The 130,354-nt window shown below is 36.4% G+C and overlaps 1 protein-coding gene and 2 pseudogenes across 1 annotated transcript; all 3 read right to left on the bottom strand.

Moving 5' to 3' along the window:
- Positions 1-15,493: 15,493 nt before the first annotated feature.
- Positions 15,494-38,868, bottom strand: LOC123393638 (UDP-glucuronosyltransferase 2B31-like). Its single transcript, XM_045086257.1, has 6 exons — positions 38,116-38,868; positions 32,536-32,684; positions 30,740-30,871; positions 27,761-27,848; positions 20,055-20,274; positions 15,494-16,078 (listed from the first exon to the last, which is right to left on the bottom strand). Exons 1-6 carry the CDS (start codon positions 38,837-38,839, stop codon positions 15,799-15,801), a joined length of 1,593 nt encoding a protein of 530 aa, XP_044942192.1. The 5' UTR covers positions 38,840-38,868; the 3' UTR covers positions 15,494-15,798.
- Positions 38,869-56,507: 17,639 nt separating this feature from the next.
- On the bottom strand, positions 56,508-105,001 carry LOC123393635 (annotated as a pseudogene).
- Positions 105,002-105,725: 724 nt separating this feature from the next.
- LOC123393637 lies at positions 105,726-128,828 on the bottom strand (annotated as a pseudogene).
- Between the last annotated feature and the right edge of the window lie 1,526 nt (positions 128,829-130,354).

The raw sequence follows: 130,354 nt of genomic DNA, 5'->3' as shown, positions 1-130,354 counted from the left end.
AAATGTGCTTTAACCAAATCAGAAGAGAACCCAAATTTTCTCTTTTCTCTAGCTGGGTTTAGGCTTTCTTTGCTGTACTTTCTCCAGCTCCTTGAGTTGTAGTGTTAAGTTGTGTAATTGAAACCTTCCTTGTTTCTTGAGAAAGGCTTGTATCGCTATATACTTTCTTCTAAGGGACACCTTTGCTGTGTCCCAAAGATTTGGAACAGTTTTGTTTTCATTTTCATTTGTTTCCATGAATTCTTCCAATTCTTCTTTTATTTCCTGGTTGAACTATTCATTCTTTACTAGGATTATCTTTAGCCTCCAAATATTTGAGTTTTTTCAACTTTCCCCTTGCGATCGAGATCTAGTTTCTGAGCATCATGATCTGAAAATATGCAGGGAATGATTCCAGTCTTTTAGTACTGGTTGAGACCTGATATGTGATCCAGGATGTGATCTGTTCTGGAGAATGTTCCATGTGCACTAAGGAAGAATGTGTGTTCTCTTGCTTTGGGATTGAATGTCCTGAATATATCTGTGATGTCCGTCTGGCCCAGTGTGTCATTTAAGACCTTTATTTCCTTGTTGATCTTTTGCTTGGATGATCTATCCATTTCAGTGAGGGGAGTGTTAAAGTCCATTACTATTATTGCATTATTGTCAATGTGTTTCTTTGATTTTGTTATTACTGGTTTATATAGTTGGCTGCTTCCATGTTAGGGGCATAGATATTTAAAATTGTTAGATCATGTTGGACAGACCCTTTGAGTATGATATAGTATCCTTCCTCTTCTTTTATTATATTCTTTGGTTTAAAAAATAATTTATTTGGGGGTGCCTGGGTGGCTCAGTGGGTTAAAGCCTCTGCCTTCAGCTCAAGTCATGATCTCAGGGTACTGGGATGGAGCCCTTCATCGGACTTTCTGCTTGGCAGGGAGCCTGCTTCCTCCTCTCTCTCTCTCTCTGCCTCTTTGTGATCTCTGTCTGTCGAATAAATAAATAAAATCTTTTAAAAAAAATTTAATTTATTTGATATAAGGATTGCCACCCCAGCTTTGTTTTGATGTCCATTAGTATGGTAAATTGTTTTCCACCCCCCACTTTAAATCTGGAGTTGTCTTTGGGTAAGATGGGTTTTTTGTAGACAGCTTATTGATGGGTTTTGTTTTTTAATCCATTCTGATACCCTGTGTCTTTTGATTGGGCATCGAGCCCATTTACATTCAGGGTAACTATTGAGAGATATGAATGTAGTGCCATTGTATTGCCTGTAACATGACTGTTACTGTCTAGTGTCTCTGTTCCTTTCTGGTCTGTTACTTTTTAGACTCTCTCTTTGCTTAAGGACCCCTTTCAATATTTCTTGCAGGGCTTGTTTGGTGTTTGCAAATTCTTTTAGTTCTTGATTGTCCTGGAAGCTTTTTATCTCTCCTTCTGTTTTCAATGACAGCCTAGCTGGATATAGTGTTCTTGGCTGCATATTTTTCTCATTTAGTGCTCTGAATATATCATGCCAGTCCTTTCCTGCCTGCAAGGTCTCTGTAGATAGATCTGCTGCCAATCTAATATTTCAACCATTGTATGTCACAGACCTCTTTTCCCGAGCTGCTTTCAGGATTTTCTGTCACTCAGAATTGTAAGTTTTACTATTAGATGACGAGCTGTTGACCTATTTTTATTGATTTTGGGAGAATCTTTGTGTCTGCTGGATTTTGATTCTTGTTCTCTTCACCATATACAAATCAAAACCCCAGTGAGATACCACCTCACACAAATCAAAATGGCTAAAATTAACAAGTCAGAAAATGACAGATGTTGGTGAAGATGAGGAGAAAGTGGTACCCTCCTACCCTGGAATGTAAGCTGGTATAACCACTGTGGAAAACAGTATGGAGGTTCCTCAAAAAGCTGTAAATAGAGCTACCCTATGACCCAGCAATAGCACTAATGGGTGTTTCCCCTTAAGAAACAAACATAGTGATCCAAAGGGGCATGTGCACCAGAATGTTTATAGAAGCACTGTTCATAATAGCCAAAACCTAGATATCCATCAACAGATGAATGGATAAAGAAGAAGTGGTATATATATATACAATGGAATACTCTGCAGCCATCAAAAGAAATGAAGTCTTGCCATTTGAAATGGCATGGATGGAACTAGAGTGTAGTATGCTATACAAAGTCAATCAAAGAAAGATGATAATAATATGGTATCTCTGATATGAGGAATTTGAGAGGCAGGGCCTGGGGTTGTGTGGTAGTGAGGGAAAAAGTGAAACAAGATGAGACCGGGGATGGAGAAAAAGCACAAGAGACTCTTAACACTAGAAAACAAATTGAGAGTTTTGGGGACGGTGAAGGTGAGGGATGAGGTCGCTGGATTATGGACATTGGGAACGGTATATGCTATGGTGAGTGCTATGAATTGTGTAAGTCCGATGATTCACAGATCTGTACCCCTGAATCAAATAATACATTATATTTTAATAAAAAAATAAAAATAATTGCTGAGTAACTCTCTGTCTTTATAGTGAGTATTCCAAATACTTTCTGGTCTTACCTGAAAATTGGGTTTTCCCTATAATCCTTTAAGCATATTCTACTCATTCTACCATACTATATTAATGAAGATCCAGGTATAGGCTTGATCTACTTTCTCCTCCCTTCTGACCACATTTCCAAACATTTCCTTTTGTACGCTTTAAAAAAATATCCTCAACATTATGTTTTTAATCTGTGCTATCAATGACCCATGCTCCCTAATGCCAACTGTCAAACTTTTAGGAAAAACTCCCATTCACAGAGGCGTCTGGCTCCTAGTCTTGTGCTCCACCTATGTTCTGGTTTTCCTCTGGGTAGCTTAATTTTCATGATAAGGACCCAGAAAAAAATCATGTCAATTTATTCAATGGCATTCTTAATTTAAAACCACTGCTTATGGAAAAGATAGAACTATGGAGACAATAAAAAACAATCCTGAGATTTTGAGGTAGAGAGGGATGAATAAGTGACACACAGAAGATTTTTGGGGCAGTGAAACTATTTTGTATGATACAAGAGTGGATACATGACATTATATATTTATCAAAACCTACAAAATGTATTACACAAAGCGTTAACTTTAAGCTAAGGAAAGGGGTTGATACTCATGTGTAAACCTTGATTAATTGATTGTAACAAGTATGCCACACTGGTGTGAGGTATTATGGTGGGGAAGCTGTGTGTGGGAAAGGGGTAGGTGAAGAGTGGGAACTCTGTACCTTCTGCCCAATTTTTCTGTGAATGTAATTTGTCTCTAAAAATAATGTATCAATTAAAAAAAACAAACCACAAACTCTGTGTAGGCTGATTCCCTGAGATTAAGACACTGACTTAATATTTGCTTATCTACATTGCATTTGTGCCTCAAATTCAGCATGTCAAAATATAAACATATTATTCTCCCTCACAACTGTTCCCCTTTATTTCTTCACCTTAGTAAATATCAGTATTTACTTCTAAATTGCCAGTAAGAAACAAAGAAAGGCTTATAGAAATAAACAAAAAGCTAAAGATTCATTCTTGAACCCTCCAAGAAACCACCCAATCTTATTTACTTTCTTTGTATGTACTTTTTAAACCTCTCTAATTCTAATAAAAAATTATTGTCATATTCTAGTTTGTATCTCTATAATCTCTTGCAAGAGCTATTGCATCTGTATATCAGCTCATTTCCCTGTGTTAAATTTTGCTCCATGCCAAACATTCAATAAACAATATTTATGAAAAGGTAAGCTGTATCATTTTACTGTTTAAAAATTATACAGTGATCCTTCATTGATCTTAAATTTGAAATGAAGAATACTTAGTATTGGCCCTTTTTAAAAATTTAAATTATCTCCCAATTATCTATTCAGTCTAACTTCTCTTCTTTGTTCAAACCAAGCAGTTCATCATTACTGAACTTCTGCTATGTTTTTTGGATGGGCCGTCATATCTCTATATGATATATTCTCAAAGTAATATAATTTACCTACTACTATCCATTTCTACAACTAGATTAGACTAAATGACATACAACTCCAAAACTTCAGTGGCTTAAAACAGTTTATTTCTTTCTCATGCTGTGTGTTCATCTATTGAGCTGCAGCTGGTATGTATATTCTTTAATCTAGAACTCAGGTTGATATATCAGCTATCATCTGGAATAAAGCCATTGGCATGACAAAGGAAAAGAGACTTCTGGAGTAACTGAATCTGGCAACTAAATGTTGGGCCTGGAAGACATACATTTCATTTTAGCTCAGACCATTGTGCAGAGAGTACTCCACTAAACTCAGGTCTAGGAATCTCATTCCTATCATATGTGTGGCAATGTCAGTAATGGTTGCCATGATAATGTTTAAGATATCTATGGTAGTGTCATTAACAGCTTAAGAAAATAATGTCCATTAATTGCTGTGATGTGTTTTCACTTAAGGGATCTAATACTAGAAATAAGAAGCTAGAAATAATTCCAGGAGATAAAAACATAAACAAGAAGAAATAAGCATATTTAATTACCTTAGGCAGGGGCTTTGCAGATTTGCAATGCAGTCCTGCAAGAAATTCAAAATAGGGATATAAGAGTAAGGAAATTCAAAATCCCAGTAAATTCAAATCAACCACATTTCAGCTTTCCTAAAAATCTCACATAATGTGGTAGGTTTTCCTGAATAAAAATGAAGGATGGTAGAGGGAAAATAAACTGATATGAGAAATATTTGACTATCTCATTTTCTAAGAAAAATCTTTAAGGAACAAATATTGGGCCTATGTAAATCATATAAAATTGATCCACCTTTCCCAGGCAAGAGTACATAGTAGTGAGATTATGAATAACCAATCAAACAAGGATTTAGGTCTACAACAAAGCCAAAAGCCTGCTGCTTTCCTCTTTGCCATGAGAGTCATCTGCTTGAGAGAAGCCTGACTTATACTTAATGCTCAGAATCACTAAATACAGCAAAGAACAAGAAATCAGTTGTAACTCTAAGCTCTTTGCGGTAGTGTCTCTTGCTTTTCTGAAATATAATTTATCTCATTCTTGTCACTCCAAAAGACTTTTGATGTTCGTAAAAGATATGACTTTTGTAATTTATTCATCTTTTTCTAGTGTTTTTGAGTGTGCTGCCACAACAAATCACATCCAACCAGGAATGGAAATCTTTTAATAAGTTTTTGAAAGTGATTACCTCCCTTGCTATACAAAATCAAAGTTCCTGTTCATAAGACTTTGTTCTATTTAGCAGGAAAATATTAGCTGTTCTGACATATTTAGTTAATACACAGTACAAAAAGAGTACCCTTCGACTGATGTGGTAACCCATTGAACATTAACAAAATAAAAACTCAGATTAGTGACTCTGAATTAAATAATTTTCCTTATTTGAGAACTAGAGCTTTGTTTCTGAATTCCAATTATTGTGCAACAAGAAGACTTAACTGGAGGTTTGGTACCCTTTTGAAATATATATTCAGTATTGCTGGTATGAGGAAATTGTAACTATATAATTTTGCACCATCTGGCTTTTTGAATGTTCTTGATATTTTAAGCATGTTAAAGTTTTGATCAGAAAATATGAGGGATTTTTAACTGGCCAGGTCAATCTCTCTGTATAAGGGATCACAAACAAATCTCAGTAATTTACAGGTTTTATTCTGAGAATGCTAATGGTGTTGAAAATCCAGTTTCAACTCAGTACATATACTATTTTAGTGCCTTATAGGTGTGAGCCATTGCTGTAATCTTATTTTCTCTGTGTGATGTTTCACTCCCCCACTTTTTATATAATAGTTTTATTAAGATGTAATTTATGTCATACAATTTTTCCTTTTAAAATACACAATTCCGGGGTGCCTGGGTGGCTCAGAGGGTTGAGCCTTTGCCTTTGGCTCTAGTCATGATCTAAGGGTCCTGGGATTGAGCCCCGTATTGGGCTATCTGCTCAGCAGGGAGCCTGCTTCCTGCCCTCTCTCTGCCTGCCTCTCTGCCTACGTGTGATCTCTCGCTGTCTGTCAAATAAATAATTAAAATATTTTTTAAAAATAGAGAACATCTGGGGGAGACAAGATGGAGGGGAGGTAGGAGGAGGCGCCCTTTCAACCTGTACCCTAAAGTGAGCTGATTACCTTCCAAAGAACTCCAATCACCCACGAAATCAGCCTGAGATCAGAATTATACACATCTGGATCTCTACCAGACCAGAAGATGCCAGTGGGCAGGTAAAGCAGAGTGGGAAAGTCAGACTGATATCGGAAGATAAACAAAAAGGGGAGGGAGCCACCAGAGGAGACTGGTTGGAAAGTAATATCCCAATGGGAGAGTGCCCTGCGCCTGGGGACCAGCATTAACTCGGGAGTCTGGTAGAAAGCATTCCGGCCGTGCCACCCCCAGGGCTCTTGTGCCTCAGGGCCCTGCGCGCAGGGATGTCCTAACTGATTTTTTTTTTTTTTATAAATCTTTAATTTTTATTTTTTATAAACATATATTTTTATCCCCAGGGGTACAGGTCTGTGAATCACCAGGTTTACACACTTCACAGCACTCACCAAAGCACATACCCTCCCCAATGTCCATAATCCCACCCCCTTCTCCCAAACCCCCTCCCCCCGGCAACCCTCAGTTTGTTTTGTGAGATTAAGAGTCACTTATGGTTTGTCTCCCTCCCAATCCCATCTTCTTTCATTTATTCTTCTCGTACCCACTTAAGCCTCCATGTTGCATCACCACTTCCTCATATCAGGGAGATCATATGATAGTTGTCTTTCTCTGCTTGACTTATTTCGCTAAGCATGATACGCTCTAGTTCCATCCATGTTGTTGCAAATGGCAAGATTTCATTTCTTTTGATGGCTGCATAGTATGACCCAGCAATTGCACTATTGGGTATTTACCCTAAAGATACAAATGTAGTGATCCAAAGGGGCACGTGCACCCGAATGTTTATAGCAGCAATGTCCACAATAGCCAAACTATGGAAAGAACCTAGATGTCCATCAACAGATGAATGGATCAAGAAGATGTGGTATATATACACAATGGAATACTATGCAGTCCTAACTGATTTTAATTAAGAAGGATGTTACCGCTGTAACTTACTCTATACATTTTATAAAATAAAGTTTGGGAAAAGGAAAAAAAAAAAAAAAGAAAGCACTCAAAAAGAGCAAAGGATCACCGGGGGGAAATTGCAAGAATCAGGGTGTTAGGGTTAGGGGCTTAAGACCCCAGACGCAGGACAGCCACCCCTGGCACAGAGCCAGAGAGAGTGCAACAGAGAAACCAGGTCTTGGTCCCTTAACCACCAGCGCGCCTAAGAGCACGGCTCCTGTGAAGGGCTGGGAGCCTTGCCAGCCAACCGAAGCAGAGCCTTTTTGCAGTCCCCACACAAGTGCCCTGCCATCAGAGTCCCAGTCGTGCCTCGCGCCCTCCCCTGAGAGAGGTGAACACAGGTGCCAGCCCAGTGCTCTCGGACCGGAAAGGCCAGGCACTCCCAGCCTGGGCCAGCGGGAATATCTCAGTGTGCGATCGCTGCTTGGAACCTCTCTGGTAGTCTGGAGCTGCCAGGACAGCTGCCACTGCCGTGGTTTTGGGTACAAGCAGAAGATCCTGAGTCCCCGGGGACCGCGACTGGGAACCTGCTCGGCCAGTGGCCAAGGGGAGATTTATTTGGCCTCTGCAGCCAGACTGCGCTTCTCTCTGAGAGGGAGGTCAGGGTGCGGTTAGCTTTCCTCTAAACCTACAAAAACCATCAAAAGTGGTCAAGGCTAGAGAGAAAAACAAAAGTGAACAAATATAAAAACCTCCAGAGAACAAAAGCCTGAAAAAACCAGTTTCCTAAGAGCCCACCCCCTTGAGGACTTAACTCAGAGAACATCTTTGACTGAAAACCCATGTGGCAGGCCCCTCCCCCAGAAAACCAACCCAGGAAAGGGAAAAAAAAAAAAAAAGATGACAAGAGAACAACCACCACTACTTCATAGGACAATTTTTATTATTAATTCGTTCCCACTATTCTGGCTCATTTTTTAAATATAGATAATTTTTTATTATTATATAGATAATTTTTAACCTATTTACCATCACAGTGAGATGTCCAGTACATCAAATTCCATAATAACTTGCTAACCTAAACTTTTTGATACATACACCTGTGTTTTCCTTTTGCATTTCTATTTTTTAAATTTCTTTTTTTTTAAATTTTAGTTTAGTTTAGTCTAGTTTATTCCTTTTTTTAATTTTTGTTTTCTAATATTCATATAGAGTTAAACTTCAAGGTAATCCCCTTTCCCCAATCAATGCCTCCCCTATAGGTAAACCAATTCCTAATCTCCCTTTATCTTAGGAAAGTTGAGTCCTTTAACAAAGATATCAAGATATATCCAGGAAGAATCAAACAACCTTCCTCACCCACACTGAGAATTTACAACCACTCTCCCATCTTTTTCTTCCACCAGTATTTCTGTGTTTTTGTGTTTGTCCTGATAGTATATAAATCTTACATTCGGGGTTCTTTTTGACAGGGTTCTTCCTTTATTTGCATATATATATGCAAATATATATATATATATATATATATATATATTTTCTTGTCATATACTTTTATCAGTCTTTTTGTTTGTCTGTTTTTGTTTGTATACTTAACTTGAAGCCCATTTGGGCTGAACCTTCTCTTTTTATCTCACCTTTTGTTCCTGTCTCTCTCCTTCTCTCTTTTTTCTTTTCCTTTTCTTTTTCCTCTCATTTGGGTGGGGAACCCTGATTGCTCAGAAGCATTCCAGGGTGCACCTTGACTGCACCACAGTTGATACATCCAGCTACACCCGTTCAGCCATCTCTCACCAAAATGACTAGGAGGAGGAATGCCCAACAGAAGAAAAATAGAGGATGAACCTTCTGCAACAGAGCTAACAGCTATCAACATAGACAATATGTAGAAAAGAAAATTCAGGCTAACAATTATCCAAGCAATAGCTAGGTTGGAGAAAGCCATGGGTGACCAAATGGAACTGATTAGGGCCAAACTGAAAACGACCAGAGATCATGTTTTTAATATTAGGGAAGAACTGAAAGCTACCAGGTATGAGCTTCACAATGCTCTCAATGAGTTCTAATCTAATCTAAATTCTCTCAACGCTAGAGTAGCTGAGACAGAAGATAGAATTAGTGATCTGGAGGACAAACAGATAGAGAGAAAGGATCAGGAGGAAGCCTGGAACAAACAGCTTAGGAGCCATGAAAACAGAATCCAGGAAATAAATGATGCCATGAAACATTCCAACATCAGAATTATTGGAATCCCTGAAGGGGAGGAGAAAGAAAGAAGTCTAGAAGATATATAGTGGAACAAATTCTTCATGAAAATTTTCTGAATCTCGTCAATAGAACCAGCATTCATGTACTAGAGGCCGAAAGGTTTCCCCCCAAGATTACAGGTTCTCGAAAGTCCTAGAGACACCTAATAGTAAGAATGAAGAATTATAATCGTAGGCAGAACCTCTTGAAAGCAGCTAGGACAAAGAAGATCCTTACATACAGAGGAAAGCCCATCAGAATAATGTCAGACCTGTCCGCAGAAACCTGACAAGCCAGAAAGGGCTGGCAAGACATATTCAGGGCACTAAATGAGAAGAACATGCAGCCAAGAATATCCAGCAAGACTGACATTCAAAATGGATGGAGAGATAAAGAGTTTCCAAGACTGGCAAGGCTTAAAAGACTATGCAACCACCAAGCCGATACTGCAGGAAATATTAAGGGGGGTTCTATAAAAGAGGAAAAAGCCCAAGAATAGCATTGAACAGAAATATAGAGACAATCTACAGAAAGAAAGACTTCAAAGGTAACACGATGTCAATAAAAACGTATCTATCAATAATCACTCTCAATGTGAATGGCCTAAATGCACCCATAAAATGGCACAGGGTTGAGGTTGTATGAAATGACAGGGACCCATCCATATATTGTCTGTAAGAGACCCATTTTTAACCTAAAGATACACCCAGACTGAAAGTGAAGGGATGGAGAAGCATCTTTCATGCCATGGGCCTCAAAAGAAGGCTGGGGTAGCGATTCTCATATCAGACAAATTAGATTTTAAACTAGACTGTAGTCAGAGATACAGAAGGACACTATATCATTCCTAAAGGGACTATTCACTAAGATAATCTAATAATTGTAAATATCTATGCCCCCAATATGGGAGCAGCCAATTACATAAGAAAATTGTTAATCAAGATAAAGAGTCATATTGATATGAATACATTAATAGTAGGAGATCTTAACACGCCTTTCTCAGAAATAGACAGATCATCGAAGCATAAAATCAATAAAGAAACAAGAGCATTGAATGACACATTGGAACAAATGGACCTCATAGATATATACAGTACATTCCCCCCTAAAATAACAGAATACTCATTCTTCTCAAGTGCACATGGAACCCTTCTCCAGAATAGGCCACATGCTGGGTCACAAATCAGGATTCAACTGATACCAAAAGACTGAGATTATTCCCTGCACATTCTCAGATCACAATGCTTTGAAACTGGAGCTCAATCACAAGGAAAAGTTCAGAAGCAACTCAAACACCTGGAAGCTAAAGAACACCATTTGCATGTTTAAAATTCCTCTATTCCCTTACTTTCAATCTGTAGGTGGATTTAGGTCTAAAATGAGTTTCTTGTAGGCAGATTACAGATGGGTCTTTTCTTATAATTTTAGTCCATATACCTTCAAAGTAATTATTGATAGATCTGTATTCAGTGCTATTACTTGTTTTTTCATTGTTTCCTGCGATTTTCTCTGTTCCCATTCTAATCTTGTCACTTTTGGTCTTTCTCTCCCACTCAGAGATTCCCCTTTATTATTTCTTGCAGGGCTAGTTTAGTGGTCACAAACAAACTTCTTTAGTTTTTGTTTGTGCTGGAAACTCTTTATTTTTCTCTACTCTGAATGACAGTCTTGTTGGATAAAGTATTCTTGACTGCATATTTTTCCTTTTCAGTTTGTTGAATATATCATGCCACTCTCTTTTGGTCTTAGAAATTTCTTTGAGATCTGCTGCTAATTGGATTTGTCTTGCCTTGTAGTTTAGGGATTTCTTTCCTTCACGGCTTTCAGAATTCTTTCCCTATCTTTATATATTGCAAATTGGACTACAATAAGTCGTGATGGTGGCCTGATTCTGTTGATTTTGTTGGGTGCTCTCTGTGCCTCCTGGATTTGGATATCTGCTTCCTTCCTCAGATTAAGGATGTTTTCAGCTATATTTTACTAAAATAACCCTTCTACCCCTTTTCCCCTTTCTTCTTCTTTGGGATTCATATGATAAGAATGTTACTACACTTTCTGCAGTCACTGAGTTCCCAAAGTCTACATTCATATCCAATATTTTTCTTTCACTATTCTTTGCAGCTTCATTATTTTCCATAATTTTATCTTCTATATCACTTAGTCATTCTTCTGACACTTCCATCCTTGTGGTCATTACATCCAGGTGGTTTTGCATCATATTTAGAGCATTTTTTTTCCTTCCTCCTTCTTTGGTCTGACTAGCTCTTAACTGTGTTGTAAGGGACTCACTGGTATCTTGTATGCTTTTCCTGATCCCAGCTAGTATCTTTTTGATAGTTGATTTAAATTTCAGTTCAGGCACAATACTTATACTTGTGTTGATTAGGTCCCTGACTGTGATCTTATTGTTTTTACTTTCAGGGTGAATTTCTCTATCTTGACATTCTCTATAGGTCTCTGTTTTCTCTGTGTTAGTAAAGTCTGTTTTGCTTCCTGCTCCTGAGAGTAATGGCTATATTAAGAAGAGGTCTATACTTTTCAGGGCCTGGTGCTTCAGGGAGTGTTTCTGGTATATGCTGTGTGCATTCTAAAGTACCGTTATTTTCAAAATGTAACATTTGTAGCTCTCATGTTTTTTTTAGATATTTCTTAGTTGTAATATTTTCATATATGTATAATTTTTTAAAAATGTAGGAATGTCATTACTGAGTTCGTTCTCTTCAGAACAACCTGCCACCATATGTAGGGGCCTACAACATCAATAATCTTTTTATTATTAACCCTCATAATTCTGGGTGTCAACTGGGCTCAGGCAGTAGTTTCGCTGCATTGATTCTTGGGTTTCTCAGTGGGTTACAGTTATATAATGGCTGGGATATAATCATCCAAAGGATCTTCATTCACACATCTAGTTATAATTAGGGAATACTCAAGTTGCTGCTATCTGCAGTCAGGTTTTAAAATTACCATAAAATAATCTTTTATTAACACATAATGTGTTATTGTTTCAGGGGTACAAATCTGTGATTCATAAGTCTAACAGAAGTCACAGCACCCATCATAGCACATACCCTCCCCAATGTCCATCACTCTATAATCTTTTGGAAGCCAGCCAGCAGAGGTCACTAAGCTATTGTAAAATTCATGAAATATTGACATTAAAAATATAGTAAAATCGTTAAGAATTGTGCATTTAGGTCTTCACATGTATTGAAATTTTTAATAAACATTCTAACATATTTATTACTAGATATTTTAGATGAAAGATTTCCTAAACATGGAAAAGGGGCCCAAGTTTGTAACAATAGATGGTATATCAGATTTTGGTCAATTCCAGTATTCTGACTGACATTACTGACCTGATAGCACAATAGCAAAATCTTGGAACTTGTAATATTGAAATCATATGTTTATTTCATTAGCAGATTTTTTTATCCAGTATAATTAATACATGAAAACCATGTTGTGAAATGTCAAAAGATGAAGACATGTATAAATGTCTATATTACCATCATTTGTTGTTCTGAGTGTTCTTTCAGAATGTTTCTTTTGTGTTTGTACAAATTTATGTGTGTTTTATTTTATTTCCAAAAGAGAGTATAATGCTTGTATTTTTTTCTGGAACTTGTTCATTTAGCAATGTGATGTGGGAAACATACAACAATATTGCCTGTAACAAAATCTTCTGTGTAATTATTGTATACATTATGTCTTTCATTAGAGGTATGTTTGATAGATATTTAGGTACTTCTGGGAATATGCTGTGCATAAACACGTGCATGTGTATTTCTACATGTCTGATTCCTAGAGGTAGAAATCCATGATTAAACAGTATGTTTAAATTTTATTTGAGGGTGCCTGGGTGGCTCAGTGCATTTAGCCTCTGCCTTCGGCTGTGGATGTGATCTTGGGTTCCTGGGATCGAGCCCCACATTGGGCTCTCTGCTCAGTGGGGATACTGCTTCCTTTTCTCTCTCTGCCTGCTGCTCTGCCCACTTGTGATCTCTCTCTCTATCAAATAAATAAATAAAATCTTAAAAAAATTTATTTGAAAGACTCATTCTGCATTATACTTAATAAAAACCATTTTCTCATATTCTTTTTTTTTTTAGCAGAACGGAATTGCCTTAATTTGATTAAATATTTATCTACAGTAAGTCAATAACAGGGAATATTGGTGAAACATGTAAAGGTTTTCACTGAGATTGTGAAGGAGATTAGAATGGTCACTATTCCTCCTCAATTCAGTATTGTATTTGGGGTTATGGACATAAAATAAATTGTTATATGTGTTCAACATAATATGGACCCTGAAGCTAATTTAAAAAAAAAATCTACCATTTATAAGAGAAATTGCCAGAATATAAAGGTGGTTTCCTTAGCTTGCTAAGTAGTAATTATCTCACTCTGGCATTAAATAAGAATATTTACTGTAATGACCACTTCACAGATAAGTAAAACAATTTACATTTTAAACACTTACTTCTGTAGGATATATTCTACCATTTGAAGTAGAAATGAAAGCCAAAGAATGTCTTAGTAGACAACATGCTGACCTTAAGTATTTGTTAGCTAAGGCTCAGGAGCCATAGAGAGCTTCACAGTGTGCCACTCCCTGCAAGCCACATGTGGGGTTGTGGCTTTGCATCTCAATACAGCAGCAGTGGCCTCTGAAGGCAGCAGAGAAGAACAGGCTGCCATGTCAAGAGAGGCCCAGGCCTGCGGTTATCCATGCCCCCTTTCAGAGCTTGCAGACAGCAAGGATCTCAGTAATGGCACCAGGTACTCAGACATTTATCTGCACGGCTGGTCACCAGTCTCTGCTGGGGTGCTCAGCGGAATACGAAGCTGTGGCAAGGCCCACTGAAGGAGTGTTGGGCTGTGATTGGACCCTCTAAGCTCAGGGCAGTGGCCTACAGCAGCGTCCATGTGGCTAGCACACAGGAAATGTACACCAGGTAGTGAATGTGCCATTGTTTGTGCAATGAGCCACATGTCCCAGTTGCACTAGAAATAGTGGCTAGTGCCATGTAGGGCATGTACGCCTTTGGGTGAACTGAGGCACACAGCCAGGCTGGGGTTGTAAAGACTGGGTTGGCCGAGGGCTGCCAGCCATGCAGCACTTGGTGGGCCAGGCTGTTCATTCTCGCTATGTCGTAGTCCACAGGGTCCAGGGGGCCTGGGCTGGGTTGCCGAGAACCGGAACAGGTCTGGGGGCAGCCAACTCCATGACAGCCCACTACTAGCACGGAGGCTACCTCCAGGTGCCACTGCTGGACATGCCCAGCTGAGGCAGCACCTTGTTGTGGGCTTTGGAGCCCCATCCTTCTGGGCCACAAGAACCAGTCATCAGACTCTGGCCACCAGCCTCTGCTTCAGGGGATCAGGTGCTCCTCCTAATGGGCCTCTTTGGCCTACAAGGTGATGACTCCCTCCCTGATAGGCATGGCAGCCCCTTCCCTCTCAATGGGAGAGAGTGAAAGTTCAGTAAGTTCCTTTAGGGAGCGTGTCCTCTATATCCAACCTGTAAGTGAGACTTTACTGCCATTATCAAAGGGTAGAATGAGCGTGGAATCCACCAGGTGAATCTTTTTAAAGGACTGTGAGGTAAAGAGAATAAGCTAATGAAACAAAGTCTGTCATATATAGCTCAGTTTTAGTTTTGTTTTTTTAAGATTTTACTTATTTTGGAGAGAGAGTACCCCGGAGCAGGAGGAGTGAGAAGCTGAGTTCGATAATCTTCAGCAGACTAGTTGCTGAGCCCAGAGCCCAACTCTGGGACTTGATCTCTTGATCTTACTGCCATGAGATCCTAACCTTTGCTGAAACCGAGAGTCAGAAGCTTAACCAGTTGAACAGCACAGTTTTATAATAGCCAAGGGGTAGCTGATAGACTTCTAAATTCACCTACGTTCTGCTGGAAAGTGACAAGCTGGATGAAACCCAAGAACTTGCCCTGTTCTTAGGTAAGGAGTGACGCTGAGGCTGGATCTTACTCTGGAGAATCAGTGGTCTCCCAAAATGAAATAAACAAATAAATCATTTTGCACAATTTTAACTACCTGTCGTATCTGTAGCAAAGGACAAAACTACAAAATTCTGGTTCCAATTTAAGTTAACATATACTGAGTATTTGCACAATAATAAAGATATTGTGTATAGTTTTCATAAGCTTGTGTCCATACCCAATACTTGAAACACAGTTAAGATCAATAACTTTTGGAGGGAGATGACTTTTGATTTAGAATAATAAGTTTCAATAAATACCCATACAGTTTTATTTTTCTTTTATTTATTTTTTTCCAGTTTTCCTTTTGGCATGACGTTTCTAACTCTTAAATAGGCTGTAAATCCCTTCGAAACAGATTTCATTCTGAGAAGCTAAGTGGTGAAAGATTTTGTCACAGGAGGAAGAAACCTTCTCTCACGGCTTCTTGCTGGAATAAACTGGATGCGTCCCATTTGTGAGGCATACCAGCTTGAGGCCCCTGATGTAACTACTCCTTTTTTTCCTTCTTCCCTGTTTTTGCAAACTTCCGGTAACAGAACAGACAACACTGTGTGGTGACAAATATAGCAGCTGCCACACAGGCCAGCAGGAACCCAATCACATCCAGAGAGTGGTACTGGAACCAGGTGAGGTCATGGGAGGCCGGCCTCAGGTGTTTGGCTCCTTTGTGGCGCATGACAAACTCTATCCAGAAGACAGCTCGATCTAAGGGCTTTATAGGCTGGTCGTGGTGAATCCTTGATAATCTCATAGCGTTCTCTTTGTATCTAAACAGAAACATAAAGATACCGACATTGAAAGGAAGCTCATTTGCCTAATCGTATAATTCCCATGAAAGGTTTTTGAAAAGGGCCATACAAATGCTTCAAAATATATGTCATAGAGTTACAGAAGCAGTATGTTTTTTTATTTGGATCCGCACTGGAGATTTGGCATTTAAATTGGAATTTTCCCATCCCCAACTATTCTGAGAAGTGAAAATGGAAGTGCAGTGAGGATAGTTTGATCTTTTCTAACAGAGGAAATGCTATAGGCCCTGGTAACAGCTGTAGGTGAGATGGTGGGAATGCACTTGTAGAATGACCTCATGAAGCAGCAAAGGGAATGTGCCATGGTAAATAAAATGCCACCTCACTGGTCCCTGTGTCTCCACTCTTCTACCCTCTACTCTTTATTTTCCATCATGTAGCCAGTCTGATTTTTGAAACTGATATCAGATCACGGCACTTCCCTGCTCAAAATTTCCATCTGGCTTCTCATTACCTTTAGAATAAAATCCAGCCATGGAATTTGGACTATAGGATCTTACAGATACAGCCCCCTGGCAACCTCTCCTCCTGTCACTTTGTCCCATGTACACTCTGTTGTAGGCATAAAGGCCTGCTAGGAGTTCACTAAAGTTGCCAAACATGTCCAAACATAAGCACCTTTGCACTTTCTGTCCCCTCTGTCTCTCTGCTGGACACTTTTCCCTGCAAAACTCCAAAGCTGCTTCTACATCTTGATAGATGACCAGCTCTGTGTTCCATCTCGGGCTTTTTCTGGATCACACTATCAAAGCACCCTTAGACATTTGCGATGTGTGTGTGCTACTCTTTGAAACCTAGGATTTTAAATATATTTTCCATAATAATATTTAAATATAGAGCATAAGAAAAATGCACCTTGTCTTAACTGAACAGTTCATAAATTCAAAATTTGCTAGAATATTATTGTGAAGTGGATGTAATTATACACCTACTGCTTAGATATTGATATAGGGTATCGCATGCTACCCAGAAGGATCCCATCTTCCCTGACCCTTTTAGTCATCATAGATTATTTTTCTTATTTATGTATCAGTATAATAAGATAGCACTCATTTCCTTTGTCTTTTGTCTAACAGTTGTCGGTTAATTTAGAATAATTCTATTATTCCATTGTCTGTATTGTACATTGTGTACATTGTAGTATACCATTGTTTGGCAATACCACAGAGTATTTCTTCATTTAACGATCTGTGGACATTTGTGTTAATTTTTTAGCCATTACTACTAAAGCTGTTATAAAAATCTTGTGTATTTCTTTAGATTTGCATGTTTATACAGTTTTGTTTGTATATAATGTGAACATGGAATTGCTGAGAAGAAGGCTATTTAGGGTTGTGATTTCTTTACTGACTGAATTATGTAGAAGTATATTACTTAATTTCCAAAATTTAGACATGTTTCTGTTATCTTTCTTTTTAACATTTTCTAAGTGAATTCCAATAAGGCTGGACAATATACTGTTGATGATTTATATTTTTCAAATTTACTCTTGGTGTATAGCCCAGCATACGGTTAATTCCAATATCTATTCCATTCTTGATATATATGTATTATCTGTTGTTTTATATATTATGATGTATATGTATGTGGGATAGGTTATATTTCAAATTGAATCCTTTAAACATTTAGGAATTTAGTAATTTCATTATCTTCTCCGTCCATCCATCCTTTCTTTTTTTTTTCTTCTTTTTCTATGTTATTTAGAAAGATGTTTGAAAACTCAATATTATGACTGTAGAGTTGAGTATTTGTTTGTTCTTTTGTCTACATCAGCTGCATTTTGATATTTTCGTAGTAGGTGTCACCAGTTACTAATTTGTGTTGTTTTGACAGATCAGTCTATGTATCGTTATGAAATATGTATCTTTATTTTTGTTAGCGATTCTGGAGTACTGTGTCTGATAGTCGCATAGGCACATATTTCTAAGTGGTTACTGCTAAAATAGATCATTTTCTACATTTGTACTTAAAATCCTCTTCTACATTTCCATTTGAACACATCTTATAAACAGTATATAGTTTTTAAAATGCATCCTGACAATATTTATCTTTAAATTATATAATCTGTTTAAGTTTAATGTAAGTGCTGGCATATTGATATTTTTTACCTGCTGTCTTATTTTCTATTTTCTGTTCTATTTTTCCAACATGCCATCTATTTCTTTTTCTTTCTTATCTATTTAAAGTATTTTATTAATTATTGTTCTACCATTTTCTTCTTGATAATACATTTTTCGGTATTTCATTAGATGATACCCTCCTAATATAATACTAATACCAGTAGTAGTAACAAATACTGAATTCATGGTTATTGTGCTAGGCACTACAAATTCCCACACATTATTTTCCTGTGTAATATAGATAATTTCTTTGTCTTTTCAACTTTAAAAAATTTTTGCTTCAAAGGACACAATCAAGAAAGTTAAAAATCAAGTCATCCAGAGGGGAAGAAAACATTAACAAATCATATATATGTTAATGTGTTATATTCATAAAACACAACAAATTTTTTAAAAAGGTGAGACAAATAATGAAATTTAAAAATTACCAAAGAATTGGAATAGACATTTCTCTAAAGAGGACACATGGATGGCAATAGGTATATGAAAAGATGCTTAATAACTTAGGCTATAAGGGAAATGCTAATTAAAAGCACAAGGAGAGACCACTTCACACTCACTGGGATGTCTGTAATAAAACAGATGGTAGGGGCACCTGGGTGGCTCAGTGGGTTAAGCCTCTGCCTTCAGTTCAGGTCATGATCTTGTGGTTCTGGGATCGAGCCCCACATCAGGCTCCCTGCTCAGTGGGGAGCCTGCTTCCCCCTCTCTCTCTGCCTGCCTCTCTGCCTACTTGTGATCTCTGTCAAATAAATGAATAAAAAATATAAAAAAAAAAAAACCAAAACAGATGATAGCAAGTGTTGGTAATGATGTGGAGAAATTGGATCTCCCCTACTCAGCTGGTGGAAATGTAAAATGGTGCATCTCATTTGGATGTCAATTTGGCAGTTCTTCACAGAGTTAACATATAACCAGCAATTCTACTCCTAGAATTTCCAAAAGTTCCCTTCATTTCAAAAAGAAGTGACAAATTTTGTTTACACAATACCATATGTAGGAATATTTATAATTCTTAAATGTGGAAATAATCAAAATGTTCATGAACTGATGAATAAATAGATTGTAGTATATTCATACCATCGAATATTATTCAGTAATGCAAAACTACCACATCAGTGAAACTCAAAAACCGCCAAGTGAAAAAAGCTACATTCAAAAGGCCATAAGTTGTATGATTCCATTTGTATGAAATATCCAGAATTCAGCAATTAGTAGAGCCACAAAGTAGATTGTTTACTTAAGGCAAGAGGAATGGGAAATGACTTCTAAGTCATTTTTTGGGTTAATGAAAATGTCCCAAACTTAGATTATAGTCATGGCTTCATAATTCTGTAACATACTCCATATGTATATACTCTAAATATTATGGTACATACATCACATATTATAAATATATATTAAAATAAAAATCATAATTAATTCTTGGGCAAAAAGTTTTATAGTTTTGGAATTTTCAGTGCTGAATTGAAAGTTATTTTACATAACTGAAAAGTCTTCATTCTTTCATTCCAGAAATTCTATCATATTTTTTAAAATGTGTCCTTACAATTCCATATATACAATTCCATATATACAATTCCATATAACTTTTGCATTTGCTCATATAGAAAATTGTGGCAGCCCATTAATTCAATGGGGTTAAAAAGCAACTTTGCAATAAATGTCTGGTTGAAAATAAAGGTAAGTTTAAGATAAGTTATACATATTAATATTTCAAAATTAGTTTCTTAAATATAGAATGAAATGCATAATCATCATTGATAGAAGAACCTATGTATAAATACTATTAATGAAAAAAATATAATACTCACGAAGGGTTATTAATGACCATCCTCAATGCATTGAGCAAATCTGTACTAGACAGTGTGTGGAAATCCAGAATGACAGCTGCTCCCTTGGCCTTCATGTGAGCAAGGTTATCAGGTTGATCCGCAAACAAGGGAATGCCCACCATTGGAATCCCATGGTGGATCGCCTCATAGATGCCATTGGTTCCACCATGAGTTACAAAGGCTTTGGTTTTTGGATGACCTAGGGTTGGACGAATCTCAGCACATTAGTAATTATAATTCTTAGGAAAAAAAGGAGAGGTTAGCAACATAAGGCACATAGTACAATACATATGAAATAGCATTAAAACGTCTTTTAGATCTCAGAGCAAGAAGAGCAAAAATCTGCTGGAGAAGTCAGTGAAAATTGGTGTGGCAGTTGTAACTTGAAAAATGGTTACAAGATGGCTGAACAGACAGATTGAAAGGGAAAATTCTGGATAAAGAAGAGCATGTGCAAAAAGAAAAAAAAAGAAAAGAAAAGAAAAGGAGGTGGCATATTAGAACATATTCTCTTAAACAGTAAAGCCACTGAATTTAACATGTAGAGTGTCAAGGCAACAGGAAGTCTGATAGTGGTGGTTCAAATCAGGGGAAAGAAAGACGGCACTTTATCATGAAATATGTTATGACTTCATGAAAAAGATTATGGTGTTTTCCTGGAGAAAGTGTAGAGTTACTGGGAATAATTTTTCATTAGCACTGAATAGTCATGCAGAATGAGAAAAGATAGGAATTAAGTGGGAGAATCAGGAGACGAAGTGATGATCCATTTCATTATTAAAAATTTATTGGGAGAGGCAAGATGGTGGAAGAGTAAGGGACCTTATTTCATCTTGTCCCTGAATTTAGTCAGATAACTATCAAACCATTCTGACCACCTATGAATTCAACTTGAGATGTAAGAAAAGAACTGCTGAAATTCTACAAGTAGAAAAGTGGGCACTTTTTGCAAGGTGGGAGGTGCAGCAAAATGAATCTGAGGGTATATTCGGAAGATAGATGGTAGGGGGAGGGAGCATCCACAAGCTGGCTACCAGAAAGTGATTTAGCCCTGGAGGGCAAATTCAGACTCTTCAGAAGTCTGTTCCAGGGAGAGATGTCCCTTCCTGAAAGGTGCCCAGGTGGCAAAGTGGGGCAGAATCCTAGGTGGGACAGTATGGTCTCAGGATCCCTGGGGTCACAGAAAGAATAGGGGTGCGTGGGCTGCAGAATTCCCAATCCATTAGAGGAGAGAAACCAGTTATGTTCAGTGAGACAGAGAGGGGGCTCTCAGCTCAGTTTGCCATAAACTGCAAACTGCACCATGATCAGGTGACCATTCTCTGTGTGGGGGGCCTCCAAAGGGCAGAAATGTGGTGACCCTTCACCTTCTCCTGGGTGGATCAGCATGTGTGCACACCACACGGGTCTGCAGTTTGGCACACACAGAACTGAAAAAACTGCTTATCCCTGAAGTTTTGCTGAAGAGAAGGGGCTGTGATCTTTCAGCTCCAGGGCTGGAGACTGGCATGCAGCCATTTTTATTTTCATCCTCCAAATAGGGAGAGAGGGTCTTCAGTGAACAAAAGCCACATAGAGCAATCAGAAAGCTTATACTGAGCCCAGCCCCTGGCAAGGTGTTGTGCAAATCTGCCCAGGCAAAGACACTTGAGAATCAGTGCAGCTGGCCCTTCTCCTGGAAGACCAGCAAAACCAACAGGGAACACCCAGTTTTTGGAGCACAGAGGACTATAAAACTCCAGCACTGGGAGAAAATAGTATGTAGAATTCAGTTTTTCTCAAGAGTCATTTAACTTTCAGTTTAAAATCTCTTGTTCTTTTTGACTTTTTTTTTTTTCAATTGGTTTCTTATTTTATTTTATTTTTTAAACATATTGTTTATATGTGTGAGAGCGAGAGAACCATCAGGGGGGAATCACAGAGGGATAGAAAGAGAGAATCAATTTCCATGCTGAGGAGGGAACCAGATGCAGGACTCGATCTCAAAACCTGGAGATCATGTTCTGAGCCAAAGGCAATAGCTTAAGTGGCTGAGCCACCCAGGCACACCAACTGGTTTCTATTTTACCAATTGTTTTTAACTATTTTTTAACATTCATTTTTAAATTTACATTTTATAGATTTATTCTTCATTTTTGGCTTCCTCTCACTGTTTCAATTATATTTTTGTGTTTATGTGAGTTTTGCTTTCTTTACAATTTTGGGATTTAGTGTCTTCTAACGGACCAAAATACACCTAGGATCAAGTGGATCACCATGTTTTGTCCACCTGCGAGATTATAATCTCTCTCTCCACTATCTTTTTTTTTCTTTGTCTTTTTTAGTTTCTGACCTCTTTGGATTTGTATAGTGTGTGTTGCATTTGATTTGTGGTTGATATATATTTTTTTATTTTGTTGTCTCATTCTTCCATTCTTCTTTGGTTAAAATGCCTAGAAGGTGGAAATCACAACAACAACAAAAAAGAACCATAGGTGATACTCTCTGCCACAGATATAATCAAAATGGATATAAGTAAAATGCCAGAGCTGGAATTCAGGGTAATGATTATAAGCTTACTAAGTGGGCTTAAAAAAAAGCACAAAACATACTAGAAAATCTCTTAGTGTAGAAATAAAATCCAATCAGACAAATTAAAAAATACTTTAACTGGGATGCTATCTAAAACGGATGCTCTTCCAGATAAGGTAAATGAGGCAGAAGAAAGAGTCAGTGACATAGAAGGCAAGATAATGGAAAGGAAGGAAGGAAGCCATAGAAAGCAAGAAAAACAACTAATGGACCCAAAAGGTAAGGGGGGGGGATTTGATAAATGAGTGATTCCATGAACAAAATAATATTAGAGTTTTTGGGGTCCCAGAGGAAGAGGAAGAGAGGTCCATGAGGCATATTTGAGCAAATCATAGCTGAGAATTTTCCCTACTCTAGGGAAGGAAATAGGCATTCAAGTCCAGGAGACACAGAGAACCGCCCTGGAAATCAATAAAAATAGGTCAACACCTTGACACATAATAATGAAACTTGCAAATCTCAGCCAGACAAAAAGAAAATCCTGAAAGCAGCCTGGGACAAGAGGTCCATAACCTACAAAGGTAGAGACATTAGATTTGCAGCAGACGTAACCAAGAGACCTGGCAAACCAGAAAAGACTGACAGGATATATTTAGAGTGATAAGAAAAATAGGAACCAAAAATAGTTTATCCAGCAAGGCTGTCATTCAGAATAGGAGAGAGAAAAGGCTTTCAGGACAAACAGAAACTCAAAGAATTTTTGATCACTAAACCAGCTCTGAAAGTAATATTAAAGGAGATTCTTTAAGTGAAGAGAGAGTCCAAAAGTAACATAGACCAGAAAGGAACAGAGACAACCTATAGAATCAGTGACTTTACAGGAATACAATAGCATGAAATTCATATCTTTCAATAGTTACTCTGAATGAAATAGGCTAAATGGACTAACTGAAAGACACAGGGTATCAGATTACATTAAAAAAGCAAGACACATCAATATGCTGTCTGTAAGAGACATATTTTAGACTCAAGGCATCTCAGGATTGAAAGTGAGGGGGTGGAAAACAATTTTCATTCTAATGGGCATCAAAAGAAAGCTGGGGTGGCAATACTAATGTCAGAAAAATCAGATTTTAAACCAAAGACTGTAGAAAGGATGAAGAGAGACATTGTATCATAATTAAAGGGTCTATCCAACAAGAAGATCTAACAATTATAAATATGTATGCTTCTAACTTGGAAGCAAAGATTTATATAAATATATTAATAACCAAATTAAAGTAACACACTGATAATTATACAATAATAGGGAATTTCAATATCCCACTCATTCTAATGGACATCTAAGTGAAGATCAACAAGGAAACAGGGCTACGGATGACACAGTGGATGAGATAGACTTCAAAGATATATACAAAACATTCCATCTAAAGCAACAGCATACACATTCTTCTCAAGTGCACGTGGAACATTCTCCAGAATAAATCACATACTGGGCACAAATTGTTTTTCAACCCATAACAAAGGATTGGAATTGTCCCCAGCATATTTTCAGAGCATAATGCTTTGAACTTGAACTCAATTACAAGAGGATATTTGGAAGGAACTCAAACATTTGAAGGTAAAAGAGCATCCTCCTAAAGAATGAATGGGTCAACCAGGAAATTAAAAAAGAATTTAAAAGCTTCATGGAAACCAATGAAAATGAAAATACAGCTGTTCAAAACCTCTAGGATGCAGCAGAGGCGGTCCTAAGAGGGAAGTACATAGCAATGCAAGCCTTTTTCAAAAAAAATTAGAAAGGTCCCCAATACACAAGCTAACTTTAAAACTAAAGGAGCTGGAGTAAGAACAGCAAATAAAACTTACACCAAGCTGAAGAAAAAATAATTAGGGCACATATCAATGTAATAGAAACTAAAAGTGTAGAGCAGATCAATAAAGCTAGAAGCTTGTTCTTTCAAAGAGCTAATTACATCAAAAAATCCCTAGCCAGATTATCAAAAAGAAAAGAGAAAGGACCCAAATTAATAAAATCATGAATGAAAGAGGAGAGATCATGCTCAACACTGAGGAATTCAAATAATTTTACGTACATGTTATGGGCAACTATATGACAATAAAATAGGCAATCTGGAGGAAATGGATGCATTTCTGGAAATGTATAAATTACTAAAACTGAAACAAGAATAAATAGAAAATGTGAACACACTGATAACCAGGAAGGAATTTGAAGTAGTAAGAAAAAATCTCCCAGCCAAATAGAGACAAGAGCTGGTGGCTTCCCACAGGAATTCTACCAAACACTTAAAGGAGAAATAATACCTCTTCTTCTGAAGCTGTTTCAAAAAATATAAATGGAAGGAAAACTTCTGAACTCATTTTATGAGGCCAGCATTACCTTGCTCTCCAAACCAAAGGCCCCACCAAAAGGGAAAATTACAGGGCAATACCCGTGATGAACATGGAAGCAAAATTTCTCACCAAGAGATTAGCCAATAAGATCCAACAGTGCATTAAGAAGATTACTCACCACAATGATGTGAGACTTATTTCTGGGCTGCAAGGGTGGTTCTGCACTCACAAATCAATCAATGTAATACATCACATTAATAAAAGAAACATCAAGAAACATATATGTCCTTCTCTATTGATGCAGAAAAACATTTGACAAAACACAGTATGTTATGTTTCTTGATTAAAACTCTCCACAGTGAAGGCATAGAGGGAAACTATCTCAATATCATAAAAGCCATCTATGAAAAGCCCACTGTGAATATCATTCTCAATGGGGGCAAAACAGAACTTTTCCTCTAAGGTCAGGAATATGATAGGGATGCCCAATCACCATTTTTGTTCAACATAGAACTGGAAGTCCTAGCCTCAGCAGTCAGACAACAAAAAGAAATAAAATGCATTCAATATGGCAAAGAAGAAGTCAGACTCTCACTCTTTGCTGATGACATGATACCTTATGTGGAAAACCCCAAACACTTTACCCCCAAATTGATAGAACTTATACAGGAATTCAGCCACATGGCAGGAAATAAAATCAATGTACGGAGATCAGTTGCATTTCTATACACTAACAATGAGACAGAAGAAAGAGAAATTGCAACGTCAACATCCAAAAAACAAATAATCCACTCAAGAAATGGGCAGAAGACATGAATAGACATTTCTGCAAAGAAGACATGAAAATGGCCAATAGGCACATGAAAAAATGCTCAACATCCCTTGGCATTAGGGAAATATAAACCAAAACCACAGTGAGATACCATCTTATACCAGTCAGAATGGCTGAAATTAACAAGACAGGAGACAACAAATGTGGAGAGGATGTGGAGAAAGAGAAACCCTCTTACAATGTTGGTGGGAATGCAAGCTGGTGCAGTCACTCTGGAAAATATTATGGGGGTTCCTCAAGATGTTAAAAACCGATCTACCTTATAACCCAGCAATTGCACTTCTAGGTATTTACCTCAAAGATACAAATGTATTGACCTGAAGAAGAAGCACTGCTATAACCCCCAGTGTTTATAGCAGCAATGTTCACAATAGCCAACTTGTAGAAAGAGCTGAGATATCCAAGGACAGATGAGTGGATAAAGATAATGTGGTATATTTATGCAATAGAATATTACTTAGCCATCATAAAGGTTGAATACTAACCATTTACACTGACATGGATGGAACTGAAGAGTATTATGCTGAATGAAATAAGTCAGTCAGAGAAAGACAATAATCTTATGCTTTCACCCATATGTGGAATGTAAGAAACAGCACAGAGGATCATAGGGGAAGGAGGGAAAACCAAATGGAGAGAAATCATACAGGGAGACAAACCTATGGTTTGCTATAGTTTGCCCCTATAGAGAGCAAACCAAGGGTTGCTGGAGGGGAGGTGGATCGGAGATAGGTTAATTGGGTGATGGACGTTAGGGAGGGCACTTGATGTGATGAGCATGGGGTGTTATATGCAATTGATAAAATACTGAACAGTACAACTGATACAAATGATGCACTCTATGTTGGCTATTTGCATTTAAATTAAAAATTAGAAAATTACTTTGATAGGAATTGCATTAAATGTGTAGATTGCTTTAGGTAGCATAGACATTTTCACAATATTTATTCTTCCAATCCAGGAGCATGGAACATTTTTCCATTTCTTTGTGTCTTCCTCAATTTCTTTCATGAGTACTTTATAGTTTTCTGAGTATAGATTCTGTGTCTCTTTGGTTAGGTTTATTCCTAGGTATCTTATGGTTTTGGATGCAATTGTAAATGGGATTGACTCCTTAATATCTCTTTCTTCTGTCTTGCTGTTGGTGTAGAGAAATGCAACTGATTTCTGTGCATTGATTTTATATCCTGACACTTTACTGAATTCCTGTATAAGTTCTAGCAGTTTTGGAGTGGAGTCTTTTGGGTTTTCCACATATAGTATCATATCATCTGCGAAGAGTGATAATTTGACTTCTTCTTTGCCAATTTGGATGCCTTTAATTTCCTTTTGTTGTCTGATTGCTGAGGCTAGGACCTCTAGTACTATGTTGAATAGCAGTGGTGATAATGGACATCCCTGCCGTGTTCCTGACCTTAGCGGAAAAGCTTTCAGTTTTTCTCCATTGAGAATAATATTTGCGGTAGGTTTTTCATAGATGGCTTTGATGATATTGAGGTATATGCCCTCTATCCCTACACTTTGAAGAGTTTTGATGAGGAAGGGATGCTGTACTTTTGAGGGTTGGTGGGGGGAGGGGATTTGGGAGAAGGGGGTGGGATTATGGACATTGGGGAGGGTATGTGCTTACTGTGAAGTGTGTAAACCTGGTGATTCACACACCTGTACCCCTGGGGATAAAAATGTATGTTTATAAAAAATAAAAAATTAATAAAAAAAATGTAAATTAAAAAAAATTAGAAAATTACGCTTGAGAAGTAATTACACCTGAAATAAACATACTTTGATTCTGGTCATAAAGAACATGACTGTGTATAATAACATCCCATATGTGATTGTTTTCCCCCCTAGCACGGTAAAACAAATGTAATGAAGTTAAGTTTTGTTTAGAATTTTTCAATAATGAATGTTCAATCAATTTGCTTCTTCAGAACTCTTATCATTTTGTTTAGCATTGCATTTAACTCAAGGTTTTCCAGATTCTTACCAAGAATGTCATTCTGGGGGATCCAGTCATACAGCCGAGTATTTGGCCCTAACTTGTCTGGTTTCTTGCCAGCAAATCTCCATAGAACCTGTAAAAGAAAATCCCTTATTTCATGAGTTGAAACTTTGAAGTTATAGCATATTAGAATTATTTTATTGATTTTATTTATTTATTTGGCAGAGAAAGCTCACAAGTAGATAGAGAGGCAGAGAGAGAGAGGGGGGAAGCAGGCTCCCTGCTGAGCAGAGAGCCCAATGTGGGGCTTGATCCCAGGACCCTGGGATCATAACCTGAGCCAAAAGCAGAGGTTTTAACCCCTAAGCCACCCAGGTGCCCCAGCATATTAGAATTTTTTTCTTACGTTTTAAAAAAATTAATTTATTTTTTTCAGCGTAACAGTATTCATTGTTTTTGCACCACACCCAGTGCTCCATGCAATCCATGCCCTCCCTGATACCCACCACCTGGTTCCCCCATCCTCCTACCCCCACCCCTTTAAAGCCCTCAGATTGTTTTTCAGAGTCCATAGTCTCTCATGGTTCACCTCCCCTTCCAATTCCCCCCAACTCCCTTCTCTCCATCTCCCCTTGTCCTCCATGCTATTTGTTATGCTCCACAAGTAAGTGAAACCACATGATAATTGACTCTCTCTGCTTGACTGATTTCACTCAGCATCATCTCTTCCAGTCCCATCCATATTGCTACAAAAGTTGGGTATTCATCCTTTCTGATGGAGGCATAATACTCCATAGTGTATATGGACCACATCTTCCTTATCCATTCGTCCGTTGAAGAGCATCTTGTTTCTTTCCACAGTTTGGTGACTGTGGCCATTGCTGCTATAAACATTGGGGTACAGATGGCCCTTCTTTTCACTACATCTGTATCTTTGGGGTAAATACCCAGGAGTGCAATTGCAGGGTCATAGGGAAGCTCTATTTTTAATTTTAAGAAATTAAGAGATAATCTAGTTAGACCCCTTTCACTGAATGAAAAATAACAGGACAAATATATTAAAAATGAGACTACCAAAATGCTGGTATAATAAAATACCCACATTTTTTACTTATTTTTACATTCAATCAAGTATGAATGTAATCATGATGTTTTACACATGAAGATTAGACAAATGAGTTTAACAGTGACAAATATACATATTTAAGAAATTTTTAGGCAGTTATTATAATTCTAGTGCAAACAAATTGGAAATTACTAAGTCCTACACATTTGTTTTGTTTTATCTATTGTAACTGCTATCATCTTCCAATGTAATATTACCTATTTATTTCTTTTAAAGTGTTGCAGGAGGGAGTTCATGTATGTCTACTTGTTCCACATGTTATTTTATTAGAGTTTTACATCTTTTGATATACAAAAAAGCTAAGCATGTAATCTGTTGCTTGTGAGAAATAAATATTTCTGCTTACCAGTAATTTATTAATGTAAATAATTTCTCTTGTACCTATAATTTCTTTTACATCACTAATTATTAGACACTACTTCCAAGAAAAAGTTAAATTTTTACATGAATCCAGATTGTTATTACTATTTCTTTCTTTGGAAATTCTTTAAATGTTACAAAGAAGAGCCTGTTGGCGGGGCACCTGGGTGGCTCAGTGGGTTAAAGCCTTTGCCTTTGGCTTGGGTCATGATCCCAGGGTCCTAGAATGGAGCCCTGCATCTGGCTCTCTGCTCAGCAGGGAGCCTGCTTCCTCCTCTCTCTCTGCCTGCCTCTCTGCCTAATTGTGATCTCTCTCTTGGTCAAATAAATAAATAAAATCTTTAAAAAAAAAAGAAAAAAAAAAGCCTGTTGGAACTTCAGAAATAAAAGTGCAGCTGTTGAAAAACATCCAAAGCTGTGATGATGCTACATTTTATTTAACTGATTGTTAATACTTCAATGATGCACTACAAAACATTGATAGCATGGATTAATATGAGTTCTATACCCAAGCAATTTCCATTACCAATTCCCAGTACCAAAATAGATTTGTTTTAGAATTCCCCAGGAATCCACATAATCTGGATGATGGTTTACATTGGTTAACATATGCAAATAGTCAAGTAACTTTAGATATTAAGTGAACATTAGCATAAAGAGAAACGACATCAGTAAACCAAAAAGTAGTTCATAAATACCCAAATACTCCAGTTGTTTTCTATATATCGGAAAATAATTTACTACTATATTTTACAAAGAAAGAGGAATCCAAAACTTTCCCATCCTAAGCTTGTTTCTGGTTGGCTCCTTAATATATTTCCATTTCCTTCCTTAATCAGGTGAAGTTACTATTCTGGCAAGTTAAAGTCCTTTTGGAACCACTATTACTAAGCACAGGGTCACCTCGAAGGGGTGGACTCATCTCCTCCCTTTTCATTTATTTCACTCTTTTACTCTTAGCCGGGTCCACTCCATTCATTCATGTCAGTTTTTCTCTTTCCCTGAATCACTTAGGCTGGATGATTGCCAAAACATAGCTTGGTGTGCCCTGGGCATCCTTTCTCTGAAGAGCATACTGAGTTGGCTTTCCTCGAAAAGCTAGTGGAAGGAAAAGTAACCTGGATTATCCAGCAAGCATAAACTGCATGAAGCTTTTCAGACTTTTATAGTTCCTGGTTAACATAACTGTTGAAATTTAACTCCTTTCAGAGAACATCTATGAGTTTTTCAGTGCCCTTGGAAATCGTATAAGGAGAAGGAGTGACTGACAGGACAGAATTTGGTGATTTCTACATCTGCCCATGATACATTATAATAGCAAATGTTACATTGTATCTCCTAAATATATTCCTTCTAAATATCTTTCTTTCTGATCTCAATGTTAATACCAAAGTTATTGTCAAAACACGTTCTGTACTACTTTACCATCTGTCATGTATATTTTGCTCATATCTGAGATAAATTGGAGCTGTCATCATGGTTTCCATGTCATGAAGGAAAGGCAAGCAAACTCCTTACACAGTTTAACAGACTCTAACCTTTTGTGGAATCTGTGCAAGGGCTGATGCAATCACATTGGCTTTTTCCTCTGGCAGGTTAGTGATCATAGACCCTAGTGTAAACACCACAATACCATTTTCTCCAGAGCTCTGGACAAATTCTTCCATTTCCTGTGAAGAAAGAATTTGTTCCATTACAAAAGAGGAACACCACAGCAAACACTATTAAACAAATTTCTACAGGGGTGCCTGGGTGGCTCAGTCAGTTAAGTACCTGATTTAACCTCAGGTCATGATCTCAGGGTTGTAAGATTGAGCCCTGAGTCTGGCTCTACACTCAGTGGAGAATATGCTGGGTCTTCTGTCTCTCCCTCTTCTCCCCTCCCCTATCCCCCATCTCTCTCTCAAATAAATAAATCTTAAAAAAAAAAATATCTTCAAACAGCAAAAGAGAGATACCAAATAGTATCAGGAGTTTTACAGTAAAGTCTGTTCTTATCTTTAAATTGTGGTTAAATACACAAAAATTTGCCATTTTAACTATTCCTGGGCATGCAGTCAATAATGTCTATATTTACACTGCTGGGTAACAAATCACCAGAACTTTTTCATCTTGATAAACTGGAATTTTGTGCTCATTATATAACAATTCCTCATCTTTAGCAACCATCATTATACTTTGTATTTCTATAAATCTGACTAATCTGCATGCCTCGTATCAGTGGAATCATACCATATCCATCTTTTTGTGATTTCCCCCTTTCACTTTCTGTAACATCCTGAAGCTTTTCCACCTTAGAGTATGTGTTAGACGTCTCTTCTGTTTTGTGACTAATATTCCATAGTGTGTAAATACATTCTATTTATGGATTTATCTGTTCTAGACACTTGTGTTAGGCTGAATAGAACTTTTGTTAGTTTTACCTTAGGATTTTGACTTTGAGAAAGTTACCATACACATTTAAAACATTTTGCAATCAAAATTGGTATTAGGTTAACCCTCAAATAAGGTCTTAGTTTCATCTTATTACCAATAAAAACATGGACAACGAGATGTTGAAAAGACCATAAAATCATTTCGTAAGGGATACTTGTTTTTCTTATGTCTTAAAGGTACAATATCAACTTAAAACATATTATTTGATTGCTTTCCTTCATAAAGTATCATCTTATATATTAACAGAATTATTTTTCAATTTTATATTATGAATTTTTTCAGCTCTAAGTGGTTGAAATTATTTGGTTCTTATTAAATATGCAGAATTTGTGGTACTTATTATGTACAAAATGTAGTTTTTCCTGTGCTCATTTTCTCAGACAGCTATCATGTTGAGAACCATGTTCCCCCAATGATTCTTTTCTTTTTTTCAAATATTTTATTTATTTGTTTGTCGGAGGGAGAAAGCATAAGCAGACAGAGTGGCAGGCAGAGGCATAGGGAGAAGCAGACTCCTTTTTCTAAGCAAGGAGCCCAATGTGGGTGTCTATCCCAAGACCCTGGGATCATTACGTGAGCAGAAGGCAGCCCCTTATCTGACTGAGGCACCCAGGCATCCCTCCCTCAGTGATCTTTACTAAGATTTTGTCTAGCCTTGATATGTGGCAGAAAACACATACTCTCATCATTTAAGCAAACCCATTAATACTCTAAGATGTCAAGCCTTGGGATCTCAAATGAGGAATTGTGTAAATGTTGGAGTGACAGCAAGTGAACATTGGATTTGACTACAGATATTGTTGGGACACACAAATATTGTTGAGGAATGATATTTTTAAGTAGAATACTGGTTAAATGCTTCAGAGCAAATAAAACAAAAGAGACAGGAATCACTTACCTTAGGCAGGGGTTTGGCAGGTTTACAGTGGAGTCCTCCAACAAACTCAAAATTTGGTAGGAATGGGCGAGGAAATTCAATATCCCAGTAGGTTCGAATGAGCCATATTTGAGCCTTCCTCCCTAACTCAGATAATTTAGTGGGTCTTCCTGAATGGAAAAAAGACAAACATCACATTAGTAAAAGAAAGGAGAAAAACCATATGATCGTTTCTATATATTCAGGAAAAGCATTTGACAAGGATACACATCTATTCATGATAAAAACTCTCAACAAAATAAGGGCCTTATATGGAAAACCCACAGTGAACAGCATATTCAATGAGGAACAAGGGAGAGCTTTCCCCCCAAAATCAGGAAGAAGACAAGGATGTCCACTCTTATGACTTTTATTCCATTTAGTACTATATGTTCTGGCTATTGCAATCAGACAACAAAAAGAAAGGAAATCCATTCAAATTGGTAAGGAATAAGTAAAACTTTCACTATTTGCAGATGGCATGATATTATAGAAAACCCTAAAGAAAGAGTTAGTATCCAAAATATATAAAGAACTTACACAACTCAATACCCCAAAAACAAATAATTAAATTTAAAAAAATGGATAGAAGATGTGAACACACATTTCTCCAAAGAAGGCATACACTGGGCCAACAGACACATGAAAAGATGCTCAACACCACTCATCATCAGGGAAATGCAAATCAAAACTCCAATGAGATATCACCTCACATCTTTCAGAATGGCTAAAATCAAAGCCACAAGAAACAAGTGTGGAGGTTTCTCAAAAAGTTAAAAATAGAAGTACCTTATGATTCAGCAATTGCACTATTAGGTATTTACCCAAAGCATACAAAAATACTTATTCAAAGGGATACATGTACCCCAATGTTTACAGCAGCATTATTTACAGTAGCCAAATTATGGAAACAGCTTAAGTATTCATCAGCTGATCAATGGCTACAGAAGAAGTGGTATATTCATACAATGAATATTACCCAGCCATAAAAAAAGAATGAGTTCTTAAAACACCCAGCTGGCTCAGTTGGTTAAGCATCCAACTCTTGGTTTTGGCTCAGGTCCTGATCTAGTGGTTGTGGGATGGAGCCCCAAGTGGGGCTCTGTGCTCAGTGTGGAGTATACTTCAGATTCTCCCTCTCTCTTTCTTCCACTCTCTCTCTCTCTCAAGGAAAGAAATTAAATATTTTTTTAATAAATGAAATCTCACAATTTGCAGTGACATGGATGTAGCTAGAGACTAGTATGCTAAGTAAAATAAGTCAGTCAGAGAAAGACAAATACCATATGATTTCACTCATATGTGGAATTTAAGAAACCAAACAAAGGAGCATAAGACAAAGATAGAGACAAACCAAGGAAAAGACTCTCAACTGTAAAGAACAAAGTATTAAAAGGGGCAGTCGGTAAGTGGATGGTTTCAATAGATGATGAGGGATTAAGGAGGGCACTTCTGATGGGCACAGAGTGATGTCCAGAGTTGTTAAATAACTACATTGCACACCTGAGACTAATATAACATTTTCAGTTAACTATACTGGAATTAAAATTAGAACTTAATGAAAAGTAAAAGTAAATAAATAAGTAAAGAACCCTACAACAAGCAATAGGTAGAGGAAATGAGGTAATGATAATGGTAATGGTAGGTAATGTAATGTGAATATACTAGGGAATTTTCTGAAAGGAATTTGGAAAAATTTAGTCAAAAATGTTTAATAGTATTTGTAGTTTGATAATAGAACACATATATGTTACAAACATCTATAATGATGCAAATTTATATTTACATATTATGTATGTTGTTCATATGTATATATGAAAGACAAAGTGTAAGTCTGATTTCTAATATCACAGTAGTGCATTCACAATCATAAACAATTATTAAACCTAAGCCACTATCAAATTAAACATGCATTTATTTCCTTTGAAATGCTGCAAAAGTAACAGATGCAAATGTAAACAATTATTTGAGCTCCCCAATCAATTAAGCAATGGAAACATTCTTCCCCACTCAGTCTCGTTTCTATAATTTAGCAAGTTATTCCCTCGATCCTAGATTTTCCAAGAAAAAGGTTTTGAAAGTACAGCTTGACTCCTTGTACTTACCATTGCACTTGGTTCACATTAGGAGCATAATAATATTTGTGTATTAAATAATATTTGCAAATAACAGCTGGAATATTTTCATCAAGTATGGAAATAGATATGTGCACTATTAATTTTGACTCATTTTTCCTTTAATGGAGTAACATAGTTTTCAAAAAATGTGAACTATTAATGTGTATGTGCACCCTTCAACAAGATTTTAGGCCTTTAAAGCGTGATTTATAAGCCCTAATAAAACAATTTGTGATCATTAAAAACTTCTTATTCTAGGCTCCTGAGTCTGGGATAGAGCCAGTATTTGTTCCAGTTATGAAGGAATCTTTCAGGTAATATGAAAAAACATTTAAACTGCTAGAACTTATACAGGAATTCAGTGAAGTGTCAGGATATAAAATCAATGCACAGAAATCAGTTGCATTTCTCTACACCAACAGCAAGACAGAAAAAAGAGAAATTAAGGAGTCAATCCCATTTACAATTGCACCCAAAACCATAAGATACCTATTTTTAAATTAAAAAAGAGAAACAAGTGGAAATAATATCCTTAATACTCTATAGACAGTTGTACTGGAAAAATGTGACTCCTCAATTAACATCTCTGCTTTCATGAAGATAGTGAAATTTCTAATGTCTTTTTTTAAAATTACTTCTTAAGATTTTATTTATTTATTTATTTGACAGAGAGAGAAATAATAAGTAGGCAGAGAGGTAGGTCGAGGGAGGGGGAAGCAGGCTCCCCGCTAAGCAGAGAGCCCGATGCTGGGCTCGATCCCGGGATCCTGAGATCATGACCTGAGCCGAAGGCAGAGGCCTAACACACTGAGCCACCCAGGTGCCCCTCCAATGTATTTTTTAGAAAGATTTTATCTATTTGACAGAGAAAGAGAGAACATAAGCAGGGGAAGAGGCAGGCAGAGCAAGAGGGAGGAACAGGCTCCTTGCAGGGAAGAGATCCCAATTTGGGGCTCAATCACAGGATGCTGTGATCATGACCTGAGCTGAGGGCAGAAGCTTAAACAACTGAGCCATCCAGGCACCCTTCTAATGTCTTTTTTTAAAAAATGGGAAAAGTAAAGTAAAATGGATATGTAGGAAATAGGCATAGCAGAGAGGATTTTTAAGGCAGTGAAACTGCTTGATAAAGTAGTGGTATATAAATATCATTATAAATTTGCTAAAACCTATAGGTTGTACATCACCAAAGTGAACTCCACTGTAAATTATAGACTTTGGATGATAATAATGTGTCAATGTAGGTTCATCAATTTTAACAATTGTACCACTCTGGTGGGGGATGCTGATATTAGGGATTTTTATTTTTAAGATTATATTTATTTATTTGACAGATGACAGATAGAGATCACAAGAGTAGGCAGAGAGAGAGGAGGAAGCAGGCTCCCTGCTGAGCAGAAAGCCCAATGCGGGGCTCGATCCCAGGACCCTGGGATCATGACCGGAGCTGAAGGCAGAGGATTTAACCTACTGAGCTACCCAGGTGCCCCGATATTGGGGATCTTATGCATGTGTGGGACCAATGGTTATATGGGAAATCTCGACTCAATATGCTGTCATTATTCTATTATTCTCAAAATTATTCTAAAAAGTGAAGCATATCAAAGGTAATATTTTCAACCTGTATTTAATAAATAACAAAGGGAGCTTAAAACACTTTATCCAGAAAAATTTTTAAAAAATTTAAAGTATTACATAAACCAGTGGAACAGAGTAGAGAGCACAGATATGGACCCTCAACTCTATGGTCAATTAATCTTCGACAAAACAGGAAAAAATATACAGTGGAAAAAAGACAGTCTCTTCAAAAATGGTGCTGGGAAAACTGGGCAGCTATATGTAGAAGAACGAAACTCGACCATTCTCTTACACCATACACAAAGATAAACTCAAAATGGATAAAAGACATCAACATGAGACAGGAATCCATCAGAATCCTAGAGGAGAACATAGGCAGTAATCTCTTCGATATCAGCCACAGCAACTTCTTTCAAGATATGTCTCCAAAGGCAAAGGAAACAAAAGCGAAAATAAACTTTTGGGACTTCATCAAAATCAAAAGCTTCTGCACAGCAAAGGAAACAGTCAAAAAAACAAAGAGGCAACCCATGAAATGGGAGAAGATATTTGCAAATGACAGTAGAGACAAAAGGTTGATATCCAGGATCTATAAAGAACTCCTCAAACTGAACACACACAAAACAAGACAATCATATCAAAAAATAGGCAGAAGATATGGACTGTCGACATTTCTCCAATGAAGACATACAAATGGCTATCAGACACATGAAAAAATGTTCATCATCACTAGCCATCAGGGAGATTCAAATTAAAACCACATTGAGATACCACCTTACACCAGTTAGAATGGCCCAAATTAGCAAGACAGGAAACAACATGTGTTGGAGGGTATGTGGAGAAAGGGGAACCCTCTTCCACTGTTGGTGGGAATGCAAGTTGGTGCAGCCTCTTTGGAGAACAGTGTGGAGATTCCTCAAGAAATTAAAAATAGAACTTTCCTATGACCCTGCCATTGCACTCCTGGGTATTTACCCCAAAGATACAGATGTAGTGAAAAGAAGGGCTATCTGTACCCCAATGTTTATAGCAGCAATGGCCACAGTCGCCAAACTATGGAAAGAACCAAGATGTCCTTCAGCGGACGAATGGATAAGGAAGATGTGGTCCATATACACTATGGAGTATTATGCCTCCATCAGAAAGGACGAATACCCAACTTTTGTAGCAACATGGACGGGACTGGAAGAGATTATGCTGAGTGAAATCAGTCAAGCAGAGAGAGTTAATTATCATACAGTTTCACTTATTTGTGGAGCATAACAAATAGCTTGGAGGACATGGGGAATTAGAGAGGATAAGGGAGTTGGGGGAATTTGGAAGGGGAGGTGAATCATGAGAGACTATGGACTCGGAAAAACAATCTGTGGGGTTTGAAATGGCGGAGGGGGGGAGGTTGGGGTACCAGGCGGTGGGTATTATAGAGGGCCCGGACTGCATGGAGCACTGGGTGTGGTGAAAAAATAATGAATACTGTTATGCTGAAAATAAATAAATTTAATTAAAAAATTAATAAATAAATGAAAAGGGTGAAAAAACTCCAAAAAATTTAAAGTATTACAAATAAACACCAAATGAATAGATATTAGATATGTAGATAAATAGTAATTGCTTCATGAAACCCTTAGTGCTTTAATTTGTGGTTATTGAATTTCTGGAGTGTAATGTACTCAGTAATGGATGACATGGTTGGAACTGGTCCTGTCATATAAGTCTTTCCATAATAATTGTGAGACTGGGAGACCACTGTATATTATAATTTCGTCATTTCTCTTATGAAAGAGAAATTCCTTTGACTTCATACAAACTCATCTTCCTAGGCACTAGGAATTAAGACTTCATGCTACCAATTAGAAACATGACTTACCTAGAACTTCACTGTAAAACTGATCCCAACTCTTCTCATTAAGTGCTTGGAACCAAAAGTCAAAATAAAGCACATATATCATGTTTTTTACTCTCTCCATGAATGTCATTTGATCACTTAATTCTGAAAAAATAATAGGTACATAGGACGGAGGAAAAGAAAGTCCTCCAATTCTTTTTTCAGCTGCATAGCCAGGAGAGAAGCGAAGACTGTACACTAAAGGTATTTTAAGTAGCTCAGCCAGCAGCTCACCACAGGGTCCAACGGTGTCTGCAAGAATGACATCAAACCTCGATTCTTGTAGTTTGGTCATGAGCTTCCTGTTCAAAACTGCATCTTCACAGAGCTTTTGAAGACAGTCAGAAAATTTCCAAATTATTTCCTGCATTTGTGAAAAATATGTCCAAAATGTGTCTCTTGGCAAGTTATATATCCACATATCGAGCATTTTGTTGAAAAAATCCTTAAAATCATCTTTAAGTATGGATGTAGGGAAAATCTCATATTCGATAGCAGATGATTCATTTGGATTAACAAGAATGGAAGCTGAAGATGTCAGAACAGTCACTTTGTGACCTCTCTGGACAAGTTCATCGAGCATTGTCTTTATATTGATCCAGTGGCTGTATTCTGTGGGCCACACCAGCACCTTTCCACAACTCCCAGAGCTGAAGAAACAACTGAGCTGTAGCAGCAGCAGAACGGAAATCCACTGTGTAGACATCCTGGTGGAATGCAATGTTTCTTTGCAAATTCCAGTTTCCTTGTCCCATTGCTTGTATTTAGTCAAGCAGAAATCACTCAGTAAGTTAAAGTATAACTCTTACCTTTCAAAGTAAACAGATTATGTGAACAGTCAGATTATTTGGATGGCAAATGGAAAAAGGTAAAGGCAGATGATTTCATTTGTATACACATGTATTTAATATTTGTTGATGCTTATAAATTCTATCATCTAGCTAAGAGCCAATGACCTAACATGTGCAAGTCACCCATCTTTTGTAATATATTTTGGAAGAATGTTAGTGACAGTGGTGGCACTGTCTGTAGTCTCATTGACAAAAGAATTAAAGTTATTATACAGGTGATTTATATTTTGTGGCTATGATGGTTCAAGAGATTATGTTTTGTTCATAAAAATTTGGTTGACATGTAATTCGTATCCTATACAATTGTTAGATTTTAAGTATACAATTCAGTGGTTCATAGTATATTCACAGAATTGTGTGACCACTATGATAATCAATTTTAGAGCCCTTTTATCACCCCAAATGGGAACACTTACCCTCTAATGAAACTGCATTTTCTGCATCTCCCAGCCTTAGTCAATATTTTATCTACTTTTTGTCATAATGTCATTTTGTCTGTTCTGTGCATTTCATATAAATGAAATTATACATCATATTGTCTTTTGTGACTGGTTCCCTTAATTAGCATAATCTTTTATGTTAGGAATTTGTTTTCTGACTTTATTGAGATATCATTATTATAACATTGTGCATATTTAAGGTGTAAAACATGCTGACTTGCTCCACTTATATATTGTGAAATGTTTGCATCACAGGATTATTTAACACATCCAGCACCTCATGATTGTGTGTGTGTGTGTGTGTGTAGGGCTTTTTAAAAATCTTTTTTATTACTTTTTTTAAAGCATAGTTAACACACAATGTTACATTAGTCTTAGGCTACAACATAGTGACTCGGCAAGTCTATCTGCTATGTTATTCTCACCAGTGTAGATTCCATTTGTCAGTACACAATTATTACAATAACTTTGACTATATTCCTTATGTTATACCCTTTATCCTCCTGACATTCATTTAATAACTGGAAGCCTGTATCTCCCACTCTCCTTATCCATTTTGCTTTCCCTCTCTTTTTTTTTTTTTTTTTTTTTTTAGGTTCCATATGTAAGCGGTAACATATGATATTTGTCTTTCTCCCTCTGACTTACTTCTTTCAGCGTGATACTCTTACAGTCTGTCCATGTTATCACAAATGGTAAGTTAACTTTTTTTTACAGTGGAATAATATTGCATTGTCTACATATACTACATCTTCTTTAAATATTGATTTATTAACAGACACTTGGGTTGCTTCCATATGCTGGCTATGGCAAATAATGCTACAGTAAACATAGGGTGCATATACCTTTTTGAAGTAGTGTTTTTGTTTTCTTTAAGTAAATGCCCAGTAGTGGAATCACTGGATCATATGATTAATAATACAGTATATAATACATATCACATTCAAAGTATGTGGAGTTTTTTTATGTGCCCCCCTTCATTTCTCCTCCTCCTTCTCTTCCTTCTTCTCCTTCCTCCTCTGAAGAAGGCTCCATGCCCAATGTGGGGCTTGAACTCATGACCCTGAGATCAAGAGCTGCATGCTTTACTGACTGAGCCAGCCAGGCATCCCTTCCTCTCTGTCTTCTTTGGGAAATGTCCCTTCAGGTCCTTTGCCCATGGTTTAATGGGATTATTTCATTTCTTGGTGTTGCATTGTATAAGTTTTTTACATATTTTGGACATTAACCCCTTATTGGGCATATCATTTGTGGATATCGTCTCTCATTCTGTTACTTGCTTTTTTGGTTTGCTGATGCTTTTCTACACTGTGCAAAAACTTATTTTGGTATAGTCCCAATAGTTTATTTTTGCTTTTGTTTCCTTTGCTTGAGGAGATATTCGAGAAGAATGTCACTGCAAACAATGTCAGAGAAATTGCTGCCTTTATTTCCTTTTAGGAGCTTTATGATTTCATGTCACACATTTAAGTCTTCAATCCATTTTGAGCTTATTTTTGTGTATGGTATAAGAAAGTGGTCCAGTTTTATTTTTTTACATGTATCTGTACAGTTTTTTCAGCACCATTAATTGAAAGGACTGTCTTTTCCCCATCATGTAGTCTCCATACCTTTTAGATTAACTGACCATATAAGTGTGGGTTTCTATCTGAGCTCTCTATTCTGTTCCACTTATTTTTGTGTCTGTTTTTGTGCCAGAACCATGCTGTTTTGATTAGTATAGTTTGTAACATATCTCAAAATCTTACAATGTGGGATTGTGATACATCCAGCTTTGTTCTTCTCACTCAGAATTGCTTTGGTGATTTGACGTCTTTTGTGGTTCCATACAAATTTTAGTATTCTTTTGTTTCTATCAAATATGCTATTGGTGGTATGATAGAGATTGCTTTGACTCTGTAGATTGCTTTGAGTAGTAAGGACACTTTAAAATTATTACCTCTTCTAGTCTGTGGTATTGAATGTTTTTCCCTTTGGTTGTGCAACTTTCAATTTCTTTTATGCTTTTTTTATTAACATATAATGTATTATCTCCCCCAGGGGTATGGGTCTGTGAATCATCAGGATTGCACATTTCATAGTACTCATAGTAGCACATACCCTCCCCAATGTCCATAAGCCAGCCATCCTATCCCTACCTCTCCACCTGGCAGCAACCCTCAGTTGGTTTCATGAGATTAAGTGTTTTCCTCCCTCTTGATTCCATTTCATTTCATTTCATTTTTTCCTTCACTACCCCTCCAAAACCTTTTTTTCTCAAATTCCTCAGATCAGAGAGGTCACATGATTATTGTCTTTCTCTGACTGACTTAATTCGCTCAGCATATTACCCTCTAGTTCCATCCATGTTATTGCAAATGGCAAGATTTCATTTCTTCTGATGGCTGCATAGTATTCCATTGTATATGTATAACACATCTTTTTTATCCATTCATCTGTTGATGGACATCTAGGTTCTTTCCATAGTTTGGCTATGTATATGTGTGTGTGTGTGTGTGTGTGTGTGTGTGTGTATACAATGCCATCATTAACTCTTGTGAACTATATAAATATAATTTAGTTGGCTCAAATGTTCATTTTCTCAGGCATGTGAATTAAAGCTAATGAACAATCACACATATACATCATTGACTATGATGAAAAATTCTAAAGCAAATTATGGATACCATGCTTTTTCACAACTTACTTCCATCCTTAAATAAAGATAGCAAACTTTGTATTCCAGGCATATTCTTCCTTACCTCCACCATGGAGTAGTAATCCAATTGCCCTTTGGTGGTCAGGATCAATCACCCAGACAGCACAGTTATCTTCCTTTTTGCCTGCTGATTTAGAAGCATGAGGACTCTCACTCCCTCCTTCCTCTACATGAATGGCCATAGCAACATTATTCATAGTAGCCAAAATGAAAACAACCCAAATGACCATCAACTGATGAATGGATAAAGAAAATGAAGTATCTTCATAGAAAGAAATCTCTTTTAGCAATAAAAGATGATGAAGAACTGATATATACCATGACATGGATGAACCTTGAAAACATTACGCTAAGCCAAAGGAGGAAACACACACACACACACACACACACACATACACACACACGAACAGAGAGTATATGATTTATTTATGTGAAATGGAGTAAGATTATTCTGGAACAGGCAAATAGGGACAGAAAACAGATTAGAGGTTGTTAGAAGCTGAGAAGAGGGGGGAATAAAGAATAACCACTAATGGATATGGCATTTTTTAGAAGGAATACTGAAAATGTCATAAAATTTGGGGCACCTGGGTCATTCCGTTGGTTAAGCATCTGCGTTCAACTAGGGTCACAATCCCAGGGTCCTGAGATGGAGCCCCGTGTCTGGCACCCTGCTTGGTGGGGAGTCTGCTTCTTCCTCCCTCTCCCTCTGCCTGCTTTTCCCCCTGCTTGTGTTTTACCATGCTCTTTCACTCTGTCAAATAAATAAAGCAAGAAAATCTTTAAGATAAAAAGAAGAAAATGTCCTAAAATGAAATTGTAGTGATGGCTGCACAACTTTATGGATCTACAAAGAACGGAATTGCGTATTTTAAATGGAAGAATTGTATGACATATAAATTACATCTTAATAAAACTATTATATTAAAAAGTGGGGGAGTGAAGCATCACACAATGAGAATAAGATTATAGCAATGGCTGACACCTATAAGGCACTAAAATGGTATATGGATTGAGTTGAAACTGGATTTTCAACACCATTAGCCATTCTCAGAATAAAACCTGTGAATTACTGAGATTTGTTTGTGATCCCTTATAAAGAGAGATTGTCCTGATCAGTTAAAAATCCCTCATATTTTCTGATCAAAACTTTAACATGCTTAAAATATCAAGAACAAAAAGCCAGATGGTGCAAAATTATATAGTTACAATTTCCTCATATCAGTGATACTGAATATATATTTCAAAAGGGTACCAAACCTCCAGTTAAGTTTTCTTGTTGCACAATAATTGGAATTCAGAAACAAAGCTCTAGTTCCCAAATAAGGAAAAGTATTTAATTCAGAGTCACTAATTTGAGTTTTTGTTCTGTTAATGTTTAAAGAGTTACCACATCAAATGAAGCTTACTCTTTTTGTACTGTGTGTTAACTAAATATGTCAGAATGGCTAATATTTTCTGGCCAAAGAGGACGAAGTCTTGTGAACAAGAACTTTGGTTTTGTAAAACAAGGGAGGTAATCACTTTCAAAAACTTATTAAAAGATTTCCATTCCTGGCTGGATGTGATTTGTTGTGGCAGCACACTCAAAAACACTAGAAAAAGATGGATAAATTACAAACATCATTTTTTTTTTATGGACATCAAAAATCTTTTAGAGCTACAAGAATGAGATAAATTGTAATTCCAGAAAAGCAAGAGACACTCCCACAATGAGCTAAGAGTTACTGCTTGTTTCTTGTTCTTTGCTGGGAATTATTTAGTGATTCTGAGCATGAAGTAGAAGTCAGGCTTTTCTCAAGGAGATGACTCTCTTGGCAAAGAGGAAAGCAGCAGGCTTTTCGCTTTGTTGTAGACCTAAATCCTTGTTTGATTGGTTATTCATAACCTCATAACCTCACTATGTACTCTTGCCAGGAAAAGGTGGATCAATTTTGTATGATTTACATAGGCCCAATATTTGTTCCTTAAAGACTTTTCTTAGAAAATGAGATAGTCAAACATTTCTCATTTAACATATCAGTTTGTTTTCCCTCTATCATCCTTCATTTTTATTCAGGAAAACCTACTACATTATGTGAGATTATGGAGAAAGCTGAAATATGGTTGATTTGAATTTACTGGGATTTTGAATTTCCTTACTCTTATCTCCCTAATTTTGAATTTCTTGCAGGACTGCACTTCAAACCTGCAAAGCCCCTGCCTGAGGTAATTAAATATGCTTATTTCTTCTTGTTTATGTTTTTATCTCCTGGAATTATTTCTAGCTTCTTATTTATAATATTTGATCCCTCAAGTGAAAACACATCACAGCAATTAATGGACATTATTTTCTTAAACTGTTAATTACACTACCATAGATATCTTATAACATTATCATGGCAACCATTACTGACATTGCCACACATATGATGGGAATGAGATTCCTAGACCCTGAGTGTAGTGGAACCACGGAGTATCTCTGCACAATGGGTCTGAGCTAAAATGAAATGTATGTCTTCCAGGCCCAACGTTTAAGTTCCAGATCCAGTTACTCCAGAATTCTCTTTTCCTTTGTTGTGTCAATGGCTTTGTTCCAAATGATAGCTGATATATCAACCTGAGTTCTAGATTAAAGGATATATATACCAGCTGCAGCTCAATAAATGAACATACAGCATGAGAAAGAAATAAACTGTTGTTTTAAGCCACTGAGATTTTGGAGTTGTATGTTATTTAGCATAGCCTAGTCTTAGAAATGGATAGTAGTAGGGAAATTATTATACTTTGAGAAGATATCAGATAGAGAGATATGATGGCTCATCCAAAAAACCTGGCAGAAGTTCAGCAATGATGAACTGTTTATTTGAAAAAAGAAAAAAAATTAGACTGCAAGGATAATTTGGAGATAATTTATATTTTCAAAAAGGGCAATACTAAGTATTTTTCATTTTAAATTTAAGATCAATGAAGGATCACTATATAATTTTTTTTCAAAGATTTTATTTATTTATTTGACAAAGAGAGATCACAGGTAGGTAGAGAGGCTGGCGCAGAGAGAGAGAGAGAGAGAGAGAGAGGGAAGCAGGCTCCCCGCCGAGCAGAGACCCCCGATGTGGGACTCGATCCCAGGACCCTGAGATCATGACCCGAGCCGAAGGCAGCGGCTTAACCCACTGAACCACCCAGAAGTAGAGAGGTTTAAATATTATATACAAAGAAAGTGAGTAAGACTGGGTGGTTTCCTGGAGGTGAAAATTAAAGGAGACAATTCATGAATGAGTCCCTGGCTTTTTGTTTATAAGACTTTCTTTTTTACTGGCAATTTAGTAGTAAATACTAATATTTACTAAGGTGAAGAACTAAAGGGGAGAAGTTGTGAGGGAAAATAATGTGTTTATATTTTGGCATGCTGAATTTGAGGTACGAATGCAATGTAGATAAGCAACTATTAAATACAGTGTCTTCATCTCAGGGAATCAGCCTACGTAGGGTTTGTGTTTTTTTTTTATTGATAGATTATTTTTAGAGCCAAATTACATTCACAGTAAAACTGAGCAGATAGTACACAGTTCCCACCCTTTACCTGCCCCTCTCCCACACACAGCTTCCCCACCATAAATATTTCGCACCAGTGTGGCATATTTGTTACAATCAATGAATCAACGTTTATGAGTATCAACTCACTTCCACAGCTTAAAGGTAACTCTTTGTGTTATACATTTTATAGGTTTTGATAAATATATAATGTCATGTATCCACTCTTACAGTATCATACAAAATAGTTTCACTGCCCCCCAAATCTGTGTCACTTATCTATCCCTCCCTGTCTCTAAAATCTCTAGGGATTGTTTTTTATTGCCTCTATAGTTCTACCTTTTCTTAAGCAGTGGTTTTAAATTATAGAGGGCACGGATTGCATGGAGCACTGGGTGTGGTGAAAAAATAATGAATACTGTTATGCTGAAAAAAAAAAAAAAAGAATGCCATTGAACAAATTGAGATGATTTTGTTTTGTGTCCTTATCATGAAAATTAAGCTCCCCAGAGTAAACCCAGAACTTAGGTGGACCACATGATGCCTCTGTGAATGGGAATTTTTCCTAAAAGCTTGACAGTTGGCATTAGGGAGCATGGGTCTTTGATAGTACAGATTAAAACCATAACATTGAGGATAATTTTTTAAAGCATACAAAAGGAAATGTTTGGAAATGTGGTGAGAAGAGAGGAGAAAATAGATCAGGCCTCTACCTGGGTCCTCATTAATATAAGTATGGTAGAATGAGTAGAATATACTTAAAAGATTATAGGGAAAACTGAATTTTCAGGTAAGACCAGAAAGTATTTGGAATACTCACTGTAAAGACAGAGTTATTTAGGAAATATTTATTTTTATTTTTTATTAACATATAGTGTATTATTAGATTCAGGGGTACAGATCTGTGAATCCTCAGACTTACACAATTCACAACACTCACCATAGCACATACCCTCCCCAACGTCCATAATCCAGCCACCTCATCCCTCCCCTTTACCCCCCCCCCCAAAAAAAAACCTCTCAATTTGTTTTCTGAGATTAAGAGTTTCATAGTTTTTCTCCCTCCCTGGTCTCATCTTACTTCATTTTTTCCTTCATTACCACACAACTCCTAGCCCTTCCTCTCAAATTCCTCATATCATAGAGATCATATGATTCTCTGATTGACTTATTTCACTTAGCATAATACCCTCCAGTTCCATCCATGTCATTATAAATGGGAAGACTTCGTTTTTTTTTTTGATGGCTGCATAGAATTCCATAGTATATGTATACGACACCTTCTTTATCCATTCATCTGTTGACAGACATCTAGGTTCTTTCTATAGTTTGGCTATTGTGGACAGTGCTGCTATAAACATTCAGGTGCACGTGTCCCTTTGGGTCACCACATTTGTATCTTAAGGGTAAGCACCTATTAGTGTAATGCTGGGTCATAAGGTAGCTGTATTTTCAACTTTTTGAAGAAACTGCATACTGTTTTCCAAAGTACCTGCACCAGCTTGCATTCTCATCAACAGCATAGGAGGGTTCCCCTTTCTCCACATACTTGTGAACATCCCTCATTTCTTGACTTGTATTTTAGTCCTTTTGACTAGTGTGAGGTGGTATCTCCTTGTGGTTTTGATTTGTATTTCCCTAATGCCGAGTGTGTTGAGCACTATTTCATGTATCTGTTGGCCATTTGGGTGTCTATTTTGCAGAAATGTCTGTTCATGTCCTCTGCCCATTTCTTGATTGGATTCTTTATTCTTTGGGTGTTGAATTTGATAAGTTCTTTGTAGGTATTGGATATTAACCCTTTATCTGATATTTCACTTGCAAATATATTCTCCCATTCTGTTGGTTGTCTTTTGGTTTTGTTGACTATTTCCTTTGCTCTGCAAAAGCTTTTGATCTCGATAAACTCCCAATAGTTCATTTTTCTTCTTGTTTCCCTTGCTTCTGGTGATGTTTCTAGGAAGAAGTTGCTGTGGCTGAGGTCAAAGAGGTTGCTGCCTGTGTTCTCCTCAAGGATTTTGATGGATTCCTTTCTCACATTGAGGTCTTTCATCCATTTGGAGTCTATTTTTGTGTGTGGTGTAAGGAAATGACCCATTTTCATTCTTCTACATGTGGCTGTCCAGTTTTCCCAACACCATTTTTTGAAGAGACAGTCTTTTTTCCGTGTACTTTCTTTCCTGCTTTGTGAAAGATTAGTTGACCATAGAGGTTTGGGTCAATTTCTGGGCTCTTTATTTTCTGTTTAACTGATCTATGTGTCTTTTTGTGGCAGTACCATACTGTCTTGATGATGACAGCTTTGTAATACAGCTTGAAGTCTGGAATTTTTATGCCACCAATTTTGGCATTCTTTTTCAACATTCCTCTGGCAATTTGGAGTCTTTTCAGGTTCCATATAATTTTTAGGGTTATTTGTTCCAGTTCTTTGAAAAAAAATGATGATATTTTGATAGGGATTGCATTAAATGTATATATTGCTTTAGGTAGCATAGACATTTTCACAATATTTGTTCTTCCAATCCATAAGCAGGAGACACTTTTCCATTTCTTTGTGTCCTCCTCAATTTCTTTCAAGAACACTTTATAATTATCTGAGTACAGGTTCTTTGCCTCTTTAGTTAGGTTTATTCCTAGGTATCTTATGGTTTTGGGTGCAACTGTATAATTTCTCTTTCTTCTGTCCTGTTGTTGGTGTATAGATATGTAACTGTGTTCTGTGTGTTGATTTTATATCCTGACACTTGACTGGATTCCTGTATGAGTTCTAGCAGTTTTGGAGTGGGGTCTTTGGGTTTTCAACATAAATTAACATATCATCTTCAAGGAGGGAGAGATTGACTTCTTCTTTGCCAATTCAGTTGCCTTTAATTTCTTTTTGTTGTCTGGTTGCTGAGGCTAGGACTTCTAGTATTATTTTGAATACCAGTGGTGATAGTGGACTTCTTGTCATGTTCCTTATGGGAAAAATTCTTAGTTTTTCCCCACTGAGAATAATATTCGCTATGGGTTTTTCATAGATGGCTTTGATGGTATTGAGGTATGTACACTGTATCCCTACACTGTGAAGAGTTTTGATGAAGAAGGGATGCCCCACTTTGCCAAATGCTTTTTCAGCATCTATTAGAGGATCATATTATTCTTGTTCTTTTTTTTTTATTAATGTATTGTATCATATTGACTGATTTGCAAATGTTGAACCAAGCTTGGAACCCAGGAATAAATCCCACTACTCATGGTGAATAATCCTTTTAATGTACTGTTGGATTCTATTGTCTGGTATTTTGGTTAGAATTTTCACATCTCAAGGATTCATTTCTCAAGGATATTGGTCTATAATTCTCCTTTTTATGGGATTGTTGTCTGACTTTTGGGATCAAGGTAATGCTGACCAAATAGAATGAGTTTAGAAGTTTTCTTTCCATTAATATTTTTGGGAGAGTTTTGGGAGAATAGGTATTGATTCTTCTCTAAATGTTTAGTAGAATTCCCCTGGGAAGCCATCTGGCCCTGTATTCTTGTTCGCTGGGAAATTTTCGAAGACTGCTTCAATCTCCTTACATGCTATGGGTCTGTTCAGGTTTTCTATTTCTTGCTGGTTCAGTTGTGGTAGTTTATATGTTTCTAGGAATACACCCATTTCTTCCAGATTGTCAAATTTGCTGGCATATAGTTAGTTGCTCATAATATGGTCTTATAATTGTTTGTATTTCTTTGGTGTTAGTCGTGATCTCTCCTCTTTCATTCATGATTTTATTAATTTGGGTCCTTTTTCTTTTCCTTTGGATAGGTCTGGCCAGGGGCTTATCAGTCTTAGTAATTCTTTCAAAGAACCAACTCCTAGTTTCATTGATATGTTCTACTGTTCTTTTGGTTTCTATTTCATTGATATCTGCTCTGATCTTTATTGTTTCTCTTCTGCTGGGTTTAGGCTTTCTTTGCTGTACTTACTCCAGCTTCTTTAGGTATAGGGTTAAGTTGTGTACTTGAGACCTTCCTTCTTTCTTGAATCACACTATATACTTTCCTCTAAGGGATGCCTTTGTTGTGTCCCATGGATTTTGAACAGTTTTGTTTTAATTTTCATTTGTTTCCATGATTTTTTTCAATTCTTCTTTAATTTCCTGATTTACCCATTCATTCTTTAGTAGGATGCTCTTTAGCCACCGTGTATTTGAGTTTTCTCTAACCTTCCCCTTGAGATTGAGTTCTAGTTTCTGAGCATCATGGTCTGCAAGTATGCAGGGAATGATCCCAAACTTTTAGTACTGGTTAAGACCTGATTTGTGACCCAGGATGTGATCTGTTCTGGAGAATGCTCCATGTGCACTAAGGAAGACTGTGTATTCTCTTGCTTTGAGGTGCAATGTTCTGAATATATCTGTGATATGCATCTGGTCTAGTGTGTCATTTAAGGCCTTTATTTCCTTGTTGATCTTTTACTTGGATGATCTGTCCATTTCAGTGAGGGGAGTGTTAAAGTCCCTTACTATTATTGTATTATATAGTTGATGTGTTTCTTTGATTTTGTTACTACTTGGTTTATATCATTGGCTGCTTCCATGTTAGGGGCATAGATATTTAAAATTGTTAGATCATGTTGGACAGACCCTTTAAGTATGATATAGTATCCTTCCTCTTCTCTTATTATAGTCTTTGGCTTAAAATCTAATCTATTTGATACAAGGATTGCTGCCCCAGTTTTCTTTTGATGTCCATCAGCATGGTAAATTGTTTTCCACCCCTCACTTTAAATCTGGAGGTGTCTTGGGTCTAAAATTAGTTTCTTGTAGACAGCATTTTGATGGGTCTCTTTTTTTATCCATTCTGATACCCTGTGTCTTTTGATTGGTGCATTTAGCCAATTTCCATTCAGGGTAACTATTGAAAGATATTAGTTTAGTGCCATTGTATTGCCTGTAAGATGTCTGTTACTGCATATTGTCTCTGTTCCTTTCTGTTCTGTTACTTTTTGGCTCACTTTGCCTAAGAACCCCTTTTAATATTTCCTATAGGGCTGGTTTGGTGTTTGCAAATTTTTTAGTTTTTGTTTGTCCTGGAAGCTTTTTATCTCTCCTTCTATTTTCAATGTCAGCCTAGCTGGATATAGTATTCTTGGCTGCATATTTTTCTCATTGGTGCTCTGAATATATAATGCCAGTCCTTTCTTGCCTGCCAGATCTCTGTGGATAGATCTGCTTCCAATCTAATATTTCTACCATTGTGTGTTACAGACCTCTTTTCCCAAGATGCTTTCAGGATTTTCTGTTTGTCACTCAGACTTGTAAGTTTTATTATTAGATGACGAGCTGTTGACTTATTTTTATTGATTTTGGGAGTTTCTCTGTGTCTCCTGGATTTTGATTCTTGTTCCCTTCACCATATACAAATCAAAACCCCATGAGATACCACCTCATACATGCCAGAATGGCTAAAATTAACAAGTGAGGAAATGACAGATGTTGGTGAAGATGAGGAGAAAGGGGAACCCTCCTACTCTGTTGGTGGGAATGCAAGCTGGTAAAGCCACTCTCAAAAACACACACACACACACACACACACACGTACACACACGCACACACACTGGGGTGTGGGTGCCCACATGGCTCAGTTGGTTAAGCATCCAACTCCTGACTTTGGCTAAGATCATGATCTCAGGGTCCTGGGATTTTAGCTCTGCACTCAGCAGGATGTCTGCTTGAGATTCTCTTCCTCTCCCTCTATTCCTCTCCCAACTCACACTCACTCTGTCTCTCTAAAACAAATAAATCTTTAAAAAGAAAAGCTACACTGGAGTATTAATTATGTTGCCTAAGGAAGATTAGAAATATTTCCTTCAGTGAGGTTAAGGGTGATATTTGTGGGTTAGAGGAAAACATTATTCAGCATTTCTGCCCTTGCAAAAATAGATAAATAAATAGTGTCTACGGAATCCAGAGACATAAAATACTTTGGGGTGGGACTCTTAGGCAGAACTTTGATTCTGTTTTATATCTAAGGAGTTAACAGAAGAGTCTGGTGCCAAGGTTCCTGCTAGAAAGCTAGCTGTAGGCTGTCTCTAGCAGCATTTAGTGAGCAAGTCAAGTAATCAAAGAATCCTTCACAATATGCATTAGAGTGATTAGGTGGACAAAAAGATAAGATTTTATTGATTTTACCACTCACCTACTTGCTATAAATACATGAAAATGTAGCAGAATTCTGTCTGTGATGCTTTTGTTTTAACATATTAACCGATCATGAGATAATGGGGGAAAGAAATGATGGCCTTCATCTACCTCTATCACTGGAAGAACAGATACTCAATCAAACATCACAGTTGTGAACCACAAAAGTGTTTAGGGTCAGTTTTTAACAGGTGGGAGAACATTTTCCCCACTAGATCATCTATAGTTTCTTCAATTTTTTTTTTTAAGATTTTATTTTATTTGACAGATAGAGATCACAAGTAGGCAGAGAAGCAGGCAGAGAGAGAGAGAGGAGGAAGCAGGCTCCTGCTGAGTAGAGATCCTGATGCAAGACTCCATCCCAGAACCCTGGGATCATGACCTGAGCCAAAGGCAGAGGCTTTAATCCACTGAGCCACCCAGGTGCTTCCAATTTTTTTGTTCTAGATTTAAGATCAGTAAGACCTGGCTATGGGAACATGTATATGTATATTTATAAATACGTGTGTGTGTGTGTGTGTGTGTGTGTATACATATATATGTAAGTGTGTGTGTAGACATAAATAAATGCAACATAAATGTATTTGCCTAAACCGATAAGCATATTCATATATGTGTGGATATGTGTGTTTGAAGAAAGAAAGAAAGAAAGGAAATTTCCCTCAGATCATTTTATTATTCATATTTATATGTCCAGTGACTGGGATACTGCTTAGAATGTGGTAGATATTTATAAAATGTGCATTTAAAGAAAGATTATTTAAGATATAGCTGATGTTATTCAAGTCATTACTTGAATTCAGTACTGTCTTTCTTGCTTAAAAATATAATTTAATTTGATATGAGTTAAAAGACAGTTATTTTTACAGAAATGAGATGGGATTCATTTTTTCTCAAAGACCACATGGTATCATTTTAAGGAAACATTTACTTTTTATATTTACCAAATAATTTTAACTTGTAGGTCAACAATTAGTGGAAATTTCCCTTATACTGAGAACCCATTTCTCCTGGTCTGTGAAGCCTATAACTACCATCTAAAAGCAAAGTGGAACTGTTTATGTATAATGTGAAAATATGTCTCCTCACAAAAATACTGGGCCATTTAAAAATTTAAATGTAAGGTACTAATATTCTAAATCTTCAGGGTCATAATATTCAGAATGATAAATACTTACATTTTACATGTGATGTAAGACTCCTAATTACATGCAAATTTCTTTCAGCTAAAATTTTGTTCTAATATACATCCCATTATAGAAATATAAAATATAAAAACATAATATCACTCATTATGTAGAAGAACCAATTCTCCAGCCTCTGTACAAAAGTCCTGCTGTCTCTCAGTCCTGATGTGCTGCCAGGAAAAATGAAGACGGGGTGGAAAGTTGAGCACACAGTCTCTCAATGACATTCCCATAAGAAAACCAAAAAGAACAGTTAAATGGAATATTGAGGAGCTCAGCCAACACCTCCCCACAAAAGCTTAAGGAATCACCAAAACGTTTATCAACCTTAGCTGCCTGTAGTCTGTGGAGTAATTCTTTATTTGTGATCACACTGTCACATTCCTGAAAAATCTCTTGCTCATTTGTCTCAATTTTGCTTGTCTGTCCCACCATGAAAGCTATGTAGAGAATGGTATCAAGCTCTTCTATGAGATTTCCTTTAGTTATTGAAGTTGAATATCTCCACATTAAAGGGAATCTTGGTATGATGAAATAGATGATTTGGTGAAGGCACCAAGATAGTTATCTCAAGTCCATGAAGTTGGAGCTGATCCAGAATAACTTTTAGATAAATCCAGTGACTAGAATCTGAGGACCACACAAGTACTTCCCCAGTCTTTCCAGAGCCAAAGGAACACAGATGCAGCATGGAAAGAACATAGAAACCTTTCATAGTCATCATAATCAGCTCTTGCTCTAACTAAACCTGTGCTGAAACCAATTTCACAATCCCACAAATCTCTTCCTTGGTGCTCTCAATCAATTCATAGCAGGTTGAGCTGAACTTTGAAGTACATATTTTGTTTATTAGTTAAAATCAAATGCAGGTGATTTGTTAAAAAAATCAATAACTCAACAAAATGAGTTAGTTTTTCTTTTAGAGGATATGAAAATAAAAAAGCTTAAACACAAATTGATAATAATTCCCAAATGATCTTAAGAAAATCAATCACCATGTCATGCATATTCAATTAAGACTAGATTTTTTTTTTGATAAATTTTTCTTTGGTTTTATTCAATGTTCATTTGAACAGAATAGTCCTTCTAGTATTCCTCTCACTGACAACACTGCTAGGAAATACAGGAGGAGAAATAACCTCTTGCCAAAATCAGATTATGTGCATTAGGGCAAGGAGAAGATTTAAATCCAAATAGTCTTATGCTAAATTCAGTGCCCTCTCTGCTAAGTCATGTCTATCTTTAAGAGAAAAAGAATAAACTTTTTCTTTTGCTTTTACTACAGATATGAATTCAAGTTCTGATTCTAGATCATATTCATGTTATAGTGAAAAGAGATAGAATAGAAAAGGCAAGTCTTGTAAAAGATAACTTGATAATCTTATTCTTCCTTCCAGCACATCCAATTCTAATTTCATTGCTTTCTTGTACAAGTCCTTTTATAATGTAAAATTCCTTTTTTTTTTTTGCTTTGCTCCCCACACCTGGAAGTGACTACCTCATGTAGAATTGGATCCAGTGATATTTAGGACAATGACTTCATCTATAATCCTTTTGCTTAAAAAGTTATTTTCGTGAGATTAAGAGTCACTTATGGTTTGTCTGGGGGGAGGGGGTTTGGGCGAAGGGGGTGGGATTATGGACATTGGGGAGGGTATGTGCTTTGGTGAGTGCTGTAAAGTGTGTAAACCTTGTGATTCACAGACAAGTGAATTCATTACTTATATATAACACCCAGTGCTCACCCTAACAAGTGCCCTTCACCCATCTAGCTTATCCCCACCTGCCTCCCTCCATCAACTCCTAGTTTGTTCTCCATAGTTAAAAGTATCTTATGGTTTATTTCCCTTTCTCCCTATCTCCCTTTCTCTTATTTACCCCTGGGGATAAAAATATATGTTTATAAAAAATAAAAAATTTAAAAAAAACAAAAAAAGTTATTTTCAATTTCATAAAAATTTGACTAATAAAAATAGGATTGAACAATTATTCAGTTGATCACCGTTCTATAAATTCTACTCCAACATTGTATATTGATCTTGTCAGTCTTTACTATGACTTTAATCCCAGCCATTTTCATATCCAATTTGGATTTCCTGCAATAACCTTAAACCATCATTTTCACACTGCTGTAACCCAGTTTCTACAAATAAAAGTTCCAGATTTCCAGAAAGTCTATTTCAGAGGATGCCAGTATTTAGTAGAATACTTCAATAACTTTCTCTTTTATATATGTTAAAATCTATATTCTCTGAAATGCCCCCCCCAAAGATCCTGACTAGTATTTTAATCTTGTTGCTCTACTTTCTCCCTCCATCCATGTCAACTTTCTTTGAGCCTTTTTTTTTCAAATCTTCATTTAAATCCTAGCTAATTAGCATAATGTGTGGTATTGATTGCAGGAATGGAATTCAATGATTCATTACTTATATATAACACCCAGTGCTCACCCTAACAAGTGCCCTCCACCCTTCTAGCTTCACCCATCTAGCTTATCCCCACCTGCCTCCCTCCATCAACTCCTAGTTTGTTCTCCATAGTTAAAAGTATCTTATGGTTTATTTCCCTTTCTCCATTTCTCCCTCTGCCATATGTTCACCTGTTTTCTTAAATTCCACATATGAGTGAAATCATATGATATTTGTCTTTCTCTCACTTATTTCACTAAACATAATACACTCTAGCTCCATCCACACCAATGCAAATGGCAAGATTTTATTCTTTTGCATGGCTGAGTTATATATATCTGTATCTATATCATCTATATTTATATCTATATATAGACTTCTATATATCTATATCATATCTATATCTACCTATATATAGATATGTATATATGTATATGTATATCTATCTATATTTAGATATAGATATATATACCACTATTTCTTTATCCACTCAGCAGATGGACATTTGGATACTTTGGCTCTTGTTGCTAATGCTGCTGTAACTACAGGGTGAGTGTGTGTCCTTAAAATCTGTATTTTTTGTATCCTTTGAGTAAATACCTAGCAGTGCAATTACTGAATTATAGGGTATTTCTATTTTCTAGCTTTTTGAGGAAACTCCATACTGTTTTCCAGAATGTTGGTGGGAATGCTGCACTTGTTTGCATTCCCACCAACAATGCAAGAGTTTACCCCTTTCTCTGCATCCTCACCAACTCCTTTTGTTTCTTGTGTTGTTAATTTTAGCCATCCTGACAGTGGAGAGTCTGCTTGTCCCTCTCTCTCTGGCTCTTTCCCCATATGTGCCCTCTCAATCTCTGTTTCTCTTTCTCTCAAATAAATAAATAAAACCTTTTAAAAAGAGATATTTGGGAAAAGACCAAGGAAGACAGACATGTTCACTAGTTAATGGTCATGTTGAATTCTCAGCTTTTCTTTAACCTAAAATACAGGAATGGGATATTTGAAAACAGGAGGGGAGCATTGTATTCTCATTCAGCTCTTTGTGTCTGGAATGAACAGGATTGTCCACTCAGGCCCTTGTCAAATTTGCAAGACTCTATTCCCTCATTTTTCTTTCTTTCCTGTTTTTTAACCAAATTTTTGAAAAGAAAACCAACATTTTGTGACCAAGAATATAGCAGTTGCCACAAAGACCAGCAGGAACCCAATCACATGCAAAGAGTGGTACTGGAACCAGGTGAGTTTGTGAGCAGCTGGGGACAGGTGCTTGGCGCCTTTGTGGTACATTATAAACTCAAACCAGAGGTCTGCTCTATCGAGAGGTTTTATAAGTTGATCGTGGTGAATCCTGGAAACTTTGGGCATTCTATTTGTAACTGGAAGGCAAATACAAAGAAAGAAATTAATATATTTTTGTTAAAGTTAGTCTTGGATATGCATTTTAAAAACTAAACAATCTTAGGTCCATAGATATTCTTGTTATATGAACTCTGGTCTTTGCATACTATTTTTAACAACTATAGTGGGGAAATTGAGAAAGAAATGTATTATTAACAGAATATGGTTAAATGCAGACAGAAAAAATCAAAATATACCTGTTAATAATTTAAGCCTATTTTTTTTCCCAAGAAGGAAGTTTGGTACTATATGAAATATCACTTCCAGGATATTTCCAAGATCAAGTTAGTGATGACCCAAAATTGTTGGAAAAGATCCACTAAAGATCTTTAAGCATGATTGCTAATATTTTCTCATATGGCGCAGAACACAACCAATGATAGTCCCCTAGAAAACACTAGTACTTATGAAGGATCATTAATGACTGTTCTCAAAGACTGAGAAGCTCTGCACTTGTCATTGTACTGATGTTCCCCTCCATAGTGGCTCCACTGATCTTCATAGGGAGGATGTTATGCTGATCAGGAAACATGGGAATCCCGACAAAGGGACGCCATGACAAACAGCTTCATAGATCCCATTTATTCCACCATGAATGAGAAACGTTTTGGTTTGGGGATGACCTAGTTTGGGGTTAGAGTAAGCAGTAGGTGAAGATTTCATTATAATAGGATAACAGGATTTTAGAGACAGAAGGGGAAAACCTATAGGATAAGTCACTGAAAGGAACAGTATTATCTACAAAAGCTAGACACATTGCTACTACAGAAAACTGTATCCCAGGAAAAGGAAGCCTTAATTCCTTCTGTGTGGCCTGAATATTTTTTTTAATTATAGCAAGTATGAATCTCTAATATCTAATGACCACATCTTTAATTGCATCATTCAAAACTGAGGTAAGATGAGAAACACTTAACAATTGTTAAATAGTAGTTGAATTTATCATTTAACAATTATTCATTTTATTCATCCTTTAACTCTATAGCTTTAATTCCCCATAATCTTACGAAGATTATTCTAGGGTATCCAGTCATGGAGCTGAGTATTTGTTCCGAATGTGGTCATTTTCTTTTCTTTTTTTTTTTTTTTTTTTTTAAAGATTTTATTTATTTATTTGACAGAGAGAGATCACAAGTAGGCAGAGAGGCAGGCAGAGAGAAAGGAGGAAGCAGGCACCCTGCTGAGCAGAGAGCCCGATGTGGGGCTCGATCCCAGGACTCTGAGATCATGACCTGAGCTGAAGGCAGCGGCTTAACCAACTGAGCCACCCAGGCGCCCCAGTCATTTTCTTTTCTTTGTATCTCCATAAAACCTTTTGAAGGTACTGCATATATTTCACAATTCATAGGATAATGACATTTTAAGATTGTAGAGTTTTTTCAGGTTATGCACCCACTCTGCTTTAGGTGACAGTTGAGAGAAGAATATAGAGATTTAAACACTGAAAGACAGAATGGGACTGTTTACAACCACCATGTTTTAAAAAGTGCTTGCATCAGTCATCTATTAAGTATATTTTTGGTCTGTTATCACTTATTTATTAATCAAAGTAGAGTTGACACACAATGTTACATTAGTCTTAGCTGTATAACATTGTGATTTGACAAATTCATACCTTATGCTCTGCTCACCGTAAGTGTAGCTACCATCTTTCAGATTGGTTATCTTTCCCCACTCTTTTCTTACTTCCTTTTACATCTTTTTTTTCTTTTTCTTTTTTGCCTTTTAATTTTAGGTAAGAATGACACAGTGGATTTGTTGATATCCCATTGTTCAACAAATTATCTTGTTTATAATCAACATTTCAATTATCTTTTAATTCTAGAAAATGCTAATTAATTAGAAAGACTATATGAATGCAGGCTTTTGCTTTTATGCTCAACTGCAATGGATCAAAACCTAATACAACCAAAGATATGGAAGATAATTTTGACCATGATTTAGCTCTCTCTTTGTTATGCCACTTCCACCTTTTCCTTGTCCTTGAAGTGAATGTACTTCAGGTCTATTTGGGGAGAAGTCAGCCCAGGCCTTAAGATTTCAAATACTAAAACATGAACAGTGTGCTTAGTGTTCTCATCTCTATTTTAGTAAAAACAAATGATTCAGAAAGATATTTTTCCATACTAATGGCAAGGCTCAGTAGGCAGGGCTCAAATGTGTCTACACATGTTATTGTAATGTTTTACAAATTTTTACTTATACTTTCTCTTTTATGTTACATGTGAAAGGAGATTTAACTTTAAATGGAAAGACACCATTAGCCACACTCTCTTTCCAATTGGTAAATAGCTGTCCAGCAGAATCAATGGTTATACTTATCTTCTGTGGAATCTGGGCATAGGTTGAGGCAATGAGGTTGTGCTTTTCTTTTGTGAGATTTTGAATCACTGTACCTAGAGGAAAACACCAGAATATGACTGTCATCTAAGTTTTGCACAAATTCTTCTATTTCCTGCAGAGAAAAAATTCTTTGTATTACAAAGATGTAGCATCATAGGGAATAAAATAAAGTTCACTTGCACTTGTAAAATCAAGATTCAAGAAAATTGGCAGAGACATGGTTAGATTGTTTTTTTACCCGACTCGTAGAGCCAACCAGTCTCTCTCTCTCTCCTTCTTTCTTTTTGCCATCCAGGCTCTTTAGGAAGAAGTATATACATATCTAAAACTTATGCCTTAAGTACTTAATCATCAATTACTGAATAGCCATAGAACCAAGCCATTCTACCAAAGGTAATAAGAATACAGCACTTTTCATGATGATTGACAGTGTTACTTACCAGGGTTTAATTTTATTAAAAACTGAGTGATTTGCGAATTTGTAAAAATATACCTCAAAAGAAATCCTTGAAATGGGTCTGAATTTGGTTTTTGAGATTATTATCGTAACAGTTTGTATCTAATAAATTATTAATGTGTTACCTGCTCTTTTAAAATATATGGTTTCCCTGGTAACTTTCTCATGCTTAAATCATCCCTACCTTATTGATAGGACTAGGAAAATATTTATTAGAATTATGATATATAGTGATATGTCATAAAAGGAGATAACATATTTAAACTACTTCAGTAATTATAAACTACTTTTAGGGGACAGTGATTGTTTCTCCTCCTGATGTATAAAAGCTCCCAATTCAATGGACTTGAGTTACATATCCTTAATTTGAGACTTAGTACAGAACTGATATTAGTTGTCTCTGTAAAGTAAACCCCTGCCATTTGTAGTTATGCAAGTTGACCACTGCAAACTCTGGGATTGGGCCAGTCACATCATATTGTATAAGAATAATATCCTCTAGACATGTGTCATGTATTGTCAGTAAAAACTTTTGTGGCATCTCTGAAATCACTATGTTCCTAAATTAAAGGCTATTAAGTGATCAGAGAAGAGATGATGTCAAATTTGGGAGTAAACTTGCACTTTTAGCTTTGTTAATATTAGTGGAGTATTTCAGACATCTCAAAAATTATTGTCTTAATATTTATATTGATTCATGTCCCCAATTATATGAATTTTGAATGGTGTTTTATATATATATGTGTATGTGTGTGTGTGTTTATACATAAATATATACATATATATTTATATTTATACTAAATTCATTGAGTTCTTGGTCGGAGGACCCCTCATTGCTTTTTTCTTGTTTTTATTTTATTTTATTTTTTTAATTTATTTATTTGACAGAGAGAGAGAGATCACAAGTAGGCAGAGAGGCAGGCAGAGAGAGGGAGAAATAGGTGCCCTGCTGAGCAGAGAGCCTGATGCAGGGCTCGATCCCAGGACCCCGAGGTCACGACCTGGGCAGAAGGCAGAGGCCTAACCCACTGAGCCACCCAGGTGCCCCTTGTTTTTATTTTTAATTCTTTGTAATTAACATATATTGATATATTAGTTTCAGGTATACAATACAACAACTCAACAATTCCATACATCACCCAGTACTCAACATGACAAGTGCATTCTTCAATCCCCATCACTTATTTCACTCATCCCCCAACCCACCTCTCCTCTGGTCACCATCACTTGCTGTAATTAAAAGCATGTTTCTTGCTTTGTCTTGCTCCCTCTTTTTTTCCCTTTATTCATTTGTTTTGTTTCTTAAATTTCATATATGAGTGAAATCATATGTTCTTTGTCTTTCTCTTATTGGACTTAGCATCCTATTTTCTTTGTCTTTCTCTTATTGGACTTAGAATTGTACTCTCTAGCACCACCCATGTCATTGCAAATGGCAAGATTTTATTCCTTTTATGGCTGAATAATATTCCATTGTATGTATGTACCACATCTTTATCCATTCACCCATTAGAGGACACTTGCGCTGCTTCCGTATGTTGGCTATTGTAATTAATGCTGCTATAAATATAGAGGTGTGTGTATCCCTTTGATTTAGTGTTTTTGTCCCCTGGTTGCTTTTCAATCTCTGTATCGAGTGCTAATCTCACAAAACTACCATAAGCATGAATGCTATTCATGCTGCACAAACTTCTTATCCAGAGGTAAACTGAACTTGTAAGGGAATAATTTACCCTCTCTTCACGCTTCCTCATTTTATCTGAGATTATTTTGTGAAATTATGTGGCTGTGTGTGTGTGTGTGTGTGTGTGTGTGTAAAGTGGAAAGTCGATAACAAATTATTTAAATAGGTGATTATCTAGAGCCAGAGAAATTGTCACCTCTCTTTTGATGTCTCCAGTTAGAAATTAGTTGATTATATTAAGTCTTAATAGATCTTGGTTTGCAGCTGTAACTTGATTGGCAAGAAAAAGGGCATTCATAATCCTAAAGTGAAACTTCATCAACATACCTTTTTTTTTTTCATTCTACGTAAAATTTATTTTGGAAAGCAGTAGAATTTAACAATGAAATTCAAATAAAACAGTGAACTTTATTTTTTTATTTTTTTAATTTAATTTCTTTTCAGTGTAACAGAATTCATTTCTTTTCAGTGTAACAGAATTCATTTTTTATGCACCACCCAGTGCTCCATGCAATAGGTGCCCTCCATAATACCCACCACCAGGCTCTCCCACCCTCCCACCCCCAGACACACGTTCAAAACCCTCAGATTGTTTTTCAGAGTCCATAGTCTCTCATGGTTCATCTACCCTTCCAATTTCTCTCAACTCCCTTCTCCATCTCCCCATGGCCTCCGTGTTATTTGTTATGCTCCACATATAAGCAACATACATTTTACTAGAAATAAAAATCAAGAATTCTGAGAACCTCATTTGTTCTGCAAACAACTTAAAAAGATTTGGTTAATATTATCACAGTATAAGTAAATAAAGATTTTCCTCCTTACTCTCTATTGATAGTTAAATAGTTCTTCTGTTTCTCATTATCATTTCCTTCCAATGTCCCTGGCACTCTATGTATTTTCCTTGGAAGATTTAGGAATGTGATATAATATAATTTCTTTTTCATTTCAAAAGGAACCTGTTTTCAGGTTGATAAAAAAAATTAATCCAAATTTGGATATTTTTTCTCATTCTCATGAACTCTACTTAATGCCAATGACCCTCAATATTTCCTTTTCTGTTTGCTAAGCTTGAGGCCTATATTATCCAATGACTTCTAGAAAATTCTACTTGTAAATCCTACCAAGTAGGATTATTCCTCTAAGTAAATATTCAAAAAATTAGAGCTCATTGTATTAATTTTAAACAAATTCTAACTTTATGTGTTTCCTATATCATTAGAAACAATCACTATCAAAGAAACATTCAAAATGGAAATCCAGGAGACTTCCTTATTTCCGACTTTCCCTCAACTCCTATTTGGTTTCACTCAATAACAATGTGGAACTTACCCCAAAGTGTCTGAGGAAAACATGCTTATCTCTCTACCATTATGATAATTACCTGTGTTTATAACTCCATCAGCTTGTTGAGTAAGATTACAGCAGTCTCCTTAGTGATTTTTGTGGCTCTACTTTCCTGTCACTTTGATCCATTATCCATACTATAGAAACAATATTTTGAGATGTATTTCAATCGTGCAGTTTTTCAGTTTAATTTCTCAATAAAATGACAAAACCACCTTTTTGCATCTTAAGATCCCTTCTGACATGGAAAATGGAAATAGAGTGACCAACCAAAGATGTTTAGTATTATGTCTCTGTTACTAAGGTGGTAATCTTTAAAGGAAAATCAGGAGTCATATCATAAGGAATACAAAAATCTTTCAACATAATCATCTTTCCTTACATAAAGATTTGGTGGGCTTGGGGCGCCTGGGTGGCTCAGTGGGTTAAAGCCTCCGCCTTTGGCTCAGGTCATGATCCCAGGGTCCTGGGATTGAGCCCCACGTCGGGCTCTCTGCTCAGCAGGGGGCCTGCTTCCTCCTCTCCTCTCTCTCTCTCTCTCTCCCTGCCTGCCTCTCTGCCTACTTGTGATCTTTGTCTGTCAAATAAATAAAATCTTAAAAAAAAAAAAAAAAAAGATTTGGTGGGCTTGCCATGAAGCCCACCTTCTCTGAGAAATTTAAAATTAAGTAGGTATGAATGAGGAAATTCAAAATCCCAAAATGTTTGAATTCACCAAATTTCAGCTTTCCTCAGAGACTCACGTAAGTAGTGGGTCTCCTGGATTGGGTGGGAGGATTAGCCTATAAGTTAAATAAGAAAACCTCATCACCAATTTATAGATAAACTACTAAGGACAAGATATGTTTAGGTCTCCTAGAATAATAGGGCTTCTGATGTGAAATTAAAGGGAGCATTAATGCAACAATATGGAATTTAAAAAAAAGAGAAAAAGAAAGGAAAACATAGTTAACTATATGTAAATTTATTTTCTGACAGAAAATAAATGAAGGGCTAGAGGAGAAAGATGGTGGAGGAGTAGGGGCCCTAGATTCATCTGGTCCCTGGAATTCATCTAGATATCTATCAAATAATTCTGAACTCCAGTGAACTCAACTGGGGACCTAAAAAAAGAATTGTTGCAATTCTACAAATAGAAAAGCAACCACTTTTTGCAAGGTAGGAGGTGTGGAGATGAGAATCTGAAACAATTAATGTACAGACAAACTGTGGGTAGTGGGAGCCTCTATCAGTTTGCTTCCAAAGGAGCCCAAAATTGTAACTTTTGGAAGTCTGCTGTGGTGTGTGTGTGGGGGGTGGTCTTCCTGTTTTGAAAGGCACTCAGGTGGCAAAGAGGGGTGGAATCCAAAGGGGGACAGTATGGTCTCAGGATCCCTGGAGTCACAGAAAAAACTATGCATGAGTGTGGCAGAGTTCCCAGGCAAGAGAGAGGGGAAACAGACACAATCAGCAAGACCAGGAGTGGGCTTGCAGCTCCGTGTTCCATAAACCACTCATCACAACATGTTCAGGTGACCACTCTACAAGTGGAATCCAGCAAGCAGCAGAACCATGGCCCAGATCTCCCTCTCTCCCCTCAGAGAACAGCACAGTTGCATTCCACAGGAGTCTGCAAAGTTTGGAGACTCAAAACACGGTCATGTGTTAGAGATAAAGATGCTTGGTCACAGGCTGGGTGAACACAGCATGCGAACGAAACTAAGTAGAGAAGAGTGATTGACTCTTTTCCTGTGAGGGCTCACTGAAGAGTTGAAGGATGAACTTTAAGCTCACAAGCTAGAGATTGGGGTGCCACCATTTTCATTCCCCCCACCTGCTCCAGATATCCAAATCTACTTAAAATGAGCCTGGTCCCCTGGCAAGGGCTGTGCAATCCACTGGTGGCAAGGACACTTGAGAAGCAGCACAACAGCCCCTTCCCCCAGAAGACCAACAGAAACTTCTAGTTGATAGCAGGTTTACCCATTATACAGGACTCTGAAACTATGACTGGAAGAAAATACTATGTAGAGCTCATCGATTTTTCTTCTGATTCTTTAGTCTTTCAATAATTTTTTCCCCTTTTCAACTATTTTTTTTAGTTTTTTTCAACATTTTTAAAGTCTTTTTAATTTTCATTTTTACACTTATATTTATTTTCTTCATTTTTGGCTTCCTTTCTTTCTGTCTCTCTCTGTCTTTCTGTCTCTCTCTCTCTCTCTCTATATATATATATATATATATATAATTTTTCTTTACAAATTTGGGATTTACTTTCTTCTACAAAAGAGATCAAAATACATCCAAGATCTAGTGTATTGCTCTGCTCTATTCAGCTCTTTATATTATATTCTCCCTCTCTTTTTTATTTTTTTCTGATTTCTTCTGATCTGTTTAGTGTAAATTTTTCTGAGGTTATTGCTATTACTGTATTTTGTCCTCTCATTTATCTATTCTCTGGACAGAATGACAAGATGGAAGAACACACCCCTCAAAAAAAGAAGAAGAGGCAGTACTGACTGCCAGGGACTTAATCAATATGGATATAAGCAAGATATCAGAACTAAAATTCAAAATAACAATTTTAAAGATACTAGCTGAGGTTGAGAAAAACAGAAGATATTTTTGGAGAAATATAGGAACTGTAATCAGGTCAAAATAATAAAAAGTTATTAATGAGATGCAATAAAAAATGAAGGCTCTAACTGCTAGGATGGCTGAGGCATAAGAGAAAATTAGTGACATAGTGTCCAAATATTGGAGAATAAAGAAGCTGAGAAAATGAGAGATTAACAACTACTGGATTATGGCGGGGGGAGAATTTGAGAGATAAAAGATATCATAAAGCAAAACAACATCAGAATAATTGGGATCCCAGAAGAAGAGGAAAGAGGGGGGCATAAGGTATATTGCAGCAAATTATAGTGGAGAACTTCCCTAATCTGGGGAAGGAAGCACAGCGAACACCCCTCGAGATCAATAAAAACAGGTCAACAACCTGACAGATAATACTGAAACTTACAAATCACAGAGAGAAAGTGAAAATCCTGAAAGCAGCACAGGACAAGAAGTCCATAACCTACAAGGATAGAAACATAAGGCTGGCAGCAGACCTGTCTACAGAGACCTGTGGCAAAGTACTGGTATGATAAATTCAGGGTGCTAAATGAGAAAAATATGCAGCCAAGAATACTTTATCCAGCAAGGATGTCATTCAAGACAGAAGGAGAGGAAAGGAGCTTTTAGGACAAACAGAAATGCAAAGAATGTGATCATGAAACCAGCCCTGCAAAAAATATTAAAGGAAATACTTCAAGCAAAGAGAGAGCCCAAAAGGAACAGAGATTAGAAAGGAAAAGAGACTATATACAAAAACAATAACATTACAGGTAATAGAGTGGCACAAAATTCATATCATTTAATAGTTCATATAATTTAATAGTTGCTCTATTAAATGGGCTAAATGTTCCAGTCAAAAGACACAAGGTAGCAGACTGGATAAACAGGCAAGACCCATCCATATGTTGTTTACCAGAGACTCCTTTTAGACCTAAAGACACCTCCATATTGAATTTGAGGGTCTGGAGAACTATTTATCATGCTAGGGTAGCAATCCTTAAAGAAGACAAATTAGATTTTAAACCAAAGAATTTAATAAAAGATAAAGGACACTATAGCATATTAAAGAGTCTATCCAACAAGAAGATCTAGCAACTGTAAATATTTATGCCCCTAACATGAGAGTAGCCAAATAGATAAACCAATTGATAACAAAATTAAAGAAACACATTGATAATAACACAATAATAGTAGGATACTTTAACACCCAACTCACAGAAATGGACAGATCATCTAAGCAGAAGATCAACAAGGAAACAAGTGTTTTGATTGGCACACTGGACCAGATGAACATCTCAGATATATTCAGAGCACTCTATCCTAAAGAAAGAGAATACATATTCTTCTCAAGTACACATGGAGTTTTCTCCAGAATAGGTCACATTCTGGATCACAAATCAGGTCTCAACAGGTACCAAAAGACTAAGATTATTCTCCGCAAATTTTCAGACCACTGTGCTTTAAAACTTGAATTCAATCACAAGAGGAAATTTGGAAGGAACACAAATACATGGTGGTTAAAGAGAATCGTACTAAAGAATGAATGGTTCAATGAGGAAAGAAACGTAGAAACAAAAGAACAGTAGAACAGATCAACTAAATTAGGAGCTATTTTTTTAGGAGAACAAGTAAGATCAATAAAACGCTATCCAGAGTTATCAAAAAGAAGAAAAATAACCCAAATTAATAAAATCATGAATAAAAGAGGAGAGATCACAACCAACACCAAGGAAATACAAACAATTAAAGAACATACTATGAGCAACTATATGCCAACAAACTAGGCAATCTAGAAGAAACAGATTCATTCCTAGAAACATATAAACTACCAAAACAGAAAGAGGAACATATAGAAAATCTGAACAGAGCCATAACCAGCAAGGAAATTGAAGCAGTGATCAAAAATCTCCCAAGAAACAAGAGTCCAGGCATGGATGGTTTCCCAAGAGAAATTTACCAAACATTTAAAGAAGAATTAATATCTATTATTCTGAAGATGTCTCAAAAATAGAAATGGAAGAAAAACTTCCCAATTCTTCCTATGAGGCCAGAATTACCCTTATCCCCAAACCAGACAAGACCCCACCAAAAAGGAAATTGTAGACCAATAACCCCAATGAACATGGTTGCCAAAATTCTCACCAATATACTAGCCAATAGGATCCAACAGGACCTTAAAAGAATTATTCACCACAACAAAGTAGGATTTATTCTTGGGGAAACAAGTGTGGTTCAACATCAGGAAAAAAAAATACAACAACAACCAGAAAGAGTATTTGACAAACTGCAGCATCCTTTCTTGATTAAAACCCTCCTCACCATAGGGATAGAGGGAACATACTTCAATATTATAAAAGCCATGTAGAAAAAATCCACAGAGATTATCATTCTCAATGGGGAAAAACTGAGAACTTTTCCCCTTAGGAAAGGAAACTATGGGGATGTCCACTCTTGCCACTGTTGTTCAACATAGTACTAGAAGTCCTAGCCTCAGCAATCAGACAATAAAAAGAAATAAAATGCATTCAAATTGGCAAACAAGAACTCATTAACGAAATCATCTTTCTGTATGACATGACACTTTATGTGGGAAAACCCAAAGACTTCACCCAAGAGTGTTAGAACTTATAGAGGAATTCAGCAAAGTGGCAGGATATAAAATCAATGCACAGAAGTCAGTTGCATTTCTTTTTTTTTTTTGACTTTTAATTTTTTATTTTTTATAAACATATATTTTTATCCCCAGGGGTACAGGTCTGTGAATCACCAGGTTTACACACTTCACAGCACTCACCAAAGCACATACCCTCCCCAATGTCCATAATCCCACCCCATTAAGCAATAAGAGAGAAGAAAAAGGAATTAAGGAGTCGATCCCATTTACAAGTGCACCCAAAACCATAAGATACCCAGGAATAAATCTAACCAAAAGAGGAAAGGGTCTGTACTCTGAAAACTATAGAACACTCTTAAAGAATTTGAGGAAGACACAAAGACGTGGAAAAACAATCCGTGCTCATGTATTGGAAGAACCAATACTGGTAAAATGTCTATCCTTCCTAGACCACTCTACACATTTAATGAAATCCCTATCAAAATACTATCAATTTTATTCATAGAGCTGAAATCAACAATCCTAAAATTTGTATGGAACCAGAAAAGACCTTGAATAGCCAAAGGAATGTTGAAAGGGAAAACCAAAGGTGGAGGCCTCACATTTCTGGACTTCATGCTCTATTACAAAGATATAATTATGAAGACCATATAGTACCAACACAAAAAGAGAGACATAGAACCAATGGAATAGAATAGAGAATCCAGAAATGGATCCTCAGCTCTATGGTCCCCTAATCTTTAACATAGCAGGGAATAATATCCAATGGAAAAAGGACAGTCTCTTCAACAAATGATATTATGAAAATTGGACATTGATATGCAGAAGATTGAAACTCGAACACTTTCTTACACAAAATAAATTCAAAATGGATGAAGGGCCTACTTGTGTCAGGAATCCATCAATCTCAAAGAGAAGAACACAAGCAGCAACCTCTGTGGCTTCAGCTGCAAAAATTCTTGATATACATGTCTCTAAAGGCAAGGGAAACAAAGGCAAAGATGAACTATGGGGATTTCATCAAGATAAGAATCTTTTGCACAGCAAGGGAAAGAATCGGTAAAACCAAAAGACAACTGACAGAATGGGAGAAGACATATGCAAATGTTTTATCAGATAGAGGTCTAGTACCCCAAATCTATAAGTAATTTATCAAACTCAACACCCAAACAACAAATAATCCAGTCAAGAAATGGGCAGAAGACATGAACAGACATTTCTCAAAGAAGACATACAAAGGATCAACAGACAACGTGAAAAAAAAAAATGCTCAACCTCTTTTGGCATCAGAGAAATATAAATCAAAACCAGAATGGGATACCACCTCACACCAAGTCAGAATGGTTAAAATTAACAAGTCAGGAAACAACAGATGTTGGTGAGGATGCAGAGAAAGGTGAACCCTCTTAAACTGTTGGTGGAATGCACCCTGATGCATCCACTCTGGAAAACAGCATGGAGTTTCCTTAAGAAATGAAAAATAGAGCTACTGTAATACCCAGCAATTGCACTGCTAGGTTTTTACCCCAAGGATACAAATGTAGAGATCTGAGGGGGTACCCCAAAGTTTACAGCATCAATGTCCACAATAAACAAATTGTGGAAAGAGCCCAGAGGTTTATCAACAGACGAATAGATAAAGAGGAAGTGGTATGTATGTGTGTGTGTGTGTGTGTGTGTGTGTGTAATGGAATATTACTCAGCCATCAAAAAATGAAATCTTGCCATTTGACATGACATGGATGGAACTAGATGGTATTAGGCAAAGTGAAATAAGTCAATCAGAGAAAGACAATTGTCATATGATCTCACTCATAAGTGGAATTTATGAAACAAAACAGAGGAGTGTAGAGGAAGGGAGAGGAAAATAAAACAAGATCAAATCAGAGGAGACACACCATAAGAGATTCTTAACCCAAGGAAACAAACTAGGGTTCTTGGAGGGGAGAGGGGTGAGGGGGATGGGTTACTGGGTCACAGACCTTAAAGATGGCACAAGATGTAATAAACAGTGGGTGTTATATACAACTGAAAATCACTGAACTCTACCTCTGCAACTAATAAAACATTACATTTTAACATTTTAAAAAAAGAATTAAACCAAAGACTAAACCAGACTCCAAACTAAATAATTTACCTCTTATTTTTATTTTTCTCTCTAACTGAACAATGGAGAATAGATTCATTCCATAATATCAATAGAACAGTGGAGAATAGATTCACTCCATAATATCCAATAATGTCAGTTGTCAATGGTTTCTAGTTTCTCGCTCAGGTATTTGCTCATGCCCAAATGCCTGTTACAATTTCAGGATCACTCCTCTCGTAAGATCACCATCAATATCAGCCCAGCTTATCCTTCTGATTTATAGCTCATCACTTCAGTTGATGGGCCACTATTTTATTAGTTAGAACTTCCTGAGTAATTCCAATTCATGATAGCCCTCCTTTTAGAATGTGTGGTACACAAGTACATGTGCAATTATCACACACTTTGCTGCTACCTTTTGCTGATGTGTTTTGAAGGGAACACATTTTGGGTATGACTTTTAAGATTTTTATGCAGAAGAATGACTAATTGCCAATAACTCAATCAATCAATTCTATTTATCAAAAAAATACGTTTTGTAACTGAGAGAAATAGCCTGAGACAAGAACTGTTTCCATTTAAGAACTCTAATCACAGTTGATAGTGATATAACAGCCAGGGAGAGAAGCCTCATTTTAGAGTCATCTCTTTTTAATGCTTGAAATTATGTCCAAGGTTGACAGTCCAATGCCTATAATTTGATAATAAAGTTTTGCCCAAGTACACTTTGTTTGGAGTTAACAGAAATTACACTAAAATTTCATCTTTTAGTTTCTAAGTTAATAGGATTTTGCCCTTTAGGTGCCTACTTCCTTGTGACTTAAATCCTTAATTATGAACCCCTGTGTAATTATTTTCTATTAATCATTCTCTTGTTTCACTTAATTCCTCCCCACCCCCCACCAGGTGAGTGAGTTTACGTGACTTTAGGCTTCATTTAGAAAGGTAGTACTCACAGCAATTAGGAAAATTCTATATTTGAATGGTTCACAATAACTAGTAGACTGAGGATGAAAGGAAAGAATGAAAGTGAATTTAAGTATTAAAAAAGCTTGTAAATGATTTTGTAACTCTTATTCAAAATGTTAAACATAATGAAATGTGGCATGAAACAGTGAAATGAAGTTGACCTACATTTCTTTTCCTGTAGTTATATTATTCAGATATAGTTGGGTTATAATCATGATAGATAATTCTATAAAACATAATTAACTTTTTATTAAAATTTAGCTACCCATATATATTATTACCAAATGAATTTATTATTTTAAGCTACCAAGTGAGCCAAGTAAGATAGTTCTTAATTTTAAAGAATTCTTGGAGATTGCCTGAAGCATGGCCAGTGTACAATTTTGCTTAATAAGTAATGCCCCTCTCCCCCATCTTCTTTGATAATGTCTCTGTCCTTTTGTTATCAACATGAGTCCTTCCAGACTTTACTCATAAGTGTCTTTACTCATAAGTGTGGCAGTGACCTATATATATTTCCCCCTGTAATTTACCTCTGGAGGTAGACTTGAGGCCAAGATTCTTGCATTCTCTTTTTAACGTAAATCTATATAGAGCCTAACATGTAGTATGCATCTACAATATGTACTGATTATTGAATTAATTAGTTATAACAAATCAATGCATTTTAATTCAAATCATGTCTAAGAGCACTCCTTTAGCTTTTAGTTCTGTGAAACAATTAGATATTCAGTGAATTAGATAATATTTTCTGTCTAATATAAACCTACATTTGTTCATATCTTTGCATACTACTCAAAGATGGTTGAAGTGGAAGCCTGTCTGAGTTGAATGATTCAGATCATACTTGAGTTTAGAAAAATTGCAGAGAATAATCATTTTTAGCAGGTAAGGCAAGGAAATGAAAACAGGTAGAATAAATGTATTTCAGTGAAGTAAAGAAAAAATCTACTCTCTTTTACTGCTCTGAAACGAAGGTTTTAGTTTTTTAAATACTTTTCAGGTTTTTCTGTGTGGAACTCCCTCCAAGAAATATAAAGCATTCTAGGAAACTTTTCAATGGCTAGCCATGGTAAAATTTTCCAAATAGGACTTTCTGAAATTTTATCTAAAATTTATGAGAGTGACAAAAATTGTGAGCATTCTGTTCCAATACAAATGGTACAAGGTTGGTTATAATCATCCCCCATTACCAGCAATTTCTGGAACAGATTGAGGTAAATTAAATCTTTTTGTTAGTCTTGTTGTTAACATTGACATATTTCAGTTTATTATTGGTGTCAATAAGTAGGTTATCTTACTCTTTGAATAAGTATTTTACTATTTCTTCTTTTTTAAAAATTTTTAAAATTTGTTTTTATATATTTTTTACAAACATATAATGTATTATTAGCCCCAGGGGTACAGGTGTCTGAATCACCAGGTTTACACACTTCACGGCACTCAGCATATCACATACCCTCCCCAATGTACATAACCCCACCCCCCTCTACCTACCCTCCTCCCTCCGGTCACCCTGAGTTTGTTTTGTGACAGTAAGAGTCTCTTATGGTTTGTCTCCCTCCTGATCCCATATTGTTTCATTTATTCTTTTCCTACCCCCAAACTTACCATTTTGCATCTCCACATCCTCATATCAGGGAGATCATATGATAGTTGTCTTGCTTTGATTGACTTATTTCACTCAGCATAATACCCTGTAGCTCCATTCATGTTGTCACATATGGTAAGATTTCATTTCTTTTGATGGCTGCATAGTATTCCATTGTATATATATGCCCCATCTTCTTTATACATTCATCTGTTGATGGACATCTAGGTTCTTCCCATAGTTTGGCTATTGTGGATATTGTTGCTATAATCATTTGGGTACACGTGCCCCTTCGGATCACTACGTTTGTATCTTTAGGTTGAATATCCAGTAGTGCAAATGCTGGGTCATAAGGTAGCTCTATTTTGAACTTTTTGAGGAACCTCCTTGCTGTTTTCCAGAGTGGTTGCATCAGCTTGCATTCCCAACAACAGTGTAGGAGTATTCCTCTTTCTCCCCATCCTCGCCAGCATCTGTCATTTCCTGACTTATTAATTTTAGCCATTCTGACTGGTGTAAGGTGGTATTTCATTGTGGTTTTGATTTGTATATCCCTGATGCTGAGTGTTTTGAGCACTTTTTCATGTGTCTGTTGGCCATCTGGATGTCTTCTTTGCAGAAATGTCTGTTCATGTCCTCTGCCCTTTTCTTGATTGGATTATTTGTTCTTTGGGTGTTGAGTTTGCTAAGCTCTTTATAGATTTTGGATACTAGCCTTTTATCTGATTTATCATTTGCAAATATCTTCTCCCATTCTGTTTTTTGTCTTTTGGTTTTGTTAACTGTTTCCTTTGCTGTGCAAAAGCTTTTGATCTTGATGAAATCCCAATAGTTCATTTTTGCCCTTGCTTCCCTTGTCTTTGGCGATGTTTCTACAAAAAATTTATTGCAGCTGAGGTTGAAGAGGTTTCTGCCTGTGTTCTCCTCAAGGATTTTGATGGATTCCTTTCTCACATTGAGGTCCTTCATCCATTTTTAGTCTATTTTCATGTGTGGTGTGAGGAAATGGTCCAATTTTATTTTTCTGCATGTTGCTGTCCAATTTTCCCAACACCGTTTGTTGAAGAGGCTGTCCTTATTCCATTGAACGTTCTTTCCTACTTTTTCAAAGATTAGTTGACAATAGAGTTGAGGGTCTATTTCTGGGATCTCCATTCTGTTCCATTGATCTATGTGTCTGTTTTTGTGCCAGTACCATACTGTCTTGATGATGACAGCTTTGTAATAGAGCTTGAAGTCCGGAATTGTCATGCCGGATTTGGCTTTCTTTTTCAACATTGCTCTGGCTGTTTGGAGACTTTTCTGGTTCCATATAAATTTTAGGATTATTTGTTCCATTTCTTTAAAAAAAATGGATGGTATTTGGATAGGGATTGCATTAAATGTGTAGATTGCTTTGGGTAGCATAGGCATTTTCACAATATTTTTTCTTCCAATCCATGAGCATGGAACACTTTTCCATTTCTCTGTGTCTTCCTCAATTTCTTTCATGAGTACTTTATGGTTTTCTGAGTATAGATTATTTGCCTCTTTGGTTAGGTTTAATCCTAGCTGTTTTATGGTTTGGGGTGCAATTGTAAATGGGGTTGACTCCTTAATTTCTTTCTTCTGTCTTGTTGTTGGTATAAAGAAATTCAACTGATTTCTGTGCATTGATTTTCTATCCTGACACTTACTGAATTCCTGTACCAGTTCTAGCAGATTTGGAGTGTAGTCTTCTGAGTTTTCCATATATAGTATCACACCATCTGCAAAGAGTGATAGCTTGACTTATTGGCCAATTTGGTTGCCTTGAATTTCTTTTTGTTTTCTCATTGCTGAGTCTAGGACATCTAGTATTATGTTGAATAGCAGTCGTGATAATGGACATCCATGCTGTGTTCTTGGCCTTAGCGGAAAAGGTCTCAGTTTTTCTCCATCGAGAATGGTATTTGCAATGGGTTTTTCATAGATGGCTTAGATAATATCGAGATATATGCCCTCTATTCCTACACTTTGAAGAGTTTTGATGAGGAAGGGCTGCTATACTTTGTTGAATGCCTTTTTCAGCATCTATCTCAATAGATCCTCTCAAAGATCATGTGGTTCTTGTTCTTTCTTTTATTAATGTATTGTATCACATTGATTGATTTACGGATGTTAAACCATCCTTGCAGCCCTGAAGTAAATCCCACTTGGTCGTGGTGAATAATCCTTTTAATATACTGTTGGATCCTATTGGCTAGTAGTTTGGTGAGAATTTTCGCATCTGTGTTCATCAAGGATATTGTTCTGTAATTCTCTTTTTTGATGGGATCCTTGTCTGCTTTGGGGATCAAGGTGATGTTGGCCTCATAAAATGGGTTTGGAAGTTTTCCTTCCATTTCTATTTTTTGGAACAGTTTCAGAAAAATAGGAATGAATTTTCTATAAATGTTTGGTAGAATTCCCCTGGGAAGCTGTTTGGCCCTGGGCTTTTGTTTGTTTGGAGATTCCTGATGACTGTTTCAATCTCCTTACTGGTGATGGGTCTGTTCATGTTTTCTATTTCTTCCTGGTTCAGTTGTGGTAGTTTATATGTCTCTAGGAGTGCATCCATTTCTTCCAGATTGTCAAATTTGTTGGTGTAGAGTTGCTCATAGTATGTTCTTATAATTGTTTGTATTTCTTTGGTGTTGGTTGTGATCTCTCCTCTTTCATTCATGATTTTATTTATTTAGGTCCTTTCTCTTTTTTTTGATAAGTCTGGCCAGGGGTTTATCAATCTTAGTAATTCTTTTATAGAACCAACTCCTAGTTTTGTTGATTTGTTTTATTGTTTGTTTGTTTTTGGTTTTTATTTCATTGATTTCTGCTCTGATCTTTATGATTTCTCTTCTCCTGCTGGGTTTAGGCTTTCTTTGTTGTTCTTTCTCCAGCTCCTTTAGGTGTAGGGTTAGGTTGTGTATTTGAGATCTTTCTTGTTTCTTGAGAAAGGCTTTCATTGCCATATATTTTCCTCTCAGGGCTGCCTTTGCTATGTCCCACTGATTTTGAACCATTGTGTTTTCATTGTCATTTGTTTCCATGAATTTTTTCAATTCTTCTTTAATTTCCTGGTTGACCCTTTCATTCCTTAGAAGGATGCTGTTTAGTCTCCATGTATTTGGGTTCTTTCCAAATTTCCTCTTGTGACTGAGTTCTAGCTTCAAAGCATTGTGGTCTAAAAATATGCAGGGAATGATCCCAATCTTTTGATACCAGTTGCAACCTGATTTATGACTCAGGATGTGATCTATTCTGGAGAATGTTCCATGTGCCCTAGTGAAGAATGTGTATTCTGTTGCTTTGGGATGGAATGTTCTGAATAAATCTGTGATGTCCAATAGGTCCAGTGTGTCATTGATAGCCTTTACTTCCTTGTTGATCTTTTGCTTGGATGATCTGTCCATTTCAGTGAGGGGAGTGTTAACATACCCTACTAGGATTATATTACTGTTGATGTGTTTCTTTCATTTTGTTATTAATTGGTTTATACAGTTGGTTGATCCCACGTTAGGGGCATGGATATTTAAAATTGTTAGATCTTGTTGTTGGACAGACCCTTTGAGTATGATATAGTGTCATTCCTCATGTCTTATTATAGTGTTTGGCTTAAAATCTAATTGATATGATATAAAGATTGCCACCCCAGCTTTCTTTTGATGTCCATTAGCATGGTAAATTGTTTTCCGTCCCCTTACTTTAAATCTGGAGGTGTCTTTGGGTCTAAAATGATTTTCTTGTAGGCAGAATATGGATGGGTTTTGTTTCTTTATCCATCCTGATACCCTGTATCTTTTGATTGGTGCACTTAGCCCATTTACATTCAGGGTAACTATTGAGACATATGAATTTAGTGCTATTGTATTGCCTGTAAGGGGAATGTTACTGTGTATTGCCTCTGTTCCTTTCTGGTCTACTACTTTTAGGGTGTCTCTTTGCTTATTAACTTTAATGTACTATTTTTGTGTGGACATGTTTTCCTTTTTCATGGGTATATACTGAGAAGTGGAATTGTTGGTTCCTATGATAACTGTGTGTCATCTTTGAGGAATTTGCAAACTGTTATCCAAAGTGGTTGTACCACTTTTAATTCCCAGATGCAATATATGAGGATTTTAATTTCCAAAGTTCTTGCCAACACTATTTATTATTTGTCTTTTTTTTTTTTTTTTACAGCTATACTACTGGACATGAGGTTGTATCTTATTATGGTTTTGACTTATATTTCTCTGATGCCTAATGATGCTGAGCATTTCTTTTTCATGTGCTTATTAGCTGTTTGTATATCTTCCATGTAGAAATTTCTTTTAGATACTTTGCTTATTATTTTAAATATTTTATTTGTTTATTTGACAGGGAGAGGGACAGAGGGAGTCAGAACACAAGCAGGGGAAGGGGAGAAGGAGAAGCAGTCCTCCCGCCAAGCAGGGAATGGGATGCAGGGCTGGATCCATCCCAGCGTCCTGAAATCATGACCTTAGCTGAAGGTAGTTGCTTAACGATGAGCCACTCAAATGCCAACTTTGCTCATTTTTTATTGGATTTTTTTGTCTTCTTCTTATTGAGATGTGGGTGTTTTTTATGTGTTTTCAGTACAAGCTGATTACCAGACATGATTTGCAAATAATTCTCCAGTTCTCTGGGGTTTTGTTGTTTTGTTTTGTTTTGTTTTCTTTGTTTACTTTCTCGATTGTATCCTTTGAAGCACAAAGTTTTAATTTTAATGAAGTCCAACTAATATAAATTTAATTTCGGTTGCTTATGCTTTTAGTATTATACCTAAGAAACCATTGCTAAGTCCAAGGTTACAATGTTGTCCTCATGTTTTGTGTTAGGAGCTTTTAAAATTATTATTTCAAGTCTTGCATTAGGTTTTTGACCCATTTTGAGTTAATTTCTGTATATGGTGTGAGGTTGGGGGGGATCCAATTTCATTCTTCTACATGTGGATAATTATTTTTCCCCAAAGAATTTATTCTGGATTGTGAAATCAATTCTATTGATCTTTATGTCTGTTCCTTTGCCTGTAGATTAGTAGCTAGCTTTGAAATCAGGAAGGACATAGATCTTCTTTAATTTACTTTCACAATATTTTAATTTTCAACAGTAAGAGCTTTGAATTGTTTTTTATTAAATTTATTTGTACTTTATTCTTCCTGATGGTACTATATATGGAATTGTTTTTTAATTCCATTTTGGAGTGGTCATTGCAAATATATAGAAATGCTGTTGATTTCTGTGTATTAATCTTTTATCCTGAAAAATTGCTTAGTTCGTGTTTTGATCTAATATTATTTTAGTGGCACCCTTTAGATTTTCTCTACATATGATCATGTCACCTGCCAATAAAGATAGATTTATTGGGTACCTGGGTGGCTCAGTGGCTTAAGCCGCAGCCTTCATCTCAGGTCATGATCTCAGGGTCCTGAGATCAAGTCCCACATCAGGATTTCTGCTCAGCAGGAAGCCTGCTTTCCTCTCTTTATCTCTCTCTATCTTTCTGCCTGCCTCTCTGCCTACTTGTGACCTCCTTCTGTCAAATAAATAAATAAAATCTTAAAAAAGGATAGATTTATTACTTCCTTTCAAATTAGAATTTATTTTATTTCACATTCTTATCTAATGTTTTATCTAGTACCTATGTAACACATTGAACAGAAGTGGAAAGGGTAGCTTTTCTTGTCTTTTTTCTTTTCTATGAAAGAAAGCATTTAAGTCTTTCACCATTAAGTATGATGTTGGCATGGGTTTTTTGTACGTGCTTTTTTTTTCAGTTGGAGGAAGTTCAATTCTATTCCTAGATTACTGAGTATTCTTATCATGAAGGTTGTTGGAGCTCATGAAATAACAATGAATTTTTTCACATTTATTAAGATGATCGTGCAGTTTTGTCTTTTATTCTGTTGGTATGTGGTATTATATTAATTGATTTTTCAGATGTTAAAGCCACTTTGTTTTCTGTTGGGCACAGCAAAGATGGCGCTGGCCTGCCTTCTCTTCCAGCTAGAAAAGGCGCCACCGTGGAAGTATTGGCGTCAACGTGGCGGTTTCAGTTCCGCATATCTCTGATATTTCCTCCTCTCGCCCAACACACCCTACCCAGTTACTGACTACGTAACCAAACCCCATAGGCTCTCTCCCCACTGACCTCATTTCCCATCCCCTACCCAATATAAGCTGCAACCCCGCTCAATAAAGTGAGATCCTGCTTCGACAGATCCCCGGAGTCTGGTGTGGTTCGTTAATGCGCCTGGACTCGCGACACTCGCCATCCCACTCAGCCCCAAGGGGAGCTACCGGCTGGCCCAGATGCTCTCCTCGTGCCTGTCGGCCCGCAAAACCTACCGGAGTCCGACAGTTTTCCTGGGATTAATTACAATTTTTTGGTGTATAATTCTTTTTATATGGTTAAGTATTTGGTTTGTTAACATTTTGTTGAGGATTTTTACATATATTCATAAGGGATATTGACCTATAGGTTTCTTGTGATGTCATTATTTGGTTTTACTATCATGTTTTATTTAGTGTCATGTGTTTTCTCTTCTTGTACTTTTGGGGGGATTTTTAGAAAGAAACAGTATTAACTTTTCTTTAAATTCTTGGTAGAACCATTCAGTGAATCCACCTGGACCTGGGCTTTCCTTTGTGGTAGTTTTTTTTTTTTTTTTTTTTTTTTTTTTGAGAGAGTGAGCACAGGCAGACAGGCAGGCAGAGGCAGAGGGAGAAGCAGGCTTCCTGCTGAGCAAGGAGCCCGATGTGGGACTCGATCCCAGGGCGCTGGGATCATGACCTGAGCCGAAGGCAGCAGCTTAACCAACTGAGCCACCCAGGCGTCCCTGTGGTAGTTTTTTGATTACTAATTCAATCCCTATTTTTGTTGTTATGTGTCTAAAACAGTTCATGTTTTTCTAATGACTTGTCCCTTTCACCTAGTTATCTCATTTGTTGGCATACAATTTATATTAATATTCTCTTATGATCCTTCTTATTTACATAAAGTTAGTAGTAATATCTTCAGTCTCATTTCTTATTTTAGAAATGTGAGTCTCTCTTTTTTGGATATGTATCTAGTTAAAGTTTTATTAGTTTTGTTGGTATTTGGAAAGAACCAAATTTTGGTACTGTTATTTTGCTTTATTGTTATTCTCTATTTTTTGGTATTCTAATTCTGAGCTTTTTTTAAAAATTTTTTTCTTCTACTAGTTTCGGATATTGTTTCCTTTCTTTCTGTTTTTCTAGTGTCTGTATTTTAAAAGGTCATTTTTCAGTTTTACTGAGACATATTGGCATATAACATTATAATGTATACAACTTAATAATTTGGTACATGTACACATAGTGAGTTGATTCCTATAATTTTAGTTAACATCCATCACCTCATATAGGTATAAATTTTTTTTTGTAATGAAACTTTTAAGATCTACTCTCTTAACTACTTTTAAATATACATGACAGTGTCATTAACTACAGTCAATATGCTGTGTATTAGCTCCCCAGTTCTTACTCATGTTGGAACTAAAAGTTTGTATTTTTTTTTTAATTTTTTAAATTTATTTTCAGCATAACAGTATTCATTGTTTTTGTACCACACCCAGTGCTCCATGCAATCTGTGCCCTCTATAATACCCACCACCTGGTACCCCAGCCTCCCACCCCCCACTCCTTCAAAACCCTCAGATTGTTTTTCAGAGTCCATAGTCTCTCATGGTTCACCTCCCCTTCCAATTTCCCCCAACTCCGTTCTCCTCTCTATCTCCCCATGTCTTCCATGCTATTTGTTATGCTCCACAAATAAGTGAAACCATATGATAATTGACTCTCTCTGCTTGACTTATTTCACTCAGCATAATCTCTTCCAGTCCCGTCCATGTGGCTACAAAAGTTGGGTATTCGTCCTTTCTGATGGAGGCATAATACTCCATAGTGTATATGGACCACATCTTCCTTATCCATTCGTCTGCTGAAGGGCATCTTGGCTCTTTCCACAGTTTGGCAACCGTGGCCATTGCTGCTATAATCATTGGGGTACAGATGGCCCTTCTTTTCACTACATCTGGGGTAAATATCCAGGAGTGCAATTGCTCTGTAAGAAGTAATTACACAGAAACTTAAGATATTTTGTTGTGGACATTACGAATATGACTGTATGTAATAAAATGCCAATAATTTGTAGAATATTAACTGTGGTATCTTATCCTTTACCTCTAGGAAAGTGGTGGGGTTTCTTTAGGCTTTCAATAAGAAGAATATGTTCAATATATTTCTTCCTGGAGAACTAGCATTTTCTGGTTGGCTGCTAATCATTTTAGCATTTTTGTTCCAGCGTCTTACTCTGAAGGTCATTCTGGGGGATCTACTTATACAGTGAGTATTTGGCCCTAAGATGTCTAGTTACCACTAAATCTCCATAGAACTTCTTGAGGTAAATAAAATACCTTATCTCATGAGTCAAACTGCGAAATTATAGCATGTTAGACTATAAATAGATGAAGAAACATCTAGTAAAACCCTGGCATGACAGATAAAGAAACAAGGACAAGAGATGTTATATAAGGAAAACCAATGAAGTACTCATGTACTAGGAATACTCATATTACATGTACTTATTTTAATATTTAATTAAGTATAAATGTAATCATAATGTTTCATACTTAGGAGTTAGGCAAATGAGATTATCAATGAACAATGAAAGCATACAAAACATTTTAAGGTAGTAATTATAATTATAGTAAAAAAAGGTAACAAATTACTAATGGTGTGTCTGTTTATTTTAAAATAACACAGGATTATTGAAAGAATATTTGGAAAAGTATGGAAGAGAATAAAAGAAGTAAGATTCACCTCTGGTCTCCATCCAGATATATACTTAATGTGAAAAAATGCATGCATTTTTTTTTTTTGCTCATTTTGATTATTTCTATCTGTATAGTGTTAAATTTGCATAATATGAAGTAAATAAATAAATAAATATATATATATATGTATATATATATATTTTTTTTTTAGAAAGAAAGACTGTGTGTGTGGAAGTGAGGGGGAAGGACCAGGGATAGGGAGAGAGAGAATCTAAAGCAGGCTCCACTTTCATCTCTCATCATGGAGCCCATTGTGGGGCTCCATCTCACAACCCTGAGGTCATGAACTGAGCCAAAATCAAGAGGTGGTCACTTAATCACCCTACCATCACTCAAAACCCCCGACCACCCAGGGAACTCAAACCCCCTGACCGCCCAGGGGGCAGTCATCGACTGCCCAGGTTGACTGCGCCCAGGCAATTGACCCCTATTGATCTACAAGCAGAGGGATGGAGCATCCCTACATCCACTCCAGCCCTGGGGAGCATGGCTGCATCCAGCTTCTTCCCAGTGGGCTATACCTTAGAGCTATAGCTATAGCTACCTATAGCCAGTGGGTTATACCCTAGAGCTCCGCATCCAGAAAGATAGACAAGGTCCTGATACCTCCAGAGGCTTTTCCCAGAAATTCCTACGCTGGCTCAGTGCTTGTAGTTTGATCCCGGACAAGCCCCCAATGTTAGGGTCCGTGATCAAAGGAACGAGACTCATTCAAAGCGAAAGCCAAGCAAAGCTTTATTTTGCGTCAAGCATCAGAAACCAAACCAACTAGTAGGGGCTATCTCTTATGAAGAGGAGATGATGATGACCCCAACAAGGCCACTCCCAATGAGGCCGCTCTGCATGAGACCACTCTGGACGAGGCCGCTCCAGACAAGCCAGGCACCCCCATAAATATATAATTTTTAGAGAATCTTGTTGCAATTTGCCAGATGCCTTATTTCTTTAAAGGAGAGTACAGAAGTATTCTGGGATCCTCATAATTAATGGAAAGCAAGTACTTTTTAAGAACTCTTTATTTTACATAATAAATATGGAAAGTCTTCATAAACATTGACTTGGATTCAAGTGTTGTTTTGCAACGTCATAACAGCAGCTACTATTACTAATTATTATGATTATACAACTAATCATCATTCTCCTTGTCCTCTTCCTCCTCATCTTGTTCCACTCCTATTGACATCATCACAATCTCTTAGTGTGAAAGGAGACATCTTCCAAGAATAGGGTTAGATTGAATAGAACTTTCACTAATCTTACCTCAGGCTTTACCTTTGTGAAAGTTTCCATAGGTTGCCCGAATAATTTGTAATCAAGAAAGATTTCATTAACCCCTAAATAAGACCTCAGGTTTAGGGGCGCCTGGGTGGCTCAGTGGGTTAAGCCGCTGCCTTTGGCTCAGGTCATGATCTCGGGGTCCTGAGATGGAGTCCCACATCAGGCTCTCGGCTCAGCAGGGAGGCTGCTTCCCTCTCTCTCTCTCTCTGCCTGCCTCTCCATCTACTTGTGATTTCTCTCTGTCAAATAAATAAATAAAATCTTTAAAAAAAAAAAAGACCTCAGGTTTATGTTGCTGCTAATCAAATGGTAGACAAAAAGGATCTCTGAATAGATCATTTAATAGTTCAGTAAGGGATGCTTGCTGCCAATGTCTTAAAGATATACAATGAATTTAAAACACATATATTCTTTTTCTTATAGGAAATATCATCCTATATACTTTGTAACTTTAAACTATTGATAGTTTCCAGATAGAAGTGGTAGAAATTTAATAAGTGTTCAGAATTTATGGTCCTTATCATACATGAAATATCCATTTTCCCCTTGATCATTTTGACATTATGGTGTCAAGAACTAAGTTCCCTATGGGATTTTACTGAAGTTTCATGCAGGCTTGGTATATGGCAGAGAACCCTTGCTCCAATAAGCATATCCATTTTATGTTCTAAATGTCAAACTCTGGGATCACAAATGAGGAATTACTCAAATGCTGTAAGAAAGGCAAATAATTTTGGATTTGGCTGCCAATATTATTGGGGACACATAATATTGTTAAGGAATTGTCTTCCCCTTAAGCTAGAATAATGGTGAAGAGCCTTAACACCAAAAAATATGAGCATTTCATACCTCATCTGATTGTCAAACAATGTGTTTACTCTTAAGTATGGCAAAGAATATTTACAAATTTGCTAGAATATACAGTCTTTATCTTTGGAAACTAGTTCTTATTCAGTGAGGAATCATATCAAATTAGGTGGACAAATTTTAGATTTTTAATAATACTCATAATAGTAACAAAATCATGACAGTAGTTAATACTACTTCTGTATCACTGATTATGTGCCAGAGACCTTTTAAGGGATTTATAGATATTAAAAAATTTTTTCACTGAAAGAAATATGAGATTGATAATGTAGAGTTGGCATAGTCTTATCTTTAACATCTGGTTTTTCTGTCATGTTGTCTGAACTCTTGCAACAACCTCCTAAATGGTTCTCTTTTTCATTCTTGCCCCTCTACAATCCAATCCAGTGATGGCATCTTGGATACTTTTTGAAAAAGGAAATCTGATCATATATTTCCCTTTTCACATTCCATTTTCCCCTTTTTATTAGCTCCATAATGCTCTTAGTAGATGCTTCAGAAGCCTTATAATTATTTGTCTCTAACATACTTGTCCAACATCATCAGCCTCTTTATTCAGCCTCTTTCTATTAGACAAAACAGACTTCTCAGGAACTGTCATTATTACTCTACCTTATTTACTTTTCAGAGTCTTCCTCTCTCCCCATTCCTTCCTCTTCAAGTCTCACTTATCAATGATATGAGATACCTTTCTATGATTCCTGCTGAATGTTCATTACTATTGCAGTCTTTCCTTATTATAATACTTTTCACATAATTTTTTTTATCACATGCTTGTATTTTGTCTTTCCAAGTAGAATGTCAGGCATGTATGGGTAGAAATTGTGTTTACACTGTTCTCTGAATATCCAGGACTTACCTCTGAGCTAGTCACTTCCAGAATATTCTTTGAATGAATGAATGATACTTTCTTTTGTGTTGAATAATGAAGGCCTTAACTGACCCTATTCCCAAAGTCTCCAGGTATAATATGTTGTTTTGCAATGATAATAAAATTCACATTGTAATTTCATCTAATATAATTGTAATATTAGAAATATTTACATTTTTAATTAGCATATATCAGCTTCCCATATCTTTCTCACTGTAATCAGACCTTCTAAATAAAGAATACAGAATCATTTCTACTGAAAATAAAATATAAACAAATCAAAACATACAGAAATAGGTTACTATAGGCAAGAGATTGACAGATTTGTTGGTGAGTCCTCCAATAAACTGAAAATGTGGTAGGAATAAGTGAGGAAATTCAGGATCCCAGTAGACTTGAGTGAACTATATTTCATCTTTCCTCAATAAGTCAGATAATATAGTGCATCTACCTGAAGGGAAAAAAGCAAACAAAATGTAGAGGAAACAGGAATATTATAATGTGAATATACCAGGTAATTTTCTGAAAGGAGCTTGAAATAATTTAGCCAAAGCTGTTTAAAAGTGCCTGTGGTTTGGAGAAAGTCTCAAGATGGAGGAGGAGTAGCAGACTGAGAGGACATCCAGCTGCAGGAGTACAGTTAGATAGTTATCAACATTCTGTACACTTACAAATTCAACAGGAGATTCAAGAGAAGAGCAGCAATTCTAGGAACAGAAAATAGACCACTTTCTTAAAGGTAGGAAGTGCAGAGAAGTGAATCCAAAGTGACAGGAAGATAGACTGCTGGGGGAAGGACCAGCTCCTGGCAAGCGGTGGAGAAATAGAGCACAGAATTTGAACTTTTAAAATTCTGCTCCACTGAGGGACATCGATCCAGAGGCTAAGCAGGGGCGGAGCCCACACAGGGACAGTGTGGTCTCAGGTTCCATGGGGTAACAAAAGGATCAGGGTTGTCTGACTGTAGCAGAGCTCAAAAGTATTAGAGCGGGGAAGGCGGCTATGGAGACGGAACTTTGGAGAGAGCTCTCAGCTTGGGATTACCTTAAACTGTGATCTGTGCACAATCAGACCACTACTCTTTGAGCAGGGATGCCACAAGTGGCAGATCTGGGGAGAACCACCAAAAGAGCAGAGTTCTGTTGGGTTTGGAGATTCCAAAAGGGGCTGTGCACCAGAGACAGAAATGCTCAGTCACAGGCCAGGTGAGCTTGGAGCACAGTGGGAGACCAGGAAGATGGAAGTGATTGAGCGATTTTCTCAGAAGACATACTGAGGAGTGGGACCCCGAGCTCTCAGTTCCTCTGCGCTGTAGATTGGGAGGCCACCATTTTCATTCCCATCTTCCAGAGAGAGCTCTACGGAAATTGTTCAGGTAACAAAAGCTCCCAAGAGTGAACCCCGAGCAGACTATTTAGCCCAGCCCCTGGCAAGGGTGGTGCAGTTTCGCCTTGTAAAAAGACATTTAAGGATCACTACAACAGGCCCCTCCCCCAGAAGATCAACAAAAACATCTAGCCAAGACCAAGCTCACTGATCAGGAACAGCAGAATTCCAGAGGAGTAAAAACAAAGCATGGAATTTATGTCTTTTTCCTCATGATTCTTTAATCTTGCAAAGTTAAACTTTAAAAATTTTTGTATTCTAATTTTTTTAACTTTTCCTCTTTCCTCTTTTAATGTTTTTTAACTAGTTTATCTTAACAACACCTTTCTAAAAACAAAAATAAAAACAACCCTTTTAAACCTTCATTATTATAGTCATATTTTATCCTTCATCTTATCTAACTTTATTTTTGGTACACGTATAGGATTTTTCTTCTAAAAAGTTTTGGGATATGACTTCTTCTAATAGATCAAAATATGTCCTAAATCAAGCACAAGGCCTTGTTCTAGTCTCCATCTTGAGCAAATTCTCTCCACTTTCTTTTCCCAACCAGCTTATCTTACCAATTCCTTTTTTTTAAATTTTAAAAAATTTTCATCTTTACAATCATATTCCATCCCTTCATCATATTTACCCTTATTTTTGTGTATATAGTTTTTCTTTTGTTATAATTTTGGGAGGTAGTTTTTCCTAAGAGAACAAAATACACCCAAAATCAAGTGGGTGGCTCTGTTCTATTCACCAGTCCAATGTATGTGTGTGTATACACACACACACACACAAATATATATATATATATATATATATATTCAATATATATTAATATATATGTAACATATATTTTATTTTATTTATATTTTCTTATATATATATTTATATATGCATATGTGTGTGTATTTTTAATTTTAATATTATATATTTATATATGTGTGTGTGTATTTTTAATTAAAAAGTTATTTTTAAACTTCTTTTTACCCCCATCCTACTCCCTCCAGTATGGGATCTCTTCTGATATGGATAGCATACATTTTTCTAGGGTCTTTACCACCCTTTACTATTTTATTCTCTCAGTCATATACTCTTATCATATACTCTTATCTCGAAAAAATGACAAGGCAGAAAAACTCACCACAAAAAAAAGAACAAGAGGCAGCACCAAAGGCTAGGGATCAAATTGATACGGACATTGGTAAGATGTCAGATCTAGAGTTCAGAATGATGATTCTCAAAGGCCTAGCTGGGCTTGAAAAATACATGGAAGATTTTAGAACCCTGTCTGGAGAAATAAAAGCCCTTTCTGGAGAAATAAAAGAGCTAAAATCTAAACAAGCTGAAATTTAAAAAGCTATTAATGGGATGCAATCAAAAGTAGAGTCTCTTACTGCTAGGATAAAGGAGGCAGAAGAGAGAATTAGTGAAATAGAAGACCAAATGATGGAGAATAAAGAAGCTGAGCAAAAGAGAGACAAACAACTCCTGGACCATGTGGGGAGAATTTGAGAGATAAGTGATACCATAAGATGAAACAATATTAGAATAATTGAGATTACAGAAGGGGAAGAAAGAGAGAGGGGAGCAGAAGGTATATTGAAGCAAATTATAGTAGAGATTTCCCTAATATGGCAAAGGGAACAAGCATAAAAATCCAGGAGGCACAGAAAACTCCCCTCAAAATCAATAAGAAAAAGTACACACCCCATCATCCCATAGTAAAATTTATGTCTTAGTGACAAAGAGAAAATCCTGAAAGCAGCCCAGGAGAAGAAGTCTGTAACATACAATGGTAGAAATATTAGATAGGCATAAGATTTATCCACAGAGACCTGGCAGACCAGAAAGAACTGGTATGATACATTTAGAACAATAAATGAAAAAAAAATGCATCCAAGAATAATACATCCAGCTAGGTTATCACTGAAAATAGAGGGAGAGATAAAAAACCTTCGAAGACAAACAAAAACTGAAAGAATTTGTAAACATCAAATAGCCCTGCAGGAAATTTTGAAAGGGCTCCTCTAAGCAAAGAGAGAGCCTAAAAGTAGTAGACCAGAAAGGAACAGAGAAAATATACAGTAACAGTCACCTTACAGGCAATACAATGGCACTAAATTAATCTTTCAATAATTACCCAGATGTGAATGGGCTAAATGCCCCAATCAAAAGACACAGGGTATCAGAATGGATTAAACAACAACAAAAAAGAGACCCATTGATATGCTGTCTACAAGAAACTCATTTTAGACCCAAAGACACCACCAGATTTAAAGGGAGGGTATGGAAAATCATTTACCATGCTAATGCACATCAAAAGAAAGCTGGGATGGCAGTCCTTATATCAGATTAATTAGATTTTAAGCCAAAGACTATAAAAAGAGATGGGGAAGGACACTATATCATACTCAAAGTGTCTCTCCAACAAGAAGATCTAACAATTTTAAATATCTATGCCCCTAATATGGGAGCAGCCAATATATAAATCAAGTAATAACAAAATCAAAGAAACATTTTGACAATAATACAATAATAGTAGGGGAACTTAACACCTCCTTCACTGAAATGGACAGATCATCCAAGCAAAGATCAAAAAAGAAATAAAGGCCTTCAATCACACACTGGACCAGATGGACAACACAGATATATTAAACACATTCCATCCCAAAGCAACACAATGCACATTCTACTTTAGTGCACATGAAACATTTTCCAGAATAGATCACATCCTGGTTTGCGAATCAGCTCTCAACTGGTACCAAAAGATTGGGATAATTCCCTGTATATTCTCAGACCACAATGAAATTAGAACTCAATAACAACAGGAAAGTTGGAAAGAACACAAATACATGAAGGCTAAAAGCATCCTACAAAAGGATGAATGGGTCAACCAGGAAATTAAAGAAGAATTGAAAAAAAATCATGGAAACAAATGATAATCAAAATACAACTGTTCAAAATCAGTGGGACACAACAAAGGCAGTCCTGAGAGGAAAATATATAGCTATACAAAGCTTTCTCAAGAAACAAGAAATGTCTCAAATACACAACCTAACTCTATACCAAAAGGGACTGGAGAAAGTACAGCAAAGAAAGACTAAACCCAGCAGGAGAAGAGAAATAATAAAGATCAGAGCAGAAATCAATGACATGGAAATAAACAAACAACAACAACAACAACAACAAAATAGAAGAAATCAATGAAACAAGGCACTGGTTCTTTGAAAGAATTAATAAGATTGATAAACCCCTGGCCACACTTATCCAAAAGAAAAGAGAAAGGACCTAAATAAATAAAATCATGAATGAAAGAGGAGAGATCACAACCAACACCAAAGAAATACAAACAATTATAAGAACATATTATGAACAACTACATGCTAGGAAATTTGACAATCTGGAAGAAATGGATGCATTCCTAGAGATCCATAAAATACTGAAACTGGACAAGGAAAAAATAGAAAACCTGAACAAACCCATCACCAGTAAGGAGATTGAAACAGTCATCAAAAATCTCCAAACAAAAAGAGCCCAGGACCAGACGGCTTCCAAAGGGAATCCTACCAAACATTTAAAGAAGAATTCATTCCTATTCTCCTGAAACTGTTCCAAAAAATAAAAATGGAAGGAAAGCTTCCAAACTCATTTTATGAAGCTAGCATTATCTTGATCCCAAAACCAGACAAAGACCCTATCAAAAAAGATAACTACAGACCAATGTCCTTGATGAACACAGATGTTAAAATTCTCACCAAAATACTAGCCAATCGGATCCAACAGTACATTAAAAGGATTATTCACCACGACCAAGTGGGATTTATTCCTGGGCTGTGAGGTTGGTTCAACATCCGCAAATTGGTCAAAGTGAAATAATACATTAAAAAGAAAGAACAAGAATCAGATCATCTTCTCAATAGACGCTGAAAAAGCACTGACAAAGTACAGCATCCTATCTTGGTCAAAACTTTCACAGTGTATGGATAGAGCATACATACCTCAATATCGTCAAAGCCATCTATGAACAACCAACAGCGAATATCATTTTCAATGGAGAAAAACGGAGAACTTTTCGGCTTAAGTCAGGAACAGGGCAGGGATGTCCATTATCACCATTGCTACTCAACATAGTGGTAGAAATCCTAGCCTCAGCAATTAGACAACAATAAGAAATTAAAGGCATCTAAATCAGCAAAGAACAAATCAAACTATCACTCTTTGCAGATGATGTGATACTTTATGTGGAACCCCAAAAGACTCCACTCCAAATTTGCTAGAACTTGTACAGGAATTCAGTAAAGTGTCAGGATATAAAATGAATACACAGAAATCAGTTGTGCTTCTATGCACCAACAACAAGACAGAAGAAAGAGAAATTAAGGTGTCAATCCCATTTATAATTGCTCCCCAAACCATAAGATACCTAGGAATATATCTAACCAAAGAGGCAAAGAATCTATACTCAGAAAACTATAAAGTACTCATGAAAGAAATTGAAGAAAACACAGAGAAATGGAAAAATGTTCCACGCTCATGGATTGGAAGAACAAATGTTGTGAGAATGTCTATGCTACCTAAAGCATTCTACATGCTTAACACAATCCCTATCAAAATACCATCCTTGTTTTTCAAAAAAATGGAACAAATAACCCTAAAACTTATATGGAACCAGAAAAGAGCCCGAATAGCCAGAGGAATGTTGAAAAAGAAAGCCAGAGATGGTGGGCATCACAATTCCAGACTACAAGCTCTATTACAAAGCTGTCATCATCAAAACAGTATGGTACTGGTACAAAAACAGACACATAGATTAATGGAACAGAATAGAGAGCCCAGAAATAGACCCTTACCTCTATGGTAAACTAATCTTTGACAAAGCAAGAAAGAATGTCCAATGGGGGAAAAAAAAAAAAACAAAACCGTCTCTTCAACAAATGGAGTTGGGAAAATTGGACATCCATATGCAGAAGAATGAAACCGGACCATTTCCTTACAACACACACAAAAATAGACCCCAAATGGATGAAAAACCTCTATGTGAGAAAGGAATCCATCAAAATCTTTGAGTAGAACACAGGCAGCAACCTCTTTGACCTCAGCCACAGCAACTTCTTCTTTAAAACATCATGAAAGGCAAGAGAAACAAGGCACAAATGAACTTGATCAATATCGAACACTTTTGCACAGCAAAGGAAACAGTCAACAAAACCAAAAGACAGCCAACAGAATGGGAGAAGATATTTGCAAATGACATATCAGATAAAAGGTTAGTATCCAATATTTATAAAGAACTTATCAAACTCAACACCGAAAGAACAAAGAGCACAATGAGATATCACCTCACACCAGTCAGAATGGCTAAAATTAACAATTCAGGAAATGGCAGATGCTTGGTGAAGATGTGGAGAAAGGAAAACCCTCCTACACTGCTGGTGGGAATGAAAGCTGGTGCAGTGACTCTGGAAAAGAGCATGGAGTTTCTCCAGAAAGTTGAAAATAGAGCTACCCTACTTCCCAGCAATCACACTTCTGGGTATTTACCCTAAAGATACAAATATAGTGATCTGAAGGGGCATGCACATCCAAATGTTTATAGCAGCGATCTCCACAATAGCCAAATTAGGGAGAGAGCCTAAATGTCCATCAACACCTGAGTGGATAAAGAAGAAGTGGTACATATATAAAATGGAATACAATGCAGCCATGAAAAGAAATGAAATCTTGTCGTTTGCAAGGACATGGATGGAACTAGAGGGTATTATGCTGAATGAAGTAAGTCAATCGGAGGAAGACAATTATCATATGATTGCCCTGATATGAGGAATTTGAGAATCAATGTGGAGATTTGGGGAGTTACAGAAGGAAAAAAATGAAACAAGATGGGATCAGGAGGGAGATAAAACATCAGAGACACTTAATCTCACCAAAGAAACTAAGGGTTGCTTGGAGGCAAGGTGTAGGGCATGGTAAGTTGGCTTATGGACATTGGGGAGGGTATGTGCTTTGGGGTGTGCTGTGATTTGTGTACGCCTGATGATTCACAGACCTGTACCTCATGTGGCTAACAATATATTATATGTTAATGAAAAAAGAATGAAATGAAATGAAACCTAAAAAAGGAAAAAAGAAAGTGCCTGTGGTTTAAAAATTAAAATATGTAAATATACATATTGTTCATAAATATACATACAAAAGAAAAAGTGCAATAGACTTTCATCTCTAATGTCACACGCACTCATTCATAATCATTAATAATTTTTAAACTTAAGCCACTATAATATTTAACATGCATTTGTTTACTCTGTGCAGCTGCAAAAGTAATGAATGCGAATGCAAAAACTGAATTCATCTTCTCAATTAATCCTACCACACTCATGGAAACACTTTTTCCTAGAGTGCTGTAGTCTAGTTTCTTACAATTTAGCAAGCCATTTGATCCCAGATTTTCCAAAAACATGGTGAAGTTCTTGAGAGTATAGCTTTTAATCTATCAGGTTCATGTTAAGAGCTTAATGATATTTGTGCATTAAATAAGAATATTTGCAAAAGTTGCTGGAAACTATCATAAAGTATGGAAATAGATATGTTCACCCTTCATTTTGGCTCATTTTTTCTTTGATGGAGGGTGTAATTTTGAAAAAATTCAGACTAATAACGTGTGTGTCCATACTTCAACAAGGTTTGTAAGTATTTAGTTAAGGAACATGCAACCATTAGTAACTTCAAATTATAGGTTCCTGAGTCTGGGATAGAGCTTCTATACCTTTCAATTCTGAAGGAGCCTTCAAACAATATGGCAAGACAGTTTAATTTTTAAAGGAAACTAAACAAGGAGAAAACAATTTCCTCCAATGCTCCATAGATAGTTGTGCTAGAAATATGTAAATCTTAAGTCTAAATGTTTGCTTTGATAAAGATAGTTCATGAAATTTCTATCTTCTATAAAAAATATGGTAAAATTTATATGTGGAATGACTAGAAAGAGCATAGAGAATTTTTAGGGTACTGAAACTACTCTGTTAGCACTATAGTGGTGAATACATAACATTACTCCTTTGTCCAGACTTATCAAATGTACAACCCCTGGAAGGAACCTTAACATAAACTATGGACTTTGGAGTATCATGATCTGTCCATACAGTTTAATCAGTTGTAACACATGTCCTCCTCTGCTGGGGGATGTTGATAATACAGGGAGGGATGAATGTGGGGGGGCTGGGCGTTTAAGGTGAATCTCTACTTAATATTGCTGTGGATGTAAAACTCCTCCTTAAGATAAAGCCTGTTACAAACAAATGAACAAGAACAAATACGTGATTGCTTCAATTTGTGGTTTATACTTGGCATGTTCTTGTATTAGCAATGGACCACAGGGTCTTAACTGACCTTATAATTTAAGCTTTCCATAATACCTTGTGAGATTGACAGATCATTTTATGTTTTCATCATTTCACTTATAAAAGACAATTTCCTTTAACTTTATACAAGGTTGCCTTCTGAACCACTTAGAATTAAGACTTCATGCTACCAGTTAAAAACATGACTTACCTAGTACTTCACTGTAAGACTGATCCCAACTCTTCTCATTAAATGTTTGGAACCAAAATTCAAAATAAAGCACATATATCTTACTTTCTACTCTCTCCATGAATGTCATTTGCTCACTTAATTCTGACTTGGTACCAGGTACATAAGATGGAATGAAAGGAAATCCTCCTCTATTCTTTTCAAATGCATAGCCAGGAGAGAAGCGAAGACTGTACACTAAAGATATTTTAAGTAGCTTAGCCAGAAGCACACCACAGGGTCCAATGGCATCTGCAAGAATGACATCAAACCTTGATTCTTATAGTTTTGTCATAACTTTCTTGTTTAAACTCTGCATCTTTTTTTTAAAAAGATTTTATTTATTTATTTGAGAGAGAGAGAATGAGAATAAGTGAGCATGAGAGGGGGAAGAGCAGAGGGAGAAGAAGACCCCCTGCTGAGCAGGGACTCCGAAGGCGGGACTTGATCCCAGGACTCCAGGATCATGACCTGAGCTGAAGGAAATCGCTGAAGCAACTGAGTTACCCAGGTACCCTAAACTCTGCATCTTTGCAATTTCTTCAAGACAGTGAGAACATTTCCAAACGGCTTCTTGCATTAGTGAAAAACATGTCCAAAATGTATATTTTGGTAGACCATTTATCCATTTATTGACCAGTTGCATCATAGAAACCTGTGTCATTTTTACTTAGATGAAGAGCATATCTCAAATTTTAGAGGAGATTTTTTGTTGGGATTAATAAGAACAGAAGGTGAAAAATGTCAGAACAGTAACTTCGTGACCTCTCTGGACAAGTTAAACCAGGATATTCTTTATATGGATCCAGTGGCTATATTCTGTGGGTCACAGCAGCACCTGGACCAGGATATTCTTTATATGGATCCAGTGGCTATATTCTGTGGGTCAAAGCAGCACCTTTCCACAACTCCTGGAGCTGAAGTAACAACTCAGCTACAGCTTTCCGTAGACATTCTGCTTCTTTTCAAATCCCACTTCTCTGTTATCATTACTTGTTTTTATATCCAAGGAGAAATCAATCAGGAAGTTAAAATATAACTCCTACATCTCAAAGTAAATACATTATATAAACTGTTTTTATGGCAAGTGGAAAACTTAAGATGTAAAAGGTAGATGTAAATGGTTTGTGTGGGCCTGTGTTTCTTTCTCTTCCATTTATATCTAAAAGTAGAATTGTTGGGTCATATGGTAACTCTACGTTTGATGACTGGAACAATGTGAAATAATTCCCACCTGTAACCTTCAGTGGTTTCAATTTTCTGTATCTTGCCACCACTTATTATTTAGCTCTTTGATTATAGTCATGCCTGTGGGGATGAACTCATATTTCATTGTAGTCATGCTTGTCGGGGTGTTGAGTTACTTTTCCCAGAGGCCTCCACCTCCCCTCCCTTGAGAATGACCAATTTGCTCTTCTTTTTTTAAACAGTTGATTTTATAACCTGCCACTTTACTGAAATCATTGCTTAATTCCAAAAGTGTTTTCATAACTTTTTTGTTTTTTCTATTTTTAAGATCATTATTACCAGCAAATAGTGATAATGTTGCTTCTTCATTCTCAATTTGGATGCCTTTTATTTCTTTGGCTGGCTTAATTGCTCTAGTGAGTACTTGCAGTACTCTGTTGAATAGGAGTAGTGAGAATGGGCGACCTTGTCTTATATTTGATCACAGAGAAAACCCTTTCAGTTTCTCTCCTTTGATTATAATGTTAGCAGTGGATTTATCACAAATAGCTTTTCTTATGTTGAGGTCCATTCCTTCTTACTAAATCTGCTAAAGGTTTTTTTTTTTTATCAAAAAACATGTATTTTGTCAAATGCTTTTTCGGCATCTATTGACATCATCAACTGCATGATTTTTATCTTTGTGATGTGATGAATTGCATTTGTTGATTTGTATATGTTGAACTATCCTTATATCCAGAGATAATTCCCAGTGGTCATGGTGTATACTTCTGTTAATGTGTTCTTGAATTCAGATTGCTGATATTTTGTTGAGAACTTTTGCATCTATATTCATCAGAAATGTCAGTGTATTCTTTTATCTGGTTTTGGTTTTAAGGTAATTTTGACTTCATAGAAAGAGTGAAAATGTATTCTCTTCTTTGACATTTTGGAAGAGTTTGAGGCTTGGTAGTCAATTTTTAAATGTTTCACACAATTCACCTGTCTGTCTCTGGAGTTTCTGTGTTAAGAGCTTTTTGAATACTTACTTAATCTTTGGACTCATTATTGGTATCTTTTGTTAATTTTAAAAACCAATTGTCTTATTATTGAATTGTAGGTTTTCATATAGCCTGATAAAGATCCCTAATGAGAGGTATAATTTGCAAATACATACTCAATTCTGTGGATTGTCTTTTCACTTTCTTTGTGGCATCCTTTACAGAATAGAAGTTTTAAATTTTGATAACATCCAATTTCTCTATTTTTGATTTGGTTGCTTGTGCTTTTGGTACCATATCTAAGCAAGCATTACCAAATCCAAGATCACAGTTTTAACCCTATGTTTTTTTCCTTAAGAGTTATATAGTTCTAGTCTTACATGTAGATATTTGATTCATTTTGAGTAATTTTTACGTATGGTTTGATGTAGTGTGTCCAACTTCATTCTTTTACATATGAATAATCAGTTTTTCCCGAAGAATTTATTTAAAAGAGTGTTCAGGGGCACCTGGGTGGCTCAATGGGTTAAAGCCTCTGGCTTCAGCTCAGGTCATGATCTCAGGGTTCTGGGATCGAGCCCCGCATTGGACTCTCTGCTCAGCAGGGAGCCTGTTTTCCCCCTCCCCCTGCGTTCCTCTCTGCCTACTTGTGATCTCTGTCAAATAAATAAATAAAATAAAAATAAAAGAGTGTTTATTCCCTTCTCAAAAATGAACTGGCCAACACTGTGTAAGACTATTTCTGGTTCTAAAATCTATTCTGTTGTTCCACATGCTTATTTGTATGCCCAAGTCACACTCTCTTGATTACTGTCATTTAGAAATTTTTTTCTTCCAAGTTTTAATTTAAATTCGTTAGTTAACATACAGTATAATAGTTTCACATGTAGGATTTAATGATTCATACCTTACATACAATACCCAGTGCAGTGTAATTATTTTTAAAACCAGTGTAATTCTTCCAATCTAAAGATTGTTTGACTATATTTATTTTAGGTCCTTTAATACACCTATATGAATTTTAAGACTGGCTTGCCAATTCATATAAGAGTCAGCTGGGGTTTTGATAGAGATTTTGTTGAGCTGTATATCAATTGAAGAATTGCTATTACAAAAATGCTGTTTAAATGCTTGGATATGAGAGGCCTTCCTTTTATTTAGAAATTTTAAAGTATCTTCCCGCAATGTTTTGTAGTTTCCATAGTATAAATTTTGCACTTTCTTGTTCAATTTATGAAATATTTTGTTCTTTTGATGGTATTGTACTGAGACCCTTAATTTCATTTTAGATTGTTTATTGCATATCCTTGGAACTGGCTAACTAGCATTTGTTGAGGACTATTGAATCTATATTCATAAGAAATATTGGTCTGTAATGTTTTCTAGAACTGTCCCTATGTATTGGTAATATCAGGGCCTTATTGAATATGTTGGCAAATATTTACTCCTTTTCTATTATTTGGAAGATCTTTTTGAAGAACTGATATTAATCCTTTAAATTCTTAAAATTATCAGTGAATTCATTTGGGCATGAACTTTACTTTCTAGGTATTTTTTTTTTAAGATTTTATTTATTTATTTGACAGAGAGAGATCACAAGCACGCAGAGAGGCAGGCAGAGAGAGAGAGAGAAGAGGAAGCAGGCTCCCCGCCGAGCAGAGAGCCCTACGCGGGACTAGATCCCAGGACCCTGAGATCATGACCCAAGCGGAAGGCAGCGGCCCAACCCACTGAGCCACCCAGGCGCCCTCTAGGTATTTTTTTGATTGCAGATTCAATCTATTTTTGTTTTAGGCCTATTCAGATTTTCATTTTCATCTTGAGTCTATTTAATAGTTCATCTTATCTGTATCTACTAACATTGAAGTTTCTGTTGCAATGAGTTGAGTGCATGATGAAAGAGTGGGTCATATTCCAAATGTATAGGTCGTGTTGATCTTTTCTTCCAAGTTTTTATTTAAATTCCCAGTTAGTAAACATAGAGTATAATATTAGTTTAAGGTGTAGAATTTAGTGATTCACCACTTCCATAGAACACCTGGTGCATTTAAGCAATTCCCTACCCACCTCCTCTGGTAACCATCAGTTTGTCTTCTGTAGTTAAGATTCTTTTGTCTGGTTTGCCTGTCTCTCTCTCTCTCTCTCTCTATTATTTATTCCTTTTCCTATGTTAATCACTTTCATTTCTTAAATTCCTCATATGAGTGAAATCATATGGTATTTGTCTTTCTCTGACTTATTTCGCTTAGCATACTACTCTCTAGTTCCATCCTTGTCTTTGCAAATGGCAAGATTTCATTCTTTTTTTATGGCTAAGTAATATTCCATTGCATACATGAACCATCTCTTTATCCATTCATCAGTCATTGATTGCTTACCCTCTTCAAGGTTAAGCAGTGTGCTCACTGGTGATAACCAGATACTAGCAATATTACTTGCTTAGCTTGTCAGGACTGCTAATTAGATTATTGAGACCACTATGATGATACTTTGATCCAAATGTTAATGCTTGATAAAAAATTGTGAGCACCATCCGGTTCTCATGTAGCTTTAAGGATTAATTTTAGAGGTCCTCAAGGAATTAAACGTAGGGAATTTAAGAAACATGACTGCAAAGGCAGTATACAGGAAAAGGTGGAGTGGGTTTTGTTCATGAGGGTGTACGAAAAAAAATTTTGTAATTTTTGTAAGAAAAAAAATTGTTGATAATGCTGCTATATACATAGTAATGTGTGTGTCCCTTCAAATCAGTATTTTTGTGTTCTTTGGGTCAATATCTAGTAGAGCAATCCCTGGATCATAGGGTAGGTCTATTTTTAACTTTCTGAGGAATCTCCATACTGTTTTCCACAGAGGCTGCCCCAGTTTGCATTTCCATCAACAGTGCAAGAGGGTTCCCCTTTCTTCACATCCTTGCCAGCACCTGTTGTTTGTCATGTTGTTGATTTTAGCCATTCTAACAGTTGTGAAGTAATATCTCCTTGTAGTTTTGATTCATATTTCCTGATAGTAAGTGATGTTTAGCATCTTTTCATGAGTCTATTAGCCTTCTGTATGTCTTCTTTGGAAAAATGTCTGTTTATGTCTTCTGCCCACTTTTTAACTGGATTACTTTTTCTGTTGTTTTTGGTGTTGAGTTGTGTAAGTTCTTCACACATCCTTCAGTTCCTCAATTTCTTTCATGAGTGTTCTATGGTTTTCAGAGTACATATCTTTCACTCATTTGATTAGATTTATTCTTAGGTATGTTATAGTTTTTGGTGCATTTATAAAAAGTGCATTTGGAATTGATTCTTTGATTTTTCTTCCAACTGCTTCATTATTGATTAATAGAAGTGCAACAGATTTCTGTACATTGATTTTATATCCTGCAACTTTGCTGAATTGATGTATCAGTTCCAGCAAATTTTTGGTAGAGTCTTTTGTGTTTTCTCTGTAGAGTAACAGGTCATCTGCAAAGAGTGAAGTTTGAATTTATCCTTGCCAATTTGGATGCCTTTTATTTCTTTTTGTTTGCTGATTGATGAGGCTAGGGCTTCTAGTACTATGTTGAACAACAGCGGTGAGAGTGGACATCTGTTTCATGCTCCTGACCCTAGGGGAAAAGCTCTCAGTTTTTTTTTCCTATTGAAGATATTAGCTGTGGGTCTTTTGTCTATGAGGTTTATGATGTTGAGTTATGTTCCATCTGTATCTACCTTGTTGGAGTTTGAATAATGGTTGCTGTATTCTGTCAAATGCTTTTTTTTTGTATCTATGGAGAGGATCGTGTATTGTGTATCATATTGATTGATTTTAAAATATCGTGCCACCCCTACAGCCCAAGGAATAAATCCCATTTGATCATAGCAACTAAATCTGTTAATGTGCTATTGGATTTGATTTGCTAGAATCTTGTTGAGAAGTTTTACATCCATGTTCATCAGGGGTCTTGCCCTGTATCTCTCCTTTTTAGTAGTGTCTTTGTCTGGTTTTGGAATGAAGGTAATGCTTGCCTTGTAAAATGAGTTTGGAAGTTTTCCTTACATTTCTATTTTGGAACAATTTGAAAAGAACAGGTATTATCTCTTCTTTAAATGTCTGGTAGAATTCCCCTGGGGAGCCATCTGGCTCTGGTCTTTGTTTGTTGGGAGAGTTTTGATTACGATTCAAGTTCTTTCCTGGTAATGGGTCTGTTCAAATATTCTACTTCTTCCTTTTTCAGTTTTGATAATTTGTATGTTTCTAGGAATTTATCCATTTCTTCCAGATTGCCCAACTCATTGGCATATAATTTTTCATAATATGCTCTTATTATTGTTTGTATTTCTGTGGTATTGGTTGTATCCTTCCCCTTTCATTTGTGATTTTATTTATTTATTTGGGTCCTTTCTCTCCTTTTTTGATAAATTTGGCTAGAGGTTTATTAATTATATTAATTCTTTCAAAGAATCAGCTCTATTTTCATTGATCTGTTTTTTTTTTCTATACTTTTTATGTCTGCTCTAATCTTTATTTCATTTCTTATGCTGGTGCTAGGATTTATATGCACTTCTTTTTCTAGCTCCATTAGGTGTAAGGTTAAATTGTGTTTGAGACTTTTCTTGCTTCTTGAGGTAGACCTGTGTTGCAATATACTTCCTTCTTATGACTGCTTTTACTGCATCCCAAAGATATTTGACTTTTATATTTTCATTTTCATTTTTTTCCATCTAAAATTTCTTCTTTAATTTCCTCTTTGACCCATCCTTTCCTTAGTAGCATGCTCTATAATTTCCATGAATTCATGGTCTTTCCAAATTTTTTCTTGTGGTTGACTTCATTATCCTAGTATTGGGGTTGGAAAATATTTCAATATTTTTGTACTTCTTGAGGCCCAATTTGTGACCTAGTATGGGATCTTTTCTGCAGAATGTCCCATGTGCAGTTGAAAAGAATATGTATTCTGGTGCTTTAGGATGAAATGTTTTGAATGTATCTGTTAAGTCTACCTGGTCCAGTGTGTCATTCAAAGCCATTGTTTCCTTGTTGAGCTTCTGTTGAGGTGATTTGTCCATTATTGTGAGTTGGATGTTAAAATCCCCTATGGTTATTGCTTTATTACCAATGAGTTCCTTTATGTCTGTTATTAGTTGTTTTATGTATTTTGGTGTTCCAAGTTGGGGGCATGAATATTTACAATTGTTAGATCCTCTTGTTGGATAGTCCCCTTTATCATGATATAATGCCCTTCTTCATTCCTTGTTACAATCTTTGGTTTAAAATCTCATTTGTCAAGGCACTTCAGTGGCTCAGTGGGTTAAAGCCTCTGTGTTCGGCTCAGGTCATGATCCCAGGGTCCGGGGATCAAGCCCTGCACAGGCTCTCTGCTCAGCAGGGAGCTTGCTTCCTCCTCTCTCTCTGCCTATTTCTCTGCCTACCTGTAATCTCAATCTGTCAAATAAACAAAAATCTTAAAAATCTCATTTGTCTCATATATGTATTACTTCTCTGTTTTTTGTTTTTGTTTCTGTTTTTTCATTCATTTGCTTGTTTAATATTCCTCCATTCCCTCACTTTCAATCTGCAGGTGGCTTTAGGTCTAAAATGAGTTTCTCGTAGGCAGATTACAGATGGGTCTTGTCTTACAATTCTAATCCATCTACCTTCAGAGTAATTATTCATAGATATGTATTCAATGTTATTTTATTACTTGTTTTTTCATTGTTTCCTGAGATTTTCTCTGTTCCATTCTAGTCTTGTCACTTTTGGTCTTTCTCTCCCGCTCAAAGAGTCACTTTATTTTTTCTTGTAGGACTAGTGTAGTAGTCACAAACTCCTTTAGTTTTTGTTTGTCCTGGAAACACTTTAGCTCTCTTATTCTGAATGGCAATCTTGCTGGATAAAGTGTTCTTGGCTGCATATTTTTTCCCCTTCAGTTTGTTGAATATATCATGCCACTCTCTTTTGGTCTGACAAGTTTCTGTGTAAATCTACTGATAATTGATTTGTTTTTCCCTTGTAGTTTAGGGATATCTTTTCCCTCACTGCTTTCAGAATTCTTTCCCTATCTTTATATTTTGCAAATAGTATTACAATAAGTCTTGGTGTTGGCCTGATTTTGTTGATTTTGTTCAGTGTTCTCTGTGCCTCCTGAATTTAGATGTCTGCTTCCTTCCTCAGATTAAGGAAGTTTTCAGCTATACTTTACTCAAATAAAACTTCAACCCCTTTTTCCCCTTTCTTCTTCTTTGGGATTCCTATGATAAGAAAGTTCCTACACTTTCTGCAGTCACTGAGTTCCCAAAGTCTACATTCATGTCCAATATATTTTTTTCACTATTCTTTTCAGCTTCATTATTTTCCATAGTTTTATCTTCTATATCACTTAGTCATTCTTCTGATACTTCCATCCCTGTGGTCATTATATCTGGGTGGTATTGCATTGTATTTAGAGCCTTTTACTTTTTCTGTTTTCCGCCCCCTTTGGTCTGACTAGCTCTTATCTGTGTTGTAAGGGATTTACTGGTATCCTGTAGGCTTTTTGTAATCCCAGCTTGTATCTTTATGATGGTTGATTTAAATTCCAGTTCAAGCGTATTACTTATATTTGTGTTGATTAGATCCCTGCCTGTGATGACTTATTATTTTTACTTTTAGGGTGAATTTCTCTATCTTGACATTCTCTATAGATCTCTGTTTTCTCTGTGTTAGGAAAGCCTGTTTTGCTTCCTTCTCCTGAGAGTAATGGCTATATTAAGAAGAGGTCTATACTGTCCATGGCCTAGTGCTTCAGGGAGTGTTTCTAGTGTATGCTGCGTGCATTCTAAGCTACAGTTATTTTCAAAATGTAACATTTGTAGCTCCAGTTTTTTTTAGGTATTTCTTAGTTATATTATTTTCCTATATGTATAATTTTTTATAAATGTAGTAATATTATTCCTGAGTTCTTTCTCTTCAGAACAACCTGCCCCCATATGTAGGGGCCTATAGCATCAATAATCTTTTTATTATTATCTCTCATAGTTCTGGGTGTCAGCTGGGCTCAGGCAGTAGGTTCTTTGCATTGATTCTTGGGTTTCTCAGTAGGTTACAGTTATATAATGGCTGAGATATAATCATCCAAAGGATCTTCACTCACACATCTGGTGATAATTAGAAAATACTCAAGTTGCTGCTATTTGTAGTCATGTTTTAAAATTACCATAAAATAAACTTTTTATTAACATATTATGTGTTATTGTTTCAGGGGTGATAATCTGTGATTCATAAATCTAACAGAAGTCACAGCACTCATCATAGCACATACCCTCCCCAATATCCATCACACTATAATCTTTTAAAAACCAGCCAGCAGAGGTCACTAAGCTATTGTAAAATTCATGAAATATTCACATTAAAAACACAGTAAAATAGTTAAGAATTGTGCATTTAGATCTTCACATGTATTGAAATTTTTAATAAACATTCTAACATATTTATTACTAGATATTTTAGATGAAAGATTTCCTAAACATGGAAAAGGGGCCCAAATTTGTAACAATCGATGGTATATCAGATTTTGGTCAATTCCAGTATTCTGACTGACATTACTGACCTGATAGCACAATAACAAAATCTTGGAACTTGTTATATTGAAATAATATGTTTATTTCATTAGCAGATTTTTTTTATTCAGTATAATTAATACATGAAAACCATGTTGTAAAATGTCAAAAGATAAAGACATGTATAAATGTCTAAATTACCATCATTTGATGTTCTGGGTGTTCTTTCAGAATGTTTCTTTTGTGTTTGTACAAATTTACGTGTATTTTATTTTATTTCCAAAAGAGAGTATCATGATTGTGTTTTTTCTGGAACTTTGTCATTTAGCAATGTGATGGGAACATGCAACAATATTGCCTGTAACAAAGTCTTCTGTGTAATTACTGTATATATTATGTCTTTCATTGGAGGTATGTTTGATAGATATTTAGGTACTTCTGGGAATATGCTGTCCATAAACATGTGCATGTGTATTTCTACATGACTGAGGTAGAAATGCATGGTTAAAACAGTATGTTTAAAATTTATTTGAGGGTGCCTGGGTGGCTCAGTGCGTTGAGCCTCTGCCTTCGGCTGCGGTCGTGATCTTGGGTTCCTAAGATCGAGCATCACATTGGGCTCTCTGATCAATTGGGATACTGCTTCCTCTACTCTCTCTGCCTGCTGCTCTGCCTACTTCTGATCTCTCTCTCTATCAAATAAATAAATAAAATCTTTAAAAAAATTTTATTTGAAAGCCTCATTCTGCATTATACTTCATAAAAACAGTTTTCTCAGATTCTTTTTTTTTTCTTTTTTAGCAGAAGGGCATTTCCTTAATTTGATAGAATATTTATCTACAGTAAGGCAGTACCAGGGAATATTGGTAAAACAGGTAAAGGTTTTCCCTGAGATTGTGAAGGAGATTGGAATGATCACTGTTTCACCTCAATTCAGTATAGTACTTGGGGTTCTGGCCATAAAATAAAGTGTTACATGTGTTCAAATAAGATGGACCCTGAAGTTAATTTAAAAAAAAATAGCCATTTATAAGAGAAACTGACAGAATATAAAGGTGGTTTCCTTAGCTTGCTAAGTAGTAATTATCTCACTCTGGCACTAATTAAGAATATTTACTGTAATGATCACTTCACAGGTAAGTAAAACAATTTAGATTTTAAACACTTACTTCTGTAGGATATATTCTATCACTTGAAGTAGAAATAAAAGCCAAAGAATGTCTTACCAGACAACATGCTGACCTTAAGTATTTGTTAGCCAAGGCTCAGGAGCCATAGAGAGCTTCATAGCACGCCACTCCCTGCAAGCCGCATGTGGGACTGTGGCTTTGCATCTCAATACAGCAGCAGTGTCCTCTGAAGGCATCAGAGAAGAACAGGCTGCCATATCAAGACAGGCGCAGGCCTGCGGTGATCCATGCCCCCCTTTTCAGAGCTTGCAGACAGCAAGGATCTCAGTAATGGCACCAGGTACCCAGACATTTATCTTCATGGCTGGTCACCAGTCTTTGCTGGGGTGCTGTCAGTAAGCGGAATACGAAGCTGTGGCAAGGCCCACTGAAGGAGTGGTGGGCTGTGATTGGACCCTCTAAGCTCAGGGCAGTGGCCCACAGCAGCGTCCATGTGGCTAGCACACAGAAGATGTACACCAGGTTAGTGAATGTGCCATTGTTTGTGCAATCAGCCACATGCCCCAGTCGTACTAAAATAGCAGTGTCTGGCTAGGTACCATGTAGGGCATGTACACCTTTGGGGTGAACTGAGGCACACAGCCAGGCTGAAGTTGTAAAGACTAGGTTGGCCGAAGGCTGCCAGCCATGCAGCACTTGGCAAGCCAGGCTGTTTATTCCCACTGTGTCGTAGTCCACAGGGTCCAGGGGGCCTGGGCTGGGTTGCCGAGGACCAGAACAGGTCTGGGGGTAGCCAACTTCATGAAAGCCCACTACTAGCATGGAGGCTACCTCCAGGTGCCAGTGCTGGGCATGCCCTTTGGAGCAGCATCTCACATCCACCCTGGGCATCCTTCTGGGCCACAAGAACCAGTCATCAGACTCTGGCCACCAGCCTCTGCTTCAGGGGATGAGGTGCTACTCTAATGGGCCTCTTCAGCCTACAAGGTGATGACTACCTCCCTGGTAGGCATGGCAGCCCCTTCCCTCTCAATAGGAGAGAGTGAAAGTTCAGTAAGTTCCTTAGGGAGTGTGTCCTATATTATCCAATCTACAAGTGAGACTTTACTGCCATTATCAAAGGGTAGAATGATCGTGGAAGCCACCAAGTAAAAATCTTTTTAAAGGACTCTGAGGTAAAGAGAATAGGTTAATGAAATGAAGTCTGTCATAAATAGCTCAGTTTGTTTTGTTTTGTTTTGTTTTTAAAGATTCTTTTTTATTTTGGAGAGATAGTTCCCCAGAGCAGGGGGAGTGAGAAGCTAAGGGAGATAACCTTCAGCAGACTATTTTCTGAGCCCAGAGCCCAACTCTGGGGCTTGATCTCTTGATCTCACCGCCTTGAGATCCTAACCTTTGCTGAAACCAAGAGTCAGAAGCGTAACCAGTTGAGAAGCTCAGTTTTATAATAGGAAAATTGTAGGTGGTAGATTTCTAAATTCACATATGTTCTGCTGGAAAGTGACAAGCTGGATGTAACTCAAGAATTTGCCCTGTTCTTAGGTAAGGAGTGACACTGAGGCTGGATCTTACTGTGGAGAATCAGTGGTCTCCCAAAATGAAATGGACAAATAAATCATTTTACACAGTTTTAATTACCTGCCGTTTCTCTAGCAAAGGACAAAACTACCATATTCTAGCCCCAAATTAAGTTAACATATTCTGAGTATTTTACGATAATAAAGATATTCTGCATAGCTTTCATAATGTTCTTATGTCCATACACAATGTTTGAAACACAGTTAAGATCAATAACTTTTGGAGGGAGATGACTTTTGATTTAGAATAATAAGTTTCAATAAATACCCATACAGTTTTATTTTTCTTTTATTTATTTTTTTCCAGTTTTCCTTTTGGCATGACATTTCTAACTCCTAAATAGGCTTTAAATCCCTTGAAAGCAGATTTTGATCTGAGAAGCTAAGTGGTGAAAAGTCATTTGTCACAGGAGGAAGAAACCTTCTATCACAGCTTCCTGCTGGAATAAACTGGATGCGTCCCATTTGTGAGGCATACCAGCTTGAGGCCCCTGATGTAACTACTCCTTTTTTTCCTTCTTCCCTGTTTTGCAAACTTCCGGTAACAGAACAGACAACACTGTGTGGTGACAAATATAGCAGCTGCCACACAGGCCAGCAGGAACCCAATCACATCATCCCTAGAGAGTGGTACTGGAACCAGGTGAGGTCATGGAGAGGCCGGCCTCAGGTGTTTGGCTCCTTTGTGGCGCATGACAAACTCTATCCAGAAGACGGCTCGATCCAAGGGCTTTATAGGCTGGTCGTGGTGAATCCTTGATAATCTCATAGCGTTCTCTTTGTATCTAAACAGAAACATAAAGATACCGACATTGAAAGGAAGCTCATTTGCCTAATCGTATAATTCCCATGAAAGGTTTTTGAAAAGGGCCATACAAATGCTTCAAAATATATGTCATAGAGTTACAGAAGCAGTATGTTTTTTTTATTTGGATCCGCACTGGAGATTTGGCATTTAAATTGGAATTTTCCCCATCCCCAACTATTCTGAGAAGTGAAAATGGAAGTGCAGTGAGGATAGTTTTTGATCTTTTCTAACAGAGGAAATGCTATAGGCCCTTGTAACAGCTGTAAATGAGATGGTGGGAATGCCCTTGTTGAATGACCTCATGAAGCAGCAAAGGGAAATTGTGTCATGGTAAATAAAATGCCACCTCACTGGTCTCTGTCTCCACTCTTCTACCCTCTACTCTTTATTTTCCATCATGTAGCCAGTCTGATTTTTGAAACCGATATCAGATCATGGCACTCCCCTGCTCAAAATTTCCATCTCGCTTCTCATTACCTTTAAAATAAAATCCAGCTATGGGTTTTGGACTATAGGATCTTACAGATACAGCCCCCTGGCAACCTCTCCTCCTGTCACTTTGTCCCATGTACACTCTGTTGCAGGCATAAAGGCCTGCTAGGAGTTCACTAAAGTTGCCAAACATGTCCTCACTTAAGCACCTTTGCACTTTCTGTCCCCTCTGTCTCTCTGCTGGATACTCTTTCCTGCAACACTCCAAAGCTGCTTCTACATCTTGATAGATGACCAGCTCTGTGTTCCATCTCAGGCTTTTCTGGGCCACACTATCAAGCACCCTTAGACATTTGGGATGTGTGTGTGTGCATGCGTGTGTGTGCTACTCTTTGAAACCTAGAATTTTAAAATATATTTTCCATAATAATATTTAAATATATAACATAAGAAAAATGCACATAGACTTAACTGAATAGCTCATAAATTCAAAATTAGCTAGAATATTATTGTGAAGTAGATATAATAACATACCTACCATTAAGATATTGATATGGGGTATCACACACTATCCAGGAGGATCCCATCTTCTCTGACTTTTTTAGTCATCATAGATTAGCTTTTATTATTTATGGATCAGAATAACAAGATAATACTCATTTCCTTTTGTCTTTTGTCTAATAGTTGTCGGTTAATTCTATTACTGTATAATATTCCATTGCTTGGCACTACCGCAGAGTATTTCTTTCTTCATTTAATGATCAATGGACACTTGTGTTAACAATTTTTTAGTCTTTATTACTAAAGCTTTCATAAAAATCTTGTGTATTTCTTTAGATTTACATGTTCATACAGTTGTGTTTCTATATAATGTGAAAGTGGAATTGCTCAGAAGAAGGTTATTTAGGGTTGTGATTTCTTTATTGACTGAATTATGTAGAAGTATATTGCTTAATTTCCAAAATTTAGAGATGTTTCCATTATCTTTCTTTTTGACAATTTCTAAGTGACTTCCAGTAAGGCTGGACAGTATACTGTTGATGATTTAGATTTTCCAAATTTACTCTTGGTATATAGCCCAGCATATGGTTAATTCCAGTATCTATTCCATCCTTGACATATATGTATTCTCTGTTGTGTTATATTTGATGATGTATATGTATGTCAGATAGTTTTATTTCAAATTGAATCCTTGAAATCATTTAGGAATTTAGTCATTCCATTATCATCTCCATCCATCCATCCTTCCTTTCCTCCTTTCTTCTTTCTTTCTTTTTTTGTCTTCTTTTTCTATGTTATTAGAAAGATGTTTGAAAACTCAATATTATGACTATAGAGTTGTGTATTTGTTTTTTCTTTTGTCTACATGTGCTGCATTTTGATATTTTCATAGTAGGTGTCACCGGGTACTAATTTGTTTTGTTGTTTTGACAGATCAGTCTATGTATCGTTATGAAATATGTATCTTTATTTTTGTTAGTCATTCTGGAGTACTGTGTCTGATCGTCGCATAGGCACAACATCTTTCTAAATGGTTACTGCTAAAATAGATCATTTTCTAACTTTGTACTTAAAATCCTCTCCTATATTTCTGTGTGAACATGTCTTATAAACAGTATATAGTTTTTAAAAATGCATTCTGAAAACATTTGTCTTTAAATTATGTAATCTGTTTAAGTTTAATGTAAGTGCTGGCATATTTATATTTTTACCTACTGTCTCATTCTCGATTTTCTGTTCTATTTCTCCAAACTGCCATATATTTCTTTTTCTTTCTTATCTATTTAAAGTATTTTATTAGTTCATTATTCTACCATTTTCTTCTTGATAACACATTTTTTTCGCTAATTCTTTAGATGATACCCTCCTAATATAATATTAATACTGATAGTAGTAACAAATACCAAATTCGTGGTTACTGTGCTAGGCACTACAAATTCCCACACATTATTTTCCTGTGTAATATAGAAAATTTCTTTATTTGTCTTATCATCTTTAAAAAGTTTTCTCTTCAAAGGACACAATCAAGAAAGTGAAAAATCAAGTCAACCAGAATGGAAGAAAAACATTATCAAATCATCTATCTGATAATGTGTTATTTTCATAACACATAAGAAGTTCTTTAATAAGGTGAGACAAATCATCAAATTTAAAAATTATCAAAGAACTGGAATAGACATTTCTCTAAAGAGGATAAATGGATGGCAACTGACATATGAAAAGATGCTTAATAACTTAGGCTCTAAGGGAAATGCTAATCAAGAGCACAAGGAGAGAGCACTTCACAACCACTGGGATGTCTATAATAAAACAGATGATAGAGGCACCTGGGTGGCTCAGTGGGTTAAGCCTCTGCCTTCAGCTCAGTTCATGATCTCAGGGTCCTGGGCTTGAGCCGCCCTGAATCAGGCTCCCTGCTCAGTGGTGAGCCTGCTTCCTCATCTCTCTCTGCCTGTCTCTCTGCCTACTTGTGATCTCTAAAATAAATAAATAAATAAATCTTAAAAAAAAAATGATAACAAGTATTGGTAATGATGTAAAGAACTTGAATCTCCCATACTCAACTGTTGGAAATGTAAAATGGTGCATCTCATTTAGATATCATTTCGCAGTTCTTCACAGAGTTAACATATGACCAGCAATTCTACTCCTATAATTTCCAAAAATTTCCTTTCATTTCCAAAAGAAGTGAAAAAATTTGTTCACATAATAACATATGTTGTAATCTTTATAATTCCTAAATGTGGAAATAATCAAAATGTTCATGAACTGATGAATGAAAAATAGATTGTAATATATCCATACCATAGGATATTATTCAGCAATGCAAAACTACCACATCAGTGAAACTTGAAAATATGCCAAGTGAAAGAAGCCAGGTACAAAAGGCCATAAATTGTATGATTCCATTTGTATGAAATATACAGAATACAGCAATTAGAAGAGCCAGAAAGGAGATTGTTTTTACTTAAGGCAAGAGGAATGGGAAATGACTTCTAAGTCATATGCAATTCCTTTTTGGGTTAATGAAAATGTCCCAAACTTAGATTATAGTCATGGCTTCATAATTCTGTAACATACTACATATGTTTGATTTTTTGTACCTTAAATATTATGGTACATAAATCACATATTATAAAATATATTAAAATAAAAATGAAAATTAATTCTTGGGCAAAAAGATTTATAGTTTTGGAAATTTTTGTTGCTGAATTAAAAGTTATTTTACATATCTGCAAATTCTTCATTCTTTCATTCTAGGAATTCTATCATATTTTTAAAACTGTGTCCTTACAATTCCATATACAACTTTTGCATTTGCTCATATAGAAAATTGTTGCAGCCCATTAAATCAATGAGGTTAAAAAGCAAATTTGCAAAAAATGTCTGGTTGAAAATAAAGGTAAGTTTAAGATCAGTTATACATATTAATATTTCAAAATTAGCTTCTTAAATACAGGATGAAATGCATAGTCATCATTGATAGAAGAACCTATCTCTAAATACTATTAATGAAAAAAAACATAATACTCACGAAGGGTTATTAATGACCATCCTCAATGCATTGAGCAAATCTGTACTAGACAGTGTGTGGAAATCCAGACTGACAGCTGCTCCCTTGGCCTTCATGTGAGCAAGGTTATCAGGTTGATCCGCAAACAAGGGAATGCCCACCATTGGAATCCCATGGTGGATCGCCTCATAGATGCCATTGGTTCCACCATGAGTTACAAAGGCTTTGGTTTTTGGGTGACCTAGGATTGGATGAATCTCAGCACATTAGTAATTATAATTCTTAGGAAAAAAAAGAGAAGAATTAGCAACATAAGGCACATAGTATAATAAATATGAAATAGCATTAAAATGTCTTTTAGATGCCAGAGTAAGAAGAGCAAAAGTATGCTGGAGAAGTAAATTAAAATTGGTGTGGCAGTTGTAACTTGAAAAATGGTTATAAGATGGCTGAACAGACAGATTGAAAGGGAAAATTCTGGATAAAGAAGAGCATTTGCAAAAAAAAAAAAAAGAAATAAAAGAAAAGAAAAGGAGGTGCATGTTAAAACATAGAACATAGTCTCTTAAACAGTAAAGTCACTGAAACTAACATGTAGAGTGTCAAGGCAAAAGGAAGTATGATAGTGGTGGTTCAAGTCAGGGGAAAGAAAGACTGCACTTTATCATGAAATGTATTATGACTTCATGAAAAAGATTATGGTGTTTTCCTGGAGAAAGTGTAGAGTCACTGGGAATAATTTTTCACTAGCACTAAATAGCCATGCAGAATGAGAAATGATAGGAATAAAGTGGGAGAATCAGGAGACGAAGTGATGATCCATTTAGTTATTAAAAATTTATTGGGAGAGGCAAGATTGTGGAAGAGTAAGGGACCTCATTTCATCTTGTCCCTGAATTTAGCCAGATAACTATCAAACCATTCTGACCACCTATGAATTCAACTTTAGATGTAAAAACAGATTTGCTGAAGTTCTACAAATGAAAAGTGGGCACTTTTTGCAAGGTGGGAGGTGCAGAACAATGAATCTGAGGGTATATTCGGAAGATAGATGGTAGGGGGAGGGAGGGAGCATCCATAAGCTGGCTACCAGAAAGTGATTTAGCCATGAAGGGCAAATTCAGACTCTCAGAAGTATGTTCCAGGGAGAGATGTCCCTTCCTAAAAGGTGCTCAGGTGGCAAAGTGGGGGCAGAATCCTAGGTGGGTCAGTGTGGTCTCAGGATTCCTGGGGTCACAGAAAGAACAGAGGTGCCTGAGCTGCAGAATTTCCCAATCCATTAGAGAGAGAAACCAGTTATGTTCAGTGAGACAGGGAGGGGCCTCTCAGCTCAGTTTGCCATAAACTGCAAACTGCACCATGATCAGGTGACCATTTTCTATGTGGGGGACCTCCAAAGGGCAGAAATGTGGTGACCCTCCACTTTTCCCTGGGAGGATCAGTGTGGTTCTGTGTGTGCAGTTTGGCACACACAGAACTGAAAACTGCTTATCCCTGAAGACTTGCTGAATAGAAGGGGCTCTGATCTTTTAGCAACAGGGCTGGAGACTGGCATGCATCCATTTTTATTTTCATCCTCCAAAGAGGCACAGAGGGTCTTCAGTGAATAAAAGTCACATAGAGCAATCAGAAAGCTTACACTGAGCCCAGACCCTGGCAAGTTGTTGTGCAAATCTGCCCAGGCAAAGACATCTGAGAATCAGTGCAGCTGGTTCTCCTAGAAGACCAGCAGAAACAACAGGGAACACACAATTTTTGGAGCACAGAGGTCTTTAAAACTCCAGAACTGGGAGAAAATAGTATATAGAATTCAGTTTATTCTCAAGAGTCATTTAACTTTCAGGTTAAAATCTCTTATTCTTTTTATTCTTTTTATCTTTTTCAACTGGTTTCTTATGTTATTATTTTTTTAAACATATTGTTTATACGTGTGTGAGAGAGAGAGAATGAGCAAGGGGGAATCACAGAGGGAAAGAGAGAGAGTAGTTTCCTTGCTGAGGAGGGAACCAGATGAAGGGCTCAATCCCAAAACCTGGAGATCATGAGCTGAGCCAATGGCAATAGCTTAAGTGGCTGAGCCACCCAGGCACCACAACTGGTTTCTGATTTTATTAATTCTTGTTTTTAAGTATTTTTTTTTTTAACTTTCATTTTATAGATTTACATTTTATAGATTTACATTTACATTTACATTTACATTTTATAGATTTATTCTTCATTTTTAGCTTCCTTTCACTGTTGCAATTTTATTTTTGTTTATATAAGTTTTGCTTTCTTTACAGTTTTGGGATTTAGTGTCTTGTAATAGACCAAAATACACCCAGAACCCAGTGGATCACTATGTTTTGTCCACCTGGGAGATTATAATCTCTCTAACCACCTTTTTTTTTTTTTCTTTTTTAGTTTCTGACCTGTTTGGATTTGTCTAGTGTGTGTTTCATTTCAATCGTGGTTGATATTTTTTATTTTGTTGTCTCTTTCCTCCATTCTTCTCTGGGTAAAATGACTAGAAGGAGGAAATCACAACAAAAGAAAGAACTATAGGTGATACTCTCCACCATAGATATAAGCAATATGGATATAAGTAAAATGCCAGAGCTGGAAATTAGGATAATGATTATAAAGTTACCAAGTGTGCTTGAAAAAAGTAGAAAACTCACTAGAGAATCTCTTAATGCAGAAATAAAATCTAATCAGGTTTAAACTAAGAATACTTTAACTGCTATCTAAAATGGATGCTCTTACAGGTAAGGTAAATGACACAAAAGAGAGAGTCAGTGACACAGAAGAAAAGATAATGCAAAGGAAGGAAGGAAGCCAGAAAAAAGCAAGAAAAACAACTAATCAAATCAGAGGGTAAGGGGGGGACTTGATAAATGAGTGATCCCATAAATAAAATAATATTAGAGTTTTTGGGGTCTGAGAGGAAGAGGAAGAAAGGTCCATGAGGCATATTTGAGCAAATCATGGCTGATAATTTCCCTAATCTGAGGAAGGAAACAGGCATTCAAGTCAATGAGGCACAGAGAATCACCCTGAAATCAATAAAAATAGATCAACACCTTGACACATAACAATGAAACTTGCAAATCTCAGAGACAAAAAGAAAATCCTGAAAGCAGCTTGGGACAAGAGGTCCATAACCTACAAAAGTAGAGACATTAGACTTGCAGATACCTATCCAAGAGACCTGGCAAGCCAGAAAAGACTGGCATGATATATTTAGAGTGCTAAATAAGAAAAATAGGAATCCAAGAATATTTTATCCAGCAAGCCTGTCATTCAAAATAGGAGAGAGCAAAGGTTTCCAGGACAAACAGAAACTCAAAGAATTTCTCATCACTAAACCAGTTCTAAAAGTAGTATTAAAGGTGATCCTTTAAGTGAAGAGAGTGTCCAAAAGTAACATAGACCAGAAACAACAGAGACAATCTACAGAATCAGTGACTTTACAGTTAGTACAATAGCACTAAAGTCATATCTTTCAATAGTTACTCTGAATGTAAATGGGCTAAATGGACTAACGGAAAGACACAGGGTATCAGATTACATTAAAAAAAAGCAAGGTGCATCGATATGCTGTCTGTAAGAGACACATTTTAGACTCAAAGACACCTCCAGATTGAAAGTGAGGGGGTGGAAAACCATTTTTCATGCTAATGGGCATCAAAAGAAAGCTGGGGTGGCACAGAGAATCAGAAAAATCAGATTTTAAACCAAAGTCTGTAGAAAGGGATGAGGAGAAACAGTATATCATAAGTAAAGGGTCTTTCCAAGAAGAAGATCGAAAAATTATAAATATGTATGTTTTTAACTTGGGAGCAGTGATTTATATATGTATATTAATAATCAAATTAAAGTAACACCTTGATAGTAATACAATATAGGGAATTTCAATTTTCCACTCACTGTAATGGACATCTAACTGAAGATCAACAAGGAAACAAGGGCTTTGGATGACACAGTGGATGAGATGGACTTCACAGATATATAGAGCATTCCATCTAAAGCAACAGGATACACATTCTTCTCAAGTGCACATGGAACATTCTCCAGAATAAATCACATACAGGGTCACAAATTGTTTTTCAACCCATATCAGAAGATTGGGATTATCCCTGGCATATTTTCAGGGCATGATGCTTTGAACTTGATTTCAATTACAAGAGGATGTTTGGAAGGAACTCAAACATTTGAAGGTAAAAGAGAAGTCTACTAAAGAATGAACGGTTGACCAGGATATTAAAGAAGAATTATAAAGTTGCATGGAAACCAATGAGAATAAAAACACAACTGTTCAAAACCTTTCGAATGTGGCAAAGGCAGTCCTAAGAGGGTAGTACATGGCAATGCAAGCCTTTTTTAAAAAAAAATTAGAAAAGTCTCAAGTACACAAACTAACTTTAAAACTCTAGAAGTTGGAGGAAGAACAGCAAATAAAGATTACACCAAGCAGAAGAAAAAAATAATAACGATTAGTGCACAAATCAATGAAATAGAAACCAAAAGAGTAGAGCAGATCAATGAAATTAGAAGCTGGTTCTTTCAAAGAGTTAATTACATCAAAATCCCTACCCACATTATCAAAAAGAAAGAGAAAGGACCCAAATTAATAAAATAATGAATGAAAGAGGAGAGATCATGCTCAACATCAAGGAAATAAAAATAATTTTAAGTACATGTTATGAGCAACTATATGCCAACAAATTAGGCAATCTTGAAGAAATGGCTGCATTTCTGGAAATGTATAACCTACTAAAACTGAAACAAGAAGAAATAGAAAATGTGAACACACTGATAACCAGGAAGGAAACTAAAATAATAAGAAGAAATCTCCCAACCAACAAGAGACGAGAGCCGACGGCTTCCCACAGGAGTTCTACCAAACGTTTAAGGAGAAATAATACCACCAACAGTGTAGGAGGGTTCCCCTTTCTCCGCATCCTCCCCAGCATCTGTCATTTCTTGACTTTTTTATTTTAGCCATTCTGACTGGTGTGAGGTGATATCTTATTGTGGTTTTGATTTGTATTTCCCTGATGCTGAGTGATATGGAGCACTTTTTCATGTGTCTGTTGGCCATCTGGATGTCTTCTTTGCCATTTGCGACAACATGGATGGAACTAGAGCGTATCATGCTTAGCGAAATAAGTCAAGCAGAGAAAGACAACTATCATATGATCTCCCTGATATGAGGAAGTGGTGATGCAACATGGGGGCTTAAGTGGGTAGGAGAAGAATAAATGAAACAAGATGGGATTGGGAGGGAGACAAACCATAAGTGACTCTTAATCTCACAAAACAAACTGAGGGTTGCCGGGGGGAGGGGGCTTGGGAGAAGGGGGTGGGAATGGACATTGGGGAGGGTATGTGCTTTGGTGAGTGCTGTGAAGTGTGTAAACCTGGTGATTCACAGACCTGTACCCCTGGGGATAAAAATATATGTTTATAAAATAAAATAAAATAAAATAAAGAATTGAACAGGAAAAAAAAAAAACAAGTAAAAAAAAAAAAAGGAGAAATAATACCTATTCTTCTGAAGCTGTTTCAATAGAAATGGAAGGAAAACTTCTGAACTCATTTTATGAGGCCAGTGTTACCTTGATCTCCAAACGAAAGGCCCCACCAAAAAGGAGCAATACACCTGATGAACATGGATGCAAAATATCCCACCAAGATAGTAGCCAATAAGATCCAACAGTGCATTAAAATGATTATTCACCACAACAAAGTGAGATTTATTCCCGGGCTGCAAGGGTGGTTTTGCACTCACAAAATAATCAATGTAATACATCACATTAATAAAAGAAAGGGCAAGAACCATATATGTCCTTCTCTATTGATGCAGAAAAGCATTCGACAAAACACAGTATAGTTCTTGATTAAAACTCTCCAGAGTGTCGGCTAGAGGAAACCTATCTCAATATCATAAAAGCCATCTATGAAAAGCCCACAGCAAATATCATTCTCAATGGGGGGAAAACAGAGCTTTTCCTCTAAGGTCAGGAATATGACAGGGATGCCCACTCCCACCATTTTTGTTCAACATAGTACCGGAAGTCCTAGCCTCAGCAGTCAGACAACAAAAGGAAAAAAAAATGCATTCAAATTGGCAAAGAGGAAGTGAGACTCTCACTCTTCGCTGATGACATGATACCTTATGTGGAAAACCCCAAACACTCTACCCCCAAATTGCTAGAACTGATACAGGAATTCAGCCACATGGCAGGAAATAAAATCAATGTAAGGAGATCAGTTGCATTTCTATGAGGAAGTGGTGATGCAACATGGGGGATTAAGTGGGTAGAAGAAGAATCAATGAAACAAGATGGAATTGGGAGGGAGACAAACCATAAGTGACTCTTAATCTCACAAAACAAACTGAAGGTTGCTGGGCGGAGGGGGGTTGGGAGAAGGGGGTGGGATTATGGACATTGGGGAGGGTATGTGCTTTGGTGAGTGCTGTGAAGTGTGTAAACCTGGTGATTCACAGACCTGTACCCCTGGGGATAAAAATATATGTTTATAAAAAATTAAAAATTAAAAAAAAATAACAAATCTACAAAAAAAAAAAAAAAACTGCGCCCAAAACCATAAGATACTTTGAAATAAACCTAACCAAAGAGGTAAAGGGTCTGTACTCTAAAAATTACAGAAGACTTTTGAAAGAATTTTGGGAGGACACAAAGAAATGAAAAAAAAATATTCCATGCTCATGGATTGGAAGAATAAATATTGTTAAAAATTCTATGGTACCCAGAACAATCTACACATCAGTGTAATCCCAATCAAAATACCATCAAAATTTTTCAAAGAGCTGGTACAGATAATCCTAAAATTTGAAGGGCTCCAGAAAAGATCCCAAATGTTGAAAAAGAAATGTTGAGAAAGGATTGTTGAAAGGAAGGTTGAAGAAAGGAATGTTGAAAAAGAAAACCAAAATTGGTGGCATCACAATTCTGGACTTTAAGCTCTATTACAAAACTGTAATCATCAAGATAGTGTGGTATTGGCACAAAAACAGATATTTAGACCAATGGAAAAGAGGAGAGAACCCAAAAATGAACCCTCAACTTTATGGCCCACTAATCTTTGACAAAGCAGGAAAGAATATGCAATGAAAAAAGGACAGTCTCTTCAATCGATTGTGCTAGGAAAATTGGACAGCCACATGTAGAAGAATGAAACTGGACTATTTCTTACACCATGCACAAAGATAAACTCAAAATGGATGAAAGGCCTAACTGTGAGACAGGAATCTACCCAAATTCTAGAGAACACAGGTCGCAACTTCTTCAACCTCAGCCACAGCACCTTCTTGCTCACATGTCTCCATTGGCAAAGGGAACAAAGCAAAAATGAACTGTTGGGACATCACCAAGATAATACGTTCCTGCACAGCAGAGGAAAGAGGCAACCTAAAGAATGGGAGAAGATATTTGCAAATGACATATTAGATAAAGGGCTGATATACAAGATCTATAAAGAACTACATCAATACCAAAAAAAAAAAAAAAAACAAACCCAAAAAACAAAAAAACCAAATAATCCACTCAGTAAATGGGCAGAGGACCTGAAAAGACATTTCTCAAAGAAGGCATAAAATTGGCAAACAGGCACATGAAAAACTGCTCAACATCCCTTGGCATCAGGGAAATACAAATCAAAACCATAGTGAGATACCACCTTACACCACTCAGAATAGCTAAAATTAACAAGACAGGAGACAACAAATGTTGGTGAGGATGTGGAGAAAGGGGAACCCTCTTACACTGTTGGTGGGAAAGCAAGCTGTTGCTGCCACTCTGGAAAATATTATGGAGGTTCCTCAAGATGTTAAAAACAGAGCTACCTTATGACACAGGAATTGCACTTCTGGGTATTTACCTCAAAGATACAAATGTGTTGATCTAAGGGAGCACTGCTATAACCCCCAGTGTTTATAGCAGCAATGTCCACAATAGCCAACCTGTAGAAAGAGCTGAGATATCCAAGGACAGATGAGTGGATAAAGATAATGTGGTATATTTATGCAATTGAACATTAGCCATCAGAAAGATTGAATACTTACCATTTACATTGATAGGGATGGAGCCAGAGGGTATTATAATGAATGAAACAAATCAATCAGAGAAAGACAATAATCTTATGCTTTCACCCATATGTGGAATATAAGAAACAGCACAGAGGATCATAGGAGAAGGAGGGATAACAGAATGGAAAGAAATACAGGGAGACAAACCTATGGTTTGTCTCCCTATAGGAGCATACTAAGGGTTGCTGGAGGATAGGTGGATGGGGGATGGGGTAACTGGACTGGATGATGGACATTAAGGAGGGCACTTGAAGTGATGAGCACTGGGTGTTATATGCAATTGATAAATTATTGAAAAGTACAACTGAAACTAATGATGTACTCTATGCTGGCTATTTGAATTTAAATTAAAAATTAAAAACTGAATTACCCTTGAGAAGTAACTACACCTGAAATAAAGATACTTTGATTCTGGCCATAAGGAATGTGACTGTGTATAATAACATGCCGTATCTGATCTTTCTCCCCCCAGCACTGCAAAATAAATGTAAGGAAGATAAGTTTTGTTTTTGGACTTTTCAATAGTAAATATTCAATCAATTTGCTTCTTGGGAACTCTTATCATTTTGGTTTGCATTAGTTTTAATTTAGTGTTCTCCAGATTCTTACCAAGAAGGTCATTCTGGGGGATCCAGTCATACAGCCGAGTATTTGTTCCTAAGTTGTCTGGTTTCTTGCCAGCAAATCTCCATAGAACCTGTTAAAGAAAATTCCTTATTTCATAAGTTGAAACTTTGAAGTTATAGTGTATTAGAATTTTAAGAAATTAAGAGATAATCTAGTTAGACCTCTTTCACTGACTGATATAAATAAGGACAAAAATATTAAAAATGAGACTACCAAAATGTATAATAAAATACCCACATTTTTAACTTATTTTTATATTCAATCAGGTATGAATGTAATCATGATGTTTCACACATAGAGATTAGACAAATGAGATTAACAGTGAGAAATATAAATATTTAAGAAATTTTTAGATAGTTATAATTCTAGTGCAAACAACTTGGAAATTACTAAGATCTACACATTTGTTTTGTTTTATCTATTATAATTGCTGTCATCTTCCAATGTAATATTATCTATTTATTTCTTTTGAAGTGTTACAGGAGGGAGTTCATGTATATCCACTTGTTCCATATGTTATTTTATTAGAGTTTTACATCTTTTGATATACAAAAAAAGCTAAGTATGCAATCTGTTGTTTGTGCGAAATAAATATTTCTGCTTACCAGTAATTTATTAATATAAATAACTTCTCTTAGTACATAAAATTTCTTTTACATTACTAATTATTAAGCACTACCTCCAAGAAAAAGGTAGTTTTTTACATGAATCCAGATTATTAATACTATTTCTTGGTTTGGAAATTCTTTAAAGGTTACAAAGAAGAGCCTATTGGAACTTCAGAAATAACAGTGCAGCAGCTGTTGAAAAACATCCTGAACTGTGATGATGCTACATTTTATATTTAACCGATTGTTACGCTCTAGTTCCATCCATGTTGTTGCAAACACTTCAGTGATGCACTACAAAACATTGATAACATGGATTAATATGAGTTCTATACCCAAGCAATTTCCATTCCCAGTACCAAAATAGATTGATTTCAGAATTCCCTTGGAATCCACATAAATTGGATGATGGTTTACATTGGTTAACACATATTTGTTATGCAAATGTTTAAGTAACTTTAGATATTAAGTGAACATTAGCATAAAGAGAAACTGTATCAGTAAACCAAAAAGTAGTTCACAAACACCCAAATACTCCAGGTGTTTTCTATATATCAGAAAATAATTTACTACTATATTTTATGTAGAAAGAGGCATTTGGAATTTTCCCTTCCTAGGCTTGTTGCTGGTTGACTCCTTAATATATTTCATTTCCTTCTTTAATCAGGAAGAGTCACTATCCTGTTAAGTTAAAGTCCTTTTGAAACCACGTATTACTAAGCTCAGGGTTACCTTGAGGGGTGGACTCATCTCCTCCCTTTTCATTTATTTTACTCTTAACAGGGTCCACTCCACCATTTGTGTCAGTTTTTCTCTTTCCCTGAATCATCTAGGCTGGGCTATTGCCAAAACATAGCTTGGTGAGCCTTGGCCACCCTTTCTCGGAACAGCATACTGAGTAGGCTTTTCTCAAAAATTTAGTGGAAGAAAAAGAAACCTGGATTATCCAGCAAGCGTAAACTGCATGAAGGTTTTGAGACTTTTATCAGTTCCTGCTTAACATAACTGTTGAAATTTAACTCCTTTCAGAGAACATCTATGTGTTTTTCAGTGCCCTTGGAAATCCTGTAAGGAGAAGAAGGGAATGACAGAACAGAATTTGGTGATTTCTATATCTACCCACGATACATTATAATAGCAAATGTTACACTGTATCGCCTAAATATATTCCTCCCAAATATCTTTCTTTCTGACCTCAATGTTAATGCCATAGTTATTGTCAAAACACCTTCTGTACTACTTTACCATCTGCCACATATATTTTGCTCATCTCTGAGATAAATTGGAGCTGTCATCATGGTTTCCATGTCATGAAGGAAAGGGTAAATAAAATAAACTCTTTACACAGTTTAAGAGACTCATTAAGTAGTTGTATAGCATTAAGTTACTTTATCTAACCTTTTGTGGAATCTGTGCAAGGGCTGATGCAATCACATTGGCTTTTTTCCTCTGGCAGGTTAGTGATCATAGACCCTAGTGTAAACACCACACATACCATTTTTCTCCAGAGCTCTGGACAAACTCTTCCATTTCCTGTGAAGAAAAAATTTGTTCGATTACAAAAGGAGAACACCATAGCAAACACTATTAAACAAATTTTCTATGGGGGTGCCTGGATGGCTTAGTCAATTAAATATCTGACTCTTGATTTTATCTCAGGTCATGATCTCAGGGTTGGGTGATTGAGCCCTGAGTCTGGCTCTACACTCAGTGCAGAATCTGCGTAGAGCATCTGCTGGTCTTCTTTCTTTCTCTCTCGACTCCCCTCCCCGATTCCCCATCTCTCTTTCAAATAAACAAATCTCAAAAAAAAAAAAAAAATCTTCAAGCAGCTAAGGAGCTATACCAAATAGTACCAGGAGTTATTAAAGTAATGTCTGTTTTTATCTTTAAGCTGTGGTGAAAATACACACAAAAAAAGTACCATTTTAACTATTCCTGGGTATGCAGTCAATATGTCTATATTTACATTGCTGGATAACCAATCCCAGAACTTTTTCATCTTGCTAAACTGAAATTCTGTGTCCATTACATAACAATTTCTCACTCCCTCGTTCACCATCTTTAATAATCATCATTATACCTTGTATTTCTATGAATCTGACTAATCTGCATATCTCGTGTAACAGTGTAATCATACCATATCTCTCTTTTTGTGATAGCTCCCTTTCACTTTTCTGTAACATCCTGAAGCTTTTCCACTTTAGAGTATGTGTTAGACGTTTCTTCTGTTTTTATGACTTTATAGTTATGGATTTATCTGTTCCTGGACACTTGTGTTAGGCTGAATAGAACGTTTTGCCAGTTTTTACCTCAGGATTTAGACTTTGAGAAAGTTACCATACACACTTAAACATTTTGCAATCAAAATTGGTATTAGGTTAACCCTCAAATAAGATCTTAGTTTCATCTTATATTACCAATAAAAAGGTGGACAACGAGATGTTGAAGAGACCACAAAATCATTCAGTAAGGGATGCTTGTTTTTCTTATGTCTTAAGGTAAATTATCAATTTAAAAACATATTACCTTATTGCTTTCTTTCATAAAGTATCATTTAACACACTAACAGAATCATTTTGAAATTTCATGCTTTGAATATTTTTCAGGTATAAGTGGTAGAAATAATTTGGTCCTTATTAAATATGCAGAATTTGTGGTCCTTATTATATACAAAATGTAGTTTTTTCTATGCTCATTATGTTGAGAACCATGTTTCTCCAATGATTTTTTTTTTAAGATTTTATTTATTTGTTTGTCAGTGGAAACAACACAAGCAGGCAGAGTGTCAGGCAGAGACAGAGGGAGAAGCAGGCTCCCCGCTGAGCAAGGAGCCCAAAGCAGGAGTCTATCCCAAGACCCTGGGATCATGACCTGAGCAGAAGGCAGCCGCTTAACTGACTGAGCCACCCAGGCGTCCCTCCCACAATGATCTTTACTGAGATTTTATCCAGCCTTGGTGTGTAGCAGAAAACACGTGTTCTCATTGGCTAAGCAAACCCATTAATGCTCTAAGATGTCAAGCCTTGGGACTTAAATGAGGAATAGTGTAAATGTTGGAGTGACAGCAAGTGAACATTGGATTTGACTGTAGATACTGTTGGGACACACAAACATTGTTGAGGAATGATATTTCTAAGTAGAATACTAGTTAAATGCTTCAGAGCAAATAAAACAAAAGAGACAGGAATCACTTACCTTAGGCAGGGGTTTGGCAGGTTTACAGTGGAGTCCTCCAACAAACTCAAAATTTGGTAGGAGAGGGCGAGGAAATTCAATATCCCAGTAGGTTCGAATGAGCCATATTTGAGCTTTCCCCCTTAACTCAGATAATGTAGTGGGTCTTCCTGAAGGGAAAAACAAACATCACATTAGAAAGAGAAAGGGGAAAAACTATATGATCATTTCCATATATGCAGAAAAAGCATTTGACAAAGATACACATCTATTCATGATAAAAAAGTCACAACAAAGTTGGTTTTAAAGGGAACACACCTCAACAAAATAAAGGATTTGTATGAAAAACCCACACAGTGGACGTCATATTCAATGAGGAACAACTGAGAGCTTTCCCCCCAAAGTCAGGAACAAGACAAGAATGTCCACTCTTATGCCTTTTTCAACATAGTACTATATGTTATGGCTATTGCAATCAGACAACAACAACAAAAAAAGAAAAATCCATTCAAATTGGTAAGGAAGAAGCAAAAACTTCACTATTTGCAGATGGCATGATATTATAGAAAACCCTGAAGAAAGAGTTAGTGTCCAAAATATATAAAGAACTTATACAACTCAATACCCCAAAACCAAATAATTCAATTTAAAAAAGGATAGAATACATGAACAAACATTTCTCCAAAGAAGGCATACACTTGGCCAAAAAGACACAGGAAAGATGCTCAATACCGCTCAGGGAGGGAAATACAAATCAAAACTCCAATGAGATATCACCTCACACCTTTCAGAATGGCTAAAATCAAAGCCACAAGAAACAAGTGTGGAGGTTTCTCAAAAAGTTAAAAATAGAAGTACCTTATGATTCAGTAATTGCACTACTAGGTATTTACCCAAAGCATACAAAAATACCTATTCGAAGGGATACATGTACTCCAATGTTTACAGAAGCATTATCTACAGTAGCCAAATTATGGAAGCAGCTTAAGTGTTCATCAGCTGATGAATGGCTACAGAAGAAGTGGTATATTCATACAATGAATATTACCCAGCCATAAAAAAAGAATGAGATCTTAGGATACCCAGCTGGCTCACTTTGTTAAGCATCCAACTCTTGGTTTTGGCTCAGGTCCTGATCTAGTGGTCGTGGGATGGAGCCCCACATGGGGCTCTGTGCTCAGTGTGGAATATACTTCAGATTCTCTTTCTCTCTTTTTCCCTCTCTCTCCCTCAAATAAAGAAATAAAATATTCTTAAAAAAATGAAATCTCCAGGTACCCCTGGGGATAAAAATATATGTATAAAAAATAAAAAATTAAAAAAAAATGAAATCTCACAATTTGCAATGACATGGATGTAGCTAGAGACTATTATGCTAAGTAAAATAAGTTAATTAGAGAAAGACAAATATCATATGATTTTACTTATATGTAGAATTTAAGAATCCAAACAAAAAAGTCAAAGACAAAGAGAGAGAGAGAGAGGCCACAAAAGAAATAGACTCTTCAGTATAAAGAACGAACTGTATTACTAGAGGCACTGTGGGTAAGTGGATGGGTTCGATAGGTGATGAGGGATTAAGGAGGACACTTTGGATGGGCACAGAGTGATGTACAGAATTGTTGAATAACTATATTGTACACCTGAAACTAATATAACACTCTGTTAATTATACCGGAATTAAAATGAAAATTAAAACTTGATATCAGAATATAAAATCAATGCACAGAAATCCGTTGCATTTCTCTACACCAACAGCAGGACAGAAGAAAGAGAAATTAAGGAGTCAATCCCATTTACAATTGCACTCAAAACCATAAGATACCTAGGAATAAACCTAAACAAAGAGACAAAGAACCTGTACTCAGAAAACTATAAAGTACTTATGAAAGAAATAGAGGAAAGACACAAAGAAATGGAAAAACGTCCATGCTCATGGATTGTAAGTACAAATATTGTAAAAAATTTCTATGATACATAAAGTAATCTACACATTTAAATGCAATCCCTATCAAAATACCATCAATTTTTCCCCAAAGAAATGGAACGAATAATCATAAAATCTTTATGAAACCAGAAAAGTCTCCAAAATAGCCAGAGAAATGTTGAAAAAGAACGCCAAAAAACAGACGCATAGATCAATGGAACAAAATAAAGAGCCCAGAAATAGACCCTAACTTCTATGGTCAACGAATCTTTAACAAAGCAGGAAAGAATGTCCAATGGAAAAAAGACAGTCTCTCCAATAAATGGTGTTGTGAAAATTGGACAGCCACATGCAGAAGAATGAAAATGGGTCATTTCCTTACACCACCACACAAAAATAGACTGCAAATGGATTAAAGACCTCAATGTGAGAAAGGAATCCATCAAAGTCCTTGAGGAGAACATGAGCAGCAACCACTTTGACCTCAGCCACAGCAACTTCTTTCTAGAAATATCACCAGAGGCAAGGGAAACAAGGGGGAAAATGAACTATTGGGAATTTATCAAGATCAAATCTTTTGTAGAGAGTTAAATGGATAAAGAAGATGTGGTGTATGCATGTGTGTGTGTGTGTGTGTATACATACACAAATATATATATATACACACACATATATATATGTGTGTGTATATATATATACACAGACACACAGACACACACACACACACACACATATATATATATATATGTATATGCAATGGAATACTATCCAGCCATCAAAAGAATTGAAATCTTGAAATCTTGTCATTTGCAATGACAGTATGGAACTAGGGGGTAGTATACTAAGCAAAATAAGTCAGTCAGAGAAAGACAATAATCATGTGACCTCTCTGATATGAGGAATTTGAGAGAAAAGGTGGGGATTTCAGGGGGTAGTGATGGAAAAAATGAAACAAAATGGAATCAGAAGGAGAAAAACCATAAGAGACTCTTAATCTCATGAAACAAACTGAGGGATGCTGGTGGGTGGAGAGGTAGGGATAGGGTGGCTGGGTTATGGACATTGGGGAGGGTATATAGTATGCAGAGTGCTGTGAAGTGTATAAGACTGACGATTCAGACCTGTAACCCTCTGGCAAATAATACATTATAGGTTAATACAAAATATTAAAACTTGGTAGAAAAATAAAAGTAACTAAATAAATAAAGTAAAAAAAAAAACCTACAACAAGCAACAGGTAGAGGAAATAAGAGTAAAAGGTGCATTGTGAATATTTTACTAGCGTATTTTCTGAAGGGAATTTGGAATAATTTATTGAAAAATGTTTCAAAAGTATTTGTAGTTTAATAATAGAACACATATATGATACAAACATCTATAAATGATGCAAATATATATTTACATACTTATAAATGTTGTTCCTATGTATATATGAAAGACAATGTGTAAGTCTCATTTTTTAACCATCACAGTAGTACATTCACAATCATAAACAACTATTTAAACCTAAGCCACTATCAAATTAAACATGCATTTCATTTCCTTTGAAATGCTGCAAAAAGTAACAGATGCAAATGTAAACAGTTATTGAGCTCCCCAATCAATTAAGCAATGGAAACACCTTCCTTAGAGTACTCAGTCTCATTTCTATAATTTAGCAAGCTATTCCCTTGATCCTAGATTTTCCAAAAAAAAACTGTTGAAGTTTTGAAAATATGACTTGATTCATCGTAATCACCATTGCCCTTTAGTTCACATTAGGAGCATAATAATATCTGTTTATTAAAAATATTTGCAAATAACAGCTGAAATATTTTCATCAAAGTATGGAAATAGATATGTGCACTATTAATTTTGGACTAATTTTTTTTAATGGAGTTTAATGGAGTAACATAGTTTTCAAAAACTGTGAACTCATTAATGTGTATGTGTCCCCTTCAAACAAGATTTTAGGCCTTTAAAGCATGATTTCTATAGCCCTGGTGAACAGAATTTGTGATCATTAGAAACTTCTTATTATAGATACCTGAGTCTGGGATAGAGCCAATATTTCTTCCAGTTATGACAGGAATCTTTGAGGTACTATGCCCAAAATATTATTCTTTTTTAAATTAAAAAAGGGAAACCAGTGGAAATATATCTTCAATACTCTATAGACAGTTGTACGAGACAAATGTGACTCTCAATTAACATCCTCTGCTTTTTTTTTTTTCATCAAAAATCGATAGGGAAATTTCTAATGTCTTTTTTCCCAAATAGATTTTTTCTCTGTTTTACAGAGAAAGAGAGCAGAAGCAGGGGAAGAGGCAGGCAGAGCAAGAGGGCAGGACAGGGCTCCCTGCTGGAGAGAGAGCCCAATTCAGGGCTCCTTCCGAGGACCCTGGGATCATTGACCTGAGCCAAGGCAGCTTCCGCTGTAAACAACTGAGCCACCCAGGCACCCTCCTAATGCCTTTTTTTTTTTTTTTAATGGTTTGTCCAAAGAAAGTAAAATGGATTATGTAGGAAATAGGCACAGCATGCTGAGAGCGATTTTTAAGCGCAGTGAAACTACTCTGATATAATAGTGGTGCTATACATATCATTATAAAATTTGCTTAAAACCTATAGAATATTCTCACCACCCTCCAAAAAACCGCGCCCACTCCGAACCACTACGTGTACTTGATAGACTTATTCATGGATTCGATTAATATAATGCGTCATATGTAGGGTTGCATCAGTTGTATACAACCCCCCCCGCCCAGGTGTACCACTCCGGTGGGGATGCTGATAATGGGGAACCTTATGCATGTACTGGGGGCAAGGGTTATCTGGGAAAGTATTGATCTCATATGCTGTCATTTAAAAATATTCTAAAAAGTAAAAGCATCTCCCAAAACGTAATCCATTTTCAACTTGTATTTAATTAACCTAACCAAAGGAGTTAAAACACCTTAAACCAGAAAAAAGTAAAAAAAATTTAAAAGTCTTACGAAACACCAATGACTAGATATGTAATTGCTTCCAGAAATCCTTAGTGCTTTAATTCGTGGTTATTGAATTCCTGGGAGTGTAATCGTATATCTTCCATAAATGGAGATGGACATACGTTGGAACTTGAGAGGTGCCCTTCGTCATCATAAGTGTTCCGCCCCCAATATTTGTGAGACTGGTAAGATCATTTTATATTAATCTAGTCCCTTCATTTCATTTCTAAAAGACCCAAACTTCCTCTGACTTACTACAAACTCACCTTCCTGTCGCCTCGCATTCAGGAAGGTAAGACTCCATTGTACACCATTAGAAATCATGACTTACATAGTAGCTTCACTGTTAAAAAACTGATCCCCAACTCTTCTCCATTATAAGTTTGGAACCAAAGAGTCAAAATAAAAGCACATATATCATGTTTGTTTAACTCTTTCCCATGAATGTCATTTGATCACTTAATTCCTGACAAAATCACAGGCACCATAGGATGGAGGGAACGAAAAGTCCTCCCTCCACTTTGCTTTTCAATTGCATAGCAGGAGAGAAGCGAAGACTGGTACACTAAAGGGTATTCAACGTAGCTCAGCCAGCAGCTCACCACAGGGTCCAATGGTTGTCTGCAAGAATGGACATCAAACCTCGATTCCTTGTAGTTTGGTCATGAGCTTCCCTGTTCAAAACTACATCTTCTCACGAGCTTTTGAAGCAGACCAACAGTCAGAAAAGTTTCCACATAATTTTCTTGCATTTGTGAAAATACAATGGTCCAAACCATGTGTCTCTTGGCAAGTTACATATCCACATATCGAGGCATTTTTCTCTGTACCTAATATCCTTAACTGCATCATTTAAGTATGGAGGTAGGGAAAAAGTTTCATACTGATGATAGCAGATGATATGTTGGACGTAATAACAATGGCAGCATGCAAGCTGTCCGCAGAACAGTCTTTAACTTCGTGACCCTCTCTGGACAAGTTCATCGCGGATTGTTTTTATATTGATCCAGTTGGCTGTATTTGTGTGGGCCAATCACCAGCGCGCCTGTCCACCTCTTCACCAGAGGCCGAGAAGAAAACCCGGCGTGCGGCTCCCCCCTCGAGCTTCCCGCCGGGACCACCTCGTATTGCAGCCCCCCCTGAAGGTCGGAGTGTATCCTACTTCATAGGCCGTCACGTATCCTGGTGGAATGTCAATGATTCTTTGCCAAATCATTGGTTTCCGCCGAGGATGCTCCCTCCTTGTCCACTGCTTTGTACTATAAACGTCACAGGAGAAATCAATCAGTAAGTTAAACCTAATAATATTACATTTCAAAGTAAACCACATTATGACTCGAATAGGCGCAGATTCCACTTTGGATGGCAATAAAAGAAAACGTCAAAGGCCCGATGATTTCATTTGTATACCACAAGTGTTTAATATCTGTTTTGATCCATTATAAGTGTTCTATCATCTATGACTAAGAGCCAATGACGCTCGGAACATGTGCAAGTTATCTGTCTTTTGTATAGCGTATTTTGGCAAGAACACTAGGGATAGTGGTGATTCAGAGGTTGCACCCTGTCTGCAGTCCTTATTAACAGTAAGAATTATTAAAGTTATTTTGCAGGTGAAAATATTATTTCATGGATATGATGGTTCAAGAGATGGTTTGTTTGTTGTGTTCATAAAAATTTTTGGTTTGAAAGGACCATTCATATGCTATACAAGGGTCCAGGATTTTAATGTGTAACAATGTTCATGTGGTTTACAGTAAGATTCACAGCTCAATTGTGTAACCCATGTTATTTGGATCAATTGAGTATCAACACGTCTTAGCATCCCAAATGGCGAACTTTTAACCCTCTAATGAAACTGCATTTTTCTGCATCTCCCAGCACTAGTTCAACATTTATCTACTTCTTTGTCATATGGTATTGTGTCTGTTCTGTGTATTTCATACAGAATGAAATTAACAGAGCATATTGTCTTTTGTGACTGGCTTCCCCTTATTTAGCATCATTTCTTTACTTAAAAGCCTTATTTTCTGAGTTTATTGACCCGATAATCATTGATATAACAACATTGTGGGCATATTAAGGCATGTACAACATGCTGACTTGGCTTCATTATATATACTACGGTGAAAATTTTGCACCACCGGATTATTTAACACAAATCCAACACCTCATGAGTTTGTGTGTGTGTGTTTTTGTGTGTGGGTGTGTGTGTGTGTATTGTAGGGCTTTTTAAAATCTTCTTTTTATTATCTTTTATTACTTTTTTTTTAAAGCATAGTTAGCCACACATGTGTCATTAGTCTCAGGCTACAACATAGTTACTCAGCAAGTCACCTGCTATGCTCTTCTCACAAGTGTGATTCCCTTTGTCAGACACAACTATTAACAATGAACGGGTTTGACTATATTCCTTATTTATACCTTTTATCCTCCTGACATTCATTTAATAACTGGAAGCCTGTATCTCCTACTCTCCTTACCCATTTTGCATTCCCTCTCTTGTTTTT

This window comes from Mustela putorius, unplaced genomic scaffold (assembly GCF_011764305.1).
Source record: "Mustela putorius furo isolate JIRA1106 unplaced genomic scaffold, ASM1176430v1.1 tig00000925_pilon_pilon_pilon, whole genome shotgun sequence".
NCBI lineage: Eukaryota > Metazoa > Chordata > Mammalia > Carnivora > Mustelidae > Mustela > Mustela putorius.
This window is presented reverse-complemented; position numbering and strand designations above follow the sequence as displayed.

What these genes read in the sequence shown, in the direction of transcription:
- LOC123393638 (XM_045086257.1), bottom strand. Translation starts at nt 38,839, where the DNA reads ATGTCTACACAGTGGATTTCCGTTCTGCTGCTGCTACAGCTCAGTTGT. An exon ending in GTTTTACAGTGAAGTTCTAG is followed by an intron (nt 32,685 to 38,115) that starts GTAAGTCATGTT and finishes TTTTCCATTCAG; the next exon opens with GAAGACCCACTAAATTATCT. An exon ending in TTGCACAGATTCCACAAAAG is followed by an intron (nt 27,849 to 30,739) that starts GTTAGAGTCTGT and finishes TTTCTTTTACAG; the next exon opens with GTTCTATGGAGATTTGCTGG.